Source organism: Scatophagus argus, chromosome 19 (genome assembly GCF_020382885.2).
Source record: "Scatophagus argus isolate fScaArg1 chromosome 19, fScaArg1.pri, whole genome shotgun sequence".
In the NCBI taxonomy this organism is placed as follows: domain Eukaryota; kingdom Metazoa; phylum Chordata; class Actinopteri; family Scatophagidae; genus Scatophagus; species Scatophagus argus.
In genome coordinates, this window is record NC_058511.1 from 496,953 (window position 1) to 632,470 (window position 135,518).

At 45.8% G+C, this 135,518-nt stretch overlaps 13 protein-coding genes and 1 non-coding gene across 27 annotated transcripts in view; 7 read left to right on the forward strand and 7 right to left on the reverse strand.

The window, feature by feature from the left end:
- Positions 1-11,522, forward strand: part of cdc42bpb (CDC42 binding protein kinase beta (DMPK-like)) — a 23,748-nt gene extending 12,226 nt beyond the window's left edge. Inside the window, exons 14-38 of one of the 3 annotated variants that reach the window (XM_046373557.1) lie at positions 1-242; positions 387-492; positions 662-786; positions 877-982; positions 3,037-3,185; positions 3,285-3,382; positions 3,487-3,566; positions 5,029-5,103; positions 5,183-5,254; positions 5,487-5,592; positions 5,950-6,086; positions 6,178-6,317; positions 6,612-6,693; positions 6,777-6,993; positions 7,170-7,232; positions 7,311-7,552; positions 7,678-8,032; positions 8,331-8,428; positions 8,505-8,589; positions 8,671-8,788; positions 9,054-9,171; positions 9,352-9,582; positions 10,086-10,194; positions 10,465-10,526; positions 10,741-11,522. The exon at positions 1-242 is cut by the window's left edge and continues 3 nt beyond it. In XM_046373557.1, the coding sequence (XP_046229513.1) occupies positions 1-242; positions 387-492; positions 662-786; positions 877-982; positions 3,037-3,185; positions 3,285-3,382; positions 3,487-3,566; positions 5,029-5,103; positions 5,183-5,254; positions 5,487-5,592; positions 5,950-6,086; positions 6,178-6,317; positions 6,612-6,693; positions 6,777-6,993; positions 7,170-7,232; positions 7,311-7,552; positions 7,678-8,032; positions 8,331-8,428; positions 8,505-8,589; positions 8,671-8,788; positions 9,054-9,171; positions 9,352-9,582; positions 10,086-10,194; positions 10,465-10,526; positions 10,741-10,863 (3,339 nt within the window). In that variant the 3' untranslated portion in view covers positions 10,864-11,522. Of the gene's footprint in view, positions 243-386; positions 493-661; positions 787-876; positions 983-1,231; positions 1,295-3,036; positions 3,186-3,284; positions 3,383-3,486; positions 3,567-5,028; positions 5,104-5,182; positions 5,255-5,486; positions 5,593-5,949; positions 6,087-6,177; positions 6,318-6,611; positions 6,694-6,776; positions 6,994-7,169; positions 7,233-7,310; positions 7,553-7,677; positions 8,033-8,330; positions 8,429-8,504; positions 8,590-8,670; positions 8,789-9,053; positions 9,172-9,351; positions 9,583-10,085; positions 10,195-10,464; positions 10,527-10,740 lie in introns of all 3 variants that reach the window. The other 2 variants (XM_046373555.1, XM_046373556.1) reach the window with 2 other exon arrangements.
- A 433-nt stretch (positions 11,523-11,955) lies between these two features.
- Positions 11,956-16,966, reverse strand: gpr132b (G protein-coupled receptor 132b). Of its 2 annotated transcripts, none has more exons than XM_046373596.1 (2): positions 16,614-16,966; positions 11,956-14,650 (listed from the first exon to the last, which is right to left on the reverse strand). In XM_046373596.1, the coding sequence occupies exon 2, from the start codon at positions 14,643-14,645 to the stop codon at positions 13,572-13,574; it is 1,074 nt and encodes a 357-aa protein (XP_046229552.1). In that variant the 5' UTR covers positions 14,646-14,650; positions 16,614-16,966; the 3' UTR covers positions 11,956-13,571. The 2 variants fall into 2 exon arrangements, with proteins under 2 accessions (XP_046229552.1, XP_046229551.1); XM_046373595.1 differs by having other exon boundaries at positions 11,956-14,695.
- A 7,074-nt stretch (positions 16,967-24,040) lies between these two features.
- Positions 24,041-32,109, reverse strand: vipas39 (VPS33B interacting protein, apical-basolateral polarity regulator, spe-39 homolog). Of its 3 annotated transcripts, none has more exons than XM_046373578.1 (20): positions 32,018-32,109; positions 31,558-31,650; positions 31,316-31,421; positions 31,089-31,226; positions 30,960-30,998; positions 30,695-30,759; positions 30,495-30,551; positions 30,168-30,260; positions 30,026-30,059; positions 29,846-29,948; positions 29,724-29,751; positions 29,540-29,613; positions 29,236-29,311; positions 28,739-28,873; positions 28,580-28,621; positions 28,315-28,491; positions 28,124-28,213; positions 27,873-27,977; positions 27,685-27,737; positions 24,041-24,215 (listed from the first exon to the last, which is right to left on the reverse strand). In XM_046373578.1, exons 2-20 carry the CDS (start codon positions 31,648-31,650, stop codon positions 24,095-24,097), a joined length of 1,629 nt encoding a protein of 542 aa, XP_046229534.1. In that variant the 5' UTR covers positions 32,018-32,109; the 3' UTR covers positions 24,041-24,094. The 3 variants fall into 3 exon arrangements, with proteins under 3 accessions (XP_046229534.1, XP_046229535.1, XP_046229536.1); XM_046373579.1 differs by having other exon boundaries at positions 31,558-31,678; positions 32,018-32,077; XM_046373580.1 differs by lacking the exon at positions 24,041-24,215 and having other exon boundaries at positions 27,510-27,793.
- Positions 32,110-32,808: 699 nt separating this feature from the next.
- Positions 32,809-35,877, forward strand: LOC124050766 (activator of 90 kDa heat shock protein ATPase homolog 1-like). Its single transcript, XM_046373598.1, has 9 exons — positions 32,809-33,298; positions 33,675-33,865; positions 34,121-34,203; positions 34,298-34,415; positions 34,504-34,598; positions 34,694-34,831; positions 35,143-35,244; positions 35,324-35,375; positions 35,455-35,877. The coding sequence occupies exons 1-9, from the start codon at positions 33,219-33,221 to the stop codon at positions 35,610-35,612; spliced, it is 1,017 nt and encodes a 338-aa protein (XP_046229554.1). The 5' UTR covers positions 32,809-33,218; the 3' UTR covers positions 35,613-35,877.
- Positions 35,716-55,351, reverse strand: LOC124050753 (transcription factor IIIB 90 kDa subunit-like). 5 transcript variants are annotated; one of them, XM_046373569.1, is made up of 19 exons: positions 55,111-55,351; positions 54,425-54,636; positions 45,126-45,206; positions 44,803-44,976; positions 44,657-44,688; positions 44,470-44,542; positions 40,021-40,170; positions 39,814-39,907; positions 39,384-39,510; positions 39,247-39,286; positions 38,866-38,961; positions 38,497-38,787; positions 38,341-38,402; positions 37,996-38,077; positions 37,680-37,732; positions 37,279-37,571; positions 37,003-37,054; positions 36,723-36,903; positions 35,716-36,240 (listed from the first exon to the last, which is right to left on the reverse strand). In XM_046373569.1, the coding sequence occupies exons 2-19, from the start codon at positions 54,606-54,608 to the stop codon at positions 36,209-36,211; spliced, it is 2,097 nt and encodes a 698-aa protein (XP_046229525.1). In that variant the 5' UTR covers positions 54,609-54,636; positions 55,111-55,351; the 3' UTR covers positions 35,716-36,208. The 5 variants fall into 5 exon arrangements, with proteins under 5 accessions (XP_046229525.1, XP_046229524.1, XP_046229528.1 ...); XM_046373568.1 differs by having other exon boundaries at positions 38,482-38,787; positions 55,111-55,350; XM_046373572.1 differs by lacking the exons at positions 54,425-54,636; positions 55,111-55,351 and adding an exon at positions 45,307-45,428 and having other exon boundaries at positions 38,482-38,787; positions 44,803-45,005.
- LOC124050758 (BTB/POZ domain-containing protein 6-B-like) lies at positions 40,289-44,168 on the forward strand. 3 transcript variants are annotated; one of them, XM_046373583.1, is made up of 5 exons: positions 40,339-40,476; positions 41,538-41,820; positions 42,286-42,376; positions 42,579-42,697; positions 42,974-44,168. In XM_046373583.1, exons 2-5 carry the CDS (start codon positions 41,612-41,614, stop codon positions 44,004-44,006), a joined length of 1,452 nt encoding a protein of 483 aa, XP_046229539.1. In that variant the 5' UTR covers positions 40,339-40,476; positions 41,538-41,611; the 3' UTR covers positions 44,007-44,168. The 3 variants fall into 3 exon arrangements, with proteins under 3 accessions (XP_046229541.1, XP_046229539.1, XP_046229540.1); XM_046373585.1 differs by lacking the exon at positions 41,538-41,820 and having other exon boundaries at positions 40,289-40,476; XM_046373584.1 differs by lacking the exon at positions 41,538-41,820 and having other exon boundaries at positions 40,359-40,476; positions 42,286-42,697.
- Positions 55,352-55,559: 208 nt separating the features above from the next.
- Positions 55,560-58,904, forward strand: xrcc3 (X-ray repair complementing defective repair in Chinese hamster cells 3). The gene is made up of 7 exons (XM_046373597.1): positions 55,560-55,785; positions 56,189-56,326; positions 56,410-56,622; positions 56,797-56,951; positions 57,040-57,252; positions 57,889-57,926; positions 58,088-58,904. Exons 1-7 carry the CDS (start codon positions 55,731-55,733, stop codon positions 58,308-58,310), a joined length of 1,035 nt encoding a protein of 344 aa, XP_046229553.1. The 5' UTR covers positions 55,560-55,730; the 3' UTR covers positions 58,311-58,904.
- Positions 57,598-57,669, reverse strand: trnac-gca. Its single transcript has one exon. It is a non-coding gene; the product is annotated as a tRNA-Cys (tRNA).
- A 1,222-nt stretch (positions 58,905-60,126) lies between the features above and the next one.
- Positions 60,127-64,562, forward strand: LOC124050759 (protein Z-dependent protease inhibitor-like). Of its 2 annotated transcripts, none has more exons than XM_046373588.1 (6): positions 60,127-60,242; positions 61,661-61,957; positions 62,036-62,329; positions 62,532-62,805; positions 63,210-63,357; positions 63,585-64,562. In XM_046373588.1, the coding sequence occupies exons 2-6, from the start codon at positions 61,675-61,677 to the stop codon at positions 63,771-63,773; spliced, it is 1,188 nt and encodes a 395-aa protein (XP_046229544.1). In that variant the 5' UTR covers positions 60,127-60,242; positions 61,661-61,674; the 3' UTR covers positions 63,774-64,562. The 2 variants fall into 2 exon arrangements, with proteins under 2 accessions (XP_046229544.1, XP_046229543.1); XM_046373587.1 differs by having other exon boundaries at positions 60,141-60,252.
- A 243-nt stretch (positions 64,563-64,805) lies between these two features.
- ppp4r4 (protein phosphatase 4, regulatory subunit 4) lies at positions 64,806-78,904 on the reverse strand. Its single transcript, XM_046373566.1, has 25 exons — positions 78,148-78,904; positions 76,012-76,085; positions 75,274-75,376; positions 73,096-73,243; positions 72,901-72,974; positions 72,505-72,611; positions 72,210-72,317; positions 72,000-72,121; positions 71,655-71,777; positions 70,988-71,130; positions 70,757-70,876; positions 70,450-70,527; positions 70,267-70,350; positions 69,931-70,104; positions 69,716-69,821; positions 69,336-69,483; positions 69,092-69,236; positions 68,944-68,982; positions 68,771-68,842; positions 68,625-68,688; positions 68,368-68,445; positions 67,805-67,895; positions 66,797-66,858; positions 66,107-66,701; positions 64,806-65,108 (listed from the first exon to the last, which is right to left on the reverse strand). Exons 1-25 carry the CDS (start codon positions 78,253-78,255, stop codon positions 65,063-65,065), a joined length of 3,012 nt encoding a protein of 1,003 aa, XP_046229522.1. The 5' UTR covers positions 78,256-78,904; the 3' UTR covers positions 64,806-65,062.
- Positions 78,905-81,735: 2,831 nt separating this feature from the next.
- On the forward strand, positions 81,736-89,088 carry LOC124050754 (ankyrin repeat and SOCS box protein 2-like). Of its 2 annotated transcripts, XM_046373573.1 has the most exons (10): positions 81,736-82,104; positions 83,412-83,801; positions 84,725-84,835; positions 85,378-85,547; positions 85,640-85,795; positions 85,890-86,135; positions 86,883-87,054; positions 87,145-87,727; positions 88,222-88,375; positions 88,470-89,088. In XM_046373573.1, exons 2-10 carry the CDS (start codon positions 83,452-83,454, stop codon positions 88,607-88,609), a joined length of 2,082 nt encoding a protein of 693 aa, XP_046229529.1. In that variant the 5' UTR covers positions 81,736-82,104; positions 83,412-83,451; the 3' UTR covers positions 88,610-89,088. The 2 variants fall into 2 exon arrangements, with proteins under 2 accessions (XP_046229529.1, XP_046229530.1); XM_046373574.1 differs by lacking the exon at positions 84,725-84,835 and having other exon boundaries at positions 81,740-82,104.
- Positions 89,089-95,492: 6,404 nt separating this feature from the next.
- ubr7 (ubiquitin protein ligase E3 component n-recognin 7) lies at positions 95,493-101,369 on the reverse strand. Its single transcript, XM_046373592.1, has 12 exons — positions 101,190-101,369; positions 100,759-100,902; positions 99,713-99,846; positions 99,403-99,463; positions 98,866-98,961; positions 98,711-98,764; positions 98,361-98,466; positions 97,673-97,752; positions 96,721-96,885; positions 96,465-96,630; positions 96,310-96,371; positions 95,493-95,860 (listed from the first exon to the last, which is right to left on the reverse strand). The coding sequence occupies exons 2-12, from the start codon at positions 100,873-100,875 to the stop codon at positions 95,768-95,770; spliced, it is 1,134 nt and encodes a 377-aa protein (XP_046229548.1). The 5' UTR covers positions 100,876-100,902; positions 101,190-101,369; the 3' UTR covers positions 95,493-95,767.
- Positions 101,370-103,117: 1,748 nt separating this feature from the next.
- On the reverse strand, positions 103,118-104,986 carry tmem251 (transmembrane protein 251). The gene is made up of 2 exons (XM_046373605.1): positions 104,791-104,986; positions 103,118-104,130 (listed from the first exon to the last, which is right to left on the reverse strand). The coding sequence occupies exon 2, from the start codon at positions 104,120-104,122 to the stop codon at positions 103,733-103,735; it is 390 nt and encodes a 129-aa protein (XP_046229561.1). The 5' UTR covers positions 104,123-104,130; positions 104,791-104,986; the 3' UTR covers positions 103,118-103,732.
- Positions 104,987-107,021: 2,035 nt separating this feature from the next.
- Positions 107,022-111,287, forward strand: LOC124050757 (E3 ubiquitin-protein ligase TRIM50-like). Its single transcript, XM_046373582.1, has 10 exons — positions 107,022-107,306; positions 107,497-107,617; positions 107,705-107,831; positions 108,045-108,215; positions 109,265-109,360; positions 109,660-109,890; positions 110,014-110,036; positions 110,112-110,242; positions 110,331-110,512; positions 110,683-111,287. The coding sequence occupies exons 2-10, from the start codon at positions 107,517-107,519 to the stop codon at positions 111,118-111,120; spliced, it is 1,500 nt and encodes a 499-aa protein (XP_046229538.1). The 5' UTR covers positions 107,022-107,306; positions 107,497-107,516; the 3' UTR covers positions 111,121-111,287.
- The last annotated feature ends 24,231 nt before the right edge of the window (positions 111,288-135,518 follow it).

Genomic DNA, 135,518 nt, shown 5'->3' on the forward strand with positions numbered 1-135,518 from the left:
CAGCAGGGTCGGGGAGCAGCAGCCGGTGGGACAGAGTCTCAGCAGGAGCTGTCCCGTCTGAAGGCTGAACTCGATAAGAAGGTCCTGTTCTACGAGGAAGAGCTGCTGAGGAGAGACTCCGCCCACTCCTCCGAGATCAAGAAGCTCCGGAAAGACCTGCATGAGTCCGAGGGGGCGCACCTCGCCGCCAACAAGGAGCTGCTGCAGCTCCGAGACAAGCAGGACAAAGACAAGAGGGACAGGTGAGTCCTGAACCAAGTTGAACTAGAGGGACAGGTGAGTCCTGAACCAAGTTGAACTAGAGGGACAGGTGAGTCCTGAACCAGGTTAAACTAGAGAGACAGGTGAGTCCTGAACCAGGTTTTGTTTTTTGTGTGCTCCTGTAGACAGTCGGAGATGGATGAAGCTGTTGCAGCTCTGAAGGAGAAACATGAACGAGAAAAAAACTTGCTGACAGAAGAAAACCGCAAACTGACGGCTGAAACAGACAAGGTGACAGACTGAAGTACTGACGGTCTCAGATATGAACGCTATGCGAGATGCAGTTTTGTCCCTGATCAGATCATGTGGTGCTTTAGTCGTGTTCCACACCACTGTTTGATGTGTTGTGATTCAGAGGTCCACACACACTCAGTCTGTGACTCTCTGCTCGTCCTCTCAGCTCTGTTCGTTTGTGGACAAACTGACTGCTCAGAATCGTCAGTTGGAGGACGATCTTCAGGACTTGTCCTCTAAGAAGGAGAGTGTGGCTCACTGGGAGGCACAGATTGCAGAGATCATCCAGTGGTGAGTCTGGCTGTCCAAACGCATGGTCCCGACCACCAGGGGGCGCTGTGGATTTACCCTGCTTTAAATCTGTATCGTCTGTGTGCTCAGGGTGAGCGATGAGAAGGACGCCCGAGGTTATCTTCAGGCTCTGGCCACCAAGATGACGGAGGAACTGGAAACACTGCGCAGCTCCAGTCTGGGAACAAGACCTCTGGTAACACACACACACACACACACACACACACACACACCGACCACGATCAGCAACAACAGGAAAACTGGAGAGCCTGGAAATGAAGAGAAGGCCAAAAATATCAGTGACTTGTCCTGGAAAAGTTTTTCTGTCTTGGACAGAAGCTTCATACGAATTCATTTCTGTTTTTGGGACGTGTTACCTTTTTTATCCTGTTTGTTGTGATATTTGACTATTGTCCAAAATGAGATGTTTCTCCCCCCACTTCAGCCTGAGTCAGGAGTGGCCACACCCCCTAAGAAGCCCTGGCCTCCTATTGGTGGAGACAGGAGGGTGAGTGTGTCAGTCACTGTTTCCCATCAAATCAGGATTCACGCTTCCTCTTCATGAGCAGAATCTAAGAAGCTTGCATGGCTGTTGGCTTGCATGTCTGTCACTCATAATAAACCCACCGTAGGGAACAAGGACTTCCAGGGGGTCCTTAATTGAATTCCAAGGTCTTTGAGACACTTCCAGGGCTCCATGTTGCAGTTATGGTGGTTCATGAGGGGTTTTGCTAAGTTCTTGAGGTAGTTCCAGACCTTCTTGAACAAGGCAGGTTTGGCAGGGATTCCTTGATGTACTGTTGTCAGAATCAAGGGTTCCTTGAAGGTGTTTCAAGACACCCTTTAGGTTCTGTTCCGCAGAACCTGGAGCACATTTTAGTGATTCCTTAAAAGCATATTGAATGATTCTTGGAGGAGGAGGCTCAAGCCTGATCCAGCAATAATTTATGGCTTTCAGTCCTTGTGGCAGGAGCGAGTTTTGAGGTGTATCCAAGGAGCGTTTGAGTTGTCCATGAGGGATCCTGAAAGAACTGCAGTAATCAAGGCAGTTGAGGAGATCTTATGCGAGATTAAGGTAATTATGATGTCTTTTTAGGCATAGTGCAGGACATCCGAGTAGCCCCTGCCAGAGTTGTTGATGAGTTGGGTCTCAAGGGCCTTGAGGATGTTCCAGGGCTTGAGGTAGTTTTAAATGTGCTTGAGCAGTCTTATGGGGTTTCAGTATGATGTCAGTCTTGCAGGAATTATTTTTGGGGCCCAGTAGTCCTTGAAAGAACTCTCGTGGGTTCACACCAGATTTGATCCAGTGGGACTTTGACTGGTCCGTCACGGCTGCTTTGGTCTGGTAAGTAGCTTGAGTGCTGAGAGTCTTTGAGGAAGCTTAAGGAACCCTTGAGTGCACCCCTGCGTTTCAGGCAGCCTTGTATGGTCTTGACTGAGCAGAGCTCTGAGAACAGGTTTTTTTGTGTGGTATCACCTGCAGGGACATCAGGGACATCATCCATGAGGACACCACACAGGTTCAGATACATGAAATGATGCTGTGTGCTCATGGGCTGCTCTGATTGGCTGATTGCTCTGTCTGTCATAGTGGATGCGTTGGGGGATCATGATCAGTACTGCTGAGCAGCTGTTCCGGGGGTTTTGGTTCACTGGTTTCTGTGATTGGCCACCAAAACATGAGGTCGGGTTGCGTCTCTCCGAAAGTTGATTCTGTTTCATCTTTCTTTTTTCCTCTGCAGCCTAAACACACTCACGCTCGGGTGACTGAAACTGGCGTCTACGCTGTAACTCCCACTTTGATCTGACTGAGGCCTAAAGGTGCTTTCAGACGGCAGCCGCCACCTGGCAGCATCGTGTTCTGACTCAGCACTTCGCTGCTGTAGCTTCACAGGCTGCTGACTCACCAACAGCTAAACAGAAGAAACTGTCAGCAATATGACTCAAATAAAAAAGTTTCTTCATCATAAACGCTGTTAACTGTCTCAGAGCTGATGGTCAGACTGAAGTGGATGTTGCTCTTCATTGATCTGCCTGTTGTACAATCAACTTCTGCGCTGTGAGGCTGCGATGGCACGTGAAATGATATGTTGTTGCCATGGTGACCTGCTGCCTTATGCAGACTGGACTCTAATGTGGAGCCGTGATTAAACAGCTGAGACAGAGACTGGACTTGTGTAATGATGTTCTCTTTACGGACTCTGTCTGTCCCTCTGTCCTCTCCCCTCCCTCTTGTCTCCGTCACTGCAGGACCCGCTGTGGAAGGTGCGTCGCAGTCAGAAGTTGGACATGTCCGCTCGTCTGGAGCTTCAGTCGGCTCTGGATGCTGAGATCAGAGCCAAACAGCTGGTTCAGGAGGAGCTGCGCAAAGTCAAAGCTGCCAACATCAACCTGGAGAGGTCAGAGGTCACACTGAGACAAACCTCACCTGTCTCTCTTGCTCCTTACCTGTCTCTCTCTTCACCTGTCTGTCTGCCTGCCTGTCTGTCTGTTTGCAGTAAACTGAAGGAGTCAGAGGAGAGGAACAGGGACATGGTGGAGCAGATGGAGAGTTTGAAGAAAGACATGGAGGAGAGTCGATTCCGCTCTGACAAAGGTGAGCTCACCTGGTGTGGGCCTCTGTTGTTCCACCTGTACACAATCCCCCCTGAGGATGATAAGGTGATGTTAACCTGGCTGACATTTTCTGTCTCTCTGCAGGTCTGAAGCTTCCAGACTTCCAGGACTCCATCTTTGAATATTTCAACACGTCTCCTCTGGCCCCTGACCTCACCTTCAGAGTGAGTCAGCTGTCTGTCTCTCTCACCTGTCTCTCTGTCCCCCCACCTGCTCTGACGTTTCTTCTCTGTTAACTCAGTGGTTCTCATGCTTTGGCTCAGCTCAAAAGGACAGGAAACACATCTTTGATCTGACATCTGTGAAGTACATTTCAGCCGAAGACTCATTTTCTTGTCGTGATCATTTTATGAAGCTTTTACAAAGTGCGCAGTGAGCTCGGTCGACGTGAAGCTCACACAGCGCTCTCATTCAGTCAGGCACAAAAAATCATAAAGAACAAAATAAGAAAATATTGAGTGTAACTGGCCAGTGTTCAACCGGTCACATGATGATGATGTCACTCAGGTGTGGTGGTGAGTGTCTGAAGTTGTTGTTTGTTTCTCTCTGCAACATCGAGGCGTCAGTTTGCTCTGCCTCCTCGCTGCTCGCTCTCTGGGAAGAAGTAAGTTCATGCACCAGTTTACCCACAATACCCTGCTTACCGCCACCCTTACCCACAATCCTGTGGGGCAGCTGTCTGTTGGGACTAACCTGTAGCTGCTAGCTTCGTGCTAACCGTGCGCTGTTGGTCATAGTCAGTATTAGGTGACATAGAGTGTGTTTTCATGTGATTGGATCACAACGCCAACATCTTGTTCACATGCTGCCTTCAGCCAATCAGCACACAGCGCAGGAGCTCCCGCCTGTGTTTGTTTGACTGGTAAAGTTTGTACCTATTTCAATAGTAACAACGTCCTGTAGGCTCTGTTAACAAGTGACCACACAATAAAGCTCCACCCACCTTAACCAGACCCCACCTACACAAGAAGCCCTCATGTAGAGCAGACTGGTGTCACGTGATCAAGGCCACGCCCCCCCTGGCAGAAGGAGTCATGAGGGCTGACCAGTCAGCCTTCATTCATCACAACATCCCTCCTGGCTTTGTTTCAGTCGCTGACTCTTCTGTCCTCCAGTACTCTCAATACGTAGTTGTAGAAGTGCTACATTTGTACTGCAGTAGTACTACATTAGCACTAACAGTAGCTAAAGCTTTGTTGGCGACATGTGGTTCAGACTGTGGCTTTAGTCGGGGTTATTAACTGTTTGTTGCCTGATGATTCATGTTAAACCGGGTGACATCAGTGGATCTGAGTGTATTGAGTGATGTGATGTGAGGGCGGACAGGATGAACGTCAGTTCAGTGAGAAAAGGTGCTTCAGAACCTGGCCAAGAATTCTCATGTTTTTAAGTTTCCCTCAGTGTCACAGTAATCAGGAACTGCTCACAGCTATTTTGGCACACTTTGAACGGAGACTGATGGACTAGAAGTTGTCAAACAGAGGCTAAAGACACGTATGTGAAGAGACTGACCCACATACAGATTCAAACCACCTCCTCAGCCGACGGACTGTCCTCTCATTTCCGTGTGCGCAGCAGTGTTCGCATGTTCGCATGTCTCATCAGGCGTTTCTCTTTGACCTGCAGACCACAGACCTAGACTCCACCCCCCAGAAATCAGAGACCACAACCCCCTCACCCTCCACCACCTCCGAAAACGAAGTGAGTCGCAAACCGATTGTCCATGTCTGTAATCTGTCCCTTTACATGTCCTGACTCAACAACTTGTTTGTGTCAGCAGGAAGTTAAAGTGGCACCAGTCCCAGCAAGCCCCTCCCCAACCTACCAGAGCTCAGCGCTGACCACACCAAAGGTAAGCTGCTGTTTCCTCAGGTGGGACATCACCTGTGAGGATGGTCACATCATATGTGAACCGTGCAGTAAGACTGTAGAGTCAGCGTCGTGGCTCCCGTTCACTACAGTCAGATGAAAAAAAATCCAGTCAGTGGATGTAATGTGACTTTCATACACAGAAATACGCTTTTCTCATCAGGTTTCAACATGAGCTTCACAGTAAACATCATGTATGTGTCATGTGTTCACAGCCCAAAGCCCACCAGCTGAGTATCAAGACCTTCTCCAGCCCCACTCAGTGCACTCACTGCACCTCACTGATGGTGGGGCTCATAAGGCAGGGATACGCCTGTGAAGGTACACACACACACACACACAGACACACACACAGCCTCCAGGTACGAGTTACCCATGGAGGGTAAAAGCTTCACGTAGATCAGACGGGTGAGCAGGTCAGGTGTCGCCGATGGTCGGAGCAGGACAGTGTTGTTCAGCACTCGGGGATAACGAAATTTTTGTGCAGATTCTCGGCTTAAAAACACACTTATAAATAGTCAGCAGAAAATTAAAATTGCACACTTAAGAAAAAATATAAAAATATAAAATACAAAATACAAAACGAGGTAGATAAAGTGCACTTAGTGCCAGTCTATGGTATGCAGCACATGTAAAGACTGTCTGTCCATCGCTGTCTAACTCTCTGCCTCTCTTCAGTGTGTTCCTTCATCTGCCACGTTTCCTGTAAAGACCACGCCCCCCTGGTCTGCCCAATCCCAGCAGAGCAAGCCAAGAGGCCGCAGGGCATTGATGTCCAGAGGGGCATCGGCACCGCCTACAAGGGCTACGTCAGGGTAGGTGATAAAGCTCTGACACAGCGTTGATGCAGTAGTTGTGCAGCCATTCTGCAGTACCAGACTCACGATGGCGTCCTCTTCCCGTCAGATCCCAAAGCCCAGCGGGGTGAAGAAGGGCTGGCAGCGAGCTTTCGCTGTGGTTTCTGACTGTAAACTGTTCCTCTATGATGTCCCAGAGGGAAAGTCCACCCAGCCTGGGGTGGTGGCCAGTCTGGTGCTGGATCTCAGGTAACTGTCCACCTGCGTCAGCTCAGTCAGAAGGCTGAGTCTGTCTCAAAGCTTCTTCTGAAAATCTTTGTTTTGAGAAGATTTTCCTGGACTGTTTCAGTCTTTTCTTCATGAAGCCTTGAGCTGATTCGGGGAGTCTTTTTTGATCACAGGGTTTGAGTAGGTTTTGAAGTCTTCTTTTATTCGTGTCCAGAAAATTTTGGATAGTTTGAGAAGGTTCCAGACAGGTTTTGTAGGGTCTGCGTTGTCTCATCTTGTATTCTGATACTGGAAACATTCTTGTTTCTGTCACAGAGATGAGGAGTTTTCTGTTAGCTCGGTCTTGGCGTCAGATGTGATCCATGCCACCAGGAAGGACATCCCCTGCATCTTCAGGGTAGGAGACCCTGCTGACCCCTCACTGTCTGACCTCTGGCCTGCAGCTTTCCTGACTCTCACTGTTGTTTTTGCCATGTTCAGGTGACATCGTCACAGCTGATCTCGCAGCTCTCCTCGGTGTCTCTGCTGGTGCTGGCAGAGAGCGAAGTGGAGAAGAGGAAGTGGGTCAGGATCCTGGAAGGTCTGCAGAGCATCCTGACCAAGAACCTGCTGAAGAGCCGTCAGGTCCACGTTCTGCACGAGGCCTACGATGCCTCGCTGCCCATCATCAAGACCACACTGTCCTCCGCTGTGCTCGGTCAGTAAGAACTTTGACAAAGTGCTGACAGACTGAGTTCTGAGGGGTTGAAAATTGTTTAGCGAGGCTTTTGGGGAGGTTAAGTGCTCGTTTTAATAATCCAGTATTTACAGGCGACGTTGCCGTTTCAGTCCTTGTGACTATAAAATCACATTTCAGACATTTTCTCTCTGCAGATCGGGAGAGGATCGCTCTGGGAACAGAAGATGGACTGTTTGTGGTCGAAGTCACCAGAGATGGTAAGGCAAACAGACAGACAGACAGACCGACAGACAGCTGAGGTTCAGTAGAGCACTGACACCTGTCTCTCTCTCCAGTGATTGTACGAGCAGCAGACAGTAAGAAGATTTATCAGATCGATTTGATCCCGAAGGAGAAGATCATCGCTTTGCTCTGCGGTCGGAACCGTCACGTTCACCTTCACGGCTGGGGGATACTGGAGGGCGCAGAGTCCACCATCGACCTGAAGCTGACGGACACCAAAGGCTGCCAGGCGCTGACGACGGGGTTGCTCCGACCCGGAGGTCCCGCGTGTCTGCTGGCTGCCGTCAAACGTCAGGTCAGACAGCCAAACAAAAGAACCACAGAGTACCTGGAGATTCACCTAAAAACCAGAGCCCCATCACTGTAGTTCTGCTGCTGTTCCTGTTCTGATGCTCTGGCTCTGTTTTGGTCCATCTCCAGGTTCAGTGCTATGAGATCACTCGAGTGAAGCCCCACTATAAGAGACTGTGGGAGGTGCAGGCTCCTGGTATGGTGCAGTGGTTGGGTATGGTGAGGGAGCGGCTGTGTGTCGGTTACCCTTCTGGCTTCGCTCTGCTGGCCCTGCAGGGGGAGTCGTCCCCCGTCAGTCTGGTGAGCCCAGCAGATCCGTCGCTAGCCTTCCTGGCCCAGCAGCCTCTGGACGCCCTGCACGCCCTGGAGGTGGGATCCACAGAGCTGCTGCTCTGCTTCAGCCAGCTCGGCATCTACGTGGACGGACAGGGACGTCGCTCCCGCACCCAGGAGCTGATGTGGCCCGCCACGCCGCTCGCATGCAGTACGTCGTTAGTGCTATTACAGCAGATCATCAGACAGTTATGCAGGTGCTGATTGTTGTCAGGTGAAATCAGACGGGTGAACTGTGCAACAGGTGTGAAAGCAAAAGGTGTACTGGTACAAATCCATGCATGCATGTCAGTTGTACCTGGTGGCAAAAGTCAGCCTTAGTATGTCATCATGTCAGTGTTAACTATCAGCAGTGCAGAGTGAGTCGTCATTTCTTCAGTCTTTAATTTAAAAAGGTATTAAGGTAGTATTGACTGGCGATTGATCAGCACTTGTCTTTCTCTCTCCAGGCTCTAACTCATCCCACCTGACTGTCTACAGTGAATACGGAGTGGACGTCTTTGATATTCACACCACAGAGTGGGTTCAGACCATCTCCCTCCGCAAGGTAACCAATCAGAGCACAGCACTGCTCAGATCACAGGTCAGCCAACAGCCAATCACACCTTTGTCTCTGTCCTCAGATCCGACCTCTCAATGTTGAAGGGACCTTGAATCTACTGAGTTCTGAACCTCCTCGACTGATTTACTTCAGCAACGCTTCATCAGGTAACAAAGAGACACACCTGGAGACACACCTCCATTAGCTTTGTACCTCCCTGAAGCTGACCTCCACCTGTCTGTCCTCAGAGGGAGACCTCACCATCCCAGACACGTCAGATCATAGCAGGAAGTTGATGGTTCGAACTCGCAGCAAGAGGAAGTTCCTCTTTAAGGTTCCTGAGGAGGAGCGTCTTCAGCAGAGGAGGTGACTTGGCAAAACTAAACACAAAGACTTAGCAAAATAACACAACACTATGACTCTGCAAAATACGGTTGCGTGACGACTCAGCAGAACAAAAGAGAGACTTGGCAGCCACTCAACAATATGAAACTACCCAGTAAGATCAGCTTCTGACTCAGCAAAATAAAGTGACAGTGACTCAGCAAAACGCTACAGTCTCCCAGAATGGAGAAGCCATGTCCATGTTTTTGTGTTTTTAATGTGTGTTAATCTGTGTGTGTGTTTGCAGGGAGATGCTGAGGGACCCTGAGCTCAGGTCAAAGATGATTTCTAACCCGACCAACTTCAACCACGTGGCTCACATGGGACCAGGAGATGGCATGCAGGTCCTCATGGACCTCCCTTTGGTAACTCCTTCTCACTGCTCCTCCTCCTCCTCCTTTCGGCATGTTCTCCTCCCTCACCCCCACGCCTCCACCCCTCCGACAGCTCTGTTCATCACACTGACTCCTCCTCTCTTTTCTCCTCCTCCTCTCCCTGTCTCACCTTCCTCACTCCTCTTCCTCTTCCTTCCCCCTGGTGTTCAGGTTGGTGATGTCACCTCGCTCTCTCCCTCCCCGTCTCCCTCCCCTTCCTCCTCCTCCTCCCGTCACACCCTCATCTCTCCCCCCTCCAACTTTGAGCACGTGTATCACATGACTTCGGCGTCGGCCGGCATCTTCTTGCAGAAAGACGCCTCCTCTTCCTCCTCCTCCCAGCAGAGCCTCCTGCAGCCTTCCTCCTCCTCCTCCTCTCCCTCCACCTCCTCTCTGGGAAGGGTAGGCCAGCTTCTCTCTTGCGTCCTCACCCCTTCTCACCCTCCTCTCCCGCACTCCTCTCCTGCATGGTCAGCTGGGCTTGCGTGAAGCTCTTTAAACGTGTGTCAGGTCAGACACGTCAGAAAACAGCTCTGATATGACATGAATGCAGCAGCAGTCACCATGTTGGCTCTGGTGAAGGCAGGAACTGATGACATCATTGTGATGTCACCAAAGGGAACAAAGTGAGCTGATTAGAATTTTTTATTACGTTTTAATTATTATTTTGTTATTTCATACAAAAGTAAGCTTGACTTCATGTTATTTACTGATTCTGATCTCACATGAGGTTTCGTTTGTTGATTTGAAACTACGAGCTGCAGCTCCACTTCCTGTCCCGTTTAAAACAATCCTTTACTCTTAAGGACTTCGACACACGACTTCAGCATGACCGCTGGGACGCTCTTTTTAACTGTGTGTGTGTGTGTGTGTGTGTGTGTGTGTGTGTGTACGCACGTGCACAGAGTGTGATGCCTTCCTCTCAGGATGACTCTGTAAAAGAAAAGCCCCGCCCACTGTCCAGTATCTCCCGGCAACAGCGGAGTAAGACCCACATCACACGCACAGCCTCAGGTACACACACACACACACACACACACAGACACACACACAGACTCAGTGTGAAGGACATAATGTCACATATTGTGTCTTTTCATGTTAGTTTAAGATGACAAAGTGTGTTTATATTGATGAGGATCAGTGTGTAGTATTTGTTTACAATATTAGTCTGTAGTGTTAGCTTGTAGTACTAGTATAAAGTATTAATGTGTAGTCTGTATTTGGGACTGAGGGACACACGTTGCTCTGTGAGGTCACCTGTAATCTGTGCTCTTATTGGTTCAGATTTTGGGGGAGGAGCTTCATCTCGCAACATCCCTGAACCAGACCAGGACCTGGAGCGAGAGGTAACCCCCACACACGCGGATTCTGTTAACCTACTTTCAAAATGTAAAAACTCATGTTGTTCAGCTTCTCTTCATTTGATCCATCAATCAAATGAACAATCTGAAGAATGTTTTTAATGTTTTTAACTAAAATCAAACTCAAAATGCGGTTCAACCTGTCTGTCTGTCTGTCTGTCTGTCTGTCTGTCTGTCTGTCTGTCTGTCTGTCGTCCAGCCTGACTCAGACTCCACCAAACACTCGACCCCCTCCAACAGCTCAAACCCCAGCAGCTCCCCCAGCCCCAACTCCCCCCACCGCAGCCAGCTCACCCTGGATGGCCTGGACATGGAGCCCTGAGGCTCCACCCCCTGTACACCTGAGTGAGGAGGAGCAACCAATCAGGCTGCAGACTGACCATTTAAATTTTATTTGATTATTTTATTGTGGCGGGGTGTGTCTGAGCTTCCTGCTGCTTTTATATTTGTTGGATTTTACCTGCTGGGAAGCCCCGCCCCCTGGTTTTAACCCCACCCCTGCTGATGGCTGCTGTGCGTTTGACCTTTAGTCTGATTGGCTCTGTGGGACCAGTCACCTCCTCCCCTTTTTTCTTCATTAAATAACTTCCTGTTAAGCTTTGGCAGGCTGTTAGCTGCTGAGCTATCTATGGCTAACTTCCTGACTGACAGGAGGTCTCACTCTGATTTAAAAAAAAAAAACAAAAAAAAAAAGACACACTGTATGAATTAATTTTAAAGTTTTGTTAAAGTTGCACATCATCATGTTGTTGTTGTAGGAGAAAAATAATTGATTTTGTGTCAGTGATGATCTTTCCTGTTGCACCTGCGCCTCTCCCGACCTCGCTGTCTGACTGCAGCGGTCAGGTGGAGTCAGGTGAGGCAAGGGGCGCACCTGAACACTACTGCTTTTGTTCTCCAGAATCACCAGTTTAAGAATCTTTGTAATTATGAAACATGTTAGCAGCCAAACAGAAACTCAATAAAAGAATCTGAAGGGAACCTGAGTGTGTGTGTGTGTGTGCGCACACAGAGGAGGGATCACCTGACCAGCAGGTGATTTTTCAGTTTCTTTCTGATTTCAATTAAAACCTAAAAGCATCGGACATGTGACATCATCGTGAGGTCAGATGATGTGTTCAGGTGCTCCACCAGACTGTCGTGCTTTTGTCATGTTTAATTCAGAGCAGATTTCAGGCCAGTCGTTAATGATTCATTTCACCCTCAGTTGTGTCTGGCAGGTTTAATGATTGATGAAGGGTGGGGCCGCTCTGCTTGTTTACAACCACAAGTCAGCCAACCAGATGAGAGCAGAGACAACAGAGCCAATCAGGGAGCAGAACAGAGTATGAATCAAAACCACGTTTTTCTCTTTGTCCTCGTTTCTGTCTGCAAACAATTCAACTGTCAACTCGTTATTAATCACAGCACGTCAGAACGATGAGTCCAGTTTAATAACATCAGCTGGTGGAACATATTTTACATTTAACAATACTTAAAATAATTCATTTCATTTGTAGACGTCTTTCAAAAAATTAAAGGTGATCTTACAGGACAGAAAATCAGAGCACAGAAACAACACTATACAACGTTAAAACAATTTTAATGTAGAAAATCTTTAAAACTGGAGAAACTGAAGCAGCTGGGAAGTTAACAGATCTGCCATCAGTTTATAGACATGAGTTTCAAGACGTGTGATCAGTTTCAGGCAGAGCAGCTGGAGGCTCTGAAGCCCACGGCGGTCAGGTGGGCGGATGGAACAGTGAGGCAAACGGAAGCAGAAGAAGAAGAAGGTGAGTTAACGTGTTCAGTCAGGTTATGGATGGCCTTAAAGGTGAGAAGCACAGTTTTGAAGTCAGTTTGGCATTTGACCAGGAGCGAGTGGAGCTTCTGGAGGACGGGATGTGATTAATGGAGGGGGTTCTGGACCAGTTGCAGTTTATGGATGGACTTAAGAGGGAGACCTTAAAGACCTTAAAGATGATGGAGCACAAAAATCTTCCTACACTTCACCAGCTTCAGTGTGGACGTCTTGTTGTTGAGTCCACACATTCAGATCAAAGATTAAAGGCCCCTGAGCTTCTGCATCTAATTCAGTTTCAGTTTATTTATGTAGCGCCAATTCACAACCAAAGTTATGTCATGACACGTTCCGGTTAGAGCAGGTCGAGTCCAAACGCCTTAATTAGATTGTAATACAGAGAACCCAACGTGTGTGTGTGTGTGTGTGTGTGTGTGTGAGCAACACAAACTGCTCAGTCACGTGACTCGTCACACCTGAAATCACCTGTCCTGCACTAAAAAGACAGAACCATAAGAACGTATGAGGGTGTCGGCACTGAACCCGTTCGGTCTCTCGAGTTTACTGTGACAGAACAGCAACTTCGATCAGCTGATCAGCAAAGTCATTTCTTAAGTTACTTTTTTCTTAGTTAACAAATCGATTAATCAACTAGTTTCAAATGAAAAATGTGTTTTCGTTGTGACACCTATTGTTACTATGACAACCACAGGTGTCGGTGCTTAATTGTTTATTATTACTGACAGACAGGCAGACAGATGACTCTATCTCATGTCGCTCTGTTGTCATGGCAACACACAGCCGAGTCTGATCATGTGACAGGAAACAGCTCAGCAGCACCACAGACTGCATAAAATGGAAAACCTTATTAGCACAAAAGAAATCAGGTCAGGCAGGAAGTGACTGCAGTGGAAAACAGTTCTGTTATGCTACACCTGCGCTGCACCGCACTTTGACGTCTCATAAAATCAGTGAACAGTCACATTCACGTTTTGAATCTGTGTAGAAACTTTACTTATAAAATGTATTGATTAGTTTTGTCCGTGAGAGGCTGAAGACGTTCACGTCTCCAGCACAGACAGCTTCAGTCCAGATCATCAGTTAAGCTCCCGATCTCCGAAAGCTCAGATTCAATGAGGTTGACGGCGCCACCCACAGGACAAAGTGCACCTGTAGACCCACTGCTGTTCACACTGTAAGCACCAGGAAGACTTTGAGTCTGTTAGAGGAGACCAGCAGAGACCAGTCCGTCAGGTCTCTGCTGGTCTTCCTTCCTGGTGTCTCTCTGTCTCGGCGTTCAGCTCTGAGGAGTTCTTGGTGGGCTGGATCTTGTTCTGGCTGCTGTCGGATCGCGGTCTCAGGTGTGCACGGTTGCAGAACTGCGCGATTCCTCGGCTCAGCTCTTTGCGGATGTTGTCACTGGACAGGACGTAGAGGATGGGGTTGACGGCGCTGTTGACGGTGGACAGGCCGAGTGAGATGGTGTACGGCGTGTACATGGTCCTCTCGAACAGACAGGTGCCGTCCTCCAGCTGCGGGAAGTGGAAGATGACGGCCCTGACCAGCAGGATGATGTGGTACGGAGCGAAGCAAACCAGGAACAACACCACCACCGCCACGGCCAGCCAGCGGACGCGCTCCTTCTGCTCCCGCCGCAGCCCTGTGCTAGACTGCACGTTGGCCAGGATGCCGCGGTTGGCCACCACCAGCACCAGCAGCGGGACCAGGAAGCCCACCACGAAGCGGGCGTAGTTGAAACCCGTCACCGTGACGCTGGTCTGACTTGGCTCGAAGCAGCGACGGTCGCCCTCGGCGGCGTCGCCCTCCCTCATGGTGAAGACGGGCACGTGACCAACAGCCACCAGAAGCACAATGGCGACGGCGACGAGGAAGGCAACCCGCTGTCGGCGGAGGCCGCGGGACTCCACGCTGTAGACGACGGCGACGTAACGGTCGCAGGAGATGCAGCACAGCAGGAAGATGCTGATGTACATGTTGTTGAAGAAGATGTAACCCGTCAGCTTGCAGGCGGCCGAGCTCCACGGCCACCAGTGACCTCTGCTGACGTAGTAGGCCCACAGCGGCAGAGTGCCCAGGTAGGTGAGGTCACATAGCGACAGGCTCCACAGGTAAACACCCAGCACGTTCTTCCTGCGCACCTGCAGCCAGGTGAGGTAGGTGGTCAGCAGGTTGGCGGGCAGCCCGACAGCCAGCACCACGCTGTACAGCAGCACCAGCGGCAGGCGGCCTTCGTCGTACGGAGGCTCGCAGGAGGTGGAGCTCGCGTTGTTCGTCAGAGAGTTCGTCAGCGGCGGCTCGTGCATGATGTCTGCAGGGAGACAGCGACAGCCAATCAGGTTCAAGATCAGTCTGTCTGCAGAAGACAAAGACACATAGAGGGGTCAACAGAATCATCAAAAGAGAAAATGAAATCCTCGACGGCGTCTCTTTCATCTGGTGTGACGTTCTCGTCTGCACTTCCTGCCTTATCGTCCCTACAGCACCTGATTTTCACTTTGACTGGACGTTTCGGGGCCGTTGGCGGCGGTGGATCTGCTGCTGACCTCAGACTGGATCCGTCCTGTCAGATGGATGTTATCTCACTCAGTGGTCGAGATGAGCGTCGCGACTGACGTGACGCAAACATCAGACACTTTGGACTGATTCATCGTGACTGTGAGTCTCTGTTCCCCTTCTGACAGGGAAACCCCGCAGCGGGAGTTTCGAGGTATTTAATGACGCAGAGACGCGTGGTTTCCAAACAGCAGCTACTGAACATGTCCACTACCCTGATGTCCTCTTCATGAACCACAAGTCCGTCCTCTCAGAAGTCCCTGTCCCACTCTCAGGAACTAACGAGTCACACTGAGTCACAGTGAAAAGTTTGGGGCATTTTCTCTGAAGATGTGCCTGTCTGTCTGTCTGCCTGTCTGTCCACATGTCTGTCTGTCTGTCTGTCTGTCTGCCCACCTGTCTGTCCACATGTCTGTCTGTCTGTCTGTCTGTCTGCCTGCCCACCTGTCTGTCCACCTGCCTGCCTGTCTGCCCACCTGTCTGTCCACATGTCTGTCTGTCTGCCCACCTGCCTGCCTGCCTGTCTGTCTGTCTCCCTGTCCACCTGTCTGTCTGTCACTCTGAGCATGTGCAACACGCTTAAAACAAGTAGACACACACAGCCTAAACGCTGTTGGCTGTCTGTTAGTATACTACTATTACTGTCTGTTGTAACTGTCTGTAACTGTTGTTTTTCAAAATAAAAGCACCATGTTTTTTGGCTAGAGACAGAACAGCAGCTCTGCTCTGATTGGCTGTTTACACGCTGTGACCTCATCGTGACACACTTTCACGTCTCTAATTTGAACAAACAAACACATTAATGTTATGACGTCATCTGTTCAATCGCCACTCGTGTGTTAGTTAAACTGTGAGTGACAGCAGCGTCCAATCAGGTGCTCCGAATGTCAGCGGTGGGCGGGGCAGCGAGCTGAATTATTGATCAGCGACCTCGTTAGCTGAAATATTAAATCATAATGAATGAAGGAGACAGATGGCTTTCAGTACAACGTAGCAAAGGTGGTTGAGTATTGATCACCTACTGGTTCACGCAGTAAGCTGCTATGCTTTCTGACGTTCTGAGTGTTACTGCAGATCGATATTAAAATCCATCGGATCCTCACGAGGACCTGCGAAGGGGAACGTACTGGGAGCAGTATTTGAACGTATTTCAGATGCTTGATGACAAAGTAGAAATACACAGAAGTATTTTAATATTTATCACTGTTGTTTGCTGTGGTTTGTGTCACATGAAGTGTTGATATAACATGAAAGTGTTCTAACAGGTTATCACGCAAACTGCCGAGTAACATTAGTACAAACACTATTTATCAGTACAGTAGTACCGGATGGTGATAATTAAACAGTATAGTTACACTCACGTTATACCGTACTTACCGTACCGTACGTAATATAGTGATACAAGTACTATTAGGGTTTGTTTGACAGAAATATAGCAATATTTTAGGAGCTCAGAAGAATATGTTTTATATATTACAGTAACAGTAACCGATACTACAGTATTTATTGTTGTACTCCTCTGTGTGTTGTAACGCGAAGACACGTTGATGTAATGATGAAGATAAACTGAATCTTTTTACTTCACCCTGTTTACTGTAGTACACTTTAACAGAGATAAAGAGATACTACACGCGTTTGCTACACGACATAGCGGTAATATTATCACTGGGACCGTGTAAAAGTACACGAAGTATCAGCGAGTGGAAGTAAAAACTCACCGTCTCGCGCGTGTCCTCGTGCGGTCTGACTGAACGACGTGAGGACCTCATAGAGGAGCGTCTCTTCATCTCTTCATCTCTAATTCATCCCGCAGTCATCATTTATTCATCCGTTTCCTCCTCTGATGAAACACGAAAATCATTCACACACAAAAACAACGACACTGATGAAGGAAAGCAGAGAACTGATCATCAATGACCCGATCGATCAAACGGAATCCGAAAACACGTCACAGAAAACTGCTGAGTGACGTCAAATAAAAAAAAAGATTTAACTCAAAAACAGGAAAACATTCGCCATCTTGTGGCGAACTGTCGTTACTGCAGTCACTGCTCCTTTTTTTAATTGCTTTATTCAACAACCATTTGTGAAACAAACAATAATACATAAAAGGTGGACAATATACATAATGAAAACTGAAAAAGAAATAATTCATACAGACAATAAAAAAAAGTAAATAGATAAATAAGAATGAAATAAATAAAAAATAGAAATAAATACATGCCGGGGTCACAAGTAAAATAGGAAAAAGAATTAACTTGAATTAAAAATATTATGAAAGTGGGAGCACACCCTCATAGTTTTAATAGCTTTCTTATTTGTAGAAGAAGACACTGATTTAAAATACAATTCGAATTCTTTCATAAAAACACGAAAAAGATGTCTGACTTTGGAAAATTTACATTTGTGGATGCAGAATTTTGCAAGAATTATAAAAAGATTAATTAAATAATATTCTCTTTCAACTAAAGTGTCAATCTTGAAAAACCCAAAGAGCACATCTTGCAGGAGGAGCTTAAAGTCACAAAAAATATTATTTAAAATAAAATTACAGATATCTTGCCACAGTTTACTGGTACAATTCCAATTCCAAATAGATGGGTAACAGTCTCAGTATGGGAGTCACAAAAGGCACAGTTTAAATTTAGATCACCATATTTGAATTTGATAAAAAAGGATTTAACTGAGTAACACAGATGAATAATTTTAAATGATACATCTTTCACTTTATTAACCACAAAGAAGTTTTGAGGCAGGGACCAGATTTTTTTCCCAACATAAGTTATTTACATGACTATTCCAATAAGTTATTCCAGGTGAAGTAGAAACAATATGACTTTGGAAAAGAGCGCAGACCTTACGGTTATTCTTACAACTAGATGTGTTGAAGCATACTTTACCAACTGGTGAGTCAGTTACAGCTGTAAAGGGGACATCAGGCACAGAAACAGACATTTTATTTTTGACTAACATAAGAACACCAGATGGAATAGCATCGAAGACTACAGCATACTGTTCAGGTGTTACAGGTAACCCATAGTGTTGAAGGAACTCCTGATCAGAAAATAAAACACCATCTGTAGCTGACGCTCGCAATATGGCTATGTTACCGTGGCAATGCCAGAAGTTAAGGTGCAATCATCACATTTCAGTTCTGATTGTTTATTTGTTTACATAGATTGTGGTGAAACATCCTGAATTATGATCCATGATTGTTGTGGGATCTTGCGGAAATATTTAGTTTTATTGTGAAAAGGTCACTTCCTGTGTAGCTCAAGCCGGAAGTTGTGATCGGGAATTGAGAAAGAGATGACTGTCTACTACTGGCTAACCAGGCGTACACGGTAATCATTTTTAAATACTGAAATCCATGTACTTGTGTGAAAGAGAATAATAGAAAATGATGTATATGGAAATATGTTCTTGTTCCAGTTTTCACGGTGTTCCTTAACCACGACGAAAGACAATAAAAAGGTTGTGGACATCAGTAAGAGGCGTGATTCTTGTTGCCATAGTAGATACACCATCGCTGTTGAATAGTTGTTTTATAATAATATTTAGATAATATTATCGATAAACCACTCCTCAAAGAAAAAGGATCTGTTTCGGTAGAGTAAATCTTTGTTATTCCAAATAGAGTACCGGTGTGGTGAGAAATTGTGTTGTATTCATAGCCACAGTTTACTGGTACAATTACAGTTCCAGAATAGATGAGTAACAGTCTCAGTATGACAAGCAAGCAACACTTGTTCATGAAAGTTGGAAAGACGAACAGGAGTTTTCTCTGTGTTATAGTCGCATGCCAAAAGGAATTTTATAAAACAACATAGTTAGGGACACTCTTCCATATTGAGTCGGGTTTTCTCAGGAATTGTTTGATCCAGTTAATCTTGAAGGTGTTCAAAGATTCAAAGTCCAAGAAATTAAGCCCCCCATTCTCATATGAGTTCATGACAACAGATTTCTTTATGTAATGAGTTTTATTCTTCCATAAAAGTTAAACAACATCTGATCTACGTGTTTGATGGTCTTATTATCAATGTATAATGAGATGGCAGTGTAAGTTAGTCTGAATATACCTTCTGCTTTTGTTATTAGCGTCCGATCTCTTAGGAGCCAGAGATTAAACCTTTTTTGGGTCTTTTCTATGGTCGGAGTAAAGTTTAAAGCAATTCTAGCCTTCTGATCTTTAGCGATGGAGATTCCTAAATATGTTACTGTATTTTTGACAGGGATGTTTGATACTGAGCATGTAGCTGAGTCTTTCACCGCCATTAATTCACATTTGTTTACATTTAAATGTAGTCCAGAAGCCCCAGAGAACATATTGATTATGCTTAAAGCACGACATATCTGGGTAGAATCTTTTTTAAAAAATGGTTGTATCATCTGCAAGCTGACTGATAACGATTTCTCTTTCTGCAATTGTGATGCCTTTCAGAGCTCTTGATTTAATATGAATAGCTAAGAGTTGGGTGACAAGAAGAAAGAGATAAGAGGAGATAGGACAACCTTGCCGAATTCCTCGTTTAATGTCAAAACGTGGGGTTGTGCCAGACCTCATTTTAGTAGAACAATTACTAATAGCATTTACGGTTCGAATAGCTTTGCTGAAAAAAAGCCCAAAACCAGATTTCTCTAAAGAACTAAAGATAAACTGGTGTTCAACTGAATCAAAGGCTTTATAGAAATCTAAAAATAGGATATAACTGTTATCAGAAATTTCTAACAAGTCTAAAACCAATCTGATGTTATTAGATATGTGTCTATTGTTCATGAATCCAGATTGTGATTTGTCTTTGACTGAATCCAAAACTAGCTTAAGCCTTTTCGCAAATACAAGTGCTGACACCTTATAATCATTGTTTAAAAGATAAATGGGGCGGCAATTATCAATAAGCAGTACATCCTTGTTAGGTTTCAGAATAAGTGTTGTTAAGCCCTGTGTTCATGTTGGAGGGAGCAGCTCATCGTCTACGCTTTCTGTGAAAACCTTCAATAAGAATGCATACTATCACATATTGCATTATTAATTTTAAGTTGCTTAATGCAGTTGGCTTTGGATTGAGATTTTTCCAACCTGAATAAAGAGGCAGAGTTTTGTTCTCCCTCTTCCATCCACTAAATGCACCTTTTCTTTCAGCACGTATAAGTTGTCCAGCTTACTTTGACATTCAGTGGGAGTTTCTTTTTCATTTGTAGAGACAATCCAGGGGCTTTTGAGAGAGAGAGGTTATGGGAGATACTAGCCTGGAGTAATCATCTTACAATCAATAAACAGACTACATGGGAGTAATCAGATTACAAACGGTAATCAGTCTACCGTAAAGTAATCGGATTACATGAAAGTAATCGGGTTACCAAGCAGTAATCGGATTACATGGAAGTAATCGGATTACATGGCAGTAATCAGATTACATGAAAGTAATCGGATTACCCAAGCAGTAATCGGATTACCCAAGCAGTAATCAGATTACATGAAAGTAATCGGATTACATGAACTGTAATCAGATTACATGGAAGTAATCAGATTACCAAAGCAGTAATCAGATTACATGAACAGTAATCTGATTACACGCAGTAATCTGATTACCCAAACAGTAATCAGATTACCAGTCTTAAGATTTGGGCTTTGGGAGCTGTGGAGCGCAGAGCCTGACAGAAGAATCGCTGAGCGCTAAAACAGAAACATCAGCGTCACTCATTCATTCAAACTGCACTGTTACACACTTTACTGCTTTCCAATCAGTAATCAGACCACATGAAAGTAACCAGATTACATTGAAGTAATCATCTTACAATCAATAAACAGACTACATGAAAGTGACCAGATTACATGAGAGTAAAAAGATTACAAACGGTAATCAATCTACCGTAAAGTAATCAGATTACATGAAAGTAATCGGATTACATGAAAGTAATCGGATTACCCAAGCAGTAATCGGATTACATGGAAGTAATCGGATTACATGGAAGTAATCGGATTACATGGAAGTAATCGGATTACATGGAAGTAATCGGATTACATGAAAGTAATCTGATTACCCAAGTAGTAATCGGATTACATGGAAGTAATCAGATTACATGAAAGTAATCGGATTACCAGTCTTGTTACCTTGTATTCAGATTTGGGCTTTGGGAGCTCTGGAGCGTAGAGCCTGACAAATAGTGCAATTTGACAAGGTCCGAAAATGTACCAGCACCAAAGCACCAATCGCGACAAGCACTTGTACCCTTTTAGGTGCACACCCGTACTTTTGTTTTTGTGTGTGTACCTCTTCCTCTTTTTCTACCTCCTCTTCTCCCTACACCCTCCTTCACTTCTTCCTTTCTGTCTCCACCTCCTCCTCCAACAGAAACACTCGTTGACATCAGATTAAATTCACATTTTATGTTTTTATTCTTTTTTGTTCACTTTTATACAAACAGGTTATCTGACGGATGTTGAAGCGATGACTGAAGATCCGCCCGCCGTGTGCTTTGTGGGCAGAGTCAAACCAAGCGCTCCTCCTACAGCCAATGAGAGTGAAGCAGGCATGTGCTGACAGGATGTTCCTGTTGTCACGGGCATAGAAACAATAAAGAGTAGACGTCGCGTCGACCGCTACTGCCTGTTGGCGCTGACGAGCCGTGGGGCGGCCATCTTGGACCGGTCACCCGCTCCATTCAGTGTAATCTGTTTGGCAGGCGCAGTGAAGTGTCAGCGCATTTAATCAGTCATAACTCGCTGAATATTTCACTGATTTTCACAAGTTTTTTTTGCTGCAAACGCGTCACACATGTAGCTATGATACAGGACACATGGTTTGACGTATATTAATATTCATAGTAATAGAATATTCTGAAATATGTGATGTATGATAGGTATTTTGCAAAACACACAATGCAGAAGCAGATGGTGGCAGTAAAAGCACGACTCAGCAAGAAAGTGGAAATGCCGCCACACACTCTCATCTGGTGTTTCAGACCTGCATAACAAAGCAGAGAGAAAAAAATGTATGTAATGTAAAAATGTAGATTGTCAAGTTAAACACAAGAAATGGACACCCCCTCGGCCCAAACCATATTTACACATGTACAAAGTTGCTAATGAAAGGTTTAATTTTTTTAATCATGAAATTTTTTATTTTATTTTTTAATTTTCCCTCAAATGCCCCAAAAGACTCTTCACTGTGGTCTTTGCTCTGTTCTCTTGCCATAGCGTTCTTCTTCTCTCCTTCCAGACTTTCCACTCTTGCTGGACGTGGTTTGATCGTCTCAGCTCACACTCATCAGTTTGACACCACTCGAGTGTGACCCACATTCTGTCTTATAGTCATCAGCTGTCGAAGCCACTGCACTGTGTGTGTGTGTGTGTATGTGCGTGTATGTGCCAAGAATGCATGTTCTGATTGGTTTAATAACATTTAAGCAATCAGATTACAGGATTACAGGAAAGTAATCAGATTACCTAAACAGTAATCGGACTACAGCCAACAGTAAGATTGCCGGTCAATAGTCAGATTGCCTAAACAGTAATTGGATTACACGCAGTAATCAGATTACCAGTCTTTAGATTTGGGCTTTGGGAGCTGTGGAGCGCAGAGCCTGACAGAAGAATCGCTGAGCGCTAAAACAGAAACATCAGCGTCACTCATTCATTCAAACTGCACTGTTACACACTTTACTGCTTTCCAATCAGTAATCAGACCACATGAAAGTAACCAGATTACATTGAAGTAATCAGCTTACAATCAATAAACAGACTACATGAAAGTGACCAGATTACATGAGAGTAATCAGATTACAAACGGTAATCAGTCTACCGTAAAGTAATCAGATTACATGAAAGTAATCGGATTACCCAAACAGTAATCGGATTACATGGAAGTAATCGGATTACCCAAGCAGTAATCGGATTACATGGAAGTAATCGGATTACATGAAAGTAATCGGATTACATGAAAGTAATCGGATTACCCAAGTAGTAATCGGATTACATGAAAGTAATCGGATTACATGGAAGTAATCGGATTACATGGAAGTAATCAGATTACATGAAAGTAATCGGGTTACCAAGCAGTAATCGGATTACATGAAAGTAATCTGATTACCCAAGTAGTAATCGGATTACATGAAAGTAATCGGATTACCAGTCTTGTTACCTTGTATTCAGATTTGGGCTTTCGGAGCTCTGGAGCGTAGAGCCTGACAGATTTGGTACATTTTTGTCTCCTTAAAGTCCAGAATTGCTTGTCACTGGAGGGTACCCTTACAAGTACCTTAGAATACCCTTTTAAATGAGTACATTGCTGGACTATAGTTGAGAGTTACTTTTGTGTCTTACGGGATACACAATTTACACAATTGTACTTTAAATAGTGCAATTTGACAAGGTCCGAAAATGTACCAGCACCAAAGGGTACACAATTGTCTCTCCAAGGGATACCCAATCGCGACAAGCAATCAGCTTACAATCAATAAACAGACTACATGAAAGTCACCAGATTACATGAGAGTAATCAGATTACAAACGGTAATCAGTCTACCATAAAGTAATCAGATTACACGAAAGTAACCGGATTACATGAAAGTAATCGGATTACCAAAGCAGTAATTGGATTACCAAAGCAGTAATCAGATTACATGAAAGTGATCGGATTACCCAAGTAGTAATCGGATTACATGGAAGTAATCGGATTACATGAAAGTAATCGGATTACCAGTCTTGTTACCTTGTATTCAGATTTGGGCTTTCAGAGCTCTGGAGCGTAGAGCCTGACAGATTTGGTACATTTTTGTCTCCTTAAAGTCCAGAATTGCTTGTCACTGGAGGGTACCCTTACAAGTACCTTAGAATACCCTTTTAAATGAGTACATTGCTGGACTATAGTTGAGAGTTACTTTTGTGTCTTACGGGATACACAATTTACACAATTGTACTTTAAATAGTGCAATTTGACAAGGTCCGAAAATGTACCAGCACCAAAGGGTACACAATTGTCTCTCCAAGGGATACCCAATCGCGACAAGCACTTGTACCCTTTTAGGTGCACACCCGTACTTTTGTTTTTGTGTGTGTACCTCTCCCTCTTTTTCTACCTCCTCCACTTCTTCCTTTCTGTCTCCACCTCCTCCTCCAACAGAAACACTCGTTGACATCAGATTAAATTCACATTTTATGTTTTTATTCTTTTTTGTTCACTTTTATACAAACAGGTTATCTGACGGATGTTGAAGCGATGACTGAAGATCCGCCCGCCGTGTGCTTTGTGGGCAGAGTCAAACCAAGCGCTCCTCCTACAGCCAATGAGAGTGAAGCAGGCATGTGCTGACAGGATGTTCCTGTTGTCACGGGCATAGAAACAATAAAGAGTAGACGTCGCGTCGACCGCTACTGCCTGTTGGCGCTGACGAGCCGTGGGGCGGCCATCTTGGACCGGTCACCCGCTCCATTCAGTGTAATCTGTTTGGCAGGCGCAGTGAAGTGTCAGCGCATTTAATCAGTCATAACTCGCTGAATATTTCACTGATTTTCACAAGTTTTTTTTGCTGCAAACGCGTCACACATTCCTAAACAGTAATCGGATTACACGCAGTAATCTGATTACCCAAACAGTAATCAGATTACCAGTCTTAAGATTTGGGCTTTGGGAGCTGTGGAGCGCAGAGCCTGACAGAAGAATCGCTGAGCGCTAAAACAGAAACATCAGCGTCACTCATTCATTCAAACTGCACTGTTACACACTTTACTGCTTTCCAATCAGTAATCAGACCACATGAAAGTAACCAGATTACATTGAAGTAATCAGCTTACAATCAATAAACAGACTACATGAAAGTGACCAGATTACATGAGAGTAATCAGATTACAAACGGTAATCAGTCTACCGTAAAGTAATCGGATTACATGGAAGTAATCGGATTACCCAAACAGTAATCGGATTACATGGAAGTAATCGGATTACATGGAAGTAATCGGATTACATGGAAGTAATCAGATTACATGAAAGTAATCTGATTACCCAAGTAGTAATCGGATTACATGGAAGTAATCGGATTACATGAAAGTAATCGGATTACCAGTCTTGTTACCTTGTATTCAGATTTGGGCTTTGGGAGCTCTGGAGCGTAGAGCCTGACAGATTTGGTACATTTTTGTCTCCTTAAAGTCCAGAATTGCTTGTCACTGGAGGGTACCCTTACAAGTACCTTAGAATACCCTTTTAAATGAGTACATTGCTGGACTATAGTTGAGAGTTACTTTTGTGTCTTACGGGATACACAATTTACACAATTGTACTTTAAATAGTGCAATTTGACAAGGTCCGAAAATGTACCAGCACCAAAGGGTACACAATTGTCTCTCCAAGGGATACCCAATCGCGACAAGCAATCAGCTTACAATCAATAAACAGACTACATGAAAGTCACCAGATTACATGAGAGTAATCAGATTTCCAATCAGTAATCAGTCTACCATAAAGTAATCTGATTACATGAAAGTAATCTGACTACCCAAGCAGTAATCTGATTACATGAAAGTAACCAGATTACATTGAAGTAATCAGATTACATGGAAGTAATCGGATTACCCAAGCAGTAATCAGATTACATGAACAGTAATCGGATTACATGGAAGTAATCGGATTACCAAAGCAGTAATCAGATTACATGAACAGTAATCGGATTACATGGAAGTAATCAGATTACCAAAGCAGTAATCAGATTACATGAACAGTAATCGGATTACACGCAGTAATCTGATTACCCAAACAGTAATCAGATTACATGAACAGTAATCGGATTACACGCAGTAATCTGATTACCCAAACAGTAATCAGATTACCAGTCTTAAGATTTGGGCTTTGGGAGCTGTGGAGCGCAGAGCCTGACAGAAGAATCGCTGAGCGCTAAAACAGAAACATCAGCGTCACTCATTCATTCAAACTGCACTGTTACACACTTTACTGCTTTCCAATCAGTAATCAGACCACATGAAAGTAACCAGATTACATTGAAGTAATCAGCTTACAATCAATAAACAGACTACATGAAAGTGACCAGATTACATGAGAGTAATCAGATTACAAACGGTAATCAGTCTACCGTAAAGTAATCAGATTACATGAAAGTAATCGGATTACCCAAACAGTAATCGGATTACATGGAAAGTAATCAGATTACATGAAAGTGATCGGATTACCCAAGTAGTAATCGGATTACATGGAAGTAATCGGATTACATGAAAGTAATCGGATTACCAGTCTTGTTACCTTGTATTCAGATTTGGGCTTTCAGAGCTCTGGAGCGTAGAGCCTGACAGATTTGGTACATTTTTGTCTCCTTAAAGTCCAGAATTGCTTGTCACTGGAGGGTACCCTTACAAGTACCTTAGAATACCCTTTTAAATGAGTACATTGCTGGACTATAGTTGAGAGTTACTTTTGTGTCTTACGGGATACACAATTTACACAATTGTACTTTAAATAGTGCAATTTGACAAGGTCCGAAAATGTACCAGCACCAAAGGGTACACAATTGTCTCTCCAAGGGATACCCAATCGCGACAAGCAATCAGCTTACAATCAATAAACAGACTACATGAAAGTCACCAGATTACATGAGAGTAATCAGATTTCCAATCAGTAATCAGTCTACCATAAAGTAATCTGATTACATGAAAGTAATCTGACTACCCAAGCAGTAATCTGATTACATGAAAGTAATCGGATTACATGAACAGTAATCAGATTACCAGTCTTTAGATTTGGGCTTTGGGAGCTGTGGAGCGCAGAGCCTGACAGAAGAATCGCTGAGCGCTAAAACAGAAACATCAGCGTCACTCATTCATTCAAACTGCACTGTTACACACTTTACTGCTTTCCAATCAGTAATCAGACCACATGAAAGTAACCAGATTACATTGAAGTAATCAGCTTACAATCAATAAACAGACTACATGAAAGTGACCAGATTACATGAGAGTAATCAGATTACAAACGGTAATCAGTCTACCATAAAGTAATCAGATTACACGAAAGTAACCGGATTACATGAAAGTAATCGGATTACCAAAGCAGTAATTGGATTACCAAAGCAGTAATCAGATTACATGAAAGTGATCGGATTACCCAAGTAGTAATCGGATTACATGGAAGTAATCGGATTACATGAAAGTAATCGGATTACCAGTCTTGTTACCTTGTATTCAGATTTGGGCTTTCAGAGCTCTGGAGCGTAGAGCCTGACAGATTTGGTACATTTTTGTCTCCTTAAAGTCCAGAATTGCTTGTCACTGGAGGGTACCCTTACAAGTACCTTAGAATACCCTTTTAAATGAGTACATTGCTGGACTATAGTTGAGAGTTACTTTTGTGTCTTACGGGATACACAATTTACACAATTGTACTTTAAATAGTGCAATTTGACAAGGTCCGAAAATGTACCAGCACCAAAGGGTACACAATTGTCTCTCCAAGGGATACCCAATCGCGACAAGCACTTGTACCCTTTTAGGTGCACACCCGTACTTTTGTTTTTGTGTGTGTACCTCTCCCTCTTTTTCTACCTCCTCCACTTCTTCCTTTCTGTCTCCACCTCCTCCTCCAACAGAAACACTCGTTGACATCAGATTAAATTCACATTTTATGTTTTTATTCTTTTTTGTTCACTTTTATACAAACAGGTTATCTGACGGATGTTGAAGCGATGACTGAAGATCCGCCCGCCGTGTGCTTTGTGGGCAGAGTCAAACCAAGCGCTCCTCCTACAGCCAATGAGAGTGAAGCAGGCATGTGCTGACAGGATGTTCCTGTTGTCACGAGGATGGAGGATCGTCCCTTCGCACAGGAAACTGCCACCTTGTTTCAAAGTAAAAGTCTTTCACTGAAACAGCTCAGTTCTTCCACCGGATTTGCTGAAAGAGAAGAAGAAAAGAGGTCCAGTGAGGACAGGTGATGAAGACGGAGAAGACGACTCTTCCTCGTCATCCTCACCGGGTTGTTGAGCAGCTCATTGATCTTCCTCTCCTCCACCGATCCTCGCTCCACCTTCCCCCGGTATCCCAGCAGCAGCTGCCGGTCTTTCAGGTCCCGGTAAGTCTGATAGGCCCAGAGACACATCATAGCAAACACACAGTCGAGTGTCAGGTTTCACGAAGCGCACTTCTGCATAATTCTGATTGGTTTAATAAAGTGTAAACAATCATCCAATCAGAGGGTGTTGTGAGAGTAAAAGTCAGTCTCACGTTGATGACGATGTCGTGACATTTATGTTTCTGAGCCAAAGTGATCCTCAGCTCTGCATCATCGACCAACGCCACGTAGTCCTGCAGCACCTGTCCAACATACCACACACCTCATCGTCTCTCCTTCAACACCTTGACTCAACATGTTCTTACTTTCCATTGGTGGGACTGCTATGGCCACACCCCCTCACCTGTGTGGGGGCAGAGTTCTTCTGTAGGATGTCGACAACTCGTTGGAAGCTCAGTGGTGATTTCTTCCTGGTGAAGCCAAGCCAATTCCTGCTGGTGAACAGAGCGTCCACGTCCGACCACGCCTTCAGCTTCGCCCGAGCCGCCAGCGCCGTCACAAAGTACTGCTTCTCAGAGATCTGAGGTCAAAGGTCAGCAGCTGTCAGTGACACAAACGTTATCTTCGAAAGTGTCAATAAAAACTGAGAGAAAATGATCAGCTCTTACCTTAAAAGTCTGACGGATGTTCAACGGGCTGCTGTAGGTTCCCTGCAATCAGAGATAAAAACAGGCTCAACTGATCTGAATCAGCTGAACCGCTTTGACTGATCTGGTTTAACCAGTACAGGTTCACTATCCTGATCGAACCAGTCCGCTTTGACCAACCTCAGACTCAGTGTAGTGGTAGAAGCAGCAATAGTACAGCGTTGTGACCAGCGGCATGTTGAGAATGGAGGCTCTTCTGGGAAACTTCTGGAAGATTTCCGCCTTCCCTCCGCGCTCGGCGTGCTGGTCGGTTGCCTAGCAACACAGAGCAAAAACAGGGATGGCACCTGGCATATACTTGGGTTTGCTCTGAGATTACGGTGGGATTCAAACTGCGTGTAAACTGTGATTAAACAGAGGAACTGCTGGAAATAAACAGGAAATAAACAGTGAAGTGAAGTGGGACAAGAGATGTGAGTCAGAGCTTAAACCACATCAGGAAAGACTTCAGTGATTTTAATAATAAATCCACAAAAATGCCCAAAGGTTTTACAGGTCTGTCAGGTTGTGTTTGTCTGATGCTCTTCAAATAAATCAGCAAATTTATTGACAAAGCAAAAGGAATGTTATGTTTTGGAAGTCCGACTGGTTGGGTCTGGTTTAGTGTGACCTCTGACCTCGATGATGATCTGCCTCTCCAGCAGAGTGAAGTGATCCTGAACATGAGCTGAATCTTCTGCAGAAAACGGAAGACTGGAAATAAACAAACAAACAAACAAACAAAAGAAAGATGGTGATGTCGTTAAGGACATCATCAAGTAATTCATGATTCACAGATTAGTCACTACAGATATGACAACATCTAAATGATTCACACATGTTATTTAATAAATTATTTTTATAACCAAACGTCGTCAGTTCACAGTATTTGTTTACGTGTTATTCTGTTGTAAAGTACGGTGGCCTGCAGGACTCACTCACCTGAGGCAGCTCTTGAGGAAGTCCCGTCTCTTGTTTTCATCAGCAATGCTCAGGTGTTCTTTATACTGCAGCAGCTGTCAGACAAACAGGAAGTGACTGATGAGCCACCGATACTACAGCTGTGTACTACAGCTGTGTACTACAGCTGTGTACTTCTTGAGTGTATGTGGTGTGGACTACATACCGCCACGTCCTCTGTCCGGCCCAGAGCTCTGAGGAGGACCAGAAGAAGAAAACACATGAGTTAAACAAATGACAGACCAGGTGTGTCCAGGTGTACGTGCAGATGCAGGTGTGAGCAGAGACCTGAGCAGCTCCAGCAGCAGCCTCTGCTCTCTGGTCTCAGTCAGGTAGTGGATGAAATGTCTCAGAGCTGTTTGCCTGGACTCCAGCTCCCGAAACAAAACCTCTGAGCAGGAAAACACAACAAGTCAATACACAACACTGATCCTGGACCAGGTCTGACTGATCCAGAGTCTGACTTACCTTTACTCAGAGTCCTCTTTAAGTAAATTAACACCTGAAACAGCAAACAGTGTGTAGTCAATTGTTTGTGATGATATTTATTGGTGTTGTTAATAAAGTTAAGAGATAATGCCGCCGTGGATCAGATTGTCAATAAAGTTACAGCCGTGATGACGTTTCCGTCGTGTGCGCTGACGGCGAAATCGAGCAGCAGCAGTTTGTCCTGAAGAGATCGAAACTTCTCCAAAGACACAGCCTGAAACAGACGCAGTGCAAATACACTGTGATCCTACACATCAGTACTACGTTGTATCATTACACACTAATACAGCTTGTACTACAGACTCTCCACAGCCTGAATCATATGCAGTACAAATACACTGCAATAGTACCTCTCTAGAGAAACAGTACTGCCAAATATCAGTAATGTACTGCAACAAGCCTGAGCCACAGACAGGTGGACAGACAGGTAGACAGACAGGTGTGTTACCTTTCCCTGCTGCATTCTGTGGACTGTCTCCTCAGGTGACCAATCACTGACATAATCCTGACATCACAACACGACATCATCATTAGCACACCAGGAAAACAAATCAGATTAGCAATCTGATCAGAAGTAATCAGATGACTGGAAAGTTACTGCCTGTAATCTGATTACCCAAACAGTAATCGGATTACCAGTCTTGTTACCTTGTATTCAGATTTGGGCTTTCGGAGCTCTGGAGCGTAGAGCCTGACAGAAGAATCGCTGAGCGCTAAAACAGAAACATCAGCGTCACTCATTCATTCAAACTGCACTGTTACACACTTTACTGCTTTGTGTACTACAATATATCTCAATATGTACACAGACAAGTTGAAGTTTTTTTTTTATTGAAGACTTTTAACTATGTGTCGCCTTTATGTTCTGACTTTGCCCTGTGGGGGGCGCAGTAAAGCACCAGCTCAGACTCACAGTCGGAGAAGGACTGGAAGTTCCCTCCTTTGGTTTTTCCTGCAGGTAAACAAATTCATCAGTCGTGAATCCAGTGGTTACTGTACCCGAGTCATGTGTCTCACCTGTCCACCGGTGCACCTGTCTCACCTTTGAACAGAGAGCTCAGAGAGTATCCCGAGTTACTCTTGCTGATGGTCGGCGTGTCTGCATTGACTTTGGGGAAGGCGGGCTCTCTGTCTGTCCTCTGATTGGATGCTGCCGTCTCTTTGACCGACCAGGAGATGCCTGAGGAGACGGACGGACAAACCAAACCTTGCAGCCAATCACAGCTTCGGACCCTGCACGGGCGTTTCATAATAAGAATGAAGTCTTACTCCCGACGGGTTCTCCGCTCCAGCTGACCTTCTCCACGTCGTCTTCTTCATCGTCTTCCTCCACCAGGCGGCGGATGCTGTTCACCGCCTGCTTCGACTCTTTCAGCTGACAACACACAAACACAGCATCAACACCTGAGCGTCACGCAGGTGCACCGACACACCTGCTGCCTCACTCAGTCTGGTTCAGGTTTTCAGGTCGGTCTGGTTTTGGTCTGGCTCAGATCTGGTTCAGGTCTTACCCTGCTGAACTCGTCGTCTTCATCATCAAAGGTGAAAGCTTTAAACTTGGAGCTGTTCCAGTAATCTTCCTCATCTGCCTTATTCTTCATCATCTGGACACACAACCCAACTGTGTTTAAACTGTCAACACAGACACATTCAGCTAACAAACACACACACTAAGAATCTGAGTCTTCACGTGCTGCTGTCTCACGTCCACGTGTGTATTTCAGTGTATTTCTGTGTATCTCCTTGTATTTGTGTGTATTCGTGTGTACTTCTGTGTATTTTGTGACTGTTTTGTGTCACAGCAGGAAGCTAGCAGGTTAACAGATAACGTCAGCGCTTAAACCGGATGCAAACTTTTGTTTCAGCTTGACAAACGACAAGGGCGGTGACGTCAGCACGCAGATAAATAACCTGTGAATCGATCAAACGGATATCAAGCTTAACACTGATAATCGAATCAGGTGTATTTACCTTCAGCCGCCGCAGCCACTCTTCTTTTCTTCTTCCGGCTTCTTCTTCTTCTTCTGCTTCTCCTGACGGCTCTCAGTCGCGCTGTGGCTGCTGGGAGTTGTAGTGAATAGTTCAATTACAACTTTTTAAGTCAAAATTCAGTTCAAGATTCAGTTCAATTATATAAATAAATACATTTCACATGAAAAATTTGTATTGGATGTACATTCATCTTAAATGCTGAAGAAAATCGTCACCATCTGTGAACATTTATTAAATAAATGTGATCTATTTTTCAGAAATGAATAAATAAAAGACTTGGAAGAGGAAATTAAAATGTAAAAAATGTTTTTACTGTTTAATATAATGGGGTGTTTTATGCTTGTGCCACTTTGTTTTTCTTTTCTCAATTTTTTTTGAATATTAATGACAATCAAATAGATGAACATTTTAAAAGAAGTTTTAATTCAGTTCATTTTAAATTTCTAAATATTTCTGTCATTTACCGTCATTTCTCTGAAGTTCTGTTAACATTAACTTCACATCAGTTAATGATTTTCATGTTTCTGTACATTCAGAGCTTCTCCAACATCCAATATCAGTTTTATTATCATTACACATCTTTATTACTTCATAATCTTATATTATTATATCAGAGTTATTTTTCCTCACTTTATTTTTGTCTTATTTTTAACTCTCTCATTTGGCTCACTTCTTTGGAGACATTTTGTTAGTTATTATTATTATTCACTGCTGCATCCTGTTTGTGTTGTTTTACTTTGAAAGTTCTTGGAGGAAGTAGTTAAACTGATTGTGTGTGACTTAAAGTTGGTTTTAGGTTTCAGTTGAACAGTCAGAAACGCACAGGAGACGTCTGGTTCAACACTCAACAGTTTACAGCAGTTACAGCGGTACTACCTCAGTGAGTACAGCAGTAATACTACAGAGAGTACAGCAGTAATACCTCAGTGAGTACAGCAGTAATACTACAGAGAGTACAGCAGTAATACCTCAGTGAGTACAGCAGTAATACTACAGAGAGTACAGCAGTAATACCTCAGTGAGTACAGCAGTAATACTACAGAGAGTACAGCAGTAATACCTCAGTGGGTACAGCAGTAATACTACAGAGAGTACAGCAGTAATACCTCAGTGGGTACAGCAGTAATACCTCAGTGGGTACAGCAGTAATACTACAGTACTCAGACCTTGTTGGTCCCTGATGGCTAAATGGGGCGAAGGAGATCCTCGATGGATCGTTGAAGAGAGAGCTGACGCCACCAATGTCAACAACTGGCACTGGTCTGTTCCTCTTCTTCTTCTTCTTCTTCTTCTTCTTCTTCTTCTTCTTACTGTCAAAGTGAGGATTGTTGTGGCTGAAATGAAGCTGCAGGTTCAACATGAGCTGATCAGTTTTATTAAGAAACAAGTAAACTCTGGTTCACTGATCTGTTCTGTGTGTGTGTGTGTTATATGATCCTCCAGCTGGTTCAGCACATGTGTAGATATTTTTAAATGGCCTGATGGACAACAGGTTGTGATGTCAGAGAGGAGGGCGGGGCCAGAGTCGATGTGGGCGGGGCAGAAGGTGAAGCTAAAACTCACTGGATAAATTCAGAAATCAACTCTGCTTCTTTTTCTTCTTCTCCTCCTCCTCCTCTGTGTGTCACCTCCTCAGGACAGAGCGTGATGTCAGCAGCTGGTCATCAGAGCGTCTCCGTCAGCTGCTGCTGGGGGTCCGGGTGGAGGGACCAGAGGGCGTCTGTCAGCTGACTGACGTCTCCAAACTGGATGGAGAAGCTTCCATCAACAACCGCAAAGGAAAACTAATCTTCTTCTACGAGTGGCAGCTGAGAGCCAACTGGTTGGGTCAGTGATGATGTCACTGGTGATGTCAGTCTGTAGCCTGCGACCACCACAGATCACTCTCATGGGGGGGCGGGGCTACTTATGAAGTCTGCTGACAATGTCAATAGTTTGGTTAGCTTTAGCTTTATGTATTCTAAATAAATCAGTGGGTCAACAATCATGACATCGCTGATGATGTCACGTTACTGGCAAACCCTCCGATGACCACTCTGACATCACTCAGGTGTAACTCTCCTTCCTGTTTCCTGTGTGCAGGGACATCCAACAGCGGAGTGAAGTACAGAGGAACTGTTGACGTGTTCAACCTGTCAGACGAGAACGACACCGACGACCTCGATGTGAGGCTGCATCTTCCCGTTCCTGCTGATACTGACCGATCACAGTATTAATGGCTGTATTGATCAATGTATTGATGAGCACATTTCCTTCTAGATCTCAGTTTCTCTTTGTAAAGACCAACCCAACACTTCGCTCCTGGACCTCATGAAGAAAAGTGGCATTCAGGAGGTCCAAAGGGTTCTGAGCGACTACGTCCAGCAGCTCAAATCAGGTGTGTTACCCACAACGCAACAGGACTAACCAATCAGTGATGATGATGAGGATCCCTGTGGTAACTAGAGTGACGTCTGACCTCACAGAGTTCAGTCAGGGGATGATCCTCCCCACCGCCAATGGACCAAAGCTGCCACAAATGGAGACCAAGAAGACCCAAATCCAGACCAGTAAAACTCAGGTAAACTTTAGTTCAACTAAACTAGCCATGAATTCAGCCTCTGATCCTGAGTCAGCTGTGAAAGTTACCTCTGACCACGTTGTATACTCCCATAGATAAGCAGCATCCCCAGGTGTTCATCTACCCCCGACCCCTGTACCACAGGTGTCAGAATCTCAACCTGCGGCTTTAATCTGAAGGAAACCTTCCAAGCATCGCCTGACGAGCTCTACAGGACCTTCATCAACCAGGAGGTACAAAACCAGGACAGACTGGGGCTAGTCTAGTTGGTCCCGTTCAATCTAGGACGAAACCTTGTTGAAATAAGACCAGGATTGAATAAAACCAGGACTAACTGGCTGAAATCAGCCCAGATCAGATAAAGATGTTCTGATTTAGCATTGGATTAACGTCAACAACACCAGACCAAAGCAGATCCAGGTCCAATCAGGGCCTGTTCCTGTAGTAATATGGTAGTGCAGTGCTGCAGCTAACTGTGCCTGTCTGTGTACTTATATTGTGCTAGTGCCACAGTAGTAATGCAGGTAAGGGTCTCCGTCTGTAGTTTGTGCAGGTGTTCACACGCTCGGTGGCGGTGGTGGACGGCCGTCATGGAGGACGGTTCCAGCTGTTGGATGGGAACGTCACTGGAGAGTTCACACAGCTGGTGAGGTCACAGCTGATCACCCAAACAGTGCTTAGTTATCTCATCGCCATGGTAACCAGAGTGCCGCTTCTCTCTGCAGGTACCGGACCAGAGGATCGAGATGAGGTGGCGGTTCAGGACGTGGCCCAGTGGTATGTCATCCTGGGTTGGTCTTACGATGCGTTTGTGTACCGGCTGCAATTTTTGCTTTGTTTGTCGGTGTCTCTTCAGAGCACTACGCAACCGTCAGTCTGGAGCTGGTGGACCGAGGAGACGAAACAGAACTAAAGATGGAGTGTCGAGGAGTCCCTGCAGGGGAGGAGGAGTCCACCAGGGAGGGCTGGACCCGGTTCTATTTTCAGGCCATCAAACAGACCTTTGGATACTGACAGAATGTGAAGTCCCTGGGGCTCGTCCAGCCACAGTCAAGAAGAAAAATGATGAACTTAAGCTTGTCGTCAGAGTTTCACCAACTTTCAGACAACATCGCAGTTTGATTCTTTCAGAGGTTCTTTATTCTCTGAGGGAATGTTTTCACTTTCCTTATTTTATCTCAGCAAGAACAAAGAAGCAAAGTCCACTATAAAATACACACATTCATGTACAACACAGACATGAGAAAAACATTAAGAATACTAAAACATTAAAACACCTGATGGAGTTTGTGATGGTTCATTTTCTAAAACATTTTTTACATTTCTTGTAAAACAGCATCGTTAAAACGCTTGTGTCTTGGAATGTAAATGTATTTACATGCAAACAGATTCATAGAAAAATACACACACATCTAAAGGCTACAACTTCTCTATTTACATTATGAACAACGTGACAGGCTTGATGGCTGAATATCTACTCAAATGATCAGGAGCCAGTGAAAGAAGAAATTAAAACTCCATCGCTGATTACTGATCTCTGTAAAATTGATCACTGAGTGGAGCCGATGGACGGACAGTTGATTCGCTGGTGGTCAAACATCAGTGTGGAGCTAAAAGGCTTCCTCATCCTCACAGCCGTAATCTGAAACACACAGTCAGTCATCGGCCAATCGATCAGTCGTCAATAAGAGAATCGGTACATCATATCCGACAGGAAACAGACTCACCGGTCAAAGTTAGTCACTTTCACTTTCTTTATTATTACTGATCACTACTATTGGAGTTGCATTAGTTATGTCACAGTGAATGAACTAATCTGAACAGAACTGTAAATCCTAAGAAAATGAAACAGAAGTAATAACTGTCAGTGAACACAACACGATGTGTTCGTGTCGCCTCCACCTGCTGCTCTCTGTGGAGTTCACGGCTTTCATGCACCTGATTTCAGCTCCTTATTTCTCTGAACTTTAAGATCTGATGCCATGCGTTTATTTTCTAAACTTCACCTCAGACTCATCCAGTTGTGACCTGTTTGTTAGCTCCCCTCCCTCCCACAATGCACCTGGAGCCTCAGTCTAGTCACTTTGTACCAGAGTAACTTTCAGAATAAAAGTCCGGACTGACCTCCTACGAGCTGCAGAGCGCTGACGCACTCCTCCTCCGCCTCCTCTTCCTCCTCCTCGTCCTCCTCCGGCACAGCGGGCGGAGCAGCAGGGGTGGAGCTGGTGTCTGGTTCAGGGTTAGAGGTCACTTCAGCTGCTACCTCCGTTGTTGCGTCTGTCGTCATGGTGACCGACTTTTCTGCCTGAGAGATGAAACACATCTGAAACAATCTGAGTATATACAGAACATACAGTACGTGTGTACAGTGTGAGAGCAGGTGCAGTCAGGTGCGGTCGCTCACCTGGACGGACGTTTTCTTCTTCTTTGATGTGGAGGATAAAAGGAGGCGGACCCTAAAAAGAAAAGAGACGGAAAACATAAACAACAACAACCAATGAAAGTTTTTATCGCTGACTTATTCTCAACAAATTGACTGATCGTTTGGTGTATAAAACAAAAGCATAACATCGGACCAAGTGTCTTCGGATGTTCTAGAGATGGTAAGCACAGATGAATAGTTTAGACATTTTATAGATCGGGTATAGATTATAGATTATATGTAGATTACTGATGGCACCTCTTCCCCATGATGCTGGCACTAGTGGCGAAGTCTTGGTTGGCGTCACTGTTCTTCTTGCGGCGGCGGCGGCGACTGAGTCGTTTCTGTGCGGCAGCGTTGGTGTTGGGGGGGTCCGAGGAGGATCTGCTGGGACTGCTGCCCCCCCCACTTCCTGTCCCTCTGCTGTTCAGGTCTCTGAGGACGTCGTAGTTGATTTTACTGGAGATCTTCTTCTTCTCCAACATCTTCTCGATGGCTTCGCCCGCCGTCAGCGCCTGGATCTCCTCCTTCTTCTTCTTGGACCTCTTCGGCTGGAAACAGAAGTGAGCTGGAACTTAACTCATGATAACTAATTTAAACTTTATTTAATTCAAACTATTGAACATAAACTTTATTTAAATTAAAACAAACACACTCACCTTCTCTTTGTAAGTCCCCTGTTCTTTCTCTTTCTTTATCCTCTCTTCTTTCTCTGTAAACACACAGTCAATAATAAATCAATAACACAATAGACAATCAGCACGTTTTTTCAGATTGTTAAGTGGATTTGATCAACTGCAGTTTGTAAGCAATTTAAAATTAAATGAATCATATTCCACAACATGAATGTCTGTGTTATGTGTTAGAAACATGTTTAAAATGTTCAGAACAGTCAGAAAGTGAAAGACTGATCGCTGAAGATGTGGTGGCCTGTTGATGATGATGATGATGATGATGAGGAAGAGTCTTCCTGACCTTTCTGCTCTTTCAGGTATTCTGCATTCTGCTTCATCCACAGCTCCGTCTTCACTTGGACCTCCTTGTCATTCAGGATGTACTGCAGCACACAGAGCAGGAGACAATCCAGATTCAAGAAGACATCACATCCTGTACACACAACCTTTCACAATAAAAGCAGCCTTTATTTATGAGGACACAAAATCGCCTTTTGTTTCTTCAGACACAACAACGAACAGCATGAAGACGACAACACACCCCGCACTCGTCCACAAGCACCCTGGGATTCAAGCGTCCGGCCTGCTGCTGCCTTTCTTTACACACACTCATGGAACACATGCAGTGATTGATGAATAAACTGACCTTATCGATCTCCTGATCATCGATTCCGTCCAGGTCCAGTTCACCGCCCTCCGACTGCTCATCTGAAAAAACAGCAGCACACCATCAGAGCAAACACAGCACCACCTCAACATGTACATGGCGTTGTGTTTCTGTTCTTACCATCTGGTTTCTCACACGTTTCCAACTCGTCGTAGGTCTGTTGAAGGCCCAGGCTAGCGGCGCTCGGTAGCTTTCCCAGTATGGCGGCGAGGGGGGCACCCTGACGCTGAGGTCCCGCCTCCTCCCCGTCTGACCCTGCCTCTTGCCCGCTGTCATCTGTCTTCTTGCCCCGCCCCTCCTCCTCCTGGATCACCTGACACAGGAAGTCCTGAGTCAGTTTTTGGGCAGCAACTTGGAGCTCATCTTCTTCGACTTCGGGCTCCTCGGGGTCAGAGGTCAAGGACAAAACCTCTGCGTCCTCAGGGTCTGAAAACCAAAAGTGATAAAGTTGTTAAATGTTCTCGTTTCTGCGGAGATGTTCAGACAGAGTGACTCAGACCAGACCGATTTCCTTGGCATAGGCGGCGTAGATTCCTCTCAGTTTGGGTCGGCTCTTTTCCAGCTCAGTCTCAATCTCGTCTTTGTAGCAGCTGATCTCTCCTAGCAGGACAAGATGAAGGGGCTGAGTCATTTGAAATGATCTCCAGAATTCATTCATGAGTCCCTGCCGTTCTTTGTAGCGCCTTGAACAAACTGTCTGTTGTCTTCTACCACGTCTTCAATCATTTCAACAATTAATTACAATGCACTAAACATGCGCTGTCCTTCAGTGAGCCCACTTAGGCTAAAATGTCTCAAACTGTTCGGACTCCCGCTCTAGTGCCCTCTGAAGGGTTTGAAAAGATTGTTTTGGAGCCTGGAGTGCAGGGCAGGTTAGGAACTGACCTTCCACGTCATCCAGCTTCCTGGCCAGCTCCTGTTCCAGCTGCAGAAGAAGAGGACAGTGAAAACGATTGGTTTGGTCATTGATCATCAGTCAACTGCCGTCACCTTTCAGCAGCCAATCAGACAGGGGGATCTACCTGCTGCATCTTGGCTTTGTGCTGTGCAGCGATGAAGGAGGGTGGATCACACTCCTGCTCCAGATCGACTCTCATGAACTCATCGATGGTCAGCTGGCTGGTGGGTGTGTCCTCAAACTCTGTTAATCTGAAGTGAGGGGGAGAGGAGTCTTTAATCTACTGAGATTAAATGTGATCTACTGTATTCTACTGCAGTCTGTTGCCTTTTACTGAGATCTGCTGTTACTGACTAACGTTTAAAGGAATTTGATGTTATCAAATGTAGTTTCCTGCATTGTACTGTGATCTACTCATTGTATTTTTCCAAGCTCTAACATAATCCATAGTAAGTTAATGCAATCTGCTGTTGTAAACTGTGACCCTCTGTCCTGTGACTGACAGTCTACGTCAGTCTTCTGTGTGGTGTACCCAGATGTACCACAGCTCTCACCTCTTCCTCAGAGTGGTCTGACACACCTTCACCACGCTGATCACATCCTTCACTGTGCGACGAAACTTATGCATCCGAGCAGCTACCAGCAGGGCTGAGGAGAAAGAGACAGTGAGGAGGTGAAGGAGGACGAGGAGGAGGAGTGATTAAAGCATGGCTGTCGATGTTAGGTGACGCTGACAGGGTAACCGTAAGGCCATGATGTACCTGCACCACAGAGTCCGGAAGGTCGGCGACCCGTGTGCATCCAGTCCCTCTTCATCCTCTGAACAAGACGAAGTGCTGTCATGGAAACCTCATGAGTCTTCACCCCAAAGTCCAACATGTGGGCAAATCGAGGGATGTAGAGACAGGGATCTGAGAGGAAGAAGAGGCACATGATATTTACATTCATGTTCATGCATCATAAATGCAGCATTCTATATTTACTGAATGTCTTTTAACATCAAGTTTACATAAATACTTGATTCTGTAAAACAGTCCGTTTAATGTTGAGCTGAGCGTTTTCCCGCACTCTGTCGCCATCTTGCGGCGCCGTTCGGTGGTGGCAGCAGATGCAGCAGCAGGAACATGTAAAATGGCGTCGGGAGAAACAAACAGAGCCTGCTGTCCTACAGTATTTCACCTTAACGACAGAACAAACGGCCGCCGGGGGTCTGACAGGTAAACACGCACACAGTCGGTTTGCTCTCTCTGCCGGCTGCGGGTCGGTCGGTTTGATGGCGGGTCGATGAGGCTTCACGAAGCTAACGACAACATGACCGTAACGGTAACGGAGCGCTGACACACAGCACTCAGGTGTGACCACAGGTCTGTTCACAGTAATGGGACTGGCTGATTATTGGCTCTTGATGAGTGAACCTGTCTGTCCTGACCGAATCGCAGTATTGATCAGGTCCCTCGTCCCATCGCAGCCTGTAGTTTAGTTTAATTAACGTTAAACCGGGTAACACCTGAGGCATAAAACCGACCACGACTGTAACCTGAACCAGGAGGGTCTGACGGCTGAAACCGACGGTCCAGACACCTCAGTGTCTCTGTTAGACTGCTGTTCACGTCACACGTGCAGTGGAAAAGGTTGGCTCTGATCTGAGTGAAGACCCTCCTGCTGAGGGCCAGGAGACACACCACACCGCCCCTCTCCGGGCGTCCCACAAAATCAGACAACCGTCACATTCACCTGCGCAGGTGCGTGTTTGCACGTGTTGCTGTCAGTGATGTTCAGGTATCGATTATTAGTAATGAAGGAGATCGATAACTGATATGCGGGACTGAGCACATTTGCAATAAAAGTAAAAATAAGCAGTGATGCGATGTATCTAAGCGTTGTTACCATTTTCTGCTTCTTTCTGCTCTTTGGTCAAATAAAACAAACTGAAGACGTCACTGTCCACTGAAAGAAATTCTGGTTTCACTGTTTTCCAGCATTTCATTGGATAAATGATTAGCGAGATTAATTCATTCTGTTTAGAAAGCAGTATAAACGCATCTGGACTTGGACACAGCTCTCAGTGTCCACTTCCTGTTCTGTCAACTGACCAGTAAAACAAATCGTAAAGGTCCAGTGTGAAATGAAATTATCCTAACGAGCAACAATAATGAAAACGATGTTTAGTCGTAGCTCAGCTTCAGTTATAAGACATAACAGACACGTGTCCAGTATGGTGGACTTTAATCTGCAACAATCTGGATTAGAATCGGATTAATCTCTGACTCGCCGACAGGAAGCAGTCGTCATGCTGTGAGGTCGTGACCTCGCTGGCTCTGTGACCAGGAGGAGGACCAGGACCAGGAGGACATGGCGGCTGAACTTTTCTCCACCAGCCTCCCTCACAGTAACGAGGTGGAGGTGAAGAAGAGTTTCATCCAGCCGAGTGAACCGGAGCCGCCGGCCAGGAACCACGACAACGACCACGACAACGGAGGCCCCGTCCAGCCCAACATCAACAACTACGACCGAGACGAGAGGGACGGCTGGCAGGAAACGCAGCCCACGCTCAGAGAGAGGTCAGCACAGTCCTCTGCTGTGATTGGACAGCATTATTCAGTCATATCACCACTGTATGGATGGAGGACAGAAAGTTTTATGAAGTGAAACATAACTACTGCTGATGGAGATAAATATGTCACATATGTGAACAAGATGCAGGAGGAATATGTGAAAAAGAAGTCTACAGGGGGGAAATATTTCTTTTTATCAAGTACAAAATAAATTTGTTACTGAGGAGAGTTTGAGTTTGTCAGTAACACTTTCTTTTACAGGTTGTGAATGAATTAATTCTTAATAATTTTCGGCTGAAACAGCTCTCATACAGTGTTCAGCCAATAATGAATTCCATTTATGTCCAGGAGAGACATAGGAAATAAAAACTGCTGCTGTTGTTGTATGTTGCACAAATTGTAAAAATCTTTTGTGTTTTATGATTTTGAGTTGTATAAGTGTTTAAAAAGTACTTCGTTGTTTTCCTGCAGAAACGCTCTGATGTTCAACAACGAGCAGATGGCTGATGTTCACTTCATCGTCGGCCCTCCAGGAGAAACTCAGAGAGTTCCTGCTCATAAGGTATAAAGATCCTGGACTCACCTGTTCTGACCAGGACTCATCTGTGTTTCAGTATTCTCTCAATAAAACTGTGCTGAATATGACATATGAGTCATCACTGTCATTTCACTGGGCCTCTGAATTCACCCTCCGTAGACTCGTGTTTCCACTTCCTGTCACACGTTCTTTGGTTCAGGCTTCTGATTGGTTCTCTGTGTTGCAGTACGTCCTGGCTGTGGGCAGCTCAGTGTTTGGAGCCATGTTTTATGGAGATCTGGCTGAGGGACAATCTGAGATCCACATCCCTGACGTTGAGCCGTCTGCTTTCCTCATTCTGTTAAAGTGAGTTCAGTCTGGAGACGAGTCCATGTCCTGAGGTTCTGTCTTCTCCTCGAATGACTGAATGTCCAGTAGTGCTCCAAAACACAAAAGACAAAGTCAGGGCTCTGCAGTCTGAACAGGATTTAGCTGCAGTTTCTGAGGACATTCTACCATGATAAGCTTTGGACTGACGTTTTGTCCAAAGTGCTTCACAGTAACTAACATTTCTGAGCAAAGAACAAATCTGTCTGTTGTCTCTCTGGTTCATGACATGTCCTAACACCTGCTCTGTCTCAGGTACATGTACAGCGATGAGATCGAGTTGGAGGCTGATACTGTGCTTGCCACGCTCTATGCTGCTAAGAAGTACATCGTTCCTGCTCTGGCGAAGGCCTGCGTCACCTTCCTGGAGACGAGTTTGGAGGCGAAGAACGCCTGTGTCCTGTTGTCCCAGAGCCGGCTCTTTGAGGAGCCAGAGCTGACGCAGCGCTGCTGGGAGGTGATCGACGCTCAGGCTGAACTTGCTCTGCAATCTGAAGGCTTCTGTGAGATTGACCTTCCCACGCTGGAGATCATCCTCCAGAGAGAATCACTCAACATCTGCGAGGTCCTAATCTTCCAGGCGGTGCTGAACTGGGCGGCAGCGGAGTGTCGACGTCAGGGCCTGGTGGTGACCCCCAGGAACCAGCGAGTGGTGCTGGGTAAGGCCCTGTACCTCGTCCGGATCCCCACCATGACGCTGCAGGAGTTTGCAGATGGGGCCGCGCAGTCGGACGTCCTCACGCTGAAAGAGACTCATGACATCTTCCTTTGGTTCACTGCTTCCAACAAACCGCGACTGGAGTTTCCTTTGGTGAAGCGGGCTGGTCTGGCACCCCAGAGGTGCCATCGCTTCCAGTCCTCGGCCTACCGCAGCAACCAGTGGCGCTACAGGGGGCGCTGTGACAGTATCCAGTTTGCAGTGGACCGGCGGATCTTCATGGCCGGACTGAGTCTTTATGGGTCGAGTGGTGGGAAGGCAGAGTACAATGTGAAGATCGAACTGAAGAGGCAGGGAATCGTTCTGGCCCAGAACTTCACTAAGTTCCTGTCAGATGGATCGAGCAGCACCTTCCCTGTGTGGTTTGAACACCCGGTTCAGGTGGAACAAGACACCTTCTACACGGTCAGCGCTGTCCTGGACGGAAATGAGCTGAGTTACTTTGGTCAGGAGGGGATGACCGAGGTGCAGTGTGGGAAAGTGACCTTCCAGTTCCAGTGCTCATCAGACAGTACAAACGGGACAGGTGTGCAGGGGGGGCAGATCCCTGAACTGGTCTTTTACTGCTGAGCCAGAACCTGACAAGTCACAATGAGAGCTGAGATTCTCACAGATGGACTACTGCAAGGAAGTGGAAGCTCATAGGCTGTTGGAGGCGAACTGTAACCCGACTGGTTTGTCTGTTCTTCTTTAAGGTGAAAATGACTAACAATAAAGGTCAAGTGACTGAAAATAAAAATGTGTTCCTGCTTCCTTTTTGTGTTTATTGATGACAAGTGGAGAAAATGTTAAGAGGTTATAGTACCCACAGCTGCCACTAGGTGTCACGAAAGAGCAGGAATTTTACTGCTTGGGCTTACTGTGATGACCGTGTCGATAACAGAGTAGGAAGAGCACAGCTGTAAATGCACTTTGTAAAAGCCTTATTTGCTTGTTTTCATGTGAAAGCTTCACACAATAATTCAGACTTACGGAAATACTTTGACAGTTAGAATGCAGTTCAGTTTTACAGGAAGTGAATAAAAGTTCTCACCGATGGCGGGCGCGTTGATGCAGAGCTCACGAGCCAACAGCAGGAAGGTTTTTCCCAGTATGTAAACGTTCACCTGAACACATGACACTAAAAGTTGGAACTGCACAGTGTCTACTGAGAATTTATTGATTCTACTGAGATTTTACTGTGAGTGAGCAGCCCTCTGCTGGTCTTAGGCCAGTCGTACCTGCAGCAGGTCACTCAGATCCAGCAACATGTCTGAAACACAGTTGAGGAAAACCAGCAGAACTTCTGCAGGGCAAGACTGTCAACCTGATAAAGATAAAAACACACACACTACATCAGCATGTGTGTGGCTGCTTGCTAGGATACGTGGCGTCCCCTCAGTGCGACACACCAGGTAGAGGCACGCAGCAATGACATGCTCCGTCTTGCGTCCTCGTGTCAGGTGTTTACTGACGACCATCTTGAAGAAGTTGAAGGCCGTGTCCAAACAGTGCTGGTTCAGCTGCAGCTGACTGCCCAACTGCTGGATCTGACGCTTCCCTGGAGACACACACAGCTCATTAGTTCACCTGCAGCACCAAACAAATAAAGTATTTACAATCAAGAAACTTTCTTCAGAGAGAATCTGACTGATGCATCCTACTGATGATGATGATGAAGAAGAAGAAGAAGAAGAAGGCGGCACTCACCAGCCTGCAAGGTCTGGGCTCTGGACTCTTTCCCAACACTGGTGTGAAAACCAGAACCAAGGAGAGGAGCTTTAACTGGACCTACAGACAGACAGACATTTTACATGCAGAACTGTAGATTAACTTGAATTTCTTTAACACGTATTTCTACTTGAGTAAACTGTGTGAACCTACTGACAACCTGCAGGTGTAATCAGACTCAATCAGCGTCAGCTTTCACTGGCTCCTCTGTTACCATGTCAGCCAGGTGATTAGCTCACCTGGCTGCCGAGGAGAAGCTTCCCCTCAGACAGAAGAGACAGCAGCTTCACCATGAGAACAGCTGCTTTCATCGTTGGGTGAGTACAACTAATCTCACCTGAGCAGATAAAATAACACCTCACCTGAACATGTAAAAACATGAAGCTTATTGCTTTTCTCCAGACTTGCCTTTATTTGCTGCAAGTTCACAGAAATAACAACAACCGAAGGTCAACTGAAAGGTAAACTGGGTTTACTGGTTTATTTGTCTGCACTGTGGGATTCACAGGGTCTCTACTGTCATTTTAAGCCTTTATTGGACGGTTTTTAGTATAAGAATTATGATTTCAACAGCTTGTTAACTTTTCTGCTTTTCTCCACAAACACAGAAACTGCAATGTGAGACTGTGTTGCTTGGTGACCTGCTCAATGATCCTCAAATTCTGGTTTATGAAGCTTGGTTACCATCAGCAGACGTATTTCAGACCTTCTGTTTTGTCAGGTTTTGCGGAGACTTTTGTTCAGTCGGAGTGTCGGGATCGTTACCTGCGGATCCACGTGGCGTCGGGACAGACGCCTCGCTTTGAGGCTGTAGGTCAGTTCTTTACCTTCACTAAATACAAACGGACACTTCTGTAGTCCTCGTTACCAAAGCCTGAGGTCCACCTGTGCATCTCTCCGTCTGCCTGTCCTGTAATGCTCAATCTGTCCGTCCTGTTGTAGATGGAAATGGTGTCCATTCCATCAGCAAGCAGCTCGCCTCGCACTGTGGTTACACCATCAGCACCTTCAAGCTGGACGGCTTCACCACCTTCAAAGCTTCATACTATTCCTGTTTCACCCACAATCAGGTAGCTCCACCTCTTCACCACCAGGTAGCCCTGCATTATTTCTGGTTCCGACAGGAGTCCAGACTGACTGAAGCTGTGATGACGTGTCTTCCAGAACGATGAGGTGTTCACCTTCAGATTCAATGTGATGGTGAGTGATGCTGATGGCATGTGGATCAACCGGCCCGTTTCTGCCGTCTGTTCTGGTCCAATCTGGACACACAGAGAGATCATCTGTGAGGAGGACTACATGGAGGTAAGAACATCTTACAACCTGAAGTCCTGAAGCAGATTTGCATCTGAAGTACCCAGAGGCTCAGGGAACTGCCTTGAGACTGATGTGGTTTTAACCCTGGTTTTGGGATGCTGACCAGGTGAATGTGAACAGAGAGTCTTCATGCGGAGGTGGAGACAGTGGACAGATGTGGCAGGCCGCCTTCTCTCAGGTCAAATCACACCAACTCTGATGGTATCTCTGATGGGACCACTTTGGGTGCTTCCATGTCCTGTGTCATGTGACAATGGCTTCACAGTAAAAGATTACATTTTATCCAAATCTGAAGTCCTTTTTATTTGGCCTGTCTTTCAAAATGGTTCCTTTTTCCATCCAAACATTCCTTCATATCACTCGATGAAGGAATTTGCTCACTGTGTGGGGGTGGTATTTGAATGTTTGAAAACCATTGGTGGAACAGTCAGGCTTGAGGTCTTATAAAAGACCTCAGCCATTTTATTTTCTGCCTCACTTTTTACTGATAACTTTCTGAGCTTTGTATGGTTAAGCTCCTTTATAAATTATGAGCCACCCAAAGTTCCCCACGTTATCCTTTGAGTACTCGGTTTTTAGAGTTTTGCTTTTCGGTTTGCGGTGTTCAGGCTCAGAGGACAGCGAGTTCTGTCAGGCAGCTGATGATCCTGCAGAGTGATGGACAAGTTACCTCCATGTCCATCAGTGAAGCTGAGAGGCAGGGCTACAGCCTGACCACCAGCGCCCAGAGGGTGGTGCTTCGATCTCAGTACAAACAGCCACATGCTGAGCTGACAACGGTGGGTAGACTTGTAGGCAGACCACATCCAGTCCAGACAGCATCAGGGCTCTGGTGTGTTCCACGACACTCCATTTTGTTTAAATACTACCTTGTTTATGTTCTTTTCCTCTTGGGTTTTGTATTTTTTGGCTGAATCCAAATGTTCACCTGGACTCTGACATACTGTACTGTGATGTGTTCACTGTCATCATGTCAAGTCTTCTAGGCCATAAAATGCACTACGAAGCTGCATTTAGACCCCTTGTTACCATGCAGATGAACTGATAATGTAACTTGTGTCTAAGGTGGTAAAACATTAAGGTCATTTTTGACATATATCATCAGGTGGATGGCGTGTCCATGGAGGTCGTCCGGGTTTCTCTGTTCTTTAAGCAGAAGCTGATGGTGATGATGATAGATTTGTCCATGGCCTGCACAGTCAGTGAGTCCTCCCACACAAACGTGAACATGAAGTTGGTTTCGACCTGAACGGTACTGATGGTGATTCTGTTCCGTACTTCAGATTCAGGCTCTTTTGACGGCACCAGGCTGCTCTGGGACGTCCCCCGGGTTGTGACGCCCCTGATTGGCGAGGGAGTGAGGTTTGAAAGTCGAAGCCTCAGTCTGGGGGTTGAGGGCCTTCTGCTGGACCAAACCACTGTTGCTGCCAGAGGATTCAGTGTGGTTCAACAGGGACCTCTCATCCAGATTGGGGTTCCTTTTGGGGCGGAGGGCGGTTACAGGAAGGTACAGTTAGTCCCATCCAAACTTCAGACGGGGACAAGGTTTTGACAATAATAAATTTTTTTGTTACGATTAACAAATACATGCAAAACAAGAGCTGATGTCGCCACACAAGCAGATTCAGTTTCTTCTTCTGTGCAGAGTTTGGTGGTGAACAACATGTACAAGGAGACGTATGTCATCTTCCTGATGTATGAACACGTCTTCTCTCTGCTGTATGAAGATGGCAGCAGCATCGACACGAGACACCGAATGCTTAGAGTCCTTGACACGCCGCTGCTCTGCCAGCCGCCCTTTAGCCTTGACCGTAAGTACCGTATTTTTCGGACTATAAGTCGCTCCGGAGTATAAGTCGCACCAGCCAAAAAATGCATAATGAAGAAGAAAAAAACATACATAAGTCGCACTGGACTATAAGTCGCATTTTTGGGGGGAAATTTATTTTATAAAATCAGAGATCAAGAACAGACATTACATCTTGAACAGTAAATTATAGTAATAACAATAGATTAGAGAACAACGGGCTGAATGGGTGTCTGGTATGTTAATGTAACACATCAACAGATATTCAGATAACTATAACATAAACAACATACGTTTACCAAACCCTGTTCCTCTAGCTGTGGTCATCTAGCTTTTAGCCCGCGATTAGCTTTTTTTGGTTTTCTTCATTGCAGTTAGAGTATCCTCCGCTTTTCGCCAGTCCCTCACAGGTTTCTCGCTAACTACAAACTTTCTTTCAGCTGCTCCATTACCGTTTTTGGCTGCATATTTCACTACTTGCAGCTTGTAATCTGCAGGGTATGATTTTCTTTTTGGGGCATTTGTGTTCAATCTTTCTCAGTTGTCTTTATAAGTTTATGTTTAAATTTAAATTTTTCGACTTGTAGTCCGAAAAATACGGTATGCCGGTTTACAGATCAAGCCTCAGTCTGTCTCAGAATCAGGTTTTACAATGTCCCTGCTCTCACATCCTCCTCCTGGCACATCCCACCGCCTCCCTCACCACCAACAACAGTGTCTTCATGTGTCTTTAAACTGAATGAAAGTGGAAAATCACATTTCAGACAGGGTCTCCTGGAAACATTCATAGTTTAGACCTCAGGTGTTGTGAAATATAAAGTAGTTGTGTAAGCTGAGAGCTGAGAAAGACGTTCAGTCCTTGACACGTCTGCACACCTGACCAATCACTGCATAACGTGGGTGTGACTGATCAGAATATTAAACAAGTTTGTAACATCAGACAGGAGGGTTCAGAGGCTGTTAGGTCTGACAAGCACTTGGTTTGAAAGACTGAGACCTTCAAGTTTCAGGTTAACACGTTCAATAACCAAAACACTTCCACAAAGACCGACGTTCAGCCAGAGAGCCTCTTCTTTCTATAAGCACACGGAGATGAAATGACTGGTTTGGCAGTCGATCGACACAAAATCAGTTTGAAAAGCAGTTTGGATAATCGTGATGTTTTAAGCAAAAACACAAATATCCTGTGGTTCCAGTTTATCCAGTGGAAGCTTTGTTACCACTGAAAGTTTCATATTTTTAGGTTTTAGACTGGTAGTTGGAAACTTACAGGAATCACTTTGGGAACAAAAGACGGACAGTTTTTTTATACTATATGGTGAATAATCAATCGACAAAGTTCAATTCATAATAAAAAACGGGAAATTATATTGTTTGTGTAATTGAATGACGTTTTCTCTCCTGTCTTCTCTTCTCCCATAGAGACCATTAATGACGACCAGGTGTTCAGCGTCTACCTGGGAAACATTCCTGCTGATGTCTTATTAGAAGAAGTCTGGATAAATGGAAGGCAGCTGATGATGTCAGACGCGGCTGAACGGGGCTACAGCATCAGTCCTGTTGTCCACGTCAACGGCAGCCGAGCCTACGAGCTCCGGCTGCCCTACGAGGACGCCAGCGTCCACTGGATGGTGAGAGCTCCTCACAGAACCAGCATCGCCTCCTCTGATCTGTTTTGATGGCGGCTGTTTCTGATGTGCTTATTCTGCTTGTTTATGTCATGATGTGACATTACAACTGCTTGACCAATCAGGAATGACAGCAGTACTACAACCCCCAAAGTACACGAACTTAGATTTTGTATCACCTGAGCACAGCCCAGATTTAGTTCCAGGAACTTTTCTCCAAGGTGGCTGGACAACAAAAAGCAAATAAACTTTGGCAGCTGTTAATGCGTGTGGACATGTACGTGTTTTTCCAACAGTACCTGGGCCAAGGTGTGGTGCAGTACTACATAGATGTAAACTTCACTTTAACCATCATGCCCCAGAGAGACTCCTACTACCACCACACATCTGTCACAGCACGAGTACTCAATTCATGTAAGTACATTCATTTCTGCTCTGCTATGATGTTTCACCCTTCGGACTACAGTATACACATGTGACGACCTTGTTTTAAGATGCAGACTCTGTACTTATAGTCCCTCCAGAGATCACGGCTCATTGTTCAGACAGGGGAATCACCTTCAGCGTTGTCACACCGCCTCGAGCTCAGAGTCTCTGGGAGGTGGGTGTCGACCATGAACCTCTGACATCACAGCTGGCGGTCCAGAGAGGGTACCGCCTCTACAACGACACCCACAGAATCACACTGGAAGTTCCCGTATTCTCCGTTGGATATGATTACGAGGTAAAGCCTGGTGAAGCCTGGTGGTCATTTACTGTGGGGCATTTAGGGATTTGAAGGGACAATCTGGTGCTGTAACAAAAGCCAGGAGTCCATCTGTGTCCTAATTTAGCTGATTACAGGAATATGAATTTGTGTTTTAGAGCTGGAGTGCTGGTGCTGATGCAGTTCCTGAAAGTACAGCAGCAGCTCCCTATACAGCTCTCATTTCAGTACCGGTATATTAGGAAATATTTGCAGGCCTGCAGTTAAACCTCCATTAGAACAGAAACCAGTCTAATCTCAGCCATCTTTCTCCAGGACATTAACCTGTCAAACTTTTATGGAATATTTAAACTTCTTCTGAGAGACTCCAAAACTCTGGAGGTCCAGACGTCCACCTCCAAACGATGCCTCTTCAAGACACAGGACATGATAGGTAACCTGCACTCTCCTTTAGAGCCCTGATGTTGACCCTGATTAGTTGCTTCCCCGAGTTCAGGTGCAGCCTTAACACTGGCCTTGTGCGGTGTCAGTCTGTTCTGCAGACGGGACCATGGTGGTGGTGACAACTCCGACCTCCACCTGGCCTACAGTGCAGCCTGAACGAACCACACTGCTGGACCCAACCTGTGGACCCAAACAGACAGACAGATCCAGAGTCCTGTTCGAGTTCAGGCTGGACTCCTGCGGGACCAGGGCCATGGTACAAACCAAACATATTCAGAACAAAACTGTAAAGATGTAGTAATGTTTTGTAACCAAGGATGTTCACAGGTTGGGGAGTTCTACATGGTTTATGAGAATGAGATCATCCATGACAGACATATGATTGCAGACGGACCAATCTTTATCTCCAGAGAATCTCAGTTCAGGTAAGGAATACACATTCTGAACTTCAGAAACTGAGAGTTACTGATTCTCCTGGCACTACCTAAAATGAAATGTGTCTGACCCTTGAACAGACTGACAGTGAGGTGCTTCTATCCACTCAGTGGAGTCAACAGACTGTCTGTGGACAGGATCTTCAGATCAGAGACTCCTGGATTTGGTTCAGTCAAAGTCTTCAAGAGTGTCAAAGGTCACAGTTGGAATTAATAATAATGCAAATTCAATTTTGGTCTGAATGATAGAATTTTAAAATTGTTTTTATTTTCTAGCAGACTCAGAAAATAAACTCCCTGTCCAAGACTGTTCACATCCAGCTTTTGGAAATGCCATTGACACCACAACTAACCAGGTCCACCAAACCCCAGCAGCAGGGGGAGTCCTGTCTCATACCGGCGTGAGGCCTTGGCCCAAACCTGGACCCAGCCATTTCATCACAGCGACATCTGGACACCACGAGCTGCTCTCCTCCCAAAACCTACAAATGTTTCCAAACCTCAATGTCTTTCCTCCTCCTGAAGGTCCAACCATTGGTACCCACCAAGTCCCTCTGCAGGTTTTATCTCACCCTGGTCATCTTGCATCGCAGACACAGGACCAAGATGTGCTTGGATCTCCAACTGATGACCACCTTGCCAACTTTCCTCTCAAATATGACCAATTACCAGACACCAACTTCCAGCTGTCAAACCTTGACACGCCAAGAGAGGTGACGGAGAGATGTGAAAACTCAGGACTACTTGATGACAACTCAGCCTTGGACAGGATTCCTGATACTCCAGTTGTTGGACAGTTGCATATTGACTCGGGAAGCTCTGGTGAGACTTCAACACTTCAAGGTTGGTCTTCAAAAACTGAAGAGATATCTGGGTACCAGCTTCAAAGTCTGAATCATCCCCCTCACACCTCTCAGTTCCACCGAGTCGTTCAGCCACCAGCTCAGTATAGCCAGGACCACACAGGCAGGAGTGAAATACTCCTGCCTGGCAGAGGGATGCACAATCCTGCTAATGTGGAGCACATCACATCCAAAAACATCATCTCCAACTTGTTTGTAGATACACCGGGGTTTGTCAGCACTGAACCAATGTCTACAGCAACCAGTCAAGTCAACCAAAACCTGGAAAGACCAGGGTCCATTGAAAGGAGGAACACTGACACAGTTCATTCCAGGGTGAGGAACATCCGAATCAAACCGCTCAGCAAATATGTTTCTTTCGGGCATCATCTCAACCAGAAACCTTTAGCCCAACAAGCAAACTCACAGATTGCTAATCCCTCCCAGTATGCCAGTGGTCCACCTGCTGTCAGAAATGATGGGAGCCAAAGGACACCCCAACAGGTTCCTGAACACAAGGCTTCAAACATAAGACAGGAACATGTGCCTAAGAGAGCAGGTGTCTCAACACTGAAGCAGGAGCAAGGTGTCCACAGTGTTGGTGTCAAATCAGATCAAACTGCAGTAATCCGCCTCACAGATCTGCTCCTAAACCAGAATCTACACCAGCAGAAAGTGGTCCAATCAGTGGCTGAGACAGGAAACAACAGAGGACAGGAATCTGCTTCTACTCAGGGAAATGTCCTCCAGCCAAAAGGTACGAATCAGAGTTTGCAACCAATGTGATACACACCGATTCTTAGAGGAAAAACTGTCACTTGGGGAAAGTTTTTCTTTTTGCATCTTTCGCAAATTACGGGTAAGTCTGAGAAGGTTTATATCTTGGCTTTGCACAAACCTCCATCTCCATTCTATCAAACCTTCCCACAGCTCCAAGTCAGTCTGATGTAAACAAAAATATGCTGACTTAAACAAAGATCCTGGACACTGTGATGAAGTAGTGTCAGAACTGAATCCTGCTTTTTATTTTTTTTTTTTTTGTTCCTCTACTCGTCCCCTCTATCAGGAGAGTCTCGAACCAGAGTCAAGTTTGTCCCCAGTCTTCCAGGAAAACTCAAAACTCATGACGAACCCAAAATGCAGAACCTCCAGAACCCAACCAGCAGCAGGACGTACCTCGGCCTCACACCACAGAGCATCCCAACCACGAGCAGCGACACGGACCTCAATTTCACTCCAGGAGGAGCTGCGTTCACTGGTTTCCACACTGGTCCTGATGGTTCTGGTAGTTCAAGCTCACACTTCAGCATCCACACCACATCTGACTGCAGTGGTCAGTATGGAGCCAGTGTCCATAAAGGCATCATGAGAGGTACGAACGGATGCTTGTTATACATTATGAACTGCTGCTTATCTCATCAGAAACAAGACTGTAGTTCAAAGCTCACATGCCAGGTGTTGTCTGTGTGTGAGCATGTTTTTGTCCTCTCAGGTAAACGGATCAGCTGATGAAGAAGAGAAGCATCCAGAAACAAACACTGCCTGCAGAATCTGACTCAATAAAGTTTGTTCACATTCAGCTGGTAGTCTTCTATGTTCTGTGACCCCCTCAGGTGGAAAACGGATACCCGTTGGAGCCAAACGCATCAGATGCTCCTGAATACAAGTCTTACTTTAAATCGACTTTCATTTCCCCGCTGTGTCAGCGGACATGTTAAAGATGCATTACAGATACAAAGCAGACGGATGAACCACTGACACAAAACACAGACATGGAACTACAGTTCAGTTTTAGAAATTGATCACTGTTTTAATCTCTATTTTTGAGGAAAGCTAAAATAAGATGTTTTCCTGTTCAGTTTGCTGGACTGTAGTCTGAGAAAGACATTTCTGCTACATAAGATTACATAATATTCAGACTTTAACTTTTGCTTTGTCCTTTTAAGGACACAGTTAATGGATTCTGTATGGAGTTGTAGCTTAGTTTCTATCTTCTTCTAAAAGCTAAGCTGCCAACTTAATAAAACCAGACAAGTGGCTGTAAACTGTTGCTCTTCAGAAGTGGTGAATTCGGTACACAAATAAACATTTGCATCTCACCGTCAGCAGAGACAAACTGTCCCACAGCAGACGAAACTCCTCCACTTCCCTCCACAAACTGAACCTCAGAGACGATGATGTTGTCCTCCAGAACCGAACCGCAGGTGGTACACACCGCGCTGCCCCGGGCCTGATCCACGTCTATATCTGACCCCCCACAGGTCCTGCACACCCTGGAGCTCATGGTGGAGGAGCTCAGAGGTCAACACAGCCTGCAGGTCAGAGAGACACTAATGTAATCACATTCTCCACATAATTAAAATATCCATGTATTCCTAAACAACATCCCTCCAACGTGACTGTATGTAACATTTAAATACAAAAGTTGCTGAGGATACAGCTCGAAATGTGTCGGCATGAGCAGAGATAAATACAGATACATGAAAACAGACGACACAAGCCGCGAAAACCAGCGAACAGCAGCCCCCCTCAGCTGCTCTGTGACTCTGACATTAAGGTAGTTAATCGATCAATAGAAAACATGGCTGACTGCCTAACACCGCTGACCATAGCTCACACCAAAGAAAAACATGTTGAACGCAGTTCAAACCTGTGTATGAAGTATGACACTTTGGCTTAAAAGTTTATCGTGATACTTCCAACACAACATTAACCTCCGTCTTAACTTGTTAACATTAACTAGTCCTACTGATCAAAGCCAACTTACTGTGACGGAAGAAACTCACCGACAGTAGAAAACCAATTAAAAATAAACAATAGAGTCCAGTTTGGTGGTTAGAAACACGAGGAAGTCGACTGTCCTCAGATTTCTTTTATCCGTAGAATCCATTTGTTCTTCTTTCAGGCCAAACTACTGAATATAAGAACCATTTGTTTAAACAGTTTAGCATGTCAATATTAATCAATGATCACAGGAAGAGATCCTGATCAGTGTTTTGGGTGGTGTGTTTTCTTCCTGTGGCGCGCTGCAGTGACGTCACTGGGTTTGGAGCTGACCCGAAGAGTTTCTTAATCCATGAGAGAAAAATGGCTCGGGGAAAAAAATAAGTTTTAAGTTTTTATTATAATATAGTTTAATGATTATTGGGCAGTACAATAAATCTGACTTGATTTTATATTTAAATCGGAAACGTCCACCCCCAAGGACAAAGTTAAATGGTTCCAGCCAACCAGCGCTGCGTGATGACGTCTCTCATTCCGGCGGGTATTTTTCACTGTAGAGCTCTTCGGGTAGGAAAAGTCAAACCAAACCAAACCAAACTTATTTCTAAGCTAAAGAAAAGTCTTTCTGGTTTTGTGACATTCACTGAAGCAACAGCGGTGACAGTATGTCCTCAGCGGGGAGATGGACTGGCATCAGCTGGAGCTCAGCCCGAGGATCATTGCAGCCGTGAAGAGAGGTGAAAAGAGCCCCAACTCCAGACTCCATTCACAAATATGACACTTAAATATTTCATCCCTCACTCTCAAAAGTAGTGCGTTTATAGAACACACTGTCTTAGATTATATGTTCTACTTGTACCATCCGCATGTATTGTACATAGCGTATTTGTATGTAGCTGATGTACGACAAAGTTTCATACAAAACTTCCAAACTTCAAAGGTTGACTTAAAGCTGCAGATATTTGTATGGAGTTTCTCTGTCTCGTTCTAAAAGCTGGAGCGTAATGATTTGTGGGTGGTGGGTGGCCTTGTACAGCCACAAGTGTCTGTATCCTGTTGTTAGATGTATAAACTGAGACATTCAGTCTGTTGTCATTATTTGATAATTTTCACTGTTACTGTGCTGTTTTTAACCTCCAGCTAAACTCACATCTGTCAGAGAGGTGTTGTGCGTTTCTGGCCTGGACCTGCAGAGACTCACCGGCCTGTCCCTCTCAGACGTCCAGCAGCTGCTCACTGCTGCTGCCACCGCCTGCAGACGACACCCTCCAGTCTCAGGTCAGATCAGTAATCACGCAGTCCGATTGGACGTCACAACGTGATGTCACAACATGTATTAACCAGTGCGTTAATGTGGGCAGCCCTCCTGCTCCATCGTGGAGAGTGTCCCAGGCTGGAGTCCGGCCTCAGGCTCAGCGTTGGCTGTCCCGTCCTCGATGAGCTGCTGAGGGGAGGTCTTCCTGTGGGGGGCGTCACTGAGCTGTCTGGAGAGAGTGGAGCAGGGAAGACACAGCTGGCTCTGCAGCTCTGTCTGTCTGTACAGTACCCAGCGCAGCATGGGGGACTGAGCTCAGGTCAGCAAACGTTGATACTTGTAGTATCTACATGCCCCAAATTACCTCCAGAACCCAGAAGAGTTGTTATGTATTATTAAGTGTAGTTGACCTACACTCAGCAGTGTGCCTGAAGGCATCCTGTGCAGACAGGATGCTGCAGGTCGTGTCCTGTAAAATGGTGTCTGTCTGCAGGAGCTGTTTATATCTGCACTGAGGACTCGTTTCCCATCAAACGTCTGCAGCAGCTGATCAGACATCAGTCCTGTCTGCGCTCTGATGTCCCTCCATCACTGATCAGCAGACTCCAGTTCAGTGACCACGTTTACATCGAACACGCTGCTGACCTGGTGAGTCTGTCAAACTGACCCCTGATCAGTGATGCTGGCTGACTGTTAACATTCTGACTGATGATGCAGCTGATTTATTCACCTGCAGGACTCACTGCATGTGTGTCTGTCCCGCCGTGTCCCCCTCCTCCTGGCTCGTGGTCTGGTCCGGCTCCTGGTGATCGACTCGGTGGCGGCTCTGTTCAGGTCTGAATTCCAGGCTGCTGATTGGCTGGAGAGGACCAAACAGCTGCTCACCTTCTCCTCCACACTGCACCACCTGAGCCAGGAGTTTACCACACCTGTCCTCTGCATCAACCAGGTAATGCACACCTGTCCTCTGACGTCATGGCAGAGCTGCTGGTTGTGTTTGTTTTGTTGGGATCCAGAGAAGAAGTAGAATCAACTTTTATTGGCAGTATATATATTTTTACATACACATACTGAATTTTACTACTGCATTTGACCCATCCTTAGTTGAACACACACATGCAACACCTGACAGATTACATGCAGTGAAGCACACACAGGAGCAGTGGGCAGCATCAAGCGCCTGGGGAGCGCTTGTTGCTCGTATTGCGGGGGTTAAGTGCCTTGCTCAAGGGCACATCAGCCGGCTAATGAAGCGGGGGGGGGGCATTTTAAACAGCTGCTGATGTGATGGACCAGGGGGCACCTGGTTATGAACCGGGGACCTCTTGATCTGCAGTCAAATGCTCTACCACTGAGCTATACCCCCTCCTGGACTGGCCTACTGGACCAGTAGGCCCACAGTACTGGGAGCAGCTGTTGTTCGGGACTGTGAACTGCAGGCCTGTCAGGACAGGGTGTCAGGCCAGGTGCCCCTCTGAGCAGCCACACTTCCTGAAGGATGACTGTAATTGTGAAGAGCTGACATTGGTGGCAAACCCTTCACAGAGTATTAGGACAACAGATCTGAATCCTGTTTGTGTTTCAGGTGTCCGACGTGTTCAACAGCTCAGACGACACTTTCGGGTAAAAACCATTTCACATCTCCTTTCTTCAACCGTCTTTTGGTGTGTGAATCTGAAAAATCATGACAAGCCAGTAGAAAGTTTGATCACACTGAGCTGCAGAAGAAGCAGCAGCTCCGAGGAGACTGAACTCCACTCAGATTTTAATCAAATTTCTCTCAGTCCTCAGTCCTCCAGCGTCTCACCAGCTCTGGGGTTGGCCTGGGCCAGTCAGGTGCTAGTTCGGCTGATGATTCGGCGCCTTCAGGTCACAGTTGCCCGTGGTGACCAGCGCAGCGCCCTGCGCAGGCTGGAGGTGGTGTTTGCTCCTCATCTGGCCCGAGACGGAAGAGACGCCGCCGTCTGGAGGGAGGGGGTCCGAGGAGTCACGAGCGGCGAGCCGTGAACCGCACAAAACACTCAGATTAAAGATTTGTAAAGATATATAAACATAAGGATGTACATAATAAACTACATTAGAGCTGACAAAAATATAGCTTTTGCAATGGAAGTTATATGTATGTATTAGCAGTCTGCCTTATGGCCCATTTCATATGAAAGTTCTGTATTTATGCACTACATGGCTAAAAGTATGTGGACACGGACATGATACACTACATGTCCACAAGTAAATGGGCAGCTGACTGTGCTGCCTCATTAACTGAGCCAAGCTGAATGTTTTTCTGCACTAATCAACATACTTTCATGACATTGTATCACTTACTAAATGCAGGACTTGTAACTTAGTACTAATACACACAACTAGTACTTTCACATCAGTATCTGAGTACTTCTTCCACTGTATGTTTTTGTGTCTTGAATTAAAGAGCAGAAATTTGACAGAATCTAAGCTTATTGGTCCCAATACAAGCCCTTTCTAGCACTCAACCACCTTGGAGGATATTTTCATGGATTTTTAAATGATTTTCACTTTCTTTTTCTGTCCTGTTAGAATTACTGTTTTAAATAAAATTCTTTTCCAATAATTTTCTAAAATGTAGAAAGCAGATCTTCTGTTTTGTGTCTTTTTGTTCTGTTTTCTTATGTCTTTCCTGCAGCAGCAGCGCCCCCTGCTGACATTTACGGATAGTAACACCATGACGTCAGGTTTCTGTCAGTGCACATGCGCGGTTTAACCTCAGTAGAGGAGCTGCTTTCAAAACAAAAGCGTGAATCTGGTTTTTGGTGACAGCAGAGAACTGGAAGAACAGTTTGATCATTGAAACGAGTTTCAGTGTTTACCTGTCAGCTCAGAGAATTTAATTTGACAGCAACTGCAAGTAATTCAAATTAAAAACGAATATGGTGGTGAAAGGTTTTTTCTTTTTTGTATTCTTTCCTACTTTATTGACTGCAGACGTATAGCTGAGAAGATCAGTGCTACAAATAATGATAATGACAACAATCCTATTAAAGTGTGAGAGGGATTTAGCTAAAATACAAGGAGTCAAGTCATTTGAATGAATTCCCATTAATATGTAGAGACCACTAATATCTACAGTTTGATGATATTGATAAATATTGTAAAACAATTTATTCATGTTGATAAACTGTTCATTCTGATCTGGGTAGATAATTATTGATTATTTCAATTATTTTGCTGTACAATTATATGTTTTAAACATCAGTAAACAGAAAAAGTGTCCACTCAGATGGAAGAAGTTGAGATGAGTTGAATTAACTCCGTCTGCTGATGAAGGCCATGGGACGTGGGTGAAAGCTTTGGAGAACCAAAAAGTGCAGATTCAGTTTACTGAAGCAAACGTTGACTTGTGAGAGGGTGAAGTCAGATCATTTTTACTCCAGGTATTTTTAGAATTAAATTAATTGATTTCCTGTCAATAAACGAACTGGTTGTTGATCTAACCTGTTTGAGTTTTTCATTCGTTCTTTTAAGAAGAACAAGAACAAGAAGAAGAATCCACTTTTATTGACAGTATATATATTTTACATACACACACTGAATTCGTCTTCTGCATTTGACCCATCCTTAGCTGAACACACACATGCAGTGAAACACACACAGGAGCAGTGGGCAGCATCAAGCGCCCGGGGAGCATATTGGGGGATTGGTTTGTTTCTTCCTGAAACAGGCTTAATTTTTGTATAAAGTAAAAAAAGTATAAAGTAAAAAATCTATTTTTCTCAGGACTTCAGGGCCTCCGTAGTTTCAGTTATGGTTTGTTTCTCTCAAAATAAACATTTATTGTGAAACAAGTGGCCGGATGTACTGTTCTTGTTTGCGGCGATGATCAGAGCTCGAGCTTGATGATGATGCAGAGCTCGTGAGGCTTGAGAGGAGAAAGACGTCCGATCGAAGATCAAAGATCGAAACCCGGTAGGACTTTGTACGTTCGTTCGTTTGTTCGTTTCCGGTTGTTTATTTTTGACTTTGGCAGACTGAGAGGCTTCAAATCATCATCAACTGTTTATCAACAACACGTCATGAAGGGCTTATATAATCAATACAGAGCCCAAATGATGGAGGGTATTACCGTACGCACAGCAGCAGAAAGCTGATCAATAGATTGATATCTCCTATCGATCCGGACTGATCAGAAGTGTTGTCAGCTTCTTAGCAGGATTAAAACCATCATTTCAAATTAGAAGCCCTGACGGGGTGTGACGTCAGGGCGTGGCCCTGTAGACCGGAAGTCTAATCGAGAGGGTGATTGATATTGATATATTGATATTGATATTGAGTGAGGATGTAATGAACATTGAACATGAACAGAATTTATTGGTTTTACTGTTTGTTTAATGAAACACTTAGTGACATTTCGCTGTAATGATGATATAATCAATTAATAATGACAGCACTGGAAAAGCCGTTTAATCAATTTGAGGCACTAAAACACATTGGCTAAACACACAATATATGATATTTACATATGCAGACTCATGGTTTTCATCAGGCTGTGCCAAAGCAGCTGAAAACAGCTGTCAGCCAATCAGAGTCCAGAGCTGTGAGACCGCAGAGCAGCCAATCAGAGTCCAGAGCTGTGAGACCGCAGAGCAGCCAATCAGTGTCCAGAGCTGTGAGACCGCAGAGCAGCCAATCAGAGTCCAGGGCTGTGAGACTGGAGCAGCCAATCAGAGTCCAGAGCTGTGAGACCGCAGAGCAGCCAATCAGAGTCCAGAGCTGTGAGACCGCAGAGCAGCCAATCAGGGTCCAGAGCTGTGAGACTGGAGCAGCCAATCAGAGTCCAGAGCTGTGAGACTGGAGCAGCCAATCAGGGTCCAGAGCTGTGAGACCGCAGAGCAGCCAATCAGGGTCCAGAGCTGTGAGACTGGAGCAGCCAATCAGAGTCCAGAGCTGTGAGACCGAGCAGCCAATCAGAGTCCAGAGCTGTGAGACCGCAGAGCAGCCAATCAGGGTCCAGAGCTGTGAGACCGCAGAGCAGCCAATCAGAGTCCAGAGCTGTGAGACCGCAGAACAGCCAATCAGAGTCCAGAGCTGTGAGACTGGAGCAGCAGTGGACACTTTGCTAACATCTTAAACCGTCAGCCACCTGCAGATCACTCGTCTCTCCTGCAGTACATTTCAGATAGAAACATCTGCAGACTGACACACGTTTCTGTTAAAACATTTATTTTCCAAATGAAGTCTGACTTACTGTTTCCACGCTGTACGCGGTCTGTGTTTATTGTTTTTCTCTTTCTGTTATGTTGTTCCTTTGCAGCAATTTGGCTGCTAATAATCAAGATCAGTCAGTAGTCAGTAAATGTCAATTCAGTTCCCACCTCTTCCTGCAGAGGGCGCTGTGACCATGATTCCATTCATCCCTGTCTCATTGGTTGGGCTCCTCTTCGTCAGTCTGGCCTCCTCTGAGACCGCTGACCCCGCCCTGGAGGACCTGATCAATAAGAACGCAGACTTCGCTGCCCGCCTGTACCGAGCCGTCTCCAGCCGAACGGATGACAACGTCTTCCTGTCTCCATTCACGCTGTCCACTGCACTCTCAGCGCTGCTGGGCGCAACCAGCGGACCAACGCAGAACCAGCTGCTGCAGGGACTCAGCCTGACTGGACTGGAACCTCAGACTCTGCCAGGTACCTCGGGGCCCCAAGAAGACTGTCATTGTTTTGGTTTCAAACTGTGAGGTCACAGTCTGTGTCTGCTGTTCTCAGATCTGTTTCAGAATCTGGGAAGTGTCATCCTGCAGAGGGGTGGCGCCACGAACCTGAGGCAGGGGTTGGCCATCTTCCCCTCGCAGAGCTTCCAGGTGTCATCATCCTACCTGCAGCTGCTTCAGACAAAGTTTGGGGGGAATGCTCAGAGTCTGGCCTTCGCGGCGCCACAGGAAGCTGCCGACATCATCAATCGCTGGGCTGAGGAGCAGACTGGGGACCAGGTCCAGGGGCTGGTCGCCAACTTGGACCCTCAAACCCAGCTGCTGCTCGCCACCACCGCTTACTACCAGAGTATGCAACACTTTTCAGATGGCAGGCTTACCTGCCTCAGGGTGGGCTTATCTAATGCCTGAGCGAACGGTTTGGGAATAAAGTCGGAATTTTAGAAGAACAAAATATTTGTCAGCTATGAAGTCGTAATGTTTCGACAGCAAAGATCACAACTTCAATGATCAGGCAATTTTTATTAAAAAATAATGTCTTTTTTTCTCAGCCCGGTTCAGTCCGTTCTTTAACTCAACGCTCACTCAGGATGAGCGTTTCTACGTGGACAAGTATCACGTCGTCATGGTGCCCATGATGTTCAGGGCTGATAAGTACTTCCTGGCGTATGACCGCTTGGTGAAGGCTGGTGTGCTGAAGCTGCCGATGGCGGACGGGACGGCCATGTTGGTTGTGCTGCCTGATGAAGATGTGGACATCACCACCGTCGAAGAGGAAGTGACTGGCGAGAAGATCCGAGCCTGGATCAGACAGCTGAAGAAGACGTGAGAGACCTTTTCCTTCTTCCTTCTTTCCTACCTCCTTATCTCCTATCTTACTTCCATCCTTCCTCACCTCCTCACCAGGAAGGACATCTTTTTCATCTTTTTACCTGCCTTCCCTAATTCCTTGTTTTCTTATCTCCATCTCTATCCTTCACTTTGTCCTTTTGTCCTCCTTCCTTACTTCATTCCTTTCTTTCTCCAACTTTCCTCCCCTTTCTTTCACCATTCTGTCTCCTTCCTTATCTCCTTTATTCTATCCTTCCTTCCATACTTCCTTCTCTTTAATGCAAAAATGTTTTTCATTTGGTTTTTGAAAAAGAAGATAAATTTGAATTGTTTGGCCCTCAGAGTTTGAGCCTGTCAGAACCTCCAGGTGAAGTGAAGTTGCTTTATTTTGTAAACAGGAAGTTGGAGGTGCAGTTTCCCCGCTTCCTGTTGGAGCGTTCCTACACTCTGCGCGACGTCTTGCAGACTCTTGACATCACTCAGGTGTTTCAGGATGACGCTGACATCAGCAACATGAGTGGCTCTAAAGGACCCAAACTCACACAGGTGAGTTTACTGTGAAAAACAAAACGAGTCCTCTTTATTTAAAGTGGGAGAGAAGTGGTACTGATGAGGAGTGAGCCTACTGAACCACCTCTTTGGACCTGTCTGAGCTTCGTTTTAGTTACTTTTATCACGATTGTATTTATGGCTATACTCTGTCTCTTACCATGAAAGTTTTCTTGTCCAAACCACACTTTCTTATTTACCTTCAAACTGTTTTCCGTCTAAAGGTTTATCAGAAATCTGTCCTGTCTGTCGACGAGAGCAGCAACGACATCACTCCAGGAGACGGAGTCAACATGTTCTCCGCGCTTCCTCCTCGACTGACCATCAACAGACCCTTCATCTTCATCATCTACCAGGAGGCGAGCCGCAGCGTGATGTTCATGGGCCGAGTCATCAACCCCACCAAGAAATAAAATGAAGCCCCGCCCACTTGAGTTTCTGTTGCTACACCTGTTAAACTCAAGTTTTTCCCAACCTTTCCTTCTCACCTTCATGCGTACATTTATGTGTACAGTTTGACTTTGTCCTGATCTTACAGGATAAAGGACTGTTTGACTGTAAAACCTTAGACGATGCCGTAGATGTCAGCTGCAGGAGCTCTTGGGTTAATGGTGCCCTCTACTGGTGATATGAGGTTATGGTGATGCCTGTTTTGTTCCCTTTACAGTTAGCTTAACACAGCTTTGAGAGTGTATTATCAAAGCATCACACACAAACAAACTCAACCAGTTGATAAAAACTCTTCACGGTTGTCTTCTTCAAACTTCTCTGGCTGAGAGCACTGAAGGCTGCCCTCTACAGGAAGGAGGCTGAATGACATTAAATTCAGAGGGAAGACAAAACAAATCTAGTAAAATTCTGATATTACAAGGCAACATTTTAGTAGTAGACCTGGAACTTCCACAGTACATATTTGTGGTAACTTTCTTTCCTCCCTGACACTGAAACACGAGCCTTTAGGGTGCTGGTGAACACATGACAAAAATGTTGGGGATGTTCTGATGCACTCAGCAGGTTTAAGACTAACAACTGATGATAAACTAAATGTTAGCATGATAACTACTATCATACCATATGCACTGTATAGTTTATGACATTTACTGTATTCAACTGTAACTCTAGTTAAATATATGCACTGTTAAAAACATGTATGTACCACCTGCAGTAAACCTTCATTGGAAAATATTAAACACTAAAATGACTTTTTCTCATCAATCTCCGATGTAAACACTAAAAATGTATCTCTGCAGCTCAGTAACACCACACCTGATGTCACCAAACATCACAGTGACATCACATACTCCAAACCAATCAACACCTAGACAAATCAAACGCGTGAAGCCTCAAATAGGAAGCGAAGTTAAAGTTACACAATGTCAGTGATCATCCAACAATCACCTTTCAGCAGATGAAACCACCAGCCAATAAGAACACACCAACAGTTTGTACGTGTGGAGTTTACTGAACCAATCAGGTGACAGGATGGGATCATTAGGTTACACAGTGCTCAGAAAATAAAAGCAGCAGAAGTCCACTGTCTCTGTTAGTGACTGTGAGGAAGAGATGGTGTCCTGTTGCATTCTGGGTAATGTTCTGAAGCATTATTCGTCCTTTAACATGTGAAGCTGCTGTTTGTATGGAAACTTCTCCCTGAATGCTGATTGGCTGATGGCCTGGTGGAGGTATAATAACATCATCATCTTCAGTCTCGTCCTGACTGGACGCTGAAAGAGTTTGACTTCCTGTTTCTGCAGATTAAAAAAACAGGACATAAATTATTTTTTAAACCTGAGAACAGTTTACTTTCAGACCCGCTAATAAATCTGACCTTTCTGTTCTAAGGAGTAATTAAAACCCGGTTCAAACAAATAAAGCATGTTAAATCATAACCCAATCTAGCACTAAAACAGGATAAATGCAAGAGTGAAACAAACACAAAACAGGTTTAAAACAAAATGAAGTCAGAACTCTATAACACGAGGCCTAAATCAAGGCTCAAGCCAGATTAAACAAGGACAATCTATGGCTAAAATTGGGTAAAAAAAAGGGGTTAATCAAGAGCAAAGTTAGCATTGGGTTAAAGGCCAGGTTAAAACAGGGTTAACACTGAATTAAACAGGGTTAATGTGGGGCTGAAAACAGGTAAATGTAGGGCTAGACTAAAGCAAAGTCAGATTCAAAACAGGCCTAAACCAAGTTTAAATCAGAAGCCTGACCTACGCAATAACATGACTAAACTGGAATAAACCAGGGTTTAGACAGGGCTAAAACAGGGTCAAACTAGCCTTGAAGCAGCAGTACGTTAGACAAGGTGAAATTAGACTCAAAGCCAGATGAAATCCATGAGGCTAAATCAGGGTAATTAATAGGGCTTACCTTCAGCAAACCAGACATAAAACAGGCCTAAACCAGAATAAAGATTGAGCTAAAAAGTAACAGAACAAAATGTGGTCAGGTCAGGGTTAAGATGGAGATAAACCAGGTTCAAACACGCTTACTGTTGGACAGGATAAGTTAACTGTTATGACAGTGGAACCACAAAAGACCAAACATGAACCCCTCCTTGACTTACTGCGGAGGGATTCAGGGAGGGATGGTCTCACACAAATATTGATTCATAAAGACCCCTGTGATTGGTTCAGTAAGCTCAGTTACAAGCTTGTTTGGGGGCAGTCCTTTACCTAGTCGACTTACAAAACCTTGTGGGATCATCAATTACCAGCAAAATGTCTTAGCAAGAACTCACATCGACAGCTTTCTGGACTGGCTGTCCTTCACCCCGGAGCCCCGGTCCATTGTTTTACTTCGCTGGTCCAAAGTACTGGTCCTATGGTCTCTCTGGTCATGGGTACTGGGCCTGTGGTCTCTCTCGTCCAAGGTACTGGTCCTGTGGTCTCTCTGGTCCAAGGTACCAGTCCTGTGGTCTCTCTGGTCCATGGTACTGGTCCTATGGTTTCTCTGGTCGAAAGTACTGGTCCTATGGTCTCTCTGGTCCAATGCACTGGTCCTATGGTCTCTCTGGTCCAGGGCACTGGTCCTGTGGTCTCTCTGGTCCAGGGCGCTGGTTCTATGGTCCAATGTACTGGTTCTGTGGTCCATTGTAGTGGTTCTGTGCTCCATTATATTGTTCCTGTGATCCATGTTACTGGTTCTGTGGTCCAGTGTAATGGTTATGTGATCTCTCTGGTCTAGTGTGCTGGTCTTGTGGTCTACACTACTGGCTCTGTGGTCCAGTGTGCTGGCCCTGTCCAGGAGGCTGGTGGTGTTGCTGCGGATCAAGACTGGCATAGAGGATGTGGCTTGGCTTGCCATAGTGAAGTGGGCAGTCCTCAAGGAGTCATCTATAAAACACAGGTGATGTATGAATAAAGACAATCAAATAGAGTGTCTCCTCTAAGTCCGTAACAGTCCGTGTTAGATGTGCAGGAGGTCATACCTTTGCTCGATAACACTGAGGGCTTCCCGGCTCCAGATGTACTGCTCAGCTCTTTCACTTTCCTGAAAACCAAAACCAAAAACAGAGTATACAAAAGCATGAACTTTGGTTTTGTTGAAGTTTGAGTATTCCAGATGAGATGTGGCAAACAGCAAGCTTCCAGTTGCCCCAGTGACCACACAGTGATCTCAAAGAGTACTGACCCCAGCCTGAGTACACTTCTACATCACCGCCCTGAGGCGGCTACTTCAACTCTCACATGTTTGAAGCTGTAAAGTCATTTCTGTTTCTGGACTGCCATCATGGTGAAGAAGAAGCCAGAAAGCAACCAGGCCAAGAAGATTAACGCAGAGGCTCAGAGGAGGACCAAGATGTCCGACTAAATCTACAAACTGACAAAGGCCAAGAGGATGATTAAGGAGATCATCAAGCATGATTCCAGGAGGATCCTGCACAGATGTTGATCAGAAGTCCTATGGTCTTGTTCTTCTCTGAGTTCAGTCCAGAAATCCTGCCAAGACAACTAATTTCAACTGTTTGAACCCTCATTCTTTCAGCCTCAACCCAAAGACCAAGGATTGGTTGCCCCCATCTGGTCTTTACTAAACCTGATCCTAATAACAGCTGCAGTAAGTCAGTCTTTGCTAAGACCAGACTTGAGAATAGTCTTTGGTCGCACCAGCCAAACTTAAGTCCTGTTTGGCCTCTGGCTGTGTGTCTGTCCACATTTGTGGAATAAGTGTGCAGTGATATCATGCTCGTTCTAAAGTTGATGCACAATCGTCCTCACAATATCAACCAGTGGTGTGACGTTTAAAGAACCTAATATCTAGATTTTGCCTTGATACCTGCTTCTAAGTAAGGGTAATATTAACACCTGTGAAGAAGACTTAAACCGTGATGTTTCAGGCACCAACCAACATACAGATCTCATGTTCCATTTTCCTGCACATCTGAAGAAGACCCTGAGATTGTTGAGGTGACAGTTTAAACAGGACCAGTTCTTACAGAGGTCTGTCTGAGTTGGTAGATTTGGATGTCGTTGGCTGACTACTGAGGGACCGACTCCGTGAAAGTTTAGCCTTCCTCATCTCTTTACCTGTAAGGAGAACAAATAGCATCATCATCACAATTTGAATTTCAGAGACGATTGATGTAAGGTTTAAACTCCACCATAGTCAACAATTTCGACAATTAGTTCAACAATTTTCCTGCGGGATCAATAAAGTTCTTATCTTAGTCAAGTATGTACTGAATTACCACGAATACCACAGTGCAACTCATCCCTAAACTGTCCAAACAAGCTGAAATGTTCTGAGCTACATAAAGTCAGTTTCATTTTGTGCCAAGTTCTGAGTATTTTTATGAAACTGAAACTTTAACCACTTGTTTTCAGCACAAACAATGCTAACATGTCAACACCTTGTAAGCTGATAGAGTGAACTTGTAGCTGCTTATTTCCACAGGCAACAAGATCAAATAGAAGAAAACTGTGTTCATAGTTCACAGGTAGAACATTCTCTCAGTGTCCACATAGTCACAGCTCGTCTTCAGTCATATATTTGTCTTACTGGAGGAGGACAAGGTGGCTCCAGACGAAGACACAGACATGGATTTGGTAGCAGATAGACTGGTCTTACTGTCCCTTCCTGTCAAAGGCAGACAGTTTACAGAATGGACTAAAAAGCAGGAATACATTAATTAAAAAACTCTGACAAGTAATACACATCAATTAAAACGACTAACTGAACTATTTTGACAAATCATCAAATTAACTCTCCTCTGTGGATCATTTTAGGCAAAAGTAAAACATCACAGTTTAGCTCACGTTTTCTCTCCGTATGTTTTTCAGAGTTCAGTTTATCTTCACTCTGCTGGCGCTCCAGATGTTCCTGATGGCAGAGGAGACATCATGAAAACAATGCAGAACTGAAGTGATTCAGACTGAACGTGATCTGTATGGTTCAGGCTTACCATCTCCAGCAGAAGAGTCTCCTCCTTTTCCTTCTTCTGGTCCAGTAAATCCCTCTCCTGCCTCTTGTGAAACTACAAAACCACAACAAACCGGATGGAGGAACATCAGAAGTGAAAAAAAAAACCTCAGATGTTTTCTATACTTTGGTCCTTTATGAGAACAAGCTGCTTACAGGCTCTGTGAGGTCCAGTTTGTCCAGTTCCAACACTGTCTGAAAAACATTGTGAGCACAATTAATTCATTGTGGATTATTATTCATGCAGACCTACAGAGTGTTCAGACAGACGTTCTGGACTGGTCTCAGGTTGTGAAGATGTTACCTTGCGGATCGTGGCCACCACATCCTTGTCCTTCTCTCTGCAGAGGAGTTTCTGGACACAGAACTCGAGCTTTTGCAGCAGTTGCTTATCAGCCGGCAAGCGCAGAGATGAACGCAATTTGGGCAACAGCTGGCAAAGCTTGTACCTGACAGACAGGTGGACATGCACACGGGCGTGTTACATCTGCTTTCTGATGGTGTAGGTTGCTGCACAGCACAGAACCGAACTGGACTGTCAGAACTACCTGACGTTAGCGACAGGGTCATGGACAAGCTCAAGTGCTGGGATCAGGAAGTGTTTGTTGAAGTATTTTCTGGAGAAAACCTCAGTGGCTGTTTCGCAAACATCCAGGAACCTCAGACGGTTCCAGTAGCTCCGCCCCTGAGCCAGATCTAAAGATCAGAAACACAATGAGATGAAGAGTCAACACTTTGTCCAACAGCCATGAAAGGGTTCTGCAGTGGTTGACAGATCTTAAGTTTTCTGTCTCGTACACACTACAGTGGCAGTCCCTTAGCTGAGACAGAAATGCAGGTGTCAGTGATGGAAAATAACTGAGGTCACCCATTTATAAGTGACATCACAAACAGAGCACCAGAGACTGAACGACCACAAAAGTCGGACCTTGGATCAGTCGCTCCATCATCTCCTGTCGCTGCTCCTGTTTGCGGTTGTAACGCAGGAACGTGCAGAACGTCCGAGCTGCCTCCTTCTGAACTGGCAACACCTTCTGCAACAACAAGAACCAGAGTGGGATCACCTGTCTGTTCAGCTGCTCTGTTTGTTGTATTGTGTCATGTCTCGCTGTGTTTTGTCGTATTGTTTCTGGTAGTGCTGACGTTGGTGGTGAGGATGATGAAGATGCGAGGGGAGAAGCTCTGGTGCAGCAGTTCTCCAGGCAGCAGTCTGGCCAGGCAGCTGTAACGCTGCAGCAGCTTCTCATGCAGGCGCCAACGCAGAGAACATCCAACCTTCTGCTCCGCTAACAGCAGAGCTGACAGCAGCTCTGGGAACTTTGAAGGAACCACAGCAGTCAGTGGAGAACATAGAGGAACCAGAGGACAACAAAGAACCAAGCTTAGAAACAGGGAAGCGACAGACAGAGTATAATCGTAGCATAGTCAACAAATGTTACACTCAGAACTAAGGTTATTGCTGGAGGTTTATTTTCTTACCTTGTTGTCCAGCGTCAGGTTGTCTCCTCTGGAAAGAACCACCTCCAAAGTTTCCTCTAGGTGATTCATTAGAGCGTCCAACACCTCAACAACAACAAAGACTTTGGCATGTGAAACGGACACATACAAAACTAATTTCTGAATAACAACATCTGAGAGTGTTGGCATTGCGCACGGACTCACCTCCAGAGAGTCGTCCTGCAGCAGAACTAGGAGCTCTTTGTGGACCAGCTGAATGTTTGAACCGAGCAGCTTCACCACCTAACAGGAAGGGGTGGGACCCATGTGACATCACAGAAGGGCGCTTTTCAAAGCACAGACTGATGCACAGTGTCCCTGTATATTGAACCCTGGTGTGTTGCTCAGTCTGGTCTGATCATAATAGATCTTTCCTCTAGTGACACCTTCACGACAAACTTTACCTTTTAGCTCCGCTGCTGGTCAGACTGTAAGAACAGATAAATCATCAAGATGTTGTTTATTGTCTGACCTGGTGGAAACTGGCTGCAGCACTTCGTCGAACGCTGACCTCTGGGTCACAACAAAGGCTGGAAAAACTCGGGTAGAGCTCAGACAGGAAGTGAGCAGAGTCAGAAAACACCACCATAGCCTGCAGACAGAGAGAGACACAGATCGGAAAGTGACATCAACCGCCTGGAGGACTGAAGATTGAACTGAACTCTGGGGTCCTGTATCTCAGTGTGTGTATTTCTGTGTCTACCGGCAGGTTGTAGCAGCAGTTGCAGCGGATCAGCATTGACTCATTGTTGCCATCAGTTTGGTTTCCTTCAGTCTGCAGACCAGCGAGACACAACACCTTAAACCTCTGCAGCAACCGGCCTTTCTGCTCATTTGACAAAGACCCTGAAACATAACAACCACTCATCAGAGACTCACCTTACCAACATGCTGCACCTTCAGATTCTGAAAATCAGGAACAACCCTGCTGGAGTCCAAAACCTTCTGAGAACATATTGGACTTTCCGCCTGGAACAAAGGCACATCTCTCTCTCTCTGGTTCTACAGGGACTTGTAGCAACAACCCTGGTACATCATACTCCCAAAGTAGCCCCCACAAGATACCTAAAGAGACATGGACATAAACCTTGACCAAGCTCTCAAAAGAAATATAGACAGACTGGAAGGACAAACTCCTGTGACCCCTCCAAAATCTTTTTGGTCCACCTTCTGGTCCACAGCTTCTTTCCCCCTTTTTAAGAAGTTAGAAACCAAAGCATGGGGTTGCCACTCCACGGGTACTGTCCTCTGCATCCAGCGAGGTCCCCTAGAGCATCTCTGTGTGAATCTCAGCAACCCCCAGTACCCTACAACTGCAACTAATCCTGTCTCTGCTGTCTCTACTGTGTGACACCAGTGTTGAAGCTCACCTGCCAGGCCACTGCAGAGCTTCCCAAACTGGAAGGACAACGAAGCCACAACAGCCTCGTCTGCCTGCGAAGACACGTCGCACACTGACATCACCAGAGGAACCACGACATGGAGTCTGTCATCTGAGAGAGGAGGAGGGGGATTTAAGAGTCTTTGCAGATCTCTGGACTTCTGACTTACTGCTGCTGACAGAGGGCGACTACACCTAGAACTGATTCCGTAAGAAGGCAAAGTGTGCTTCTTTGTCACCTATTTTTGTTTTCTGTCTGACATGAGATCTCAGTCTCAGGAAACTTTAACTTTAAGCTGACACTGACTGACCACAGCTCCGCCTGACGACTCACCGCTGTCCATCATCTCCATCAGGTTGATGATGGTGTCGAAGGCAGCGAGACGGACGCTGCTCTCCTCGTCTTCGGCGAGCTCCACCAGTTCAGGCAGCAGCTCCGTCCTGGTGTCGTCCACCCTGAGGGAGCGACAGGAGACGCACTGTCTCACCACAGCAGGGTGTTTGATTTGTGTTTGGCTTTGACCCCGTGTTTGGTGAAGTTTACCCCATTGCTCTGGCCATGCTCTCCAGCTGACGGCACATGCAGGCTCGGACCTCAAACTCCACATCCTGACATAACGAACGAACCAGCGGCAGCAGCTCCTTCTTCACTCTGACACAAAGGAAAGACTCCAGTGATTATCAGAGCAGGTAGAATGACACACCTGAGCTCAACATACAGGAATACACATAATCAACTAATGATATTCATTTGAATAAATAACAGTGGCTGATGTTGTGCGTGTGTACAGTATACAGTGTATGTAGTACTACAGTGTTCATGGCGTGTTGCAGCTCACATTTGAGAATCAAACTTGCAGGCGACTTTCCCTAAAATGCGGCAGCTGGCCAGACGAGCCTGAAGAGAGTGAGACAGCTGGGACTGAGAGAGGAGAGGGTTCAGCACCTGCAGAGAGACAGACAGGTAGCCACACAGACAGAGAGAGACGTGTAAATACACACAGGAAGACTGAGTTATCTTAAAAACCAGAAGACAGGTTGACTCAGAGGGAGAGAGAAGCAGACATGAGAGAGAGACACACACGTCTTCTGGGCATCTTATTTCCCTAATCGAGCTGCCCAGGCTGTTTTGGGGATGGAAGTTGGGACTTTAAACTGCTCTAATGCTGATCAGTAATGAGTGATGAGTGTTTGTGCAAAGTATTGATCAGGAAGTGTTGTAACTGTTGGATAACCTCCTGTTTGATGGTCTCCTTGGGGAGAGCGTTGATAGCCAACAGCAGAGTCTCCAACCACGCGTTGCTCACAACTGTGAAACAACACAGAACAGCAACAGCAACATCAACATCAACACTGTGACACGGACATCACTATCAATGTCAGCATCAGCAACATCAGTGTCAACTTCAAAACTTGTCTTCTGTTGTTACCTGTGTCTCGGTGGTTCAGGTGTAGCAGGACGGTCTTCAGGATGGAGTAGGTGTGGGTGTGGATCAGGATGATGTCATCCTGCAGGATGGTCAAAAACGATGCTGCTGCCGCAAGCTGGATTTCTGCCGCGGCTCCGTTCAGGACCTCCTGAATCATGCAGGACAGGTTACCTGAATGACACACCTGTGCAACACTCCTGACATTTCTCACAGTGACCACCCACCCATAAAAGTTCACATCCTGAGTCGACAGGGACTGATGCCGAGACACCCGTCAGAGTCTGTACAGAGCATCCGGAAAGTATTCACACCGCTTCGCCTTTTCCACATTTCATGCTACAGTCTCATTCCAAAATGGATTCGATTCATTTTTTCCCTCAAAATTCTACACAAAATACCTCATAATGACAAAGTGAAACAAGCTTGATCTATGTGGAGTTTGCATGTTCTCCCTGTGCCTGCGTGGGTTTTCTCCGGGTTCTCCGGCTTCCTCCCACAATACCAAAAACATGCACATTAGGTTAATTGGCTGCTCTACATTGCCCCCTAGGTGTGAGTGTGAGGTTGTCTGTCTTTGTGTGTTGGCCCTGCGATTGACTGGCGACCAGTGCAGGGTCGCCTCTCGCCCGTAGTCAGCTGGGATAGGCTCCAGGGGTCACAGATCTGGGGAGGGGCACAGAAAGACTTCTGCTGCATTAAAGGTCTCAAAGAGCACAGTGGCTTCCATAATCCACAAGCGGAAGAAGTTTGGAACCACCAGGACTCTTCCTAGAGCTGGCCGCCCAGCTAAACTGAGTGATCGGGGTAGAAGGGCCTTAGTCAGGGAGGTGACCAAGAACCCAATGGTCACTCTGACAGAGCTCCAGTGTTGCTCTGTGGAGAGGGGAGAACCTTCAAGAAGGACAACCATTTCTGCAGCACCTCACCAATCAGGCCTGTATGGCCAGACGGAAGCCACTCCTCAGTAAAATGCATATGGAAGCCCTCCTGGAGTTTGCCAAAAGGCACCTGAAGGACTCTCGGACCACGAGAAACACAATTCTCTGGTCTGATGAAACAAAGATTTAACTCTATGGCTTGAATGACAAGCGTCATGTCTGGAGGAAACCAGGTACTGCTCATCACCTGGCCAATACCAATTCACCTGTGAAGCATGGTGGTGGTAGCTTCATGCTGCGGGGATGTTCTGCAGCAGGAACTGGGAGACCAGCAAGGGTCGAGGGAAGGACGACTGCAGAAAAATGTATAGAGACATCCTGCTGACAACCTGCTCCAGAGGCTGGACCTCTGACTGGACCTCAGACTGGGGTGAAGGTTTATCTTCCAACAGGACAAAGACCCTCAGCATACAGCCAACATCACAAAGGACTGGCTTCAGGACAACTCTGTGAATGTTCCTGAGTGGCCCGGCCAGAGCCCAGACCTGAACCCCATTGAGCATCTCTGGAGAGATCTGAAAACGGCTTTGCACCGACGCTCCCCATCCAACCTGATGGAGCTTGAGAGGTTCTGCATTGGAGGTGGAGAAACTGCCCAAACTTACAGGATCAGACTCAAACAGACTTCAGGCTGTAACTGCTGCCAAAGGGGCTTCAACAAAGTGTTGATCACAGGCTGTGAATACTTATGTACGTGTTATATTTTTGTTTTTTATTTTTGATAAATTTGAAACAAAATTCAAGCAAACTTGTTTCATTTTGTCATTATGAGGTATTTTGTGTAGAATTTTGAGGAAAAAATTGAATTGAATCCATTTTGGAATGAGACTGTAACACAACAGAATGTGGAAAAGGCGAAGCGGTGTGAATACTGTCCGGATGCTCTGTATGTGAAAACCCTTTAAGGGCACAGCCTTTCCAACACACGCTTAACGTGAAGCAGCGCTTTGACTAAGTTTTAAAAGAACGTTTTGGTTTCACACAGGAGGTGAACCCTGGTCTCCTTGACCTCCACCCCCCTTGGGCTTTGTAAACTACAAGGGGTGGTGCAGCTGCTCTGACAGTCTCATACTGATGGGTTTGCGGTGGAGCTGTTTTTGTTTTGTTTTATGAAGCGAAGCGTTTAAAGTCTGGTGTGTCTCCAGCAGACAGTAAGGGGTCCCTGCTGGGTCTGGATTTGATGCTCAGGGATGTGACAGAACACTGACAGACAGCGTAACTGATGTTACTGCGTACGTACCCGAACCTTTGGTACCACCCGACGAAACGTCTCCGCTGGGTTCTGGCGGACAAGGCTTGGCAGGTTACTGATGACACTCGCTCTCTGCACCTCCTGACCCACGCTGACAACACAAGAGGAAGAACACGAGTGAAAACATTCAGCACAGCTCAACTGAGAGTAAAAAATGAAACACCTGAATTTGGATCTGAGCCAATAAAGAGCCAGCACTTCAACCATAAAGACTCTAATCAGTGACCTGCTCTCAGGTCCGAACATGGATCGATCACCTCAGGTGATATCAGTTCAAATCCTGAGTTCTCTCCACATTCTAGACTCCGTGAGTCCTGCAGCTTCAGTCCGGCTTCTGTGACAGGTTTCAGTTCAGACGCTGAATGAGTTCAGTGAACTAGTTTAGAGCCTCTGGGATCTCACTACTATTACCTTCAGTGTTTAATTGGCTTCAAAGTTTGCTGGGTCTGAGGAAAGGACTGAGCTGCTTCTCCACCCACCTTCTTCCTTCACCTTAGACTCCGTACAGCAGAAACCCTTCTACCCATAAAAGATTTTTCATTTGTTGTGGATTCATCTGTTTTCTTCCTCACTCTGACTGTTTCTGGACCGACTGAAAAACGATGAGAAAAACTCTCTGCTGCAGGTGAACATTTGTTTCTGCTCCACAGTGGAAGAAACCATCTGTTAGCATGACTGCTGTTAGTTTCTGAAACTACAGAGCGAGACACAGCACCCAGCTGCTACCTGAGCAGGTAGACCGCCCTCTCGATGTCGTTCAGGTCTTCATCCACAGTCAGCTGATCGATCTCCTCCGCCGTCTGACAGGAAACAGCAAACACAGTCAGACAACTCAGGAATAGGCAATTTGAGTTTAAGTTTTTGTTTAATTCATGATAAAAGCTTCCAGTAGTGAATGCATCATGGACACCTCTACAGAGGAAGTCCAGAGGAAGTCCCATAAACAAAATGGCTGCAGTGACAGGAAGAGGTGGATCAGTTCCACAGATCTCAGTTACCCATCACAGTTAATATGAGCTGCTGAATCCTGCTCATGCTAATGGTGCTAATGGTGCTAATGTGCTTCACTCAGTGGAGGCCAAAGCAACTCGTTAGCATCCTTAGCACGATTAGCACAAGTTCAGATAAAAGAAAAGCTGTTCTCAGGATGTTATTCACTTTGTTTCCCACAGTGTGGTGTGGGAGCAGTGTAACACACACACACACACACACACACACACACAGAATCACTGCTGATTGGACGGATGCAGACTGTAGTGTGTGTAGGAGGAGATGGGGGTGTGTGACTGCGTCGTTATGACGTCTGGGTTTCTCCCATCAGAGGACACCCAGGCTCCGCCCCCTCACATCTTCATCATCATCACCATCATGTCGAAGTCCCGCCCCTCCACACCCCCACGTTTTTCTGAGTGAGCAGGAGAAGCAGTAGAATGATGATGATGATGATGATGATGATGTCTTTGTCCTCTCTCATCTTGATCATTTTTCCTCCTAAATCTTTGGGTCTGATTAAATGAAACATAACTGACATGAAATATCTGAATAAAATACTTCTAACATTTTTTAGGTCAACTTCTATTTTCTTCATGTCTCATAAATGTGACATAAATTACAAAAAAGTCAAAGATGTGACTTAAAGACTCTGAACGCTTTAATATTTTAACTAAATAAGCTTCAGTTAAACAGCAGAAAGCTGATCAGCGAAGTTTAATCAGACGATCAGATGAAACAAAACCTCCTGCTGGACTCAAACAGGAAACACTGTGATGTCACGGTCAGTGGCTCCGCCCACTTCAGACCAGACACACATGGATAAATTCAGTTCATGTGGAGCCACGTGATCACTTTTCAGAATGTGTGACTTTCAAAATGATTTAGCTGTATGACTCAGCCGATCTGTGAGGATTGACGGCAGAAAAAACAGCAAACTGGTCAACATGTTGTGACATCAGCGCGTCTCATCAGGAGGTTTGAAGGAGGTGAACAGCATCTGATCATCAGTCGTCCTTACTGATGTCAAAGTGACAAACGTGTCAGCTGCACCTTCGTGAATATTTGATTTCTTCTCTGAATCTCTTTGGACAAAACAGAACACCTGAAGACATCGAGCTGGAGAATAACGAGCTGATTAATCAAGACAATAAACATCAGATTCACATCTACAGTCATGATTCAGTATCATGTTATTATTATTATCATCCAGAACACCTGATTGGCTCTTGAATGCTTTGATGGGACAGCAGCGTTTGACTCTTTCTTTTTCTAATCTGTTTTTGCTAATGTTAGATTTCATATTGATCAGCTGAAACTGATGACTTTATTGATAGCTACTATTATTGACTACGATTTTGATGATTTATACTTCAGCTATAGCCTGTAGTTAACTGTAGAAATACGTGATGACTGACTGATATGACGTCCTCCTGTGCTCTGTACACGTCTGTCCTCATATCAGATGTGTCGTCACTGCTGTGTTCAGGGCACAACTTAGAAACTGATCATTCAGTCGTACCAAAACTAATATAAACATCGATCACATTTCCTGCGTTAATCACGTTTTGACTGCATGCAGACAGAGAGGAGAGGAGATCCTGCTGAGCTCCAAACTGTCTGTCTGCCTGTCTGTCTCACTGCAGACAGACAGAAACTGCGTCATGCTGCGCAGATAGCGGGTCTCCCCTCTGCTTCCTGCATGGAGGCTGCTGATCTTCCTCCCACTGACTCACACAACAGTATCACCTTCATCATCATCACTTCACATGTCACACATGTGTTGGACACATGACCGCCCTCACCTGTCTGTCTCTGCGGACAGCTTCATTGTCATATCTATGAAATCTCAGGGTGAAACGTTAAAAATACCTTGAGACTCCTGCGGATCGGCCTCTCGATGAAGGCGAGTTCCTGCAGATCCTCCAGCTGTCCGTACAGCAGGCTGGACTGGTTCAGAGTCATTCTGCTGGAGAACATCTGCGCCCTGAAAATGTCCCAGTTCGGTTGTTAGTGGGAGAGCAGGCGGCCGATCTCAGTACCAACCATCCCTGGTGAGGAGGAGAGAGAGGACGGGGTGGAGGTGGTGGTGGTGGTGGTGGGTACTGTCACCAACCGTTTCCAAGGAGATCCCTGTTCGATCTGTCCGGGGCGGGGAGGAGGGGGGCGGTGTCACGTCACACCAGACTCCGTTCAGAATTCTAATAATATAATATTTTTTTTCGCTCATCCGCAAATAAAGCATCTGTCAGAGATTCAACGCAAATACCTCACAAATCATCGCTGTCCATTTTTCCAATCGGCGCACATTTAGTCTTCCGAGCTGCAATTATGTCGGAGATATGTCCACTGTTCTGAAGAGTATCTGTTGAATACAGTCCTCCAGTGCGTTAGTATGAGAGCAGGGCGCAGATCCCAACAGCCAGCTGGTGTCAGGGACCATCACATGAACCGCTTCCGAGCCAAATCCACTCTCTCTCTGCCCCCCTCCACGTTAAGCCAGACTCGGTTTAAAAAAATCTGCGTTTTAACTCTTATTTCCACGCTCGGTGACTCAGTAACCAATTGCAGCTGAAAGACGAAGGCTGTCTTGCATCAAAAGGATCACTTTTAATTTCGGCCCATTTTCATCACGCCAGACATCTTAAAGGACGTTTTACACATGACTGCCAGATCACATTCAAAACTCAGATCCAAAACTGCAGAATGAGTAAGAATGTGAAAATCCTCAAACAGCAGATATTTAGCACGATCTCTTTTTATCATGGCGTCCACCCTGCACGTTAAAAACTTTATTTAAAGAGTAACAAAACCCACCTTTTCTGCTGAAAATCAGTTTACACAGATATTTAGACGCGTTCAAGACCATATCTTGACATTTTAGCGCAAAGTATTCGAAGTTTACATTTTGTGTTTTAAATATGCATTGCGACTTCCAGGCTAACCGGACCGGACCGGAACCGGGTGATCGGCACCCGGTTTCCATGGAAGCGGCTGAATGCAATCAAGGGACCAAACTCATTCTCAAAGTCCTGCTTAGTAAGTACAGTACGTTAAAGTGTCGTCATGATGAACCACGCTCATACCGGTCCAATGTTCACACAAAACACACACACGTTTTAAAGAACAAGCACAAATCATTTTAGTTTTCTGATGAAGCAGAAACGGGCCTGGAATGATGATGATGATGATGATGAATACACGACCTGATGTTCGTCACAGTGCAGAGCCTTGAGGTTTCCCTCAGACTGAGAGTTTCAGCACATGGCACATCATGGCCCATTTTTAAAACCTTAAATTATTAATTGATTTAATTAATGTAATTGATTAACTGACTGGTCATTGGGTCAGTTGATTGAATAAAATAATAATAATGCGATTCACGCTGTATAGCTGAGAATATTCACACTAAATATATGATAAAAATGTGTTTCCTGCTGATGGCAATAACTCAACAGGAAATGCTTTTATTCTGAAATGCAAAGACAGATGACCAGTTTAGTTCTTGGCTTTGATGATGATATGAACATGAGATATTGTTTTGCTCATTTGGTTTGCTTGTCTTGGTGTTTTTGTCACGTTAAAGTCTAAAGTGTGTGAGCTTACAGCTAACGTTACATAAAGGTTCAGGTTATGTTATGGTGGAGGGACCGGTGGAACCACAGGCACAAACGTTTAAAAAGAGCCGGTGGCATCTGTTTATAGTTCATGCTAAGAACACTGATCATACACACGTTATTGATCTCTGTCAATATGTTTGTTCAGCTGATCACATTCAGGTCTGTTTGTGTTTACCAGACGTGAGGAATATGAAAAATCAAGAAGAAGTGAGTGTTGTGTGTGACGTATTTTCATCAGCTCTCCGTGAATGTTTTGGCTTCAGGCAGAGGAAATAAACACCGCTGACCTCGGCGGCTTCCAGTCCCAGTCTGATCCCACATTCAGCAGCAGGTTGAGCCAGACTTAAAGAGGTCGGCCTCACATTATCTGTTTACCTTCAGAGCGCCAAGTTGTCCCTTTCATTTCATGTGACGCACCACAGCTGACAAACACTTTCATCCAGAGCACATCATCATCATCCTCACCATCATCCCGAGAACCCCCACTCAAACAAAAACCCAAATCACCAGATGAAGACATCCTGACATGTGGATGGAACAGGAGTAAACATCCAAACTAACGTGAAGTCTGCAGTCTGTAGCTCCTCCCAGTTTTATTCATACGACCCAGAATGACAAACGGGGGCTTTGCAGAGTGTGGAGACGACACCTTCTGCCCTCAGAGCCTCCACTCAGGAAGTCCAACTCTGACAACTAAAACAGGAAAACAGAAGAAAGTTCACGAGGGACTTCAGAGACCAACGACGAGTCGCAGGATGAGCGAGCGTCAGCAGTGTCGACGTCTCGTATGTCACACACAGGTACACACAGGTGCACACAGGTACACACAGGTGCACACAGGTGAACACAGGTACACACAGGTGCACACAGGTGCACACAGATACACACAGGTGAACACAGGTACACACAGGTACACACAGGTGAACACAGGTACACACAGGTGCACACAGGTGAACACAGGTACACACAGGTGCACACAGGTGAACACAGGTACACACAGGTGCACACAGGTGAACACAGGTGAACACAGGTGCACACAGATACACACAGGTGAACACAGGTACACACAGGTACACACAGGTACACACAGGTGCACACGGGTTTACCTCCCTGTATGACTGATATGATCAAACTGTTTAAACTCTTTACTGTCACCTCTCTGTTGTTTAATAAAGTTTTCTTCTAAACGTGAATCTTCAGGCAGCTCAGCTCCAACCTTGTCTGCCCTTGTCTGTCTAAAAATAAAGCACACACACACACACACACACTCTCTCTCTCTCTCTCTCTCTCTCTCTCTCTCTCTCTCTCTCTCTCTCTCTCTGAGTTTAACCAGGTTAGAAGCAGCCGTCTGATTTGTTGGTTAATTCAGGGTTTTCAAAGTTTGGTCCAGGAGTCCGTCAGGTGTTTCCAGGTCGGATCATTTATTTTCACCATAATTCTGTCCATTAGTAACACGGTGAGAGGACGTGTTTCTCAGGGGTTTCTTACACTTTCTGTAATGAAACACGTAAACTCCTCCCCAGCTGAGGGTCTGCACTCTGTTTCAGTTTTGGGGTCCTTGACGTGAAAAAGTTTGACAACCACTGGGTCAGTTTATCAGTTAATGTTTTTGTTTCAGTGTGTGATGATAATAATACTGTAGTTCACCAGCTTGTCAGACGGAGGCCCTGAGGCGGCAGGAGGCGGCGGTGGCCTCAGGAGCTCCCGGGGACTCCACTGGGCACCCCTGTGGATCAGGACGAGGGTCAGGCAGTCGGCTCACGGGCTACCAGGCTAACTGGCTAACAAATGAATTAACAAAAGTCCAGTCGTTTTTAGACATTTTGCTCAGGAAATGTTACATAACTCAGACAGAAACTATCTGAGACTAATCTGCCACTACTCAGTTCATTAAACACCTCATCATCTTCTTACAGAAATTATGTTTTTGTGTTTAAATCTTTGAGAGGCTTTTATTTTAGAGGCCTCCATTAGTGCCTGTAACATTAGAGTTCAACTGGTCAACAAGCTCAGACTGCAGCTCCTTAAAATAAACCTCAAGTATCCCCCCAACCCCGTCCACACAGCGTCATGTGCTGCCCCCATTACACACAGACAGACAGCAGGACAGACAGTCGGTCAGCAGGACAGACACAGGACGCACAAACCACATGTCTGTGGACTGACTCACAGGAAAAGCTGGATTTGTAGAGAAACACGTTTGAAGGAGGTGAGAGCTTCACTCGTTTGGTCACTTTGTGTTGTCACTGAATGTCACTGTCAGCTGCACTGTTGATAAAGTTTATTTTGAAGTTTAATCTGCTGTATGTGACTGCTGTGCTGTGCAGTGAGTCGAGCTGGTTTGTAGTTTTTCTGTATCAGGACACACTGTGGTGTCACTGGGTTAAAGATCAGCTGGCTTACTGGTTTATTTATGAAACCAGTATGAAACCTGCTTAGCGCCCCCCACAGGCTGTGCAGGTCATTACAGTTCACTCAGGTTTATTTACAGTTTTTCTAAATTGCTAAAACACCCAAACCCAAAATACCTCATATGTCCTGCAAAATGAAGCACTGCAACCAAAGCCACATATAGCATTATCAACATTATCAAAATCAAACTTCTGCGCCAATCAAACTTCTTTCATATTTCACTCATCTTTAGCAAGCTTTGCCATAACACTAAAATCGTTCAAACTGTAGAAAATTCTTCAGGTTGTTCACATGCACAGAAATATTTGCAGATACACACACATTCTGCTGTTACTTTTTTATTTTTATTTTTCTGAGAACATGGGCTGTGTTGTGTGGTCCAAGCTCGGCATGGCGGTGGAGGACACCATGTGTACTGGAGATGGCGGCGCACTCTGATGTTCCCACCACGTTGTCCAGGAACATCTATGATGGCTCTGTGGCCAGTGACTTTCCTAGGTTGAGCCCTCATCCAGCTCTACCCCTACCTCTCACTCTTCCTCCCCCTCTCATTCTCACCCTCCCTCTTCCTCTCCTTCGTCCTCTCTCTGCAGCTCTCTCTGTCTTCCATTGTTTTTGTGAAAAAAAACAAACAATCGGTGCTCACCTGTGGTCTTTATGTAGTGCTTACTTCCTGATTGAAGTGGTAACAATTAAGCATTGAGGTATTTGGCCAGGTGGCACATATATCGGCTAATTAGCTCGTGTGACTTTATGTCAGTTTGTTGTGTCTTATGCAGAAAACTTCAGTGCATTTAAAAAGTGCCATTTTGAGTTGTAAAATGTGTGTAAAGCAGAAAATGTGTTTAGAGTTTTGGAGACTTGAGAAGAGGTTTTGTTTCTTGACTTTCCCTCGGGATCAATAAAGTATCTATCTGCTCTCTGTGTTCAGTTTAAATAATTGTGCTGTGCGTGTCATTTTAGTGTGTTAGCAGTTGGATTCAGACTGACCTGCCTGACAATCCACCAAACGTATAAAACATTCCCAGTGTTTACAGGCTGACAGAATTTCTTTACTTTGGTCAGCAGTGATGAAACTCTGCTGTTGTGGTTCTCTTGTTTCAGACTCATCACCGTCTGACCTCACAGCTCCGTCAGCTTCATCATGGAGCTGTGGCAGCCCGCAACCCGCATCTCTCGCTCTGCATCAGCAGCTCCCAGTCTGGCCTTCGAGGATTATTCTGTCTACAGCAACCTGAGCGACGACGAGCTGTTGCAGCTCGCCATCGAGCGCAGTCTGACCGACGCACAATGCAACATGGCCGCCGCCGCTGCCAGCACCCCTCCTCGTCCACCGGACAGCAGCAGCCTGAACCCTGCAGCCAGAAGCACCAACCAACCCAGAGACAGCCCCCAGAATCCACCTGCACACTACAGCTCCCACAATCCACCTGCAGCCCAGACTGCTGCACACTACAGCTCTCCAAACCCACCGAGCGAAAAGCCTCCTGATCCGTATGTCCGTTTTCCTCCTCCATGTTGTCTTCATGATCCTCCAGTATTCTACTGTCTGAGTTGGTCCATACAGACATGAGTCCAGCCTGTTCTGTTATCAGCATTACTATTCATGATTATTACCAATATTTGTTCTTAAGGCAGATTAACTAATAACAGAACTGATCAGCAGGATGATAACTTTCCAAGAAGCCATAAAGAAACACCACATAACTCTGAAGCTTTATCACGTGGTGCAGGAAGCATCAGCTCGTACCTCAGATCACATTCACAGGCAGAGCTTAACATGACAGCAACACCAAGACCAGAAGCCAAAAGCTCAGTTTATTTCTGTCAGGGGGGCCAGCGAATGACGAGCAGCAGGAGGGAGACCCAGAGTCCAGCAGTCAGAGGACCATGTGTCAGGGAGGGCATGAAGTGGATCAGTATGAAGTCTGAGTGAGCAGAGTTACTGATATGGAAACAGAAGTGATGAGCAAAAGGAGGTGATCACAGGCTGTCAGAAGATCACATTCACTGGCTTCTGATTACCAGAAAACGTTAGGAGACTTGAATATACCAGGAGAGAGTCAGCCAAGACGTGAATACTGAAATCAGTCCTAAAACAGCCTGAGCAAAGTCGAGGATCAAACGTTTTATTAACTTTGGTCTCTCTGTGCTGATTTTTATTGGAGCTGCAGATGAGTCCTGACCACATGATGGAGGCAGTGAGGGCGGATGTTTACTGATGACAGTGAGCTTATTAAAATGTTGTTTTGATGTGAAAATGGACATGTGGACAGGGGGAGCAGAGGTCAGTGGACACAGGTCTGATAGACCAGATTATGGAAACAACACAGTGGATGTACTACTGGAGGTGTTACAGTGGGATGTGAAGTAGGACAGTTTTTCCTGTGCTCTGATTGGCTGCTGTCTTGTGGCAGGAAGACCTTTGATGGGACAGTCAGTCACTTCATGACAGGTTCTGGGAAGAGGATGATAGCATATCGTAGAGCTGACGGCAGTCTGGTCCACATCGTTCCAGAACCTGAAGAGTGAGTCAAGTTCTGTTCAAAACCTGTCTGCGTATGTGAGCCGGCTTGTGTCCTTCCTGGTGTGACTGAGAGGACGTCTATGGACTGACAGACTGTGAGGGAAATAAGGAAAAAACATGAAGTTAAAGTTGAAGTGAAAATTATTTTATTTGACACTCCAACTTGTCACGAACAAGGTAGGCCCATCCTAAAGCATCTCCTCCTTTATGGTCTGTTTGACTCTGAATGGGACCATAATTCATTAAATGAACAACTTGCTGTAGTAAAAAAGACTTGAAACCAGTGACTGAAAGCACAAGCTCATCAGGAAACTGTTTACTGAGGTCAGAAATCAAGTGAGAAGCTGACTCATTTTCTCATAAGCTCACACACAATCAGACTTCTGTTTGAAACCAGCAGGGTCGCCCCCTGCTGGACATTAGGGAGACTGCAGGTTTAATGCATTGCAGACCAGGAAGCTTTGTTCACTTCTCATACTGTCTGTGCTTTGAGCCTTATGTCAGACAGGTGAGACAGGTGGCTGATGGGTATTTTCTTTGCAGGGAGGAGGAGCCTCTGTTCCAAGCGATCCGTGTTGGTGATGTGAGCAGAGTGAAAATGCTGGCGACGCGTCCAGGAACGAACCTGATGCTGCCGAGTAAACCTGGCTGGCTCGCCACTCACCAGGCGGCATGGTATGGCCAGGACAAGTGCCTGAAAGTTCTGCTGTCAGGTAGACATAATCCCCACACACACACACACACACACACACACACACACACACACACACACTCCTCACAGTCGTCTCTCCGTTTTAATGCTCAGTCCAGCCGGGGATGGTCAACAAACGAACAGAACACGGTGAGTCGCCGCTGCTCATTGCTGTCAACAAAGAGCAGCTACGTTGCGTTCAGATGCTGCTGGAAAGTGGAGCGGATCCCGACATCCCAAACTACGACCGAGAGACCCCACTATACAAAGGTAAAACCCACAGGAAGTGATGTCAGAGCTTTTCCTTTGATAAACTCCCGTGGTTTGAGGTGGTCTTTTACTGACTCTGTCTCGTCCCGTACAGCCTGTGAGAAGAACAGTGCGGCCTTGGTGGCGGTGTTGTTGAACCACGGGGTGGCAGTGAACACTCACTGTATTCAGGGCTGGACCGCTCTGCAGGAAGCTGTGGGTCGAAACAACGTCGAGATCTGTGAGATGCTGCTGAAGGCCGGCGCCAAACACAGCCTGACCAATGTGTACGGCATCTCGCCACTTTTTACCGCAGCTCAGAGCGGGCAGCTCGCCGCGCTGCGCTTCCTCCTCAAACACGGTACATGAAGCAGATGGTTTACCTCATCTTTATCCTGCTAACTGCTCAAAACCAGCTGCTCAGTTGTAGATCCTCAGCAGCTCATGGAGTGGCCTGAATATCGCTCAAGTCTTACACCAGTTAGAGTTACATAATGTGTAGGATAAAGAGTCACGAGATTCTGAATGTTCAGAGTTCAGTGTGTTTGGGTTCAACATTCAGTTTAGCTAAAGTTCAGTTTACTTCGACTACACTGAACTTTGGCTGCAAAAGCTGGCAGAAACAAAGATGCTCTATGCACCAAAAATAAGGCAGCAGGAACTGAACTTTGTCCCTGTTCCACCTGGTTGAAACACAGGTATGAAGTTCCTCTTCAGGTTCTTGTTCCTGTGGTCAAACAGTGATGTCACAGCGTGCTGGCACATCCTGAAGTGCACTTCTACATCACTGCAGCAAAGTTTGATCACCGGAGTCATAAACCCTCCAGTCTGGAACCTACTGTGCTAACAGTTGATGGACAGCTGTTGATGCTAACAGCTTTCAATGGGTTTGAAAATGCTCCACCCTCCATTCCCACCTTCAGCCATGTGTCATTACTGCTCATCTGTGCGTAGAACACCCTCCTCCTAGTTTTTATCGATGCAGCGCCACCTGCAGTGGGATGGTGCTACTCTCAGAGCTGTGTGTAACGACCTTACAGAAAAGGACAGAGCTCTGATTTAAGGATGTTCTCCGCCTGACCCCCGTCCTTCATGTATCTCCCTGCAGGTGCCGACATTAACACTCAGGCCGCAGATGGAGCCACCGCTCTGTATGAAGCAGCTAAAAATGGACATGAAGAAGTCGTGGAGCTCCTCCTCTCTCAGAAAGCTGATGCTAACAAGCCTGGGAAGACTGGGTTGTTACCGCTTCACATCGCCGCTCAGAGAGGAAGTGACACGTAGGCACAATAACTATTGTCTAAGTTACTGAGGAAGACTGTGTTTGGGTGTGGGTCTGGTCTAATTCCTGTGATGTTTCCTGCTTCCAGTATTGTCTCCATGTTGATCCGAGCAACCAGTAAGGCCAGAATCCGGCGGACTGGCATCAGCCCGCTCCACCTTGCTGCTGAGCGTAATCGCGATGACGTCCTGGAGGCTCTGATTGAGGCAGGATTTGATGTCAATGCTCAGCTATCTGAAGAACGGTCAAAGCTGTACGAGGACCGCCGCAGCACGGCGCTCTATTTCTCTGTCATCAACAACAACATTGACGCCGTACGCATGCTGTTGGCGGCCGGCGCCAACCCAAACCTGGACATGTTCAAGCCATTGATGGTGGCGACGAGGCAGGACTGCATCCAAACCGTCACCCTGCTGGTGGAGCACGGGGCCGACATCAATGCTTGCATCCCCACACACCCCACCACCTTCCCCGCCGTCTACATGTTCTCCATGAAGTACCTGCCCATGTTCAAGTACCTGCTGGACCACGGAGGCCACGCCCTCCCCTGCTTTGACTGTGTTTATGGTAGCAGACCTCATCCGCCAATAAATACCAGACGATCAGAGAGGAGTGACATCACCTACACCGAGAGAGTCCTGTCAGAGTCACAACAAAGACGAGGCGTTCAGGTAACCGTCTATTCGAAATGTCAAAATGGCAACATTTTCTGCTGAACGTAACTTTGTTTTGCGCTCAGAGTGCATGACTTGTGTGAATGATCGACAGTTTTGTGATTGATTGACAGTTTTGTGATTGATCGACAGTCTTGTGATTGATCGACAGTTATGTGATTGATTGACAGTCTTGTGATTGATCGACAGTCTTGTGATTGATCAACAGTTATGTGATTGATTGACAGATTGTGATTGATCGACAGTCTTGTGATTGATCGACAGTTATGTGATTGACTGACAGTCTTGTGATTGATCGACAGTTATGTGATTGACTGACAGTCTTGTGATTGATCGACAGTTATGTGATTGATTGACAGTCTTGTGATTGATCGACAGTCTTGTGATTGATCAACAGTTATGTGATTGATTGACAGATTGTGATTGATCGACAGTCTTGTGATTGATCGACAGTTATGTGATTGACTGACAGTCTTGTGATTGATTGACAGTTCTGTGAGATGATTTCGGCCCCCAGTATCTGTCGGTGGGCAGGGCCAATCATTGACATACTGTTGGACTACGTTGGTCATGTGACTCTCTGCTCCAGACTGATGGAACATCTGAATAGCTATGCAGACTGGAGTGTTATCAAGGACAAAGCAGGTCAGTACCTCACCTGATAATTAGCTGATATTGATATTACTGGTTTGTGCCACAGATTCCCAGTGATGTTACTGATATGTCTGGTTTCCTTTAGCACTTCCGCGGCCGCTGCTGCAGCTCTGCAGGGTGCGAATTCTGCAGCTGGTCGAACGTCGACATGTGAACAAGTTACTGCTGCCTGGAGGTCTGATCCGCTTCCTGAACCACCAGGAGTTACCTGTGGATGACTACTGAAAGAAAACTGTCCTGTTCATACACTTCAACCAGCTTAACCAGTTTATTCATTTTGCTGAAGGGACAGTATTGATTAGAACTGATTACTGGCTGCTGCAGGAGCTGCAGAAAATTTTCACATCATGAAAACATGAACGGACTGAATGAATTTGCACATCGTTATTTTTTTTCTGTCTCTTTTCTGTCACAGAGTGGTCTGAGTTGTATTTCTTGACAGGAGTGAATCCAGGAATGTATTCCAGGTGTTTCCAGATGTACAGATGGAAGCTGTGCCTGTGAACAGAAGCTTCTGGATGATGACGTTCCTGTTCCAGTGTTTTGGTTCACATTGTTCTCTGCGGTAGAAGAGCTTTTAGGTCCCCCTTAGAGTACCAGATGTTTCCAGGAGTTAAAACTCCTCCTAAATACTCCCTGAATGTTCCTTTGTTGTTTATTTTATGCACAATAAACATGTAGCTGAAAGTGAATTTGACAATAAACGTGCTATAAAGTTTTACTGATAACAACTTGTTTAGGTAAAATAAATGAGATTCACTGCCACTAGATGTCGCACTGGAGGACCAGCATCACAGACAAAAACAACCGAGTGTGTGTCTTGTCCACACAGTGAAGTTAGTAAAAGTGTCGTCTGAACACAAGCTGCTGATCAAACATGAATCAACATCCGGTCACTGCGTCAACTCTTTCTCTTCTCAGAGGTTTTCAGAAACATACTTCAGTGTACATCCATGTCTGTCCTGAGCAGATGCACTGGGAAACGCTGAGAAGTCAGGGATACTGACTCTCAGCTACTGACGTGTGATTTGCTGCCTGCAGGGTCTTACCAGCATGTTTTCCCCTCAGTGTCAGGCTGCTGCAACATGTTGTTCTGTGGTGTCTGCATTCACGTCCTTCTCCTGCCGCCTTCCAGCTAAGGGCCGTCTGATGCAACTCAACCGCCATGTTTCTGAAGGCGTCTCAGCATCAGTTTAATCGTCAGTGGGGTCAGAGGATTGAATACATGATGATGTCAGAGCTTTTAAGAGCCCACAGAACACAGAAATGAGTTCATGTCTGCTGCTCTCGTGTTGATTAAAGCACTTTGACAGTTTTACAGTCTGCAGCGGACACAGCTTCCTCTGATCGCGTCTCTTCTTCTCGATCGATAATCAGACAATTGACAACAGGCCACTTCACAGTGAGGTCATAATGACTTCACACCTTTCATACACCATGAAGCAGATCTAACTTGCACTGAATTTAAAAGGACAGTAACTGCGTGGGAAGTGAAGCTTCTTTGTTGCGACGAGGAATCATTACGTTTGGATGAAGCTTGTTCATCGTGTTGTCAAAGTGATCTCATTAAGAAATGGACTCGGACTTCAGAATGTCCTGAAGCCATCTATGACCCACAGTGCTTTTATTAAACCTGAAAACAGTGAAGTAATCAGCATCAAGAGCACATAAAGTCCAGTCCATGCTGGAACATCACAGGAGGTTAAACGTGCGGAAGTCAGAGGGTTTCCTATCAGCGAAGGCTTCTTGTTCCTGTCAGACACAGAAAAGGGTGTGACAAAACGTTCTCCGCTAACGGAAGTTCTGATACGTCAATAAAAACATGTTTTCATGAACTTTTCCACAGACTGACATCCCGCAGTCTGATTGCATCCAGAAAATCCCGAGCTGCTCCTGAACGCACCAGGAGCTCTCGGCTGTCACCCCTCCTCACCCCATCCTCCCTGCTCACTGACACTTCAGAGAACACCTGCACTGTTTCAGGATAAGAAAGCTGCTGGATGATCCAGACTCTGGACTGACGAGGATTCGGGTCTGATGTGCTGCAGTCTTACTGTTTTCAACATAATACTGCTGAGTTTTTCCTCACTGTGATCTTCGGGTTCTTTCAGGTGAGATCTGATTTATTCTGTAAGTTAAGTTGACAATAGCTGAAGCATGCTGTCTGTGCACGTACGTCTCAGCCAATGTGGCAGATTTCATCTGGGAGTTTTAGGAGAAGAAGTAGAATTACCGATTAAATGATCTGAACTTGAAGACACTGGACTCGTTTCAGCCCTGACTGTTGTCTGCAGGTAGCGCCTACAGCAGACTGTGTGTGACCTGAGAGGTGAAACCCAGGACACAAGTCTCAGTAGTGCCAGAGCTGAAGATCTGTTTAAAAATATTATTCATGACAATTTAATGTTAAATATTTTAACATCAACACGTTTTACGTGTTTGCACAGTTTGTCCTGAGAAAACATGATTTCCCTCTCCCGTCGGACAGGTGAGTTGGAGGGTGTGTTCACGTGTTGCCACTGAGATGAGCTGCAGGGGTTATATTTATGTCCCGTCCCCACCTCCACCTCCTCCTCCACCTCCTCCTCCTCCTCCTCCTCCTCCCAGAGAGCTGACCTTCACAGGTAAACACACACAGGAAATGAAAGACTTTTTCGAGATTGAAAGTTTGCCTTTGAACTGAGCAATCGTCTCCTCCCACAGTCCAGAGACACGCAGGTTGGTTGGCTGGTGACTCGTGTGAATGTGAGTGTGAATGGTTGTTTGTCCACCTGCCCAGGTGTACCCCACCCCTCGTCCAGTGTCAGCTGTGACTGACTGACCGCGAAGCAGGATAAGCAGCGATCAACAATGGATGTCTGGTGTCTTATAACAGCGCAGATCAGTTTGACACATGACACAAGAGGTTTAAAATGATCAAATAAAAGTGTCAACTCAGACTGACCTGAATGCATCTTTTACCTTCCAGTTTGTGTTCTGTTTCAGTGGCGCCTTCTGCTGTTCCAGATGTGAACTCTGAACATCTGCAGCTGCTGGTGTTCCTCATCGCTCCAGCATCGTTTCTCTTCTTCCTGATCGTCTGCACTGTGTGTTATAAAGTCATGAAGAGGTGACTCATCGACACGTTATGTATCGTCATGACACTTTCTTAACGCTCGTCTCCAGAGAAGCTTCTAAACAGCGACAGCCTTCTTTGTTTAAATCCAAACTGCGCCCAGCACCAGGCTGCCTCTAACTTCATAAACATCTCAAGATAATTCTTTTGACAAATTAAAATGTTTAAGGTCATAAACTTATTAAACATGGTCAGGAAGGATATGAAATTCAAAGAGAAACCATGTCCTATATAATAACAATCATCCTAAAAACTGGTAGTTTGGGCTTTAGATAATGGCAGGGGGTGTGGTTAACACGAACAAACAAAGACTGGGGAAAAGCAAACTCCTGCAACATTTCTATCACATTAATTAATGCAGCCAATCCATTTTAAACACCGTCCTGTTTCAGTCACAGTGTGTGTGTGTGTGTGTGTGTGTGTGTGTTGTCTCAGCCAGGTGTAGATTGTAGTAACGTACAGACGCCACCAGATGGCAGTAGCTACACATGAAGTAACCATGGGGGCCCCGTTCAGTGCAAGTGACTGAACTGTCATTAAATGTTTATTGTTAGGAAAATCATGTGGCATAACTTCATCATTTTATGTATAGACAACAATTATTTGTTAAGACGTTTTTATTTTTCAGTAAATCTAAATTTTCTCCTCGACCCCAAGATTTACTGGAAACAACTTGTTGTCACCATTGACTTGAATAAAGATGGCCGACTTGTCTCCACTTCCTCCCGCTGTACTAAAGTGAAGCCAAAAAGTCCCTGATACGAGCGCTGCCATCTTGTCCTGGTGACGTCATTTGGAGCCAGAGTCTGTGCAGCAGCGATCGGGAGGTGGAGCCGCGGTATCGAGTTCCCGCCCACACACCCGTCTGAGCCAATCAGACACTGACATAATATATTTTCAACCAAATGATAAAATAATTTGTTTTATCAGAGCTTTGACTTCTATCATGCAGAAGACGTTATTGAGGTTTTACAAAGTAAAACACACTGAAATCTTCCTGTCATTATTGTCCTAATTTTGTTAAGACACTTAAAAATCTCCTGACATATTTGTGATTTAAATAAACATTTGACTTACTTTACTTGTGTGCATTAAGGACAAAATATTTAGTTTGAGTAATGAGATTCTATATATGTGTGCATAAAAACTGTATGTTTTTAAAGCTAAATGTGCTGTGAAAATCAAAACTGCAGCAGCCATCACATCACATTTGGCCTGACAGCAGAGGAGGCGCGTCTTCATACTCAGTCTTTTCTTAATCTTTAACATAAAACCTGTTCAGATTCACCGGGAGATGATGATGACGACGATGATGAAGACGTCGTCTCACCACCTCTCGAACTCAGAGGAAACTGATGAAGACGTTTTTCAAACATGATGAAGATGATGTCAGTTTCAATCACGGCATCTCTGTGGGAACTGGTTTTCTCAAACAGGAAGTGATTAAGTCTGTAAATCCAGTAGAGCAAACCAAACAAATAGAGACGTTTCCTGCTCAAACACAAACACACAAAATGAAGCTTTAACTTCATTTTTAAACATACAAACCCTTCCTGTTTGCACAAACTTTAGGACATCCAAAGAAACAGAAAGAAAGGCGACGTCCAGCATCCAGCTCAACGTGTTGGAAAGGCTTTCTAACAAAATAAAGGACCGTAATGAGAGAGATGCTCTTATTTTGAAATGACACCTCTGTTCTACGTGTGTCCTAATAAATATTTATGACATTTTAATCAAATAAGGAGCTTCAGTCACCTTAAAACTGAAACAGTTTCAGACTTTTATTTTGTAAAACCTGTTTCAACATAAAATCATTTAATTCAATTGCCTGATTGACTGAGTAATGTTTAATAACTGATTATTACATGTGGGTTTTTTATCTAGGACATTTATGGATCCAATGTTTGTGATACACAGATGCTGATGATGAAGGTGGCGTTCAGGTCCGGGGACTCTGGCGGGCCCTCTGGCGGTACTCAGGCAGGTGATGAAGGATCCAGGCAGCTGGAGTCAGCATGGCCACGGCAAACACCGACATGACGAAGAAACTTTGCTGTCAGAGACAAAGAAACATCCAATCAGAGCAGAGAATCAGCAGGCGACATCATCCAGACAGAAAAACAATGAAGACAAAGACACGAGACAGACTTGTCTCGTCTTTAGTCTTAAATCTGGTGTTAAATCGGGGCTTCAGTCTCTTCTTCTCTGTAGTTTTTCCTGTTTTTTTTCTGTCTTTCGCATCCTTTTTGTTCCAACAAACTGTCAGTCTGCTGCTGTCAACTTAACATCGACACAAAAACGATAAAGAACAAGAAAAAGACCAAATAATTCACGTGCTTCAACTGCGTCTTTAAATGATCAGTAGTTGCAATCGATCAGTTCTGATGCAGCAGTCTGACAGTAGGACAAACCGAAAGTGCATTAAAACCAAGAAACGATCAAAACAGATTTAAAGTGATTTTCATCACATCTGAAAATGTTTTGTCCTTGTGATGAAAACGGGCCAATCGTTCAGTCCGTTGCTGACGTGTTTGGCCGTCACACTCACCGCCGCGCTGATCTTGTTCCGGGGAGGTTTGCTGTAGATTGTCTTCTTTGTCTCCTTCAGGATTTCTTTTGGACGAGTCAGAGTCGACACAGAAACATTTCCCATCATTCTCAGGACAGCGCTCACCATCGTCGCGGCAACCAGCACCTGCTCACTCAGCGGCACCTGTTGGACCCTGATTGGCTGCTGCTGAATGAATGTTTGCTTACTTTGTTTTGTTGATGATGATGTTTTCCCTTTGAGCAGTTCGGTCAGACTGAATCTGGAGTCTGAGGGACCAGCAGAGGTGGAGGAGGAGGAGGGGGAGGAGGGGCAGGAGGAGGAGGAGGGGGAGGAGCAGCCTGCTGATTGGACAGTCAGACTTCTGACTGAATGATTCATATTTTTTGATCAGCGAGGAGTCTCAGCTGAGACAAAGTTGTTGGTTTGACTCACAGATCAGACTGAGTTTAACTGCAGCAGAAAAACAACCAATCAGACATCAATAAAAGTGATCAGAAACGTGTTTGTGAAATGAGTCAGTGAAAAGCCTGTGAACAGTCCAGCCGAGTACAGAACCAACAGCCGACAGAGAAGAAAAGGACTGACGGAGGACAGACGGGTGGTGTGACAGGGGACAGACGGGTGGTGTGACGGAGGACAGACGGGTGGTGTGACAGGGGACAGACGGGTGGTGTGACAGGGGACAGACCACCCGTCTGTCCCGGGTTAACGTGCTGTTTGATGTGCAGAGGCAGACCTGCTGCTCAGCATCAGAAAGCATGAGAGCAGACAGTTTGTGACATGAAGCACGAAGCTGCAGTGAAGCACCACAGCACAGGTTTTAGGTACTTCACTGCAGTATTTCTGCTTCACACTTACACATTTCTGGGGAAATATTTAATCTCTTTGGAACATTTGGAGTTACCTCAGAGATGTAACATGTTTTAAAGGACGAGTGGTGTCATTTTAAACATGCTGAAACTGATTTATTAAGACCTCAGAGGTGCACATAACTGCTACCACCTGAGATCGTGGTGTTGATGACGCGACGGTCAAGTACGCAAAGGTACTAACACAAGTGAGTATTATTAACATTTGTGCACATGCGCACCAGTTATGTGCACCCCTGGTAATAAACTCATCGTTAAGGATTAAACCAGATTTTGTTTCGTGACGTCACATATCAATTTAAAAATGAGCAGAGCACACTCCTATGAAATCATAGATCACAGGTTATATCTGTAACAAACCTCCATAAACCTGACTAGAGTCTACCGAGACCGCATGCAGCTGGTGTACAATGAAAGCATATGGAATGAAAGTCTTTGCAGACATCAGTGATGGAGGCTCGTGGTCGGTCTCACAGGGTTCAGGTTGATTTTCAGATCGATCAGAGATCCATTACCGTGACGTCATTGATAATCGATCTGCACCGACTGATCCTCAAATATGACAAGACTTCATGTTGTTGATTCGGTTTTATTAGGAAAGAGGAAAGAGACGCGAATGTTGGTGACCTCTGAAACAGACGACGTTAAAAAGTCTGAAAGGTTCAAAACAAACCGAAGATAAAAACTTTAAAACCTCCAGAAGATCCACAACATCGACAGGAAACAACACAAAACGACAGGAAACGGGAAAAGGATAAAAGATTGGGTGGGGGGAGGTGGGGGCAACCCAGTCGGGAGGTCAAGAGAGGTCAAAGGTCATCCGAAGGTCAGTCGAAGGTCAAAGGTCATCAGGTGCAGTAAAAGTGTCCTGCATCAACTCGTTGTCTCTTACGACTCTGCTGCTGCTCGAAGAACTGACGGATGTCATCAGGAGTCACGACCTATCAGAGAGCAGACAGCAGTCATATGACCTCAGGAGTCACAGCCTATCAGAGAGCAGACAGCAGTCACATGACCTCAAGAGTCACAACCTATCAGAGAGCAGACAGCAGTCATATGACCTCAGGAGTCACAACCTATCAGAGAGCAGACAGCAGTCACATGATCGACTCCCTCAATTTCAAGGACTGAATTACTAACAAGTTGATACAAGAACAAGTTGGATGAGAGGTGAAACGTCTTCAAAGACAAATAACTAAGTCCAGTTGCATTCGATTGAATTTCCTTGAGATAACCATGACCTGGGTGAATGAGAATATTCACAGGCTAACAAGTTGATAGTTCTGCTAATAGATCAGTGATTGAAATGATAATCGAAGCTACACACACACACACACACACACTCAAATGTCAGCAGGAGGTCAAAGGTCATCGTCAGTCTTAAACTCACTTTTCCTTCTGCTGCAAACCTCTGCAGGAAGTCCTTCAGCTCGCTCTTCATGTCGTTGTATCCTGAAACACACACACACACACACATCAGAGAACACAGACACACACAGGAAGTGTCATACGTTTCTGTGCCGCTTCCATGTGGACTCTGTGTACCGTGAATGATCTCGAGCTGCTGCACTCGGTTCAGGTTGTCCAGCGCTGACATCAGAGGGTCGTGTCCCTGCTGCGTCCGCTCGTTGTTCTTTCCTTTGTTTTCGTAGGCGAGGACGGTGTCTGACTCGTCCAGCAGGAAGGACAGACCGGCCTCAGACAGCGTCTCCTGGGGACGCAGACATCAGACATCAGACATCAGAGAAACAAACTCATCAATTCGGTTACATCATCGCCGCTTCAGCCAACAGAATCTCACCTGGCAGGTGCTGCAGGAGCAGAGTTTGGAGCGCCACGCTGACGGCCAGAACACAGCTCCTGACCGGACTCTTTTCTGACCAATCGCACGTAGCTCCTTCAGTCTACAGCTCGGCTCCGCCTCCTCGCGGCTCCGCTTACAGCTGGGCCGGATGACATCATCACCCTGATAGATTGTTGATCGTTAATCAGCCACAGTGATCAGAGTGATATGTTACTGCTCGTCTCTATGACTCAAACTGATCAGTAATCAGTTGCTAACAGCTGCTGGCCATCAACTCATTATCAGACTCAAACAAACAAAACTAAACTCAGTTCAGTTTGTACAACAACACAACAGTTTATGAGTCTGATGATGTTTTAAGAGTTTTCTCAACTGATTTGACAATGTCAGAACGTGATGTCACACGGCGGGCAGGCGGGCGTAAGCCATGTGGTGTTCAGGCGCAGACGGAGAACACAGCATTTATCATGTTTACTGATGGTCACTCAGTGGCAACAGGAAACTGCAGCAGATAAACAAACTGAGCTCAGATCAGCTCTGTTGCTGCCTGAACGATAATGATGTTGGACCAGTCAAGACATCCAGTCCTCCTTTAAACAAACTGTCCTGCTGTTTCCGACTGTTCAAGTGTCATCTGAGCACGTGCAGAACAGAACCCGACCGCCTTCAGTCTTCATCCTTCGCGTTGTCACAAAGTCAAACACGACTGATTCCCGTCATTCTAATTCATCAACATTCATTCAGTGTTTTCACACTCAGGAGTTTGTGTTGTCTTTACTGTTGGGGGCTCCGCTGCTGCTCTGGGATCAGATCACAGCCTGCAGCCCAGCGTGATCCACTTTGATCCAGAGCTGAATAACAGCATCAGCTAAATAAATTTAATGTAATGAAATGGTACCGAGCTAGACGAGTCACCAGTTAGACCAGGAACCAGGATGAGTCGTCTCACCTTTTCCTCTTTGTTGGGGAGGTTAGTATTTGACTCGTTTGCTCCTGGTTCCTCCTTCACCTGCAACTCGGCACCTGGAACTGGACAGGAAGTACAGGGAGGGTAAGGTGAATGTGCGTATGTCGTCCCTCCTGCCTCAGCTCTCGCTGCGCACCTGTCTGCAGCCTACAGTACCCTGCACTGACAGCCTGTCCTCACCTGGTCGCAGCACCACTCGGTTCAATGTTCTGTCTCCACATCTGGATTACCTGGATTGTTCACTTGTCTGTCTGAGCCTGCCGGTCCGATCTGGATCCCTGCTCCCTCAGCCCCTCACTGATCAGGACCAGACCCCCGGCTCTCTGCTGCCATCTCTATTACATGTTTTGCAATGAAATCCTTCAGCTGCCTTTTTCTGTTCTGCTCGATCACCTGTTAAGATCACCTGTCTGAGCTGACAGTTCTGTTACTACGGAGAAGCTCAACACCAACAAGTATGGACTGAAGCAGATTATTTAACAAGAGAAAAAAACATGCTGTGAATGTTGGGAGCGATTACATCTGCAGCTGCATCAAACCTAAAGCAGCACATCCTGAAATTTGCTGATTTTATCAACATTTAAGACAACCATTCACATAATTCTTAAAATGCTGAATATCTGAGCTGATGATCCAATCTTTCAACTGTGATAGCATAAGTTGTGTTCACCTGCCAGGTGAGCGGCGTAGGTCCACAGGAAAGGGTTTTTGTTCATACAGGATTCACAGATCATCTCCTGCAGCTCGACGCAGTCTGGAACCGCACAGCCCAGGTGCTGCAAACACAAAGAGTGACCGTCAGCCAGCAGGGGGCGCCACAGCACATCACAGCTGCAAAGTCAGTCACTTCCTGAAGCTCAGCAGGCTCTGCAAACCAGGCCAAGCTGACTGAACTGAACACAGCCTGAAGGAGAAGCTCTTTGACTGTTACTACTGAAACTTCAGGACTGTGATGTCGCGGCACTCAGGTGTTTCAGGTGTTTCAGGGGTCCTGCTGCCAGGTTCGTGTCCAGAACTCACCCTGCCGTGCAGCCAGTCCTCACACACCACACACTGAATCATCTCATCTTCCACCTGGACACAGCCGAGACACAGAGACACAGATTTCATGAAGGAACAAGAGGACAGCCTGTGAACAGGTGGACAGTCGGGTGACGGTCAGCTGTGCGGCTCACCTGGTCGTCCGGGTCCGGGTAAGGCCGGCCGCAGGTACAGTAGACTCCAAAGAAGTTGTGACTGTATTTGTTCTGACTGTTGACCTCCTCCTTCTCCTGCGTGACACACACACACACACGACGTGAGGACACCTGACCTGAACCTGCACTGTGGAACCACCTGGTTTACTTTTAATGTGGGAATCATCAAATCTTCCTGCAGTAAGACAAACATGAGAGCAGGAGTGTGGAGTCTCTGAGGAGAGGAAAACCCACCATGAGCTGCAAACCTCAAACATTTCATGTCATGTTATGCTCCATTTTACTCTCCAACGCTGCTTTACACTTAAAGAGACGGTAACACAGGAAGTAGCCTGCTGTTGCCAGTATTCAGCGTTTGACTCACAGTTGTCGCTCTCGTCCAGACACATTAACATGAACCTGTGCAGACTTTAGCCCTGCAGCTGTTTGGGGGAGCTCTGAGCTCAGCAGGAGAAAGCTGAAAGAATTCTGTAAGCCTGAATTAAATGTGCTGTGTGTGATCTGTTGTGAACTCACAGGGTAGAGTTTACACTGCAGCTCTGTGAACTTCCTGTTTCCGCAGTCACAGCGGAAGTTCCTACAGAAACCAGAGAAGAAGAGTGAGCCAGATTAAACTAGATTATTAGTTTTATCATTTTCTGAACAGAAAGTTTGAATGTTTTTATGGTTTCATGAACTTTGATAAACTCATCAGTTGTTTTAACAGTCAGTAGGTTTTTCGGCCGGTCGACTGATCCATCGCTGTAACGTAAAACTTTAAGCTGAGCATCGGCCGATTATGAAGGACGATGTTTGACAAACGATGTATTTAAAGGTGAGTGTCGACCTCTTGGTGTACAGTTCGAAGAGGTCGTGTCCTTCGTGACATTTGTATGAGCAGGCCAGACAGATTCCTGCTGCCTCTCCCCCCTTTGGTGTGCAGGTGTTGCAGGCATACAGAGCCTGCCGCTTCACGTAGCCCTGAAACACACACAGGAAACACTCAGCGGACTCCAAGAATGAGAATGAGCGGAGTGCCGGAGCCACCTGCTGGTCAGGTGTGGTTACAGCAGGACCGCACACACTCAACACGCTGGATATATTCTATTATGTTGCAGATTGCTTAAAGATTGCTTAAATTTTGTCCCTCATCAGGCTCCACTCAAAACCCCAACATGACAAAGTGTAAACAGGATTTTAGACATTTTAGGAAAGTTATTTTGTGTTTGATATAAAGTACTCAGAGAACCCGTGAAGGACAGAAGTTACTACAGTAATAACTAACAAGAATCCTGAATAAAATAAGTAACCAAATAAAGTATCAGAATCTTAACTGAGTACTGTGGTATATGCAGTATTTGATGTATACACCGAGCAGACACTTTGTGCTACACCTGGAAAAATTCGATCCTGTCCAGCAGCTGTGCCACAAACCCTGTCAGGTTCCACTTTAACTCCACGTTACCCTCTGAGGTCAGAGTCAGCGTGGAGGTGAACTGAGAGGGTTTCCATTGTTCCGTCCACCCAGAAGAACACAGAGACAACTCTGGACAGAAGTCGTCCAGGACAAAGCGTGACCTCAGAGTTCAGACGGTCCCACACACATGCAGTGTTTGATGCTCGTGTACAAGCGGCTGCAGCAGATCATTGCAGTGATTTTACTGAAACTTTAGCTGCTGTGACAGACTGGCTGTTTCCTCATACAGGGAGGACAGACTGCAGGTGTGTCAAACAAAAGATTGTTGAGAGTTTGCTGTGTCTTTGTATCTTGGTTGTTAACGTTATTAGGTATTCTTGTTGTTTTTCCTGTTCTTTATTTTTGCACTGTGTTGTAAATGAAATCTAAAACCTTTGGTTTCTTTCGGGGATGATGGGAGAGGAAACGGTGCTAACCTGAGGATATGAGCAGTGATCAGAGTCACTTCCTGCCAACACAGCCGAAGCTTCTTCCTCCAACTCCTCATCCTCCTCCAGGACATCAACCAGAGACACCGTCTGCTCCTCCGACATCCTCAGTCTGCAGTCTCCGACTAGAAACTACAGCACAGAAAAACAAATGTGGTTGTGACAAAGAAACTACGCTGCTGTCCCCTCACATGTTAACAACAAAATCGGATTCATGTTTTCATTTGAACGTTTAGGATCAGATCAGTTCAGTCTGATCAGCTGCCGATCGATCAGGAAACAATCAATACACACTGAGCTGAGCTGAGCTGCACTGAGCTTCAGTTAGCATAAGTTAGCTTAATCAGTGGAGAAGCATGCGAGTCGGCTCCGTGCTAATGCTAACCAACACAGTTACGTGAATAAAAAGACGAACTTACAGAGTCAAACAGACACCAGAGTGGAACTTTAAGCAGGCTGTCTGCACCGCGTGATCCGCCTGTAAACCAGCCAGTAACCTAATCAGTAACAATCAATAACCAGCTCCGCCTGATCAGCTGATCCGATCTTTGTTGTCAAACCGCTAACTGGTGCTAGCGCTAATGACAACTTCCGGTTTATTTCCGTAAATCGTATTTGGCGGGATTCTGGGGTCAGGGGTCAGCAAGTTTAGAAACAGAAATAAAATGAATACAAAGAATCAAAGGAGTCAGACTGGAGGATAAAAACTGTTTTAATTTGATGGAAAATAAGCTGTTTTGACCTGATGACGAAAATCAACTTTAATGACGTGCTGCGGTGCATTCAGGTGTCCCCAGAAAGCACATCCAATATACTTGTTTAATTTAATTTAATGTAAAATAAAACCCATACCGAGTTCTTGCAGAGAGAAACACAAACACCATCACTTTCAACATCTTGTCCTTTCAACAGCACAATGTGACAAATAAAGCTGGCTGCTATCTTTTTGTCAACGTTACGTTATCTTTACCTTGAGTCAATTTAGTCTCAACAATTTGATCATCTATCATGATGAATCATTGACAAATTTTATGCATTGATCCTAGACAACAAAAACAGTCGAAGTGCTGAAAGCGAAGGCAACCGGATATCCGGATGGGTTATAGAAGATGTTTCACCTCTCATCCAAAAGGCTTCTTCAAGTCTAAGGCACATGCTGAGTCCCAGGTATTAACCACTAGCGGGGTTGACACTTCATGTGAGTCGTTATGGTCACATGAGCCACATGAACAACAACAACAACAACAGCAATAATAACAATAATAATAATATAAAAGATGATTTGTCAATCCTCTTATTCCTACGAAAAGTCAATTTCCAGGAGGGTAACTGAAGGCAGCAAACAGTGCGTGATGACGACAGCAGGAAGTTAAGACAAAGATGGCGGCCGTGGCTGTGTTTGCAGAGCTGAAGTTCAGAGACGGACTGAGGGAGAACGTGAGCGTTAATGTGGAAAATAATCTGGCATCACTGATCCACGGAATTCACGAGCTGAACGAGAATGTGTCGAGACTTCTCAGCGAGCTGGTGGAGCGGGAAAAAACCCTCGGAGACTGCGCAGAAGGTGAGCTCACTGTTGCTAACTGCTAACATTTCAGTGCGTGGGACACAGGCTGCTACCTGCCGGTGGAGTTTAATTCCAGACTGTGAAGTCAGCGTGTCTGTCAGTTCTGTGAGACCAGAAAAGCTATTCTGAATCAACCGTTTTACCTGTTGCAGGTGAGGGGGAGGGGGATGAGGAGGATGAGAGTGATGAAGACAAGGGGCCTCAGAACTCTGATCTACAACCTCCAGCTAAAAGATCTAAAACCTAAAAGACGTGGAACACCTGAGGACATGGAAAACACTTGAAAAACCTGAGACAGGACGACATCATCACTGACTGGACTGAAGATGATGTCAGGTGATCAGTCACATGACTCACAGCAACTACATCTCTGTAACCAGTCTGCCTCTTCATCAGTCATCATGTCATTATTTGGCTGACAAACTCAGCAGCTACAGTGAAGAATTTGCCCTGCTGGATGAGATGAGTGAGAACTGGTGATCGTAAGTCACAGTTCAGCTTCTGTCACAGTTCAGGTTCTGTCACAGTTCAGCTTCTGTCACATCCAGTCCAGAAGCAGACCGGGCGCTTGTTAACACCTTTTTGTACAAACGCTGTGTGTCTTGGTGGTAATTACTACAGTTTGTGACACAGTGAGAGGAATCAGGTGTGAGCTGTGAAAACGTCTGCTTCCATTCACCCCTCACATTACAAATAACTGACAAGATGTGATCCTCCTCCTCCTCCTCTTCAGTCTTTTTCTGAACTCACTTCTGTAAATGTTTATTGTTCACAATAAAACAAAGTGAAACTACACGGTTTTTTTTTCATTTTATTGATGTAATAAAGTTAACTGGTAATCAGTATGTGTCATGTGACTCATTAAATATTTTGAGTGGCTGGCAGCTGCCAGCCCTGACAGAACATTTGTTTAAACACAACCTGCAGTGTGTTGTGCTGCGACGTTTCTGTAAGTCGCCGTGGACACGTCTGATTGCTGACACGCTCACCGAGCAAGAAAAAACTGCGAGCGCTGTGCTCGGACTGTGCCCCAGTTTCACCTCCAGCTGCAGGTAACCATAGCAACAGCACTGACGCTTCAGGTAACTGGTTAAACTGGCCACAGACGCAGCAGGAGGCGCGCCACACAGCAGTCGGCACAAATTTCTCTGGTGTTACAAGAACAGACAGCTGCAGAGTGAAAGGTCTGTACTGAGGAACAGACAGGAAGGCTGCTGATCCTGGCAGTCGGCGCTCAGGGCGGTCTGGACTCTTCTCCTCTCAGACAAGGCGAAGGGTTCCCACAGGAGTGTTTGTTGAATTGTTTAAAGGCACACAGGAAGTGACATCACAAACATCGACACAAACAGTTCAGTTTGTTCAACAGCATCGTCCTCTCTTTGAGGCCCCGCCCCTCTACGTGTCGATGAGTGGCGGGTCTCTCCGATTAGCCGGCTTGTGGGCAGCATGGCGACGGCTGCAGAGCAGGGCGAGGCAGACAGGAAGTACGCAGTAGCCGACTGCTCGAGGGTCAGTTCTTGTACAAGAGAAGAGGAAAAGAAAGAGCTGCAGGTAGGGCAGCAGGAAGACCGATGCCCACATCCAGACTGGAAGCGGCGACAGACGAGCGCTGAGGCTCTGAGACCAGCTGGTGGTGAGGGGCGGAGCCGAGGAGCTGGTCCCGCCCCTCTGCACGCGCTCCAGACTGAAGCTGTGAACCTCAAAGACGTAATACACCAGCATGACGCTGAGCAGCAAGTAGAGAGCCATGCCCACCCATCCCATCCGCTGACGGAAGTTCATCATCCTCCATACTGTGGGGGGAAAACAATAATCTATAATCAACCAACAATCGATACATGTGCAAGAAACAGGTCAATAATCAATACGTTATCCCATCCAAGGTTGGAAGCTCATCATCCTCCACAGCTAAAGGAAATGATCAATGTGATTAATAATAATGAAGTAACGAAAGACCAATCAATAAATGCCCCACATGTTATCAGTACCAAAAAGAAACAAATCAGTAATCATATAACACATCCTCCATTACTCTGTCTGTGCCAGACTCCAGCTAAATTTCATCAAATTTAAGTCTTCATTCTTTTTTAATCCAGTTTTACCTGTGTGACTGTGCTTTTAACCACACGGAGTCTGACCTGACGGCTCACTGTAGGAGCCTCTATGAGCCAAACTACATTCATTTTCGGCCAGTTTTAAAACTGCTGACCACAAACTCGTTATAACTTTATATCTATCTCCTGTTGTAAACGTTAACAATATTAAATGTGGCCGCTGAGTTGCAGCTTTAGCTTTGAGCCAGACTCCTTTCAGTTTTCAGGCAGATGAATGTCGGACACCGCGATGTTTCATGCCTCCATCTTGCCCATCTTATTTACAGACAGTCAGCAGCACGTTAGCAGCTTGTTAGCAGTTAGCTCGGTCAGCTCGTGTTCATGTCAGTCCGCTCTTACCTTCCTTCGCGCTGATACTTTCAAACTAAAATTCAGCTTTAGGCTTGTTTTCAATCCGCCATCGGTCCCGGGAGATCCGGGATATCTCGTCTCGGTCTTCCTTTTTCCTTGTTTTGTCACCTGACAGCGATGGATGACGTCATTCAGTGCCTCGACTCTCCAGCGCCACCTGTTGTTCAAATAGCATCCCTACATGACATCGACGAATCAGCTTAAAGCCTTCAGTTGAAGAGACTGCATTTGGCACCTGATAAAACATACACTGCTCAAAAAAAAAAAAAAAAAAACATAAAGGGAACACTAAAATAACACATCCCAGATCTGAATGAATGAAATATTCTTATAAAATACTTTGTTCTTTACATAGTTGAATGTGCTGACAATAAAATCACATAGAAATCATCAACAGAAGTCAAATTGATTAACCCATGGAGGTCTGGATTTGGAGTCACACTCAAAATTAAAGTGGAAAAACACACCACAGGCTGATCCAACTTTGATGTAATGTCCTTGAAACAAGTGAAAATGAGGCTCAGTAGTGTGTGTGGCCTCCACGTGCCCGTATGACCTCCCTACAACGCCTGGGCATGTGCCTGATGAGGTGGCAGATGGTCTCCTGAGGGATCTCCTCCCAGACCTGGACTAAAGCATCCGCCAGCTCCTGGACAGTCTGTGGTGCAACGTGACGTTGGTGGATGGAGCGAGACATAATGTCCCAGATGTGCTCAGCTGGATTCAGGTCTGGGGAAGTCAGTCCAGTCCATAGCAGTAATGCCTTCATCTTGCAGGAACTGCTGACACACTACAGCCACATGAGGTCTAGCATTGTCTTGCATTAGGAGGAACCAGGGCACCAGTGGCCAATTTGCCAATCTTGGTGTTCTCTGGTAGGTGCCAAACGTCCCTCACGGTGTTGGGCTGTAAGCACAACCCCCACCTGTGGACGTCGGGCCCTCATACCACCCTCATGGAGTCTGTTTCTGACCGTTTGAGCAGACACATGCACATTTGTGTCCTGCTGGAGGTCATTTTGCAGGGCTCTGGCAGTGCTCCTCCTGTTCCTCCCTGCACAAAGGCGGAGGTAGCGGCCCTGCTGCTGGGTTGTTGCCCTCCTGCGGCCTCCTCCACGTCTCCTGATGTACTGGCCTGTCTCCTGGTAGCGCCTCCATGCTCTGGACGCCACGCTGACAGACACATCTCGTATTGCCACACGCTCACATTGATGTGCCATTCTGGATGAGCTGCACTACCTGAGCCACTTGTGTGGGTTGTAGACTCCGTCTCATGTTACCACTAGAGTGAAAGCACCGCCAGCATTCAAAAGTGACCAAAACATCAGCCAGAAAGCAAAGGAACTGAGAAGTGGTCTGTGGTCACCACCTGCAGAGCCACTCCTTTATTGGGGGTGTCTTGCTAATTGCCTATAATTTCCACCTGTTGTCTCTTCCATTTGCACAACAGCATGTGAAATTGATTGTCAATCAGTGTTGCTTCCTAACTGGACAGGTTGATTTCACAGAAGTGTGACTGACTTGGAGTTACATTGTGTCGTTTAAGTGTTCCCTTTATTTTTGTGAGCAGTGTATTAAATCAGAGTTAGTGTCAAAGTTTGTGGAAAACACTTGTCATTTATCTTATGTGGTGTATTTTTAAATGTTCTAAGTGTTTTGCGACGTTTTGTCATTGCTGAACAAAGTCAGACAACATAAGGTCACACTGAGCTGATCGTCTCAGTCTCTTGATTCGGTAATAATTTAATAAGAATTCAGAAGCTGCTCACAAAGCAAAGCAATGATAACAAAAAAACATCAAAATAAACTGCAACTAGCAAATGTAATCATATTTGTGATTCATATTATTTTTATATTTCCTACTATAAGTGCAGTTTTGCAGTAATAATAATCACACCATTTGGTTTGTCCAAATGGTGGACAGCTCACTGTGTTTTATGAAGGAAGTGTTTCACTGTGTACGTCTCTGTTACCGTGGAGACGTGTTGTTTCTGAGGTGAAGGTGACTTTCAGGTGTCAGTTTATCAGATCGGTTGAAGATCAAACACTGCTGTTTAAACTGACCCAGTTAGACATTCAAATAACATTAACAACATTAATTGTAATAGACCTACCAATACTGCTACTACTGGTGATAAGAATAATAATGATAATACGCCTACATACATTTCACATACTTAATGGTTTCTGCTCAGACTCCACAGTCGTTTGATAAAAACAAATTAATAAGAAATGTTGATTTTCTGCCAGACAATTCTGAAATATTTCAGTGACATTTTAGATAATTTCACAAACTCCTCACACATAAACAGCCAATCAGCTTATGGCTCCGCCCACTCTGTCTGTCCATCCAATCACATCCAAGAAAAATCAAACGAACCAGCCTTCAGTCTATAAACGAAATCCACTCTGCAGCAGGAACAACAGCGAAGTCGAGTCAGCTACAGGTTAACTGAAGACTGGACGCTTTGGTTGTTTTGGTGCTGATCTCAGGAAGTCCTGCAGGTTCTGTTTCTGGTTTTATTCTTTGTTTTTTGTTTTTTTGGAGGGGTTTTGCTTTTACTGGTCCCACACCGAACTGGTGCTGCTGCTTACAGGATAGTAGAAGTAGTCGTGCTGGCTTCTGTGGTCCTAATCTGGGTGGTTCTAGTCTTGGTAGTCCTGGTCCTGATGTTACTGGTGGTTCTGGTCCCAGTGCTGGAGATCAGTTAGGACATGGAACGTCGTCAAAGCCTGGAGGAGCAACTCAGGTGTCCCGTCTGTCTGGACATCTTCACTGAACCACTGATGTTACAGTGTGGACACTCCTACTGCAAGTATGATGGATGAATGAGACTCACCTGTCCTGATCTCACCTGTCCACTCCGGACCTCACCTGTCCCGTTCTGTCCTCACCTGTGTAGGTGTTGTGTGCGCTCCATGACGATGGACCCACTCGGTCAGCTGCAATGTCCTGTGTGTCGCTGTGCTGTAGACGGAGACAGTCCTCCTCCCAACGTCAGTTTGGCTCGTATCATTGAGGCTCTGCAGGTAAAAACACCTGTGATCAGTTTACTCGTCCGACATTGTGTAGCCCAGATCACTTTTTAATAAAAACTCAGAAATTCAAATCTAAAGCACTGAGACCTTGAACGCTCTTGATCTCATGCAAAGATCTGACTCGACAAATTCAAATATTTAAAACGTTAAACTCTTATTTCAAATGATGTTGTGATGAACACAACATTTTCTTCATCCTGACAGGAAGTGAATGTTTCAGGTGGAGCTCAGCCGGAGTCTTGTCCCCAGCATCACAACCCGCTCAGTCTTTACTGTGAGGACGAACGAATGGTGATCTGTGGCCTCTGTGGAAGCATCGGTGCTCACCGTGGACACAAAATCACACCTGTGAGCGCCGTCTACAGCCACATGAAGGTATGAAACATACAAAATCACACCTGTGAAGGTAGGAAATGTGATGGGATCACACCAGCATGTCAACATGTTGATATTCCAACCCATGAGTATTCAGTATTCATTACTGCAGTACTCGTGAATTGGACCAAGCCCACCTTCACACTCCATGTCAAGTTTTGTGACTGCATCAAGGTGACACAACACCAGCAATGCAGCTGATAACAAAATCATTTTTCACAAAAATGTTGTTGTGTTTGCATAAACCTTTTAAGTCAGACTTGAGAACAGGTGGTTTCATTGGCTGGTGACTAAAGTAAAAGCTGCAACAGTTTGGTGTTGTTGACACAGTGTTGATAAGCAGCCATTAGCTGACATCATATCACCAAACAGTGAGATTAACAACCGGAGAACCAAATATCCCCTCATAACAACTAACTGCAGTCCACCATGTCATGTAGCGTTCAGTAATACCACACACGGCAACTGCTGTGACCTTCACCGCCGTCTGCCCTCGGTTAGATACTGTTCACTTCCTGTTTGACGTTGTCTGGTCACCATTTTGAGTCATATCTACGAACGGACAGCAGAAGAAAATGGCATGGCAAACAGATGTGAAAGCATCTGTTTGTTCTTAATCCATGGCTGCTCATATGTTTACCCTGTTTCCATGACAACAAAAGCTTAATCTGTGATGACTCAGGGTCTCGCGGTCTTGTTCATCAGAGATCAGCAGGAGGACAGGTGTGCCAGCAATGTCGGACTGTGGTCAGTGAGAGGGTGCTGATCCTGAGGGTGAAGCTCTGGGCTCAGGAGTGAGTCCCAAGCTGTGGTCCTGGGTGTCCAGTCTCAGCCTCAGAGGCAGGCGGAGGAGCTCAGAGGAGGACCTCTGCTCCTTCATGTTGAAAGCTGGTTCAACATCTGAGCAGGATCCTCTTGGATGCCAAGTGAATCCAAGTGGTAGGACGTGTTGGAGGGATATGTCTCACCTGGTATTAAAGGGCTTCGGGATCCTCCGGGGGGATGGATTCACCTGTCTGTCTGTCTGTCTGTCTGTCTGTCTGTCTCAGGAGGACATTTCCTGTTTGATGACAGAGTTCCAGCATCAGAAGCGGAAAGTGGAGGATCAGATCTGTAAAATGGCATACAACAAATCCAGGATCACTGTGGGTGATGCCAATGTTTACTGTTGTGGTTTAAAGGGTGGAGGTTGTGGTGGTGGTGGTGGTGGTGGTGGGATGTTGTGAGCATTTACATCATCCTGATCTACACTGAGATGTTAAAGATTAACAAGTGATAAACAACAGAATCACAACACCGTCCACCCTGAGATTTTAAAAACTGTCCACAGGGAAAAGGAAAGATGCACAGAGAGTTCAAACCCCGAGGGCCAAACAGGATCTGTTTTTGTCAGCCAACATGTCTACCTGTTGGACAAAACATGATCTTGTCTCTCTCCAACCAGAACGAGTCTGATGTGCTGAAGTGGGTGGTGAGGAAGGAGTTTGGTGAACTGCGGCGCTGCCTGGAGGTGGAAGAGGCGGGGTTTATGCGGCAGGTGGAGACATCTGCTGCTGGCCTCATCTCGTCCCTCCAGAACCAGACGGCCCAGCTAAACCTGAACCTGAACCGGCTGCAGGAGGCCCAGAACACTCTGCAGGACCTGAGCAATGAGGGACACCTGGGCTTCATCATGGTACTGTCCCTCTGCAATCAGTCTGGTGATCAAATCCTTAAAACCGGTGCTAATTATTATACATTTGTCAGTTATGTCTGTCTGATCAGTAGTCCTGTTTTTTATTTCTGTTTCTGCTTACAGAAGTATGGATCGATCGCTCCGAGGTAACAATCACGTTGTCAGTTAATTCCTTTAATGACGAAACAGTCAGGGTTAAATATGCTCCTCCTCCCCCTCAGGTTCAGGGAGATTCAGGAGCTCCAGCAGAAGCAGGAGACAAGCTTCAGCTCTCTGAACTTTAAACCAGGTTTCAACCACAACAACATTAAACTCACAGTGTGGAAAAGATTACACCGACAAGTCCTGCCAGGTACGTGTGCACCTGTCTGTCCTATCACCTGTCTGTCTGCAGGTCTCTGTTTGTTTGTCTCTTCCTGCTGATGCTCTTCCTCCTGCAGCACCAGAGCCGTTGAAGCTGGATCCTCAGACTGCACACCCAATGTTGGAGCTCCGTCATGGGGACACGGTGGTGACCTGTGGTGCTCTGCCGCAGAGACTTCCTGATAATCCAGAGAGGTTCAGTTACAGCTACTGCGTCCTGGCCAACCGAGGCTTTTCCTCCGGCAAACACTTCTGGGAGGTAAAGGCTGCTGTTCACGCAGGGTAGCACGAAGTAGGCGATGAATGGCAGCAGACACTTTTTACTTTGTATTTACATTACATACATGAGCCATTCAAACTGTTCACCTTTTGAGGTCAGAAACAGCTGCTGTCTTTCTGCTTTCTGTTCTGCTTCTTCTTGCCGTCCAGGTGCAGGTGGGTAACAAACCTAAATGGCGTCTTGGGTTGATCAAAGGAACGACCAATCGTAAGGCCAAGCTGGTGAAGAATCCAGATTGTGGAGTGTGGTTGATTGGACTGAAGGATGGGGTTTACGAGGCCTTCGCTTCACCCAGGGTGGTGCTGCCAGTGTCGTGCCCCCCCCGCCGGGTGGGACTCTTCCTTGACTACGAGGGCAGAAGTCTGACCTTCTATAACGCCGACAGTCCCGATGAGCTGGGCTTCATCTACAGCTTCAGGCTGGAGCTCCAGGGAAAAGTCTGCCCCTTGTTGGATGTCTGCTGGCACGAGCGAGGAGTCAACAAACACCCCCTGATCCTGACCCAGCCTCACAGGGAGCACCTCCTGTCCTTCCCCCAGCCCCAGAAACCATGTGAAATGAAGTCCTCCCTGATTAAACCAACATAATCCTCATGTCAGTTACAAGAACCACTGCAGTCACCGTGTCTTTAATCTGAAATGAGCGTATATAAAAACACACAGTCACTAATCAGTGACTGTGTGTGTCAGCTGCAACATAAATAGTGAGGCCCACCCGAACACTATTCATGTTAATAATTTGTTATCTGTTGGACTGTCTATTTTTCTGGTTGGACAGTCTACCAATCAGAACCTTGAAGGTGCAAATAAGAACCTGCTGCATCCATGGAAAACTGTGTCAGGAAAATTGTGAAGTGTTTGTAGCAGTCAACTTTAAAAAATAAAAACTTTTAAACTGCCACATTTCTTCAAGCTTCCTGCTCTGAAACCACTTGTGTCGGGGTTATCCACACCTCATAATCAACATTCGCTCCTGTGAAAATGAAAACATGCTGATGGAAAACAATTTTCTGATAAAACATAAATTCCAGCTTTATGAGGCCACCGCAACAGTCCTCACCAAACGGAGCAGAGATGAATGAAATCACACCTAAAATACTGTCAAAACTCTCATTCAAAACAGCCTCCTCAGTTATCCTTTAGTACAAGTGAGCTGACCATCAGTGGACAGCTGGACGACTTGATGCCAGTCAGAGAAGTGAGGTGTGTATGTAAACGTGGCATCAAAACACACTGAGAACATCACTGATCAAAATCAGTTCCAAATCGAAGTACAGTTAAAGTACGTAAGTATTATTATGGAGGTCAATTAGAGTTGTACTGGTAGTAATATGAGTATTACTACCAGTACAACACTTGGTAATGTCCTGTATGGGTTACTGCCAGTGATGGCATGATGGTATGAAGTGTGGCCTGTAGGTGGCAGCAGTGAGCCATCAGTCTGGTTCAAAGCTGTGTGTGGACCCAGAGACTGTGTGTGTGTGTGTGTGTGAGAGAGAGAGAGAGAGAGAAACATCTTGACCAGAGAGACCACAGAAAAACAGCAAATGAAAAACATCACTGATCAAACAACCGTGCCCCATGCATTCAGGTGTAATGAACCCCACCTGCACGAAACTTGATATACAATAAAAGAAAAACGTTTGAGGAAACAAATAAAGACAACCAAAAACCCTTGATCTGTGAATGATGAACCACAAGACAAAATCTTCTTTGTGGCAGCCTCCAAAAACACAGCACCACCAACCATGGAGACCCTTCATGTTGAATTAACACATTTACACAAGTGAAAAATTCACTTGTTTTATTAGCTTGAAGATGCTTTCAGTTCTGTAAAAGGGCTCCATTACAGACGCCTGAATTGTGGTGTGGGTGCGAATCAGTTACATCAGTGCATGTGGAAGATGAACATGCTGTTAAAATGGAGCCAAACCGATCACACTTTATCAGCTGCATGTAAACCATCTATCTAAATGAACTTGTTCTGGCTCAGAGTGCTGCTACTGTCCCCCTCCGTCCTCGATTCAGAGGGAGGTCTGTTTCATTCTCATTAGTTTTAGTTTTACTTTACGACATACGCTGACATTTATTTCCTGGAGATTTCGCCAACCATAACCCTTAACCAGTTCTTCACTCTAAAATCTAATGATTTACATCGAGTGGACTTTTGTCCCCATAAGGAAGATGAGTCCCCACATTGTGACCGACTAAACGGTTGATGTCCCCGTGAGGTCAATAATACACGTCCTCATACACACAAACACACGCCACCTTTGTTTGCACTTAATATGAAGATTAAAACAAATACAAACAAGTACTGTAAAAGGCTCTACATTTAAAGCCCAGTCTGGTCTGTCTGCAGCCTCATGTGACTTAAAACTCCATTAAGAAAAGGCTTAGAGGCCCCTCACTGAAGAACAAACAAAAACATTCATTAAGGTTCATGGAAGAACTCCAGTATGTGGCTCCACAGGGAACCTACTCGGTTCCCCTAATGCTCCACACCTAAAAGCCCTTCATAAGTTGTTTCATCAGAATAAATCACACGTTTGAACAAAATGTCAGCAAAAGAAAACAAATCAGTGGAAACTATTTTCACGAGGGATTGAGATTCTCCAGAGGAGCTGCTTTTTATTTTTTAGCGTCGCTAGCTGCACTCTGATCAAACAGGAAGCCCCACCTGAACATCAGAACCTTTACTGTGAAGGATCAGCTGTTTGTGCTTCCTGGTGCGCCTGCTGTCATGAGCATTCTTGCTCTGATCTTGTGTCAATGATAAAGTCCCTCAGCGGCTCTCTGTCCAAGCCCTGTGGTCTCTTTCAAAATAAAAGTTCTCAGGAGGTTAACAGGCTGTCTGCTGCACTTTTAAAAAAGTAAAAGTCCCCTGGCTGCTCGTTTTTAGCGGCATTCTGTCCTTTACGTTGATATTCCGTCAGACACATAGCATTGAGCAGTACACATGAAAGAAACCGAAAGCAATAAGACAAGCCTCGTTTGATTCCCCCACAGAGACACATAGCAGCCACCAAAGTGTCCACATGGAAACATGGAGCCTCTGTGTCCAACCCAACATCTCAGTCAGACTCTCGCAGACACATCAGGTCTGTTATCAGTTTGTGTTCACGAGGGGAATCCGAACAGGTCAGGCAGCACACAGTACGCCAGAGAGAAGCAGAGGCTGAAGAAGGATGAGAAGATCAAAGAAGAAGAAATTAAATCCTAGAAAACAAACTGAGAAATCAATAAAGTATAAACATGTGAGATAACTGAGTCGTATGAATCAGATATTTTCCACTGTAAAGGGACCGTGCAGATGCTCCACTCATCTTAACGTTTTATTACTCTCTTCCCTGCTGTCCGGCGATGCAGGTGCCCTCTGATGCATTCTGTGCAGTAAACAAAAGCCTGTTTGGAGCTCCGCTCCTCTCAGGCTTCATCTGAATTAAATCCTTCAGCTCCTCTGCAGCAGAAAAGCTACTCGAGTGGCCTCTCAACAAAGAATTTCCATCTTTTTAACTGTCTGATTGACATTTTTCAAATCCTCACTAACTTACGTTGTTATTAAAGCCCACAGGCTGAGTTTCAGGGGTGTGTGTTGGTGCTCTCAGTCTGAACATCCGTGTTCAGCCATGGACAAAGAGCTGACGTCAACTAGCAGAGACTCCGGAGGCGGACAGGTGGAGGTGATCAGCCACAACATGAACACCACTCACCTGTTTAAACTGCAGTGTTTATCTTTGGGTTCTGGCAGTCATGTGGATGTTGTTTGACAGACACCACCCACCTAAACACTGTAGACCAAATACACCCCCAGCAGCAGCCCCCCCTCCCCAGCTGGACACTGCACCCCGTCACATTTCAAAAACAGCTCAGGAACGTCTCAAGGGCCACAACAAGCCTGAAGACTCCCCAGATCCCGACCTGGGATCCACACAGTGGAACACACTGACTGCACTCCTGAGGCTGTCACACATCCTGTGTGCATGCAGGATTTTTTCTGGACAGAAACTGTTTTTTTTTGGACATGTCCCACGAGGGACTCCATTCTGTTCTGCTACACTGTACCTTAACCATATATCACAATCATATCCCAACCCTTAACTGCGCTGCAGCTGTCAAGCCCCAACACCGAGTGGGTGTTCACATCACTGAACGTAACCTGGAAGAGAAGACAGCAAGACAGAAAGACCGAGGAGGACATGAGAGAGGAGGACATGGGCGGACAGAATGAGAGGATGAATGATGAAAGGGATCGGGGACATGCCATCTTCAGAGGTCCGAGTCAGGCCCATCTAATCAGCGGTGACGCCGTTTCACCCGTTCGGTGGTTTGATTAAGGAGCCGTTTGCAGAAGCAATCAAAGAGAACCAACAGTGCGCGTTCCTCCGCTTCACCTCCGTGATGGATTATTTCAGCGTTTGGTCGTCACGTTCATCGAGAGCCTTTTCCAGAAACACGAGTGCAGACTCAGTCAGAATGTGCAATTCAATTCAACAGATTAACTTCACAGACTTCATGGGCATGTCAGGGCAGAAAGGTCGTGTTACTGTGGGAGAAACGTGCAGGACTTGAAATCCACCCGTGAAACTGTGATAATCAGCATGCGTGTATTAACACCGGATCAGAGTCTTTCAGGGTTTCTGTCCAGCGTTACTGCAGGGATGGTTTCCTCTCACAGGCTGACAGGACGAGTCCCCACAGACGGAAACCTTTTTGTTAGGAAAAAGGAAAATCCTTCTGAAATCTCCAGTGGCTAAAACAGCATTTTAGTGGACATAACTTTGACGGTCGGAGTTGTCCCAAAGCTGAGGTGATCTAGTGGACCAGTCCCAACAACACTTTTTGTATGAATCATTTACACACCAACATATGGAAACAGAGGGCCCGGGTTTGAAAATACTGGACTTTCCCTTTAAGTGGATTCCCTCAGAACTGAGCTGTGATCCAGACTGCAGCTGTCATGGATCAGGGCTGGTCCTACATCAGATCCTGTGCTGCCTTTGGATCAGAGTTTGTGTGCCTGTTAAGGTTTTGAAAGCACACTGACACTAAGTGAGTGACTCGTCCGTGTGCCCACGTGATCAGATTACTCTGTGCTTACCGCACTCGATGAAGCTGTGTCAGGTCATGTGACGATGAAGACGAAGGCTGTTGTCTTGTGTCAGGGTTTTAAATGCAGGCTAAGTGAGCTTTTCAACAGTTCTTAGAAGCTGTCACATTGACAAAGAGAAGCAGGATGAGCCTGAAAGACGTCTGCTGATCCCTTCCGCTTCTTCTTTTCCTGCAGATTGTGGATGCTGGTCATGACGGGGAGGAATTCGTTCTTCTTCTCTGTTTCTTTGTCCCTGCACATCACTGTGACTTCACGTCCTTCACTAAGCTTGAGGGTTTCATAAATTAGAAGCTGTCATCTCTTGACAGATCTCGACTCCCCCACAGTGACACGTTGAACCTGGTTCACTGGTAAACCTGAGCAGCTTTGACAGTGTTGTGACATTGCAAGGTCCCTAGCAGACATGTGTTGATAAATATCAAAGACAGACAGACAGACAGATACACACACACACACACAGACAGACAGAAAGACAGACAGTGATGGACCCAAACTGGGTCTGGGGTTTCTGCAAACCACAGATATGTTGAAACCTGATGTTGGGTCTGGTGGGCTTTAGGCACAGACACAACTTTGTTAGGGTGAAGGTCTCCTGGGTGACATTTGGACCCATCACCACCACAGTGTCCCAGCTGTCCCGCTCCTCATCACCTAATGTTTCTCCTCGTATGGCAGCTCAACAGACTGGAGGTTTATTAGAGAGTACAAGTGCTCATCTTGTGCTCTTCTTTGTGGAGCCTCTCAGACTGGGCACAAACAACAGAAGGACACGCCAAAAGAGCGCAGCCGACACAGAGTTTTAACGAAACACGGTCACATTCAGACCCGCCTCGTCCCCACTGTCGTCCCCCCCTTCTGTTCACGGACTCAGAGTGTGTGCAGCCATTCAGAGTTGGCAGGTTTTACTGCATTAGCCTTCAGGTATTCACTAACCTCAGAAACCTCCAGAAGTCTAAAAGTGCTTCATTGCAACTCGTCTCGTAGTTACTGGAATCTAAACAGTTTAGAAATGATCGAGTTGTGTTTGTCCACCGCCTCTTTTTTCTTCCATACAAGTCAAGATAAATAAATTAAAGACATACGCAACACGTAAATCTGAAGAGTTTCTGCTCTGTTTGGAAAGTGTCTTGAGATGAGTGATTGGGCGCTGTGTAAATAAATTGAGTTGAAATTGAAAAATTGACCTTCTTTCCACAGATAAAGCACAAAAAAACACAACTGGCGGTTTGGACCAAATAACCACAAAAAAAAAAAAAAAAAATAGCTGTGCAAATCCAACTTCAGTTTGTCCTTAACATCGCTGGACTTCTCGAGTTTCTCTGTCACCAACTTTCAGTGCAGTAATTTCATATTAATTTCAGTTTCCTGTCACTCGCAGCCCTCAAATATCCTCTCTGTTCAGTCCTTTCGCAGGTTATCCCCTCCTGATGTCTTCCACCTAACAATGTGAAAGCTTTTCCCTCTCCAGCTTTTCCTGTCCAAGTCTCTTTACAAATGCATGTCTGCTGGCGGAGGTTTATGGCAGCAGGCCAACTGTTATGTTTAAGGATCACTGGGAGGCCCCTGCATGAATAAATGATGGAGACGGTGGCAATCACGAAGGCTTATTTAAATATGGAGAGGGAGATGGATAGAAAGAGAGAACGAAGCATAAACCTGGAGAGGTCACACACATGAACTGGACAAAAAACACACACGACTTGGATTGGACGAAGTTTCTGAAGCCTGAGGTCTGCACTGCAGATGCTCAATGTTTGTGCTGATACGCAATAAAAAATTTAGCTTGACCACTTTGTTACACAACGTGACATCATCTCCTGAATGTTTAATCACCAACAAGCCTCCAAAACAACATTTACATCAGAATGGGACAGTAACATTTCTGTTCATTTCTGTTCCAAAGTTTATATTGTATGACCACTTTTTATGGATGGAGAAATGGATTTTGATTTTAATATTATGAAATACATCAAATGATGCTTTAAAATCTCAAGCTAATTAAAACATTTTCTGTGGAAACAAGGCTGTCGCCCATAGCTTTACTGATTCAGGTAATTGCCATGAGAATAATGCTCTCAGACACTGACAGCTTCCTCCCACTGAACAGAAGTTAAGCCATATCTCTGATACGAGTACTGCCATCTTGTTCTGGTGATGTCATTTGGAGCCAGAGTCTGCAACCTGAGTCTCACAGCTGTGAAACTGTACTTTGTACTGAATGTTTCTACAAAGTAAGACAACAAAAGAATTTTGTGAACTTGAGGTGAAATGTTGCTGTTATAAGTGCAATAATGCGTTGATTTAAAGATACCCATCATGCCTTTGGGCTGGACAGCCAATGAGGTAGAGTGAGAAACAGATTGACAGGAGCTTCCATGACCTTAACCAAATTGAATCCAACAGATTAAATGAGACAGTTTCTCACACTGAAAACAGTCAAAAGAAAGTCTTGCTGAGTGTCATGAAACAAATGAAAAATCTGTGTGCCTGTCCATGAATCCTGTAGATTATACTGTGTGACTGATTAACTGTGGTGATACACCAGATTATTCCTCCCCTCACCGCAGAGCATCGAGTCTGTTTACTGCACAGTCGTTCATTCGTGTGAAGTGCTGATGTCAGAGTGACGGAGACACAAAGTGACATGTTGATGAATTTGGACGCCGTGTCTCCATCAAAATAAATCCTCCATTCTGCATCGAGTTCACAGACTTTCAAAGGACTGCACGAAGGCCCCAATGCTCGATATGAAAGCGTGTTATCTCATATCTCATTCATACAGTGAAGGATTACATAATGTTACAGGAAGAAAATAGAAAACAAACTCAACTCGTATTGTCAGCAGCTCCCTCAGAATAACTTTGCTCTTCTGCCCTTGAAGGAAAAAACATGTGAAGACTAAAAATGAAGCGCTGACACTGGTTTGTGGTTCAACTTGGTTGGCTTGATTTGCAGTCCAAGGACTTTGCATCATCTTGTTGCAGAAAATGTTTACACTAAGGGAAACATTCAAACAGCCAAATCTGTTTGTGGATCTTTGTGTAACGAAGTTTGACTCCCCGGAACGAGACCAGTGACTTTTGACTTGAGAGCGAAGTGATTTTCAGTTGTTCAAAGTCAAACATGTGCCTCCATAGCAGACAAGAGACAGAAAGAGAAGACAGAAACAGAAAGTGTTCGTTCTGAGTGCAGTCAGAGGCTGAACACATGAGCGATGCTAGCTGCCTGTGACACACTCTGTGTCTGTACTGCTTTGTGTGTCTGTACTGCTTTGTGTCAGATGACGTGTGATCCAGCTGGTATGTTTTGTCCATGAGAACCTTTATAGAAACCAGGCAGGTGTCTGTCTGGAGATTTATGAAGTGCATGCAGATATGATGCAGCTGTGAACAGCTGTATTAAATTGGATGCTTTTATCACGAAGCCTTTCAGATTGTCTAAAACAGCTGAAATGAAGTTTAGTTTTATTCCAGAAGCCATAAAACCCGCGAGCAGCCACAGGAAAGTAATCATCAGGTTGCTCTGCTCACACTTGCACACATCATCTTAAGAGCAGCCAAAAACAGCAACTGTAAATCATCCTCTAAGCAGGAAACAGTGAATGTTAAAATATGTGAACATATTATCAGTCTGTCAGTCGACCAACTGACTGACCAGTCACACAGTAAGTCTTCGTGATAGTGGACTCTGAGGATCGTCTGGCCGTCGGCTGCTGCCACCATTGTTTGTCCGCAATTGTTTTCACAGAAGCAAAAAACAAAACATGAGTGCTGACAATAATAACACACTCTACTTCACTTCTTTATTTTTGGCAGGAACTCTGATGAAGAGGATGAAGCCAGAAAGCAGAAGAGAGGCTGAGTGATGGCTGGGTAAATCACAACAATAGCCATAAGAAAACACTGGATCACCATGCAGGGATGGAGAGATGAAGGGATGAAAAGACATTTGTTGATTGCTGCAGAGCTAAGAAGTGGATGCAGTGATGGAGAACAACATGGCCAAGGACAGGAGAATGGGACACAGAAATAGGTGTAGTGGTTTAATGACTCCCACTCAGGCAGTGACATGGTGGCCTGCTTTTTAATCCAAAGGCTCCAGGCTGCCAACCTGCCTGCTCTGCTGAATGCTGACCACCAGCAGAAAGAGAAAAACACCCTCTGAACAGTCCAGAGAAAAGAAAATAACAAGAAATGCAGCTTTTTTCTTTTCTCTGCTGAGAACTGAACAACAAGGCGACTCAGAGATGAAAGGACTGAAAGTCCACCATGAAAAACCTCCAAACAACGGCCACTGACTGCAGGTGAGCTGTGTGTTTAGGCTTATTTACGGCCAAAGACTCCACAAAGGCATCACAGAGTGTTAACGCCAGAGTTTGGGCCTCGGTCGGTCAGAATTACAGAGTGACGACTTCTTTGTTTCCACGCTGACAGAATGAGGTGTGGCTGCAGTCAGCTGATCTCTGAGGGACTCGTGTCACTGCACTATCAGAACAGAAACTGGGATGTTGTGTTCCCCTGAGGCTTTGCTGAGGTTTTAGAGGAACAAGGAAGAAAAGCAGATGACGAGTGTGTTTATGTAAAGTGTGAAATGTTTCTGAGCAGCTTGATTCAAGCACACGACGCACAGCTGTGTGCTGCCACGCCAGCTGCAGCCACTCAGGACGTCTTTGATTTGGTTAGCAGGACTTTCTGAACTGATCCTCTTCAGTTTGCTGCGGTTTGATTGAGGAAGCCAAAGTGTTCAGAGATGCCCGAGTTTCTCAGTAACAGTATTGACAACCTGCTCAGAGGAGGACGATGAGGACGAGTAGATCACTTCAAGGCCAATTAAAATAGCTGTTTGCTGTTGTTGTTCTGACTTTGATATGTTGTGATTTGTGGCTGCCATCTTGGCCAGGTCTCTATTGTAAAACAGATTTTAATCTCTATGAGACCTCCTGGTGAAATAAAAGTTTGAAATGGAAATGAAGATGACATGAAGACACCCTGGGTGGGACAGGAGAGAGGTGAAAACACTGTGTAGAGCAGGAATATTTTCACATCTTCCTCTGTGATGATGGGAAGACAAACTAAGATGCTGAGGGAGCATCTTAGGGAGCTCGGTGAACTCGCTGCTCGTATTCATCCCCCAGCTGAAACTATCAGACCTGCGCCTCTGGGAGGTACAACGTGCTATCACAGCTGGAGCTTCCTGTCTGGCCACATCTTCCATTCACCTATGAGCACCTATGAAATCAGCTTCTGTCGTGTCCTGACGGAGCAGCCTGTGTGAGGTAAACATACAGACTGTACTACACAACAAAGACGCTATGTTGAAGTTACTCTCTTTGTTTGGCCTTGTCTTAATATCTCAGTTAAGTGAATGTAAGAGCAGGGCTTCATGTGGGAGAAGAGTCGTTTAAGTCAAGGTGGTGTGGAGGAAGCCTGACCCGTGTGTTTGAGCTGCTTTAAAGACTTAACGGATGAAAGATGTGACTAATGTCTCTGCAAAGCAGGAAACACAACTTAACTTTTCCTTTCTGTCCCTCCGGGTCCAGCTTCTGGTAAAACAGCTCAAACCTGAGCTGCAGAGGAGATTTAGACACAGTGTTGATTAAGTGTCACTGCAGGCCTCTTCTGAAACGCCGCAGAGAGACGACTGCAGTAATCTGACCTGTCAGAAATAACAAGTTTAAATGTCTTAAGTGAGTAAAGACCTGAGGGCTCGTCTGGTTCGTCCTTTTTCTCCTGAAGTCGACAGACAGTTTGATGCTTTATTGGTCCCACAGAGAAACTGTTGGTACAGCAGTTTCCTCTGATCTAAACACAACTTCCTGTTCCTCTGTAACACTCTGAGTTGAACCGAAGAGCACCTGCTTTTGATGTCCGCACAGACCATGTAGTCAGCACTGCTGGTTCAGATACCGCAGGGACACCACTGAGTCCCGAGCAGGTGGTCCTGAACCAGGAAACTACTTCAGATTGTTGGAGTTAACAGCAGCAAACCGCTCCACAGTGTTGAACCTGAGAATCATCCCGTGTAGAGAAACTGCTTCAGGTGATGCAAAGGTCTCCTCGATACTGCTGATATATGACGAATCTGAAATACATTCTCAAAGTTCAGTCAAGGTTTTAGTACAACAGTACATATTTTAATTCAGCAGCGCAGCTGTGCTCACTTCATGGAGCTTCACGCCAACTGAGCTCTCAGATCAGAGGTTTAATGAGCGAGAACACATGCTGAACGTTACAAACTCGCACACAGTGAAATACTGACACAGGAGGAGGCTGTGGAGGGGGAGGTAGAGGTGGAGGGGAGATGGGGGGGTAGAGGTCGAGGGGGGATGGGGGGTGGAGGTGGAGGGGAAGGGCAAGGAGAGGGAAGGCAGGGGGGGGTGTAGCTTCCTAAACGTGTTTTAGTAGCCTGCAGACTGACTGCGCCGTGGCCGACATCTTCATGGTTCTCCACAGCTGTTCGTCACACACAAGCTCAGACCAGGTCGATACCTCACCATGAAGCTGCGTTCACTCATATTTTAATCACTTTAATGGTGGAGATGTTCTCAGATTGTCCATTTAACCTCCTGCTTCACTCTCATCATGTGTTCTTCGAGGAGCAGGCGACGTCGCCTCATGGACCAAACACCATCTCATTCAAATGATGGCAGCATGAATGAAGATTAATGTCTCATTCTGAACATTAACTTCCCCCTTTTACTTGATTAACTCTGCTTAAAACAGCAGCACGTTCCAGCTGCTGGCTCTGATGTCGTTCATGTGCACTTAGGCAGAAAATATTTGCTGCTGTTACTGTGATTGAGTCCAGCATCAAACCTGCATTGAAACCACCTCAAAGTTCTCTCGGTGCATCGCTAACGTCGGGCCGCTGTCGTCGGACATACAGACGTTCAGTTTTTCTAGCGCAGTTAGCAGTATACCGATGCTGACATGAACCGGATGAAGACATCGGTGGATGCCTCAGGAGGATGTGGGATGTTTTCTGGTCCAGCTGAAGACCGTGAGTGAATAAAGGATGAAGCACTGAGGAAGAACTGTGCAATGTGCTGCAACTTTGACAGACTAACAAGATCGTAGAATTGGAAATACAGAGAAAATGAAGACAGATCAACTGAACTAATCATCAGACTCAGGGAGGCAAAGGAACACCTGGAAGACAAAAGATGAGCTGTGATGGACCAACTGACTGACTAAACATGGAGGGAGGCTCAACAGGTTGCCAAGGATAAGCAGAGGTTCACTGAGGCCTTATGGTGCTCAGGGAGCGAAGAGAATTAAGTTAAGGGCTTCCATCCAAAGGGTCTGATTGGCACGTTGACACCGACATAAAGTCAAAAATTCAAAACTAGATCATCTAAGTCGACAGCCACAGTCCTCTGAAGCATCCTTTTTAAAAGTGCATTAGCATTAGCATCTCCACCTCCTCATCCTCCAACAAGTCGCACTTCCAGAAGGGGTGAATACTCCAGCCTGATCGAATTTTTGATCGGTTGTGATGTGTAAATGATTTTCGGTCTGGCTGATCAGTGCAGAGATTTCACATTTAAAATCCAAAAGCTTCTGACAGCATTTCCAGCATGTCCCTCTGCTTGTTAACACATGTTTTGTTCTGTTTTGCCTGAATGGTAATTAAGTAGTTGACTACTTTTTTGGCCAGTTGTTAGAACTGAGCCTCCTGCTCTCAGTATGTGGGTCAGGATGGATTTACACAAACAGCTGCACTAATTTTAAACAGACAATTAATTCTCAGAGGGAATAAAACTCAAATTCATTACAAATCTCTACTTATGTAACCTCTAATGTGCTTTGGTGTTAATTTTCAGTGCTAATTTTCCCTGTGCATACATTAAGTGGTATAATCAAAGTGCTGTGCTTTATTTAGGCCCACCCTGCTGCGTCTGGTGGTCGCAGATAAAACGACACGAGCGTCATGTTGCAAGCAGGAGGCAGTCAGCCTGCAGAGACAGCAGCCGTTAATGTTAGGCTAAGTTAATCTATGGTAATGATGGATCAAACCGCGGCTCGAGGGCTTTTCATTTGTGGAGGGGAGCCAGATGATGAAGGAGGAGTCTGCGGTTAGCAGAGGAGGTGTGTTTCATTTATTTCTATCCGTCTCGCAGCGGACCCGTCTGGTTCCTGGACTGCGAGTCGCCGTTATGGGCCGTCTTGACCGTCAGAGTGTTTTGAAGCCAAAGTACTTTTTGTTCAAATTATGAAAATGGATTCACTCAGTCAGGATGTTATAAATGTGACAGAGCAGAGTCTCCATTTCAGACTCAAGCTCACCATCTTAATTATCGTTATTGTTTTCACCCCCCTGAACGCTGAATCACCTCAAAGCTTGTCCAAAAACGTTCCCTGCCGCCCTCCCGTGTTTTGGGGGCAGCCGTGGCCTAGAGGTCGGAGAAGCGGCTTGTGATCGGAAGGTCGCTGGTTTGATTCCCTCACCGGACGGGCAGGAAAAGTTTGAGTGTGGTGGAGTGATAATGTCCCCACCCCCCATTAGACGGCTGATGTGCCCCTGAGCAAGGCACTTAACCCTCCAATATGCTCCCCGGGTGCTTGATGCTGCCCACTGCTCCTGTGTGTGTGTCACTGCATGTTGCCTGTGTGTGTGTTTCAGTCAGTGATGGGTTAAATGCAGAGAAGTCGTTTCCCAGCTTGGGCTTAATAAAGTAACTTAAATTAAAATTAAATTTCTGTCAGTGACTGAACATAGAGAGTGATAATCAATAAACGGTGTCTTCACAGAACCACCTGATTGCCTGAAAAGGGAAAACCACAGCTGAATAAACTGAATACTGATGCATCCTGGGTTTTCATATCACAATTCTCAACCGTTTCAGTGTCTCTTACTTCACTTCATTCGAGAGTTTAGGTGAAAGAAATGCAGGAAATTTGTGCCAAACATCTATTTGGTGCCTTCGCTATTTTAATTTCCCGGGTTGTAACCGTAATGCTGTGTTAAGTTATCAGATTTCATTTGAAGGCTCGCTGTGTTTCCACTCAGGTGTGACTGAGGTGTTGCTCTCAATGGATTCGATCCTTTCAGAGCAGCAGAGACTGCAGCTCTCATTATCCTGCCGGCACACACCGCTGGTGAGGCGGAGATGGCGAGGCTGCCGAGCGCCACAGGAATCATCAGATTAGCTTGTTGCAGAAGGCTCTCGTTTGAAGTCGATTTTTATGAGAATTTAAGGAGGTAATGAAATAATGGAATGAAGAGCGCAGACCCTCCACGTGAAATCGGCTCCCTATAAACCTGGAGTTTACAGGGAGTTTATTTCTGTGTGACGGTCCAGGCTGCAGCCTGTGGCAGATGATGGATGGACGGATCCTCAGGGAACACAGGCGACAGCAGCTCGTGCAGCCTGATCCTGAACACGCGTTGAATCGATGCTCTCTGGTGAAGAATCGAAAACGCTTCCAGATATCACTCATCAGCACCATCAGCATTTGCTCGCCAGTTCCGTCTGTGTCCACGACAGTCGCAGCTGCCTCGTCCGCTGAGGCGAAGGGAACCGCAGACGTTCACAGGAAACCTTCTGCAATAAAATTAACTTTAAAAGGGCAGGACAAGAACTGGACACAGACGCACACGGAGTCATGAAAATCACCTTGTGGACAGAAAGACACAGACAGAGAGAGACGTCCTGCACCCGGTCACACTCTGGCTGTCTGTTCATTTGTATTCTGCTCTCCTGTCTGCCGGGTTCAGGCCTCTTTAGTGTCACAGAAGCTCGTTATGAAAGTCTTATTAGAGGGTGGGACGTCCAGTGGCTGCTGAGACTTCAGTCCTAATGAAGACAGAAAGACGAGCGACAGGCAAACTGGATAAAAGAGGGACATCTGTGCTGATTGGTCTATCATTTTGTCTCATCAGAGGGTGTGTGTGTGTGTGTGTGTGTGTGTGTGTGTGTCATTACAGCTGATCAGCCGGCTGTCAGTCACTCAGCAGACAGCCACCTCACACTGTGTGCTTTAATGTCTTCACGTACAAGTCAAGTCTTGACATTCTGATTTAGAGCAGAAGTTTCAGTCCAGATTTTTTGAATTTCACCTCTTAGTAAATTTACATCACAGACATGTTGCACAGTGAGTGATACTGCAGAATTCAGCCTTTGTGTTTGGTCAGAACAGATTTCCTTGAGTGTCTCCAGGGGGCGCTGTGTGGAGTCCGACACATGTCAGGGGGAGGATGAAAGCTTCTCTCACGGCAGATTGGTCTCCACCTGTGAGGTCACAGAGTCGGAGCCGAGAGGGCCCGCCGGGCGTCACGATGAGGCGTCACCGCACCACGGAAGGTGAGAAGAGCGAGACGCAGAAGACAGACTTTCCGCCACATCTGGCTCACTACGTTCACTCATCTGCAGATAAAGACGGTTCATACAGTGATGCACCTGTAAAGTAGGACGCCCAATCCCGGGTGGCGGCTTGGTTTCAGAGTGAAATAAACAAAGTTCAAAACAGCGGTTGCGTACATGACGTCAGCTGAAGCTGCCGCTCGACATCCTCCCGTTCTCGCTTTCCGTCGTGTTCTCGTCAACTCTTTCAGCCGGTCAGAGCCTTGAGGCACCGCCCCGCTGTGATGTGGTGCTGTTTATATCAAACAGCCCCCGCCACACTCAGCCACAGCAACACTTCCGCCGAGTGTGAAGTTGATCGGATGAATACTTCTTGAGAAAACCCGAGCGGCTGCTGTATGTTCTCAGTGACGCTCTGATGGCCTCCTCTTCCGGTCCTCTGTTGTCACAGTACCTGATGAGGGCTCTTCATGGCTGACACGTTCAAATGAAATCAGCGTCAGTCAAATCTCTCACTGGCTCTCTGTAGGGTGAGGAGAGGTGAAGGGTTGGAGACCACACTTCATTTAATGATGCTAAGGTCTTTGGGGTCAGCACTGAAACAGTTAAAGCCTGATGGACCACAAGAACGTCTGCCCGGAGGTCAGTGCTGGAGACCAGGATCGTGACCGGCAGCTGACACCAGAGGGTCCTCGTTCCTCCACCCTTCAGCCCCTCACCTGGAAATTGATGGAGGTCCAGCATCATTAAGGATCTTCTGGTCACTTAGAGGTGATTAAGAGGAGGCTCAACCTGTGGGCGGGGCAGCAGAATGACGGCACCAACCGGGCTCAGGAAAACAAATCAATCTCAGACCTTGACCAGGATTCAAGGTGATTTATTTGTTCTTGTACAACACTGGACTGCACAACAAATTGAAAGTTTGTAGTCTGCTTCATCGATCACACAAACATGTAAAGCACAGGTAATTCTGTTTGGATATAATGAGACAGAAATGAACAGAGAAATACATACGTGTTTAAATATGAAACACACAACACGATTTCTGTGAAAGGTCTCTGATTTTCATTTTGACTGTGTAGACGTGAACAGGTGTGACAAATCACACGTTATCACCTGTAGACCACAGTTTATATTTATTTACCGCCCTTCTCTCCATGCAACATGCAACATGCAGCGCAGCTCTTTTCTGACTTTGAGAGACGGTTGAGCTTTAGCGAAGGGTCCTCAGGCAGCCCGGCTCCCAAAGCCGCAGAGATCTGAACCCAGAACCAACGAGCTCCTGCCTCTCCCAACATCACTTACAGGAAGTGATTGATTATATGAGCAGAAGCTCTAATTAATACAGCCGTAACATCGCCGTGATGGGAGGATCAGTTAATGACCCGAGACATCTGATTAGATTAGAAAGGATTTGGATTTTTATTGGTCCTGAGGGAAACAACACCGAAAGGAAATGTTGTTCAGTCCCAGCGAGCTCTCGGTTTCACTGCAGCTCATCTTTACATCATTTAAGAAGCACTTAAAGCCCTCATTTGTTCAGTCATCACTTTGCTGTCAGCTGATCCGCCCTGCTGTTTGGGCTTCGGTGCTGACCACCTGCCAGCGTCATCTATTATCCATGAAGGAGGACGCACACACAGGACACACACGCCAGAGCAGGAAGTGAGGGATAAAACACGGCAGTCTGCTGCTCGCTGGCAACACACAACAAGCTGCGTGCGCTTTTATTTAAAGACGATTACTGAATTATTCCAATCATCAACGGACAGAAAGTGGGTCAGTGCTGCTGAGCAGAACGCGTTTTCTCCAGTGTGAGGTTGTTTTATGAGTCCATGTCTTCTTCTCTGAATTAAAACCAGCAGTTATCCAATTAATCTCAATCACACCCAACCTTAAAATGTGTCATAGCTCAGTAAATAATGAGAAAATGATGACAATCTGTTGTATTTCATCCTGACACTGTGCATGTTTTATCACCTTTATCTCCCAGTCCTCCACAGCTGACTATCCTCTAACCGCTAACTCACTGAATGTTCTTAAATATGTTGGCCATAAAGCGGGCTGACAGCTGATGTTCTCATAGCTGCCAATGGGAGGATCTCCATCACAAATCAGCCCATCTGCTCAGTCTAACTGCGGCTCACTTGGCACAATGAAGAAATCCATCTGTTTTATACACGGCGTTTGGTGTCTCCTACTTCCTGTGAACTGAGAGCACCAGGAGGCGCAGTCTGAGCCCGATGAAGGAGGACGGTCCTCGTTGTAGCCCGCCTGAGACTAACTGATGGTGACATCATACAGGACAAGAGGTCCAGCGGTGAGAGCGTCCATTAGTGTGTTTTTGTGTTGGCGAGCGTCCCTTCCTGCACGCTAACACATTTTCAGGCTGAAAGTCAAACAAAAGCAGCGTGCTAACCTGATGTCATTGGTTCGACCTGACGATGGCGCTACGTGAAAATACCACCAGAGTTCCTCAGGGGAACAAGCTCATGTGTAACAAATAAAAGTCCAATAATTCTGAAGATATTTCACACATCAACAAATCACTGTTATTCCTTACTAAGTTAAGTCAAACGTTTCAGGCAGCATCTGAACTTGTGTTTTAAAGCGGAAAGACTTGTTTACAGTGTAAGCACACCTTCACTAGGAGGGCAGAAAATAGTCATACGGTCACACAGGAAATGTGTGAGTCGGCTCTGACTTCCACACTGTGACGGTCTGTCTGCATCTGCTGCTTTCATCTCATGTCAGTGCGCTTTCATTGGTTTATCATCATGTCACGCGGCAACAGAAGAGCGTCTGTCTCGCCTCCGCTTCCACAATCTTCTCTGCATTACGCTCAGATTGAGGTCGCTCTGTCAGGCGGGCCGTCCACCAATCCTCACTTTCTCATTTGTGTCAGATGTCAGCGTGCAGTCGTCACGCCGGCTGAGGTCATCGCCCCCGTTATTACCTTCACTCTGAGGTTCACATGTTGGTACTCATCACAAAAATAACACAGACAAAACCCTCAGCGGAGAAACATTAAATCCATAACCATCTGGTGGACAGCAGGAACACAAACTGACTGGTGGAGATTTGGGAAAAACTTCAAGTGTTTTCAGCTTTGAAAAGTAAAACCAAATGAGTTCTGTTGGAGTGGAGTCTTAATTGCAGAACTAAATGTTGAACTGAGGACTCCTTTAAAGCACCGACTTTAACCCTGCCGTGGCTTCGCTTTGTGCAGCGGCAGGAAGTGGAGACGCGTCAGCCATTTTTATGCGTCAACTAGCTGACAAAAGTCTGTTTTATTTATTGATCATCAATCAGCATATGAACCAAAACTGCACTAATCAGTTTTGTAATACTAACAATGTAAAAAATGACCACTTTGCAAAGAAGACTTTTCTTTTTTATCATCTTCAGCTGCTTGTATCAATAGCTGCTTTTAAAAAGCTTCATGCTCATTAATTTTCTCAAGACGTCCTTGACAGCCACCTGAAGAGCAACTGAAGAGAAACCAATCAGCCGAGCAGCACCTGGAAGATTGTTCTTGACCTCTTGGTTACCTGACAACAAAGACTGGAGGAGTCTGTTTGTGCAGCAGGAGGCCTCACACTGTCAGCATTATATCTGATGCTCAGCCCTGGAGTGTGTGTGTGTGTGTGTGTGTGCTCCGCTGGGTCCTCATTTGCTCTTTATCAGAGCCGTCCAGACCAAAGTGAGGTGGTGTCCTGCTTCGGCGTGGATCTCACTGCTCCGTCGGCGCAGTGACTCTGAGTCTGACATAAACTACAATAAAGAGCCCACCTGGTTTCATGTGTTCTTTCATTTCAGGGCCACAGTGGAGTGTGAGGTTGGACTGTATAAAGCTGATAGTATGGACAGAGTGCTGCATGTCCGGCACTGAAATACATCAAAACAACATTTAAAATGCAGTGGAGAGGACGACTTTCCTCTCACGTTTTATCACTTTTTTTCATTTTCATTCAAGTCCTGGACAAATTTCTGCGTTTGTCACAGAATCAGAGTACATCACAGAGACGCTAATCTGTCTCTGTATGTCCTTAATATGTTCACTTCTATTGCAGATCGCAGATGTTGGGCCTTTAATCTTGAGCGCAGCAGCAGAAGATCAAAAGGTATGGAAATGAAAGTTAGAGGAAGATGATAGCAGACTGTTGTGAGCAAAAGGAAACACAGCAACAGAAGACGAGTTCATTCTGTCCTGTCGGAAGAAAGAAAAGCTTGAGCTCTGAGCTCTGGACGAGGCACAAACGATCCCCCGCTGAGCTTTTCGGTCTGTGAACGATGTTGAACAGTGAAGATGTTTCACGTGTCAGGATTAAATAGAAGAAAAAGATGAGCAGCCATCACAGTCCTGAAGCTCATCTAAATCATCGCGTTCTGACCGAAGACTTCAGTGGACGGAAACGTGTAAAATGTGCGGAATAAAACTCAGATGTTGAAAGCGGACATGAGGAGGATGGAGGAAGATGGAGGAGGACGTCGACGTGACGGAGCTGCTGAGAAGCTCAGCTTTCAGCCTCGGGACACCACTGATGCATCGTGCCTCCTGAGCACCTGAAATGAGCGTTCTGGGGTTCTTGAAGGCCACATCACATGTGAGCCCAGACATCACCTGCTGAAGAGTCCAGCCTCTGGTGGAGGTGAAGAAACCTTTCAAAAGCTTTTTGATGACCTCAGAGGCTTCCTTCTGCTGCATTAAAACGACGGGAAATCTACACCAACTTTCCCTTTTCAATTAAATATCCAACAGTTTTTAAGTGTCTCAAAATGTGCTCATCTGCACGTCAATAATCCACAGAGAAGAAACCATGTGAATGTTTTTCTGCTGCAGACGACGGCAGGAAGACCTTCTCCCTTTCTCTTCTTATTAACAGCGACTTCAAATCCCCCCGAGCTTTTGACAGAAGCCAAAAGGTGTGAAGAACGAGCTGCGATGCAGCGGCGGCAGAGGAAGACATGACGATTATACACGACGACGTGTCGTGACACGTGAAGCACGTGATGGACGAAGGCGAACAACACCATGATGTGAGCGACGTATTCCTCCGCTGAGCCGTCGTTTAGCCACGTCACCAGCTCAGGTGTGGGACAGACAGGATGTCGGACGGTCCACCACTTCGGTCCGGTCGGACTGTTGCAGCTTGCACAGGTGTTCTCATCATCATTATGTATGGTTACCAAAAACTTGATTACCTTAAACTCACCTGTAAGAAAGATGGGATCATGGAAACAACAGAGCTGATTAATCTGACAGCTTACAGTCTCCAGCATCAAGTGCAACACACCGAAACACGAGCACGAGCGGAAAAACATCTACTGTCGTTACAATAACATCACCAAGAGCAAAAAAGGGAAGAAGGAGAGGAGGTGAGGGTACACAGGAGGAAAGAAGGAGGTGAAGTGTATGTATTTGTACGTGTGTATTGTGAAAGTATGCATACATAGTTTTTATTCCTCTCATGCATTGATAAGGAGCTTAGATTTGAATTTTTGGTAGAATGGATTTGTGATCGTTTGTTTGTGAAGGTCACATGGGACTGTAGGTGTTGATGAGAGTGTTTATGACAGATTACATTCCATTACACTTCATTTAGAGAAGAAGAGCTTCAGTAGCAGAGCAGGAGAACATGAGAGAGTGAAGGCTGTCAGAGGGTCAGGGATGTTAGGAGAGAAGGTGCAGGTGGAACAGGTGAGTGTTCAGGTGCTCTTTAAAGGAAGAGGGGGGCTTATGAACGATCGGATCCCACTGACTGGAGGAGCTTTGGCTGAAAATGGTAACTTGTTAAGACTTCATTTTATTTTGTCATTCTGTGCTCTTATATCTACACACACACATATGCTCTCATCAATATAAGCCATTTTCAAGGCCAATTAAATCCATTACGGCTCACTTGAACTTCACTGAGGTGTAATTAACTCCCACATGTGGAGAAAGACTGCAGAGGGCACAGTGAGACTCTGATCAAAGTGAAATCACAGCACAGATCAATACAAACATCCAGCACGCTGAAGAAAACACCCACAAACAACATGAAACCGGCAGGACCCCACCTTCACCTGCTGTGACGGCGCTCTAAACCAGGGGTCGTCGACCTTTGTTCCTCTGACGGCTGCTTTTACAAAATAAAAATGGCCGAGAGACATCTATTCTCATCGCTCATTTCAAACAAACAAACAAACTCAATAAGCTTTCTTTTTCCTGAAACATCACAAAAATATTATTATTATCATCGTTATTATTACTACTACAAATACAGATAGTGTTACTTATTCACCTCTCATCTGGACACCTGTCGCCATCGTCAACACCTGCTCGTCTCACGTCACCTCTGACTCGTCAAGACTGACAGCAGCGAAACTTTTTGATTGACAGCTAATTGGCAAAGAATCGTTTCGTGTTGGCTGTTGGCAGTTGACAACTGTGAGTTTTGATTGGACATAAGTAGATTTGCAGAGGGACCAATTGACCTTTTGCTAAACGGTCATTGTCCAATCATACATCCTAGCAACCGTTACTATGTCAACAAAGTCTGACAAGCTGCGGACCTCCGATAAGCAAAATGGTGGGACGGCAGGTACCCAGAATCTGTCATCCTCGAGAGGAGAAGAGTCACAGTCCATGAGACTGCGTTGACCTCCATCGGCGTCAAGAAGCTTAACGGCTAGCAACAGTAACTAAGGGGGGCGGGGCTTTTGCAAAAGGTCAATTAAATTTTCAAATTTATGTATGGTTCATTGGTCCTTTGGCGAGCTACTTGGAAAGGGGCGGCGAGCTACTGGTAGCTCGCGAGGGACACGTTGGGGACCCCCGCTCTAAACCCTCCTGAGGGTCTCGTGCCGTCTCGTGCTGCTTGTCCACATTCAGCATTCAGACTGCCGTCTTGTTACGTTCTGTGATGGAGGCGGTCCAATGGAGCAGCTTCCTGCCCCAGCCGGTTGGCTCTTCGCTGTCGGTCAGAGGTGCACATTTTGTCATGCCTGGTGTTTTTGGTTATGCTTTGTTTTTGATTTTTTGAGTCCATGTGTCATGTTCCATGCGTGTCTTGTGTTTCCATGTATTATGTTCAAGGTTTTTGTCATGTCCTGTTTTATTTTGAAAAGCGTCACTTCCCCTGCGTGTCCTGTTTTCATGTAGCTTTGCTTTTGGTTTTCCTGATTGCTTTCTCCCTCCTGATGTGTGTCACCTGTGTCTCGTTGTCTTGTCTGTTTAGTCCTTGTCTTCCCAGTCACCTTTGTCAGTGCGTCTGCGTTTTCTCCATGTCATGCCAGGAACCTTTTGTTGGTTTTGCCTTGCCATGCCTTGTTTTTGCCGGGGGTTTTGCCACAGTTGTTCACAGATACTAGGACACAGTAAGTGTGTGTTTTTTTTAATAATATAATATAATATAATACAGACTTTTTGCTCGGACCGCTGCCTGCCTGGCTGCTCCTTAGACTCTGCATCGGGGTGCAGCTCATTTCTGCGTCAGCGACGCCGACCCATCTTGACACATTTACCTGTGGTGGGTCGGCAGAGTTGGGCTCAAGCCAAAAGGTTGAGTTTTCCTTCTCCAGCTTTACGCTTGTTAATTGTTGGCTTTTTATTCCAACAAGCTGAAGTGTCCTCACGAGTCCAGCTGGACTGAGAAACACCACTTTGTCTGGCTGCTCGAAAACCTGACCTGCTGCTCCAACTCCCACAGCTACACCCACGATGTTTCTGCCAGACTGTGTGAAGAGAGTGTGTGTGTGTGAGTGTGTGTGTGTGTCACACGCTCACACACACACACTCACACTGACTCATTATGTTGTGTTTAAAGACCCTCCTGCAGCAGCAGTTTCAGAACGTCTGCCTCCTCCTCGTCCTCCTCAGATAATCTGCAGGAATGGAGCTCTCCGTCAGCTCTTCACGTCCACCAGCAGCCTGCTGGGACGTGATGGAGAGGGACGAGACCGTGTCCTCGTCTCGCAGCCGGGACACAGAGACGAGCCGCGTTCAGTGAAGGCCTCAGAGGGGATTAACTCTGTTTGTGCGTCCTCATGTGGAGGAGACGTCAGCGCACATGCAGTCTCACCACACAAAGACAGAAGACTGCAAATGAAACGAAGAACGTCTCTCAAACAGCAGTGGAGGACATTTAAAGAACTTCTAGATGACACCTTCAGGTTTTATTAGAACCAACAAACCATCCGTCCAACGAGACACAACATCTGGACTGAGCGCAGCCTCACCAGACCAGGACTCAGCACAGGAGCAGGACACACACACACACACACCAGTTTGGTCCAGTTCTCCCTGATTTGTGCGCCTTGTTTTGGACCTGGTTTAGGCCTGGTTTTGGATGTGAGTTAGGCCTGGTTTTGGACCTGGTTTAGGCCTGGTTTTGGACCCGGGTTAAGCCCGGTTTGTGTTTTCAAACGTTGCTCCTGGTGATGTCTTTATAGCTGAGGTGCAGCGCTCCACCTGTCTTCATTAGCGTGAACCCAGCCAGGCCACACGTCACCGGTTTTCACACTCACACAGCCAACACTCCAACTCCGGTTAGGGTGTCGGACCAGTAACCGGTGGATCGCTGGTTCGATTCCCCGTCCCGGTGTCCATGGCTGAGGTACCCTTGAGCAAGGTACCTAACCCCCACTGCTCCCCGGGCGCTGCACGCGGTCGCCCACTGCCCCGGGTTTGCTGTGTGTGTGTGCACGTCACTTGGGTGGGTTAAATGCAGAGCACGAATTTCGTTGGAGTGAGTTCCCTCCAATGACAAAATATGTCACTTTCTTTCATCACTTTCACTGCGATGCTCGGATTTCACCCACACACTGACACAGAGACAGTCCTGGTTCAGGGGGACACGTCTCAGCTAGAGGTCTTTTAATTGCTGGTGAAAGGACGTTTGGTTGGCGGTGAGTCACCGAGCTTCCCTGAGCCGTTGACAGGAAGTGGCGTGCTGCAGCAACATTTTGATGGTATTTTTGGTCAGAACGATTCCTCTCAGAAACACATCAGAGCAGCTTTGGTTCTTTTCACCTGTTAAACTCCTGAAGACACTCCTGTGTCTGTGTGTGGGAGTGTGTGTGAGTCTGTGTGTGTGTGAGTCTGTGTGTGTGTGTGTGTGTGTGTGTGAGTGTGTGTGTGTGTGAGTCTGTGTGTGTGTGAGTCTGTGTGTGTGTGTGTGTGTGAGTCTGTGGGAGTGTGTGTGAATCTGTGTGTGAGTGTGTGTGAGTCTGTGTGTGTGTGTGTGTGTGTGAGTCTGTGTGTGTGTGTGTGAGAGAGTGTGGGAGTGTGTGTGTGTGAGAGTGTGTGTTAGTATTAATATTATCTATTGTGCTGCGACTCAAATGAACCCTCAGACATCCACAAGGTCAGCTGGTGTTGGACCATCAGTGAGTAGGTGAGGTTCTCGTTCTTGGGGGATCTTGGGTCTGGTCGGCCCTGGATGGGGGCTTTTAGGCTGACTTAACGTGTTGAACTGGCGGCGGACCCCACTGGTGAGAGAAGTCTCTGATTGGCTGTTCAGCTAACGAGTCAGTGAGGACAGCAAGCAAACGTCTGAAGTCACGAGGGTCGCTGAGGTTTGTCAT

What these genes read in the sequence shown, in the direction of transcription:
- gpr132b (XM_046373596.1), bottom strand. Translation starts at nt 14,645, where the DNA reads ATGCACGAGCCGCCGCTGACGAACTCTCTGACGAACAACGCGAGCTCC.
- vipas39 (XM_046373578.1), bottom strand. Translation starts at nt 31,650, where the DNA reads ATGATGAAGAATAAGGCAGATGAGGAAGATTACTGGAACAGCTCCAAG. An exon ending in AGAACTCTGCCCCCACACAG is followed by an intron (nt 28,214 to 28,314) that starts GTGAGGGGGTGT and finishes TATGTTGGACAG; the next exon opens with GTGCTGCAGGACTACGTGGC. An exon ending in GTCACGACATCGTCATCAAC is followed by an intron (nt 27,978 to 28,123) that starts GTGAGACTGACT and finishes TGGGCCTATCAG; the next exon opens with ACTTACCGGGACCTGAAAGA.
- LOC124050766 (XM_046373598.1), top strand. Translation starts at nt 33,219, where the DNA reads ATGGCTAAATGGGGCGAAGGAGATCCTCGATGGATCGTTGAAGAGAGA. An exon ending in GCTGAGAGCCAACTGGTTGG is followed by an intron (nt 33,866 to 34,120) that starts GTCAGTGATGAT and finishes TCCTGTGTGCAG; the next exon opens with GGACATCCAACAGCGGAGTG. An exon ending in TCCAGACCAGTAAAACTCAG is followed by an intron (nt 34,599 to 34,693) that starts GTAAACTTTAGT and finishes ATACTCCCATAG; the next exon opens with ATAAGCAGCATCCCCAGGTG.
- LOC124050758 (XM_046373583.1), top strand. Translation starts at nt 41,612, where the DNA reads ATGGCGGCTGAACTTTTCTCCACCAGCCTCCCTCACAGTAACGAGGTG. An exon ending in AGAGAGTTCCTGCTCATAAG is followed by an intron (nt 42,377 to 42,578) that starts GTATAAAGATCC and finishes TCTGTGTTGCAG; the next exon opens with TACGTCCTGGCTGTGGGCAG. An exon ending in GCTTTCCTCATTCTGTTAAA is followed by an intron (nt 42,698 to 42,973) that starts GTGAGTTCAGTC and finishes GCTCTGTCTCAG; the next exon opens with GTACATGTACAGCGATGAGA.
- LOC124050753 (XM_046373568.1), bottom strand. Translation starts at nt 54,608, where the DNA reads ATGAGCTCCAGGGTGTGCAGGACCTGTGGGGGGTCAGATATAGACGTG. An exon ending in ATGATCAGGAGATCGATAAG is followed by an intron (nt 38,078 to 38,340) that starts GTCAGTTTATTC and finishes TGTGTGCTGCAG; the next exon opens with TACATCCTGAATGACAAGGA. An exon ending in AGGGGACTTACAAAGAGAAG is followed by an intron (nt 37,572 to 37,679) that starts GTGAGTGTGTTT and finishes TTCTGTTTCCAG; the next exon opens with CCGAAGAGGTCCAAGAAGAA.
- xrcc3 (XM_046373597.1), top strand. Translation starts at nt 55,731, where the DNA reads ATGGACTGGCATCAGCTGGAGCTCAGCCCGAGGATCATTGCAGCCGTG. An exon ending in GCATGGGGGACTGAGCTCAG is followed by an intron (nt 56,623 to 56,796) that starts GTCAGCAAACGT and finishes GTCTGTCTGCAG; the next exon opens with GAGCTGTTTATATCTGCACT. An exon ending in TCGAACACGCTGCTGACCTG is followed by an intron (nt 56,952 to 57,039) that starts GTGAGTCTGTCA and finishes ATTCACCTGCAG; the next exon opens with GACTCACTGCATGTGTGTCT.
- LOC124050759 (XM_046373588.1), top strand. Translation starts at nt 61,675, where the DNA reads ATGATTCCATTCATCCCTGTCTCATTGGTTGGGCTCCTCTTCGTCAGT. An exon ending in GGAACCTCAGACTCTGCCAG is followed by an intron (nt 61,958 to 62,035) that starts GTACCTCGGGGC and finishes TGCTGTTCTCAG; the next exon opens with ATCTGTTTCAGAATCTGGGA. An exon ending in AAGGACCCAAACTCACACAG is followed by an intron (nt 63,358 to 63,584) that starts GTGAGTTTACTG and finishes TTCCGTCTAAAG; the next exon opens with GTTTATCAGAAATCTGTCCT.
- ppp4r4 (XM_046373566.1), bottom strand. Translation starts at nt 78,255, where the DNA reads ATGTTCTCCAGCAGAATGACTCTGAACCAGTCCAGCCTGCTGTACGGA. An exon ending in GGGTGGTACCAAAGGTTCGG is followed by an intron (nt 73,244 to 75,273) that starts GTACGTACGCAG and finishes TGCATGATTCAG; the next exon opens with GAGGTCCTGAACGGAGCCGC. An exon ending in AGCCACCTTGTCCTCCTCCA is followed by an intron (nt 67,896 to 68,367) that starts GTAAGACAAATA and finishes TTCTCCTTACAG; the next exon opens with GTAAAGAGATGAGGAAGGCT.
- LOC124050754 (XM_046373573.1), top strand. Translation starts at nt 83,452, where the DNA reads ATGGAGCTGTGGCAGCCCGCAACCCGCATCTCTCGCTCTGCATCAGCA. An exon ending in AGCGAAAAGCCTCCTGATCC is followed by an intron (nt 83,802 to 84,724) that starts GTATGTCCGTTT and finishes GTCTTGTGGCAG; the next exon opens with GAAGACCTTTGATGGGACAG. An exon ending in AACAAAGACGAGGCGTTCAG is followed by an intron (nt 87,728 to 88,221) that starts GTAACCGTCTAT and finishes ATTGATTGACAG; the next exon opens with TTCTGTGAGATGATTTCGGC.
- ubr7 (XM_046373592.1), bottom strand. Translation starts at nt 100,875, where the DNA reads ATGTCGGAGGAGCAGACGGTGTCTCTGGTTGATGTCCTGGAGGAGGAT. An exon ending in ACCCGGACCCGGACGACCAG is followed by an intron (nt 98,765 to 98,865) that starts GTGAGCCGCACA and finishes GGCTGTGTCCAG; the next exon opens with GTGGAAGATGAGATGATTCA. An exon ending in GCAGCTCGAGATCATTCACG is followed by an intron (nt 96,372 to 96,464) that starts GTACACAGAGTC and finishes TGTGTGTTTCAG; the next exon opens with GATACAACGACATGAAGAGC.
- tmem251 (XM_046373605.1), bottom strand. Translation starts at nt 104,122, where the DNA reads ATGATGAACTTCCGTCAGCGGATGGGATGGGTGGGCATGGCTCTCTAC.
- LOC124050757 (XM_046373582.1), top strand. Translation starts at nt 107,517, where the DNA reads ATGGAACGTCGTCAAAGCCTGGAGGAGCAACTCAGGTGTCCCGTCTGT. An exon ending in TATGGATCGATCGCTCCGAG is followed by an intron (nt 110,037 to 110,111) that starts GTAACAATCACG and finishes CCTCCCCCTCAG; the next exon opens with GTTCAGGGAGATTCAGGAGC. An exon ending in ACACCGACAAGTCCTGCCAG is followed by an intron (nt 110,243 to 110,330) that starts GTACGTGTGCAC and finishes TTCCTCCTGCAG; the next exon opens with CACCAGAGCCGTTGAAGCTG.